At 38.7% G+C, this 144,179-nt stretch overlaps 3 protein-coding genes, 1 long non-coding RNA gene and 2 other non-coding genes across 12 annotated transcripts; 5 read left to right on the forward strand and 1 right to left on the reverse strand.

Annotated features, from left to right (window-relative positions):
- Nucleotides 1-1,120: 1,120 nt before the first annotated feature.
- Nucleotides 1,121-29,927, forward strand: EPGN (epithelial mitogen). 6 transcript variants are annotated; one of them, XM_036336334.1, is made up of 5 exons: nucleotides 1,121-1,225; nucleotides 1,738-1,827; nucleotides 4,737-4,851; nucleotides 21,839-21,976; nucleotides 29,176-29,927. In XM_036336334.1, exons 1-4 carry the CDS (start codon nucleotides 1,183-1,185, stop codon nucleotides 21,966-21,968), a joined length of 378 nt encoding a protein of 125 aa, XP_036192227.1. In that variant the 5' UTR covers nucleotides 1,121-1,182; the 3' UTR covers nucleotides 21,969-21,976; nucleotides 29,176-29,927. The 6 variants fall into 6 exon arrangements, with proteins under 6 accessions (XP_036192227.1, XP_036192210.1, XP_036192245.1 ...); XM_036336317.1 differs by lacking the exons at nucleotides 21,839-21,976; nucleotides 29,176-29,927 and adding exons at nucleotides 5,526-5,678; nucleotides 7,091-9,426; XM_036336352.1 differs by lacking the exons at nucleotides 21,839-21,976; nucleotides 29,176-29,927 and adding exons at nucleotides 5,526-5,552; nucleotides 7,091-9,426.
- On the reverse strand, nucleotides 24,482-48,081 carry LOC118669866. Its single transcript, XR_004972162.1, has 3 exons — nucleotides 47,689-48,081; nucleotides 35,674-35,778; nucleotides 24,482-24,678 (listed from the first exon to the last, which is right to left on the reverse strand). It is a non-coding gene; the product is annotated as an uncharacterized LOC118669866 (long non-coding RNA).
- EREG (epiregulin) lies at nucleotides 46,768-64,133 on the forward strand. The gene is made up of 5 exons (XM_036336303.1): nucleotides 46,768-47,166; nucleotides 58,418-58,504; nucleotides 60,324-60,447; nucleotides 61,081-61,230; nucleotides 63,180-64,133. The coding sequence occupies exons 1-5, from the start codon at nucleotides 47,112-47,114 to the stop codon at nucleotides 63,259-63,261; spliced, it is 498 nt and encodes a 165-aa protein (XP_036192196.1). The 5' UTR covers nucleotides 46,768-47,111; the 3' UTR covers nucleotides 63,262-64,133.
- Nucleotides 50,635-50,798, forward strand: LOC118662261. Its single transcript, XR_004969656.1, has one exon. It is a non-coding gene; the product is annotated as a U1 spliceosomal RNA (small nuclear RNA).
- Nucleotides 64,134-75,894: 11,761 nt separating the features above from the next.
- On the forward strand, nucleotides 75,895-76,020 carry LOC118661850. Its single transcript, XR_004969498.1, has one exon. It is a non-coding gene; the product is annotated as a small nucleolar RNA SNORA28 (small nucleolar RNA).
- Nucleotides 76,021-114,338: 38,318 nt separating this feature from the next.
- On the forward strand, nucleotides 114,339-125,432 carry AREG (amphiregulin). 2 transcript variants are annotated; one of them, XM_036336391.1, is made up of 6 exons: nucleotides 114,339-114,608; nucleotides 115,659-115,889; nucleotides 118,504-118,702; nucleotides 119,621-119,776; nucleotides 121,201-121,312; nucleotides 124,921-125,432. In XM_036336391.1, the coding sequence occupies exons 1-5, from the start codon at nucleotides 114,548-114,550 to the stop codon at nucleotides 121,292-121,294; spliced, it is 741 nt and encodes a 246-aa protein (XP_036192284.1). In that variant the 5' UTR covers nucleotides 114,339-114,547; the 3' UTR covers nucleotides 121,295-121,312; nucleotides 124,921-125,432. The 2 variants fall into 2 exon arrangements, with proteins under 2 accessions (XP_036192284.1, XP_036192277.1); XM_036336384.1 differs by lacking the exon at nucleotides 124,921-125,432 and adding an exon at nucleotides 123,890-124,136.
- The last annotated feature ends 18,747 nt before the right edge of the window (nucleotides 125,433-144,179 follow it).

Below are 144,179 nucleotides of genomic sequence, written 5' to 3' on the forward strand. Positions count from 1 at the left end.
TTAAAGCCAATTCATGTTTGAATAGTAATAGGGATCCTTTTTGGTAAATTGAATGTGCTGGGTGGACATGATGCAAATGATAACCTATCTTGACTTAAACAGCTTTTTAAGGTATAGAAAATATGAGCAACTGAAATTCCAGAGAGAAAGTCACGGCAACTCTGCAGAACATATTTATAAATTGTTCACAACAGTTGGGGCAAGTAAAAGCTTATGAGAAACTCCTTATAGTCACAATATGTACTAACATTAATTGCATGTTTTGGCCTTTTAAACGGCACTTTAATAATCATAACTAGATTAACAGTGAGAAAATTTTGAATGTTGTGTTAAGTTTTAAAATTTCTATTCATTAAATGTACCAACCTAAATATTTTAATTTTATCTCAATGGAAATTTTATTATATTATTATTGTTGTTGTGATTATTATTATTGTGTTTTCCTGGTCCTCTCTAGTCTACTCATTGGGGCACAAATTTAAGCAATGTAGTTCCCATAACTTAGTAGCCCATTTTATTTATTCAGAAAAATATTAAATGGCAGAATAGCATAATGATAAATGTTATACAATTAAAAATAATTATTTGTGCAGAACTTGTAATAGTAAAACTAGATAGCAAAAACTAAAATGGAATATGAAACCTCTGTTATTACACAAATGAAATTGTTCTCCCATGCCACTAAATGACAAAATATCTTGATTTGCAATGAAACCCAGTTTGTACTCAAAGGCAGTGCAACTGGCAGGAATATTTCTTTTATTAACAGGTTATGCTGTTCCTTGGTTTGCAAATATCAAAACTCCCTTTATTGGAATCTGATAGAGGTTGCTAGGAGCATTGGAGCAGGTACAAGTCTCTTTACACCAATGGGGCCTTTCCTGATGTCAGATTCTTTTTTTATTGTTTTAAGCACTTTTACTTTCCCGATTATGCCCACAGGTAACAGGAAATAGGGATTTCAAAGGAAAACTTGATCATGTTGGGAGATAACACAGGTATCCTCACCCAGTGTGTGAGCGCCTTGAGGCTCTAAGTCGCTGCCAGAAGTACATATTTTTTTGATTGGTAACTGCCAGATGACGCTTCATCAAATATAAATGCAAGAAAGACTCCGAGAGCTCCATAAGAGCCTTCCAGCATCAGGAGGAGAGGAGCAGATACTGTCAACAAGGACAGGCGATGGCTTTCAGTGTTTCAGTGTCAGTCTACCTCTTACTCAATGGTAGGTGATTTCTTCTTCTTTTGTTAACTTGATGTCAGTGTAAAATGTGAAAAGGATTTGTTTTCTCTGAATTAGGGAGAAGTTGGCTTTTCGGAGTTGTTTTTCATGACAAAGATTACAGCAAGGAATCTGAATTAATTTAGTTTCTTATGTAATGTATGTTCCTCTCCTAATACATATTTGAAACCTTTAAATATTTGCTTTGTAAAACTGAAAAGAGGTTAATACATTTTAACTATTATATGACAGCATCCTTGTGATTAAATCAGTATATAAATGTATTCACTTTCTCTTAAATATTAATGTGTCCCTATTTTCTATAATTATAATATAGTCAGTAGATGGGATATGGATGAGAAACTGTCAGGAAGTTGCCCTACTTAGGTGATGGATCTCAAATGTAAATGGATTCAAAATAAAACATAAAGGAAATAAATAGAATAACTTTCAATCTGTTGCTTATACATAGAAGGGGCTCACCTGCTAAAGATACCTTTCCCCCCTTCATACAGCAATGGGAGCATTAAGTGAAGAGGTGGCCTTGAACTTGACACTCGCAATCACAACCCAACCAAGTAATTGGACAGTTAACAAAACGAAAGGTATTTTCTTTGCATTTTTGTATTTCAAAGGACTTCCTCATTTTTGAGAGAATTTGGATTGTGATAAGAGCAACTTTGGAAAATGTTTAATATATATTTTATGATTAGATAATCAACTCTTAGCATGATGATGTTAAATGGAAGTGACAGGTAAATGTGTCTGAAAAGAATTAGCTTTCCAAAAGGAGGAAGTGAGGAAATTAAAGAAATGTCTCCAGTTACTTTTCCTGAATGTTAATTTAAACATGCCACATTTTCTGCTTGATTCATGCTTGGTTCCCTGTAACTCACACGTGTCCAGGGGCAATTTGTCACCATTTGGCATTATATTTTGTTCTGTGACTATGAGCTTTGCAGCCAAAGAAATTATGGCTACAAAATGAAATCTTAATTCATGTCCCCTATCTTTAGAAATACTTTTTCCTGTTTCTTTTGAGGGGCTTTTGTTGTTGTTTTCACATAGGCTATATTTTCTAACTCCTCTACCCACTTTTTTTTTTCTTTCCTATCTTATTATTATTATTATTATTATTATTATTATTATTATTATTTGAATAGCTTCCCACTGCTGTTGAGCATCAGCATATTTTCAAACCTGTTTGAACTCTTAGAGGTGAACTTGGAAAGCTTGTAACCTGCCAAGACCTGTGTACTGCATGGTTATGATTGTCACACAGATCACATACTGCCCCCTGATGTGGGGATCAGTGATGTGACACAGGACAGAGGAAATGCCATATCATGCTCTCAGAGCCAGGCAAATAAAAAAGATTAAGGCAAATATTTTGTTTCTGAATATGAGGTAGTAATAATTAAGAATTCATTTCACCAATAATTTTAAATTTAAAAATGTATTTAAAATATTTTTGCCGATTTGAGTTTTAAAAAATTTATCTTTATTGTTGAAAGCATTACAGATGTTCCCCCCCACCCACCCATTAACTCTCTCCACCCTGCTCCCACACATTTGAACTTGTAAATATCTATTAATCTGCAAACCAAAATAAGTGTAGGGCTTAGAATGACTTTTATATCTCCCTGTCTTCTGAGCTTTTGAACAGAAAGGGAAGGAAATATCTTTAGTAGAAAATAATACTGCAGAAAAGTAAAATATGGCTTCTCTCTATGACTGAGTTCATAACATTATGCCCAGGCCACTATTTTCTTTCTTAATAGGGAACTGCAAGTAAAATTCTCCAAGTTACAGGTAATAACAATGGAAAATGAATATATCTCTATCATTTTCCCTTGCTTTCTTGATGGAGAACTTTAGTTTTTCCTTGCTTTTTACTTGACTTAAAAACCTGAATCCATATTTTTATAGGAAAGATGAATCTCTCTAGCATACCCTTTCTTTGGCAATGTCTTCTCTCAGGTCTCACATTTTCTAACAAATCTTGATTCAGGCCCTAGTCTTGAAGTAGGAAGAACCTAGCCCAGTTTATAATGCAAAATTCTCACTGCTTCAGAATTAATTAAAATGAGAAAATAGATCCATGACTCCACATGAATGTGAATCTTAAGATAATATTCTGTGTTCTCAACCAAAAAGAAGTTCTACAAGAAGGGATCTTGTTGGTATCTTAGTACTTAAAAATTTAGTATTTTCATTATCAAAAAAAGTCTGCCTTTTTAGATCTGAACAAATAAATAGGAGTGTCTTAATCTGCCTGGCAAGACAAATATTGTGTAACATAACAAAGGATGTGGAGATATTCATGACATATTTATTCATAACAACGACAAACTAAAATGCCACTAAATCTACTGGAGAAAAATTTAAGAATCAGCAATGAAAGTATAGCAAAAAGGACTGAGTTGTACAGTTTTACCACTGTGCTTCGCACTTCATAAACCCCAGGGATTACATAGGCGTATGTCCTGAGTACATCAGGAGTAAAGAGTAAGCGTCCTGAAGGAGATACATTTTGCCACATCACAGCTTCCGCCAGGGGGCTCCCATAAAGAAGCTTCCGGACACGTGGCCACAAAAGTTCTGTCAGGTGTGGTCACTTGCACAGTATGAGAGTTAGAAATCAAAACCCAGGTTTTTAAGTTCTAACTCCAAGCAAGGCTTTTCCCACTATTTTGTAGTGTCTCTTAAGTGAATAAAATTTCTAAATGATATTTCAAAGTATTGTCTTAGCTATGTTAAGCCCGGGCCGTAAGTTGTTTCTGGCTTCTAGTGTAGGTCATAACCATACCGCTTCTGAAATCAGTTAGGGAAAATATTCCCTTTTCAGTTAGCCACGCATGGCAGTCCACATACGAGGGAGTGCTCACCTCATGCTCCTCTGGGAAAAGAGAAATCAAGTTCATTATCTCACAGTTATAAGCCCAAATCTTTCTAAGCGCTGACTTCTTAGGTGTAAAGGAGAGAATGAGAAAGCTGTGTGAGACCTTTTATGCTTACTAGCATTCAGGCGCACATTTGGGAAGCCTTGCTCTGGAAAGCTGCTAAAACCAGATTTGATGCTGCCACCTTATGGCAAACTTGTATCTATCCTTATTCTGTGGCTTCTAAAGAATGAAATTTACCTCCATCCTCTAATTAATGAATGATATATCTAGGTCAGTGGTCGGCAAACTGCGGCTCGCGAGCCACATGCGGCTCTTTGGCCCCTTGAGTGTGGCCACGAAGTTTCAATTGCACTGTACTTGCGTGCCCGCACATGGTATTTTGTGGAAGAGCCACACTCAAGGGGCCGCAGTTTGCCGACCACTGACTCTAGCTGATATTAACCTAAGTTTTGTGACTATAACCTGCCAAGGGAACCGATCAATAGTTCAGTGGACAGAGCACCCAAAGAATATTAAAATTAAAGGTCTCTTTAACACGTTATAAAACGACTATAAAAATATGACCTACTTCATCTGTTAATATTGTTTCTCCTTTTTCCTTTCCGAAGGCACAGAAGGACCCATAGCCTTGAAGTTCTCACACCCTTGCCTGGAACACCACGATAGTTACTGCATCAATGGTGTTTGTGCCTTCCATCGTGAGTTGAAGAAAGCCATCTGCAGGTAATTTGCAAAGAACTGCCCAAGTCCTGGACACAGGAGGAGGAGAATTTATGAGTCTGGTGCTTCACACAGTACATTTCCCACACCTCTACCTTATGGGGCTAAAAGAGTACATGATCTGATCGTGACTCACCAATCCTCTTTGTAGTTGGATATCTAAGGAGTCTGTTTCTAAGCTACCTAATCCTCATTACTCAAAAATATGGTTCCCAGATTAGCAGCATCTGTGAACCTGGGAGCTTGTTAGGAATGCAGAAGCTTATGCTCCACCTCAAAGCTATTGAATCCATATCAGCATTTTAGCATCATGCAAATGTGATTAGGATGAAATGAATTAGGGTATGGTAAAAACACTTGGAGAGTAGAGAGTTCTAGAGCAACTAGAATACTATTTTGATAATCATTGATTTGCTCAGCATCTTCCTATATAAGAGAAAATAATTTTCTAGATCAAGGCATAAAGCACACGTACTATCTTCACTTCGTCAATGAGAAAAGGTACATTGATATGCGGTCTTAATGAAATGATTATTGTAAAATACATAGCTTCTTCAGTACTTGTAACAGGTTGGCTTTCATTTGGTATTTGCATCTTCATTCTTTGAAACTGGCCTTTTCTTTGTATTTCTGTCATTGTGAATCTTAAAATTATTCATTCTTTTCTTTTTGTAAAGGTGTTTTACTGGTTATACTGGAGAAAGGTGTGAGCATTTGACCTTAACTTCATATGCTGTAAATTCTTATGAAAAATACATTGCAATTTGGATTGGCGCCGGAGTATTATTAAGTGGTTTTCTTGCTATTTTTTACTGCTACATAAGAACGAGGTATGGAAAAAAAAACACAAAATATGAAGTCAGTGGGTACTCGTTCATTTGAACAATAGTTATTGAGCCCCTACAATGTACTAGGAATTGGCATGTGTAATTTTTTTAGTGAAAATATGGCTGCAAATCTGACAAGTTCCTACATATTTGTTTTGATACCTTTCCTCATAAACCCAGATTAGCAGTAAAAATTTACCTGCAATTGCAATAGTATAGCTCCAATTTACAACTTCCCTCCATCCTTGCTTCTGTCTGCCTACATCAAAGTTACAAATGAAGAGGCCAGCAAGCCCCACAAGGGTAGTGAAAAGTGTGTCTTATTCAAAATTATATATTCAGTGCCAAATACGGTGCCTGGCACACAATAGACACTCTGTATATATTTGTTGAATGAAGAAATCAAGAAATGAATATTAAATGAATAAAAAGTGTGGCAAACATGGGCCATTTACTTCCAAACAATCAATTGAAGGTATATTCAGAAGATATTATCTACTGCTAGAAGCTTAAGAAGATAAGCTGGATCCACTAAGTATAAGTTACTTGTGTATTAATTCTTATTTCTAGTGTATCCACACTGGTAATTTTTTCCCTTAAATTCATGTAGCTAGGGAAACTCAAGAAATAATGTGAGCTAAATTAAAGAAAAAAGTATAAAAACATTTCCCTGGCATACTCTATTAACTTAGTTTTCATTTTAGAAATGATCAAGACTGACTATCAAAATAAGAAAAATTTTGGTTGCTTAATAATTGCATCTTAGAGAAAATAAAATGTTATATCAATTGTAGAACAATTCATATAAAATATGTTATATCAACTGATTTATTATGCCAATTGCCTAAGGAACCAAAAAGAGGGGGAAAAAAGAAAGTAGACCTTTTAATGTTAATAATACCACTGTCTGAGGTCAGGTTTCCTAGAAGCAGAACACAAAATGGGGATTCCTGTGCAAGTGATTGGTCAAGGGATGCCCTAAGGTAGTTACCTATAAGGCAGTAAGGAAAGCTAGAGCAGAGGAAGAAGGTAAGCAAAGATGTGGTATTAGCTAAAGTCGAGTCCCAGCCTGACTCCACAGGATGATCTCAAATGTGAAACGCACTATAGACCTATCCCAAGAAGGTGAGGAATCTTGGTTTTAGTACTCTGTGTCATCAGCCTGGGTAGTGGGCACAGACCAGGAGTCTCCCAGGAATTCAGGCAAAGTTCCCTGTGGGCCCAGGGGATCCTCTGGAGAAGGATACTGTTCTGGGTCTGTTAACACCCATAGCTGCCAGGGATGGATCTACCAATGTGTAAAAGGGATCTGGGTGGGGCACCAGCAACAAGGCTACTCCAGAACATTTATATAATCTGCAATAAGGTATACTAACAGCATTCACATTCTTATGGAAATCAATACTCTGTTTTAGGTGTCTAAAACTGAAATCACCTTATAAGGTCTGTTCCAGAGGAAGACCACTGTGAGGCCTGTGTAAGAAATTTTCATGAGGCATTTGTAAAGATCAGGGGACCCCACATTGCCATCTTCAAATGAAACAACTAAACTTCCCAAGCTGACTAGACTTGAACGTGATGGAAGTTGGGATCATGATGAAATGAGAGAATACATTTCAACAGAAATCACTAGACTTTGTCATTGTTAGGATACCAAGAGAGCCAATGGAGCAAGCTTACAGTGACAGAAGTCAAGTTCCTAGTACTACTCTGAGTCTGTTGCTGTTGCTGTGTGGTTATTGTTCTTACTGCAGAGAGTCTGAGTGCCATGCATCTGACCGTGTCAGATGTGAGTTTTCATGAGAAGGATTATCAACCTTGCAACAAGTCAAAGCAATACCAAGCTTGGGATCTTCATGTACTAGCTACCAGTATTTTGGATCACTGTTCAATGGACCTAATCCCAAACATGCTGCTTTCATAAGGTCTAAAAGAATGTGATGTCAACTATTAGGATAAGGTCAGTGCTGTGGCACCTTCAGTGATCCAAACAAGTGCCTGGAGTCTAAGCCAGAGACAAGAAAATGGAAGGTCCAAGGCAAAATACATTATACCCAGCTTGTGAGAACATTGTGGAGCTGTTATCTGTGAAATATGGAATAAGCTAAAGAGTTTCTGATGACTGGAAACTACTGGATATCAAGCCCTTAGTTGACAAAACATCTCTTTTTCTGCATGGATTATAACATGTTGTGTTGGACTCACTGGTATCCTACTGCATATGTTTAGCACTTCCTCGCATTGTTAGTGGAATTACCTGGTGACTATTCATTTGGACTGAAATTCTAGAATTCTACTAATACATGAAATTCTACAACTGATCCTGAAAGAAAAACTAAAGAGTTGGACACAGGAATTTTTTCATCAACCAAAAGCATATGGGAAATTTATTAACCACTTCTGAGTACTTGATAGCAGATTTGCACATAGAGTGAGAAAATGCAATAGTTATTCTAGAAATAGCTATTTGGGAATTAGGGTCCTTCCTCTTTAGTCATATTTTTTTTCATGTAATTAGATAGAATAATCTTGGGCAGGACCACTGATATTGTTGGGCTTTAATTTCATTTTCTACAGAGCCCTTCTAGCTCTAAAATTTGACCAGGGGAGAAGAAAGCAATTTTTCCACAACTGAAAAATTGGGATATTCTCAACCATACCTCAAATCCAAAACACACCACTGTCTATCATCTTAGGTGTATATTTTATTGTTTGTTTTGTAAAATAATAATTTTGTTTAAAATTTTGTTTTTAAGTGAAGCAAAACATATAATTTAAAAACAATGTCTATAACTTTTCTTTTAAATTCAACCTATAACTCTTGACTTTTTTCCATTGTAATTTTAATAAGCAAAAACATTTTGATCATGAAATGGGCTAAAAGAGGATCAATCATGAATATTCTTACCATGATTGCCTAGTAACAAGCCTTTCTCTTATATTGTTATGACTTTTCATTCACTATAAAAACTTTACATTCTGCTTTCCTTTGAGTAGAAGGTATTTCATTTGCTTTGTTTTGCCTTCCTAAGGAATTTAAGGCAGGTCAATAGCATGTCAGCACTTTCTGATTGTCCTCACAAAGTATGTAGAGGTTACATCATACCAAGGAGTGGGGAGGTGAAGGTTCCTCCCAGTGACTCCAGGGACCACACCTAGAAAGCTGTGCTCTCCCTGAGCATTTCAAAGACGTGTTAAAAAGCTGGGGAGAGTCCAGGAAGAAACAATAAAGCTTAATTAAGGACTGCCTCCTGATGAAAGGGGAATTAATGCTGGAGTCTGGAGAGGTTATAACCTAAAAAGTTAAACATATTTGCTGTCTATAAATATTTCTAAATTATAAACACAATATAATTGAAATTAAACAACATCAGACAAAAATTAAAATGTCCAGATTGCCAAACTGAAAAGTACACCAAAACGAAAAAGCAATAGAGATTCCAATTTTTTCACCTGCGGAACAGTATGCATTAACAGTATAAAATCCACCTGGTGAGACTATAGAAAGTTAGAGTGTGACTCGTAAGAAGACACCTGTTTATGTTCTGTCCTACACATGATCTTGTGACCCCATAACCCCAAGAGTTAAATTTGCAGGAAGGAACCTCCGGCATTCCTATGGAGCTAGAGCTGCCAATATTTATGTATGGAATTAGGACTTAAATAAAAAAAGTGAAGAAATACAAGATGTTCTGCAAATATTTCACTTTTTATTTTTTCTCATGTGCAATAAAGCCCTGAAAGAAGTCTACCAGTGAGTCCCTTGCATCCAAACTACATTTCCTCTATTCATCTATGGATCATTAGGTGGGTGGCTCCTTTAGGAAAGAAATGGAATACGTTCTGGCATTTTTTTTTACTAAATTAAACTTGCCAAGGGGTTCATCAATGTCTTTCATTCCCATTTTGTCTTCTTCCTGGGTCTACCCTTCAATTCTTTGAGAATACATGCTGGCACTTCAATATTCATGAGTTAGCATTTTGAAGCATGATGGTGTTATCGGTAGAAGTGGAGTTCTTGGTGTGCCAAGAGGAAAATAAGTTCCTACGGCCCCCACAAGAGGATGGGGTTTCATGGAAAGCTTTATTGATGATGTAAAATTAAGGGGGTCTCCTCCAAGTTTTCATCTCTGTCTCTCTCACCCTGGAGAAGTACAATCATGTTTTCAGGAGGGCCAGAATTAAGGCCACTGTCCAGAATTTCTGTTCCACCTTAAAGTCCAGTCGAGTCCAGCATCTGTTTAGTTTAGCTTGTGTTCTCAGCTACAATCCACCAAGTGGTCCCATGGCCATGGGCCATGTGGCGGCTTAAGGCCACATGGCTATGGAGAGAGAACAGGCGAGCTCATGGGCGAGTGCGGGTCATGGAGCTAGAGAGCAAGTGAGAACAAGCACTAGCAAGGGCACAGAGAGAAAAAGCTTCTTTGGGGACTTTAAGCAGGAGCTTAGATTTCATGGGCTTCTGATGGGGTTCACCCTCTAATCAACCTATTGTTCCCCAGGCCAGACTGACAGACAAGCACCTTCCCTGCATCACCCCAATTTCACTGCACATGTGCCCATCTTTCCCTTTGTTAGACCCCTTCCCCTAGTGATCTGCAGGAAATGGACCAGGGGTTCCCTGGGGAGTGTGAAGCTGTAGTTTCCTGGTGAAGTTGCCCAAATGACCTTGCTTATAATGTCTGGCCTCCCCTTTGCTCTCTTCCTATCTATACATATAAAAAGGCAGCTACCTTAACGGCCATAACGACCTAACAACCCGTTGCTATGAAGCCCACTGTGGCCAGCAAACTGGCCTGATCAGGGGGTGGGGCGGGCTGCCAACCTCACAGTCCCTCCCCCCTGCCAGCCTGACCCTGATCGGACTCTCCCACCCTGATCAAGAGCCAAATGCCCCTTCCCTCCCCCACTCAGCCTCTCCCCTGATCAGCCCAACCCACCAAGTTTAGGCCTGCAGCTCCTCCCCCTGGACATCCCCGCCCCTGAGTGCCACCCCACCTCAATAGGGGGTGGGGCTGCCCGGGGCCAACCTCCTGCAGCCCCTCCCCCAGCTGGCCCCAACCCGATCAGGGGTGGGGCTGGCGGCCAACCACCCATGGCCCCTCCCCAGGCTGCTGGCCCCTGATTGGCACCCCCCACCCATCCCATTCAGGGGCAGAGCTGGCCAACCCACCGCCTACAGCCCCTCCCCATGGCCAGCCTTGCCCCCAATCGGCCCCCCAACCCCAATCAGGGCAGGGCCTGTGGGCCAATCACCTGTGGGACCCAATCAGGGCAGAGCCTGCAGGCCAATATCCTGCAATCTCCTCCTCCCAACAGGCCCAGCCCCGATCTGTCCCAGTTGGGGCCAGGGCCAGCCGGACCGCACCTGCCCATGAATTTGCACAATGGGCCTCTAGTTACTAATATTAACTAGCTAATTACAATGATAACAATGGGAGTGGGAGCAAACACTATAATTTCACTCAGACTTGAGCCAGAAATTTATAAAAAGGAAATTATAGTTGCTTATTATTGTGTCTTCTTTCCCCAAATTAGTTTTTTTTAAATAATTACGTTTTTCTAACGTTTGAAGTAAATAAAATTATAACATAGTTTATCTTTTAGTGTTTCCCAAAACAATGCAAATCTAATCCTTTCGTTTTGAAATGTCCTTTTTGGAAGATTTTTATTCGCTGTATGTAATTGGAAAAAAAAAAAAGTCTTAAGAAAATCACAAGGCAAACACCAGCAATTTAAGCTTTTGGTGTTGAACATAAAAACAATTCCTCTCTGCAGGAGATCATGAGTAAGTTATCTAACTTTTGTGAATTATAAAAATGTAACACACTCTCTGTGGTATAATGTAAATATTGATGTCCTGCAGCTCACACTCATGGGGAGGGTTCCCAGAATCTCTCTATTGCAAAATACCACTCTTTGCGGCTTACATCATGGCTGCATGACATCAGGACACTAGCATCTGCCAAGATGAACTGGAAGTGTTGAAATTCAATGTGTCAGAGTCTGGCACTGCTAATCTGGGTGAGTCCACATTTCTGTCCCAACCTTTGGCACAGCCCTATTCAGTAGCACATGCAGAAGCATATTTTCCAAATTCAGCTCTAAATGTCTGTTAATTATTCAACCAATGAATGTACAGCTCAGAGAAAATTGCTTAAGAATTCAAAGACTAGACCCCTTAAGAATATCCACCTGAATAAATGCATTCCATCATTATGTTTCACTCCTCTGCCCAAAATCAACATGATGGATGTTTCAGATTGTGGGCAACACCCACAGCTTCCAAAGAGCCATCTCGTAAAGATTAGCAATGTTATTATACAGTAACAAGGAGGACTGAATCGCTTAGTCAGGGCTTATCTACACACTTTATGTCCTTTCTTTGTAGTTTTTATGTCTCAGATATTATTGGAGCAAAATCATTTACATTGAAATTAGGCGAAGATCACAGTCAAGCAAGTGTCCAACTCGCCATGCTTCTGAACTTTAAGAGGATGTTAATCAGGCCGCCCAACTTTCTGGAAAGAATGGTATCTCTCGATCTTTAAAGCCTCACAAAAATATTGACTTAATATAAAGTCCCTTCACAGATCAAGATGAAGCAATTGTGTGATAGAGCTACCCTTTATGAGCACTCACAATGTTTGAAAAGCATTATTAGCATGATTTTAATGAATCCCACACCCGTGTATATTTGAGATGTAGAAAGGACCTGAACCATGTAGATCTGATGCCAAAGTCTCTCATCTAAACTCTATCCAATGACACTTTGCAATATTCTATGGAAAATATCAGTATTGGGAGTTAATTGCTTAATAAGCTTAGAAATATACCCAAGTGATTTATTTGGGTATATGTTTTATAGAAAAAAAAAAAACAGAGTTTTTTTCTATAAAACATATAAAATAATAACTTTTGTCATGGATCAGCCACAAAAACTCCCTGCTGTCAGCTGCAGATTATGAAGCTATGCATACCATCCTTAGGGTGCGGCCAGAATAGGCCTGGAGTGCCTGCTGACAGTTGACTGTACAGGCTGGGGAGAGACTGTAGACTGTAAAGTAATCCTGACTTAGCCTCCGCACTCAGGGTACAATAAGGTCACTTGGGAATACTTGATCCCAGCCTGAGAACAAGGGTTCTCTGGCACTGATGCTATCGGAACCGGGACATACCTGGCTCAGTTGATGGGGTGAGGAGTGAGTGGTTTTCACATCTACAGTAAAATCTTATCAACTGCCTTTTCACTATGGCACCCTCAATCTTACCCCTAGCTTCACAAGCACCTGAAAGCAAAACAGTCACCTTCAATCTTACCCCTAGTCCCACAGACACCGTAAAGAAAAACAGCCATGGCTGGTGGGCCAGCTTGGGGCAAAACCTGTAAGCAACATTAAAAAAACTGCGCGGTGGGTGGGCACCTTGATGACCTGTGGTCTCATTCAGCTGTGGGATCATTTAACTTGGCTGGGACCCTTTGGACATGATATTCCTGTCTGGTAAGTGGAGAAGTTGGACTCTAAAGATGAGCTCCACATTCCCTTCCTGGTTGGAAGCTGTGTGTTCAAAATGTGCAGGTCAGAAGGCAGAATCAGCCCAAAGACATGTTTATTTTGGTGCCCACAGTGTTGTTGCTTTTTGTTTGTTTGTTTTAATCAAGACCACCTCTAGAAATCAAGGTGTTTATCTATGAAATCTAGGTTCTCCACCTTCTTTTGAAAGCTAGAAGTATAGAGCACTTGCCCTATATTCTTACGCAGTTTTGGCTCAAAGGCGTGTGCCCGGGACACTCACCTATTTCTGTCACCATGCTAACTGGTCAGGCTTCCTAGGGGCCTTTAAGTCTGCAACCTCGGTTCTTTGACTGGATTTTACTATGAAGATCCTGCCCCATCTAAATTGCGAGTCTAGTCATCACGATGCCTGCAGAGGGCCTCGTTGGACTACAAACTGCCCAGGAATGTGCTCTTTAGGAGAACCCACATTCACCTGGAGGCTGGCAGGGCAGCCTGGAGAAATCAGACACCGCCCTGCCCACGCCCTCAGTCACTCCTGCTACAATCTCTGACAGATTTGTTTGCTCAGTGTTCACCCCTACTCATATTACCGCCTTCCCCAAAGCTGGTGCTAGCTTCCCATTGTATGCCATGTTTAGGGCAGGCTCCTCTCCAGCTGGCTGGCTCTCCCCCAGAAGGCTCATGGGTCTACCCTCCCAGGGCTCCCTATGCAGAACCCACAATTTCTATCTGTGTTGGGGTCTCTGCTATTTCCTCCATATATATTACCCTCAGCTCTGTGGGCCAAGATCCTACACATTATTTTTTTTCTAATGCTGCCTTTTCCTTGAAGAATCATGTTATTTACAAATGTCATCTTTCTCTCCTTTGAACTCCCTAGACATCCCTTTTTAAAAAAACAAGCAAACAAAACTCCATGGTGCTTACATTGTTTTGTATTATAATGATTTATGTTCTTGGCTAAGTTCCAGTGGTAATAATATTAATAATGGACTTCATTTATTAGGTTTATACTATAGACTAGGCACAGCGCTAAGTAATTTCTATACAGCATCTCTTTCAATCAGAGACAGCCACGAGAAAGTTATATTAGGGGCTGTGATGAATAGTGGTTAAGGAGACAGTTCTTTGGAATTTAACAGACTGAGGCTTGAACCCCACCTCTGTCCATACTGGTCTGCTATCTTGATCAAGTTTCTAAGCCTGAAAGTTGTCACTTATAGAAAGGGAATAATATTTATCTCCTCTAGTGTTTTGAGGGTAATAGTAAGTGATCAATGAATACTCTCCTATATAATAAAACCCTAATATGCAAGTCGACTGAACGGAGGAACAACCAGAGCAACTACCGGTCACTATGACGCACACTGACCACCAGGGGGCAGATGCTCAATGCAGAATCTGCCCCCTGGTGGTCAGTGAGCACCCACAGGGGGAGCGCCGCTCAGCCAGAAGATAGGTTCATGGCTGGTGAGTGCAGCAGGGGTGGCGGGAACCTCTCCTGCCTCCCCTGCAGGCGGGCAGTGAGGAGAGAGGGGTCGGGCCTAAGCTGGCAGGCAGACATCCCCCAAGGTTGTCCTGGACTGTGAGAGGGTGCAGGCCGGCAGAGGGAAACACCCCACCCCAAGCATGAATTTCATGCACTGGGCCTCTAGTTTTATTATAATGGCCTTCCATTTTACAGATTAGGAAACTAAATTTATAAAGTGTCAGTCACCTGTTCAATTATAAGCAGCTGGTAAGTGGTGGGACCTAGATTTGACCCTGAGAATGCCCAGTTCCAAGGCAGGCTTTACTCAGCACAGCTCTTTGACTATGGCTGTTACTTGGCCAATGTTGTTTGAAGCAAGATCTGCAATCTCTGAGAGCTGGGTGTTTGAATCCCAGTTGTTTCTTAGTTCTGTGATAGAGAATAAATTATTTAACTCCTCTAAATCAGTGCCCTCTGTTATACAATGGAGATAATAATTACACTTAACCCGTAGGGCAATTTTAGGATTAAGCTAAATTAGATAGCTAATGTATGTAAAATATCTAGTACTCATTCAATAAATAGTAATTATAACTAATAAATATTTAAAAGTGTGTTGAAGCTCTTATTGGCACTAAATGCAGTCAGTTGTATCATAACATGACATATGTGTTCCTAAAAATCACCACTTTGCAAAACCAAGCAATAAAAACCACAGGGCTTATAATAAGGAAAGCTAGGGTTAAGGCGTATAATCCTCAAAAATTTTGTCAAGGACACATTAAAAGAATTTTAAGTAGCACAGGCTTATATATTTAAAATGGTTCATAAATAAGTAATATGTATTTATAAGTCGACATGGCACTTTATCTTGAAAAACACCTGAAATTTGCTTATGAAAGTTGGTGTCCAAGGGTTGTAGCTTGTATGTTATTGTCAAGTGGTGAAAGGTTATAGAAATTGTATAGAAAGTTAAATCAGCAAATGTGAGTGTAGCTCATAGCACAAATGTGAGCCAAGGTATCTGGTATATGTTTGAGATTTGTGCTGATGTGTGAGTTTGGTACAGTTTATGCTGCTCAGTTCAACAGCATTATGCATTCATCTAGCCCAGTGGTCAGCAAACCGCGGCTCGCGAGCCACATGCAGCTCTTTGGGCCCTTGAGTGTGGCTCTTCCACAAAGTACCATGTGCGGGCACGCACGTACAGTGCGATTGAAACTTCGTGGCCCATGCGCAGAAGTCGGTTTTCAGCCTGGGCGAGTCTATTTTGAAGAAGTGGCGTTAGAAGAAGTGGGGGTACATTTGCTGAGGTCGACCCCTCAGATTGAGGACGTTTTTAGCAAAGGCCAGCTTAGGAGTACCCTAATTAAGTTAATAACAATGTACCTACCTATATAGTTTAAGTTTAAAATGTGAGCCACACTCACAAGAAATTTCAATCGTTGTACTATTGATATTTGGCTCTGTTGACGAATGAGTTTGCTGAACACTGACCTAGCCGATCTATCAGATGAAATCATGCATAAGCAAACACAAAATGCTCAAGTTGTTCCTTTATGTTGGGATAAATTCATGTTTTCAAAACAAGCCTTAAGTCAGAACTGACTGTACCTTGAAATTATCACAACCTTTGTCTCTCAACCTAGACCTCAAGTATACTTATTAAGCACTTGAAATATTCTGATTATATTAGGCACTCAAGACCTTGGAGACCAGGATTATGATGACTCACTTCTCCACCTAAACTTTAACAGTGTATCAAGAACTTAACTCCGAAGCCCCATGTTACTGTGGATTCCTATTCTCTGAGACAAACTTATCATAGTGTGTTTGTTCTTTTCCATTGTCAAGCTACAAAAGTTAGAAAACTTCATGACTATATTTTTCTAAGTCCTAAATTGGTATCACTCTATGAAGAATCCAAATTCTTCCTCCTTTCATCTTGACTTATTCCCTTCCTCTTTTTTTATTCTCTGAGTAAAATATTACTTTTATTCAAAATTGTTTAAATGATACAGAAGTTAAAAAATTGTCTCCCTCAATAGTCTAATATTAGGCAATAAATCATGTCAAATGGCAGACCTTCCAGAAGCAAGAACTTACTTAAGCATTTAAAAACATGTAGTAGAGGGAAGTCTGTAAGAAAGAAGAGAGCAAAGTTGGTATCTCTTAGGGTCTCCTGCTTGAGCCTAACAAACATTCCTGTCTGGGTCCAGTCTCATCTAGGTAGGCTGGGAAAACAGGTGTGTTTGCAAACTGGTGCTTTGGTTCAGTCCATTAATGTGAAAGACTAGAAAGCCTCTTATGAGTCACTACACCTTCTGATATTTCTCAAACCTGATCCAAATTGGATTATCCCCCAATGGTTTATGGTTGCATAGTTAGGAATATATGTATGGAATGTAGTAAAGTGTAGTAAAAATTCATTTATTTCTTTGCCTTTTCAGCATCTAATCCCCTTCTAAAAACAGCACCCAGTTTTGCTCTGAAGTACCATTTTCTGTCACCTTTATTGCACCTGATGTAGGTGTGATTCTCTCAGGTCTAATCCCAGGGTCAATCAGAACTTTCTATCATACCCAGTTCTAGGATTGCCTGAGAGGCAGGCATGCGACTTAATCCAGATCAATGAAAATTAGTCCTGGGATTTTTATTGGAATTTTTTGGGGGAAATGTTGTTTATTTCAGATTGTATTGCTAAGGTAATGAGATGAAATCTTAGATTTTTTAAAAGGCCATTAGAGGAAATCAAAGTTTTTCTACCCTGAAACTGCCCTTTTTGGATATTGATTTTAGGCTGTTTATTAAGAAACTAGAGGCCTGGTGCACAAAATTCATGCACTTGGGGAGGTCCCTTAACCCAGCTGTGCCCTCTCACAGCCTGGCAGCCCTCAGGGGATGTCCAACTGATGGCTTAGGCCCACTCCCACCACCACTGCTGCACTCGCCAGCAGTGAGTCCGGCTTCTGGTTGAGTGGTGCTACCCCTGTGGGAGCGCAGTAACCATCAGGGGTCAGCTTCTGCTTTGAGCGTCTGCTCCCTGGTGGTCAGTGCATGTCATAGCGACCAGTCATTCCACTGTTTGGTCAATTTGCATATTAGCCTTTTATTATATAGGACAAGACTCAGAGAGAAGCTTTGAAACCTCCCCTCCCCCCCTCCTGCTCAAGAAATTCAGACAGGAAACCCTGCCTTAAGAAAGAGATCTTAGAATGTTCATCTTAGCTGATTTGATTTAAGTATGGTCAATAAAAGGGCAGCGAGCAGGTGCATATTAGCTAGACACTCCCTGTACTCCATTGTTTCTGAGTTGTCTAGCACAAATTTTCCTGACATATATGGTCTGCTCTTCCTCAACTACCTGCAAGTTGCCAGTTCTCGCTTCTGAGATCTAATAGCCCATTCCCCTCCTTTCTCTGTGTCCAAAACGTCATGAATACCCAATGTTCCTTGCTGTCTTCAGAATTTTTATGCTTATGTGAACACAATGCAATGATATCACAAGAATTCCACCCTATTAGCAACCCAGGAAGATGAGATGAGGATATCGCCTTCTGTTAACATTTTGTGTTTTATGTTGTTTTAATCAGGTCCTTGATTTCTTAAGAAAATAATTGTTTCAATCCCAAGAGCTAAAGTTTTACTGGCCTATATTTTTGTTTGATACTGTGGGTAAACTTTTCATAATGATATATGATCTTTTTGGTCAAATATGTTTGACAATCTTCCCAGAGTTTAAAAAAAAAAAAAAAAAAAAAGGCCTTTTCTTAACCTGGAAATGGCTTTGGGTTATACCAATGGGTCCCTGGAATACCGCAAAGATTTGCTTTTTCTCTCCTCATAGAAGATACATTTTATTCTAATTAGACCTGTGTGATATGCTAAAATTGCATGGGAAGCTTTGACAAAAAAAGAAATAATAATTATGTTGTATTAGTATACATATATTATTACTAAAGTAAATTTTCTAGAGATTATATCAAATCTCCAGAGTCTAAAAGTTCAGATATAATATTTGCAATTGTAATAATGTTACCATGGTTAGCTAGTTATTGAAAGGAAGAAAGCCAGGGAAGTAAAAAATTGTTAAGCAAGGTCAGCTGGGGACACTGAGCAGGTTTGCTCCAAAAGGAAGTTCCAAGGGAATTAATACCCTTCTTTGCCCCCCTCCAGAACCCGATTGTGTTTGGGGGGTAGAGCAAGGGGAGATAAGGAAATGCGCAAAAAAGTCAAAATGGCAAGTCAACGGATGCAGGGGAAGGTATTTAACTATGGAGGACTGTCAGTTTAACCTGGGAAGAAGATCTTTGGTTAGGGGCTGGACTCCAATGCAAGCCCACAAAATCTTGGGAAGCTAATTGGTTATTTTGAAAAAGCTCTTGGTCATAATCCCAGAAGAAAAATAATTCTCTCTCTCTCTCTCTCTCTTTCTCTCTCTCTCCCTCTCTCTCTCTTTCTTCCCCTCTCTCTCTGTCTTTCTCTCTCTCCCCCAGTCTCCCACCTGTGACCCACACTCTTCGCATTCACTCATGTTATTTCCCACCTGAGAGCAGGAGACTATGTGGGTCTAGTGGCAACTTGGGACCTGCAGCAGACTGCATGGGCTCCAAAGGGCTACGAAACAGAAACTCTGCACTGGCATTTGCCTTGTTGCAGACAAGGTTGTACTTTTTCCATGGCAGGACAGACAAAGATGAGACCTTGGGAAGCCAGGGGGAAAACTTTTTTGATATTATATCAAAAATAAACCGTGTGTGGGTCCTTGGAATTCTTTCCTCACAATCCCATGGAAGAGCCTAATTTCCGTCACCAACATTCTAATTGTTCTGTTCAAATGTTATCTATCTATCTATCTATCATCTATCTATCTATCTATCATCTATCTATCTATCTATCTAATAGCCTAAGTGACCGTTTTGATGGAATGACCGGAACAACTGGACGACCAGTCACTATGACATGCACTGACCACCAGGGGGCAGATGCTTAACACAGGAGCTTCCCCCTGGTGGTCAGTGCACTCCCACAGTGGGAGCATCGCTTAGCCAGAAGCTGGACTCATGGCTGGTGAGTGCAGTGGCGAGAGAGCAGTGAGAATGCCTGAGCACCAAGCCAGGTGGCGCCCAGCCTGGCTCGGGCTCCTCCCCGGCCACCTGCCACTCCACTCACTGCTGCATTCCTCAGGGATGTCTGACTGCCAGTTTGGGCCTGATCACTGCAGGGGTCGCTGGCCTGAGGGGATCGGACTTAAACTGGCAGTTGGACATCCCCCAAGGAGTCCCGGATTGTGAGAGGGTGCAGGCCAGGCTGAGAACCTGCCCGCCCCCGCCCCGACCACCTGTGCACAAATCCACGAACAGGGCCTCTAGTATGTTACAGAAAGAAAAAAGGCAAAGTTCCTTGTCAGTTGCATTATAATCAAATCTATAACCATGTCATTTTAAGTTTTATCATTTGTAGTCATTAAGTTTGATGCTTTTGCAAATATTTTTCATTTTGAGAAAGATACAGGTAAAGAACTCTGGTTTATTTTAAAGTACAGCTTACTGAGAATACATCTTCAGATCACACCTTAAAACCAGATGAAGATTTATAGAACTCAAAGAAATAACTGGATTCATGGACATGCTGGCAAATGATCAAGATAAACAATTAATTATATTACGTAAACTGAATGAACTGAGGATAATTATGAGTTTTATAACATTTTGCTTAAAATATTGCTAACTTTTTAAATCTTTTTTCCTTTTTTAATACATTTTATTGATTTTTTTTTACAGAGAGGAAGGGAAAGAGATAGAGAGTTAGAAACATCGATGAGAGAGAAACATCGATCAGCTGCCTCCTGCACACCTTCCACTGGGATGTGCCCTTGACCGGAATTGAACCTGGGACCCTTCAGTCCAAAGGCCAACACTCTATCCACTGAGCCAAATCGGTTAGGGCTAAATCTTTTTGTTTTCCATGTATAAGGAAACTTGGTTTTATTAGAACAATTTGGTAAATAATACATTTGTAAGCTGTATTGAAGCATTTTTCTTTCTACCTCATCCCTCCAGAATTTGGAACTCTTAATGAGTGAGGATTATTATTTTTCTGGCAATATGATTATCTAATTAAATTCAATAAGAATCTGTTCTCTTTATGACAGAAAACAATTGGAAACTGATATTATTATCAAGGCTTTGACCTAAGAGCTTTAAGGAATTAAGATTGACTTTGGAAGCCAATAAAATTTTCTTGAAAAACAGCCTGGTACCTTACTTATATGGTTCACAGCAGGCTTTCCAGCTAAGAAACAAACACTGCTTTCTTGGGAGAAGGCAAAAAAACAAACAAAAACACCTCAAAACAATTTGTGGGATCTCAAGAACCCGAGGAGCTCACCCAAATCTATTGGTGTTGCCGGCAGATGCTGACAACGAGGTGGCCTGGCTTCTGAGCCTTGAGCAGTTAACTAAAGTTCAATCTGGAATTCCTTAAGAAATTCCAGCAAAGCAGATTTTAAAAGAGCCTACATTATCAATTGCTATTCTTATTGTATTTATACAAATAATCAGACCAAATTTATTAAAACTTGACCTATGCAGTAAATAAGATGGTCTTAATTTGGCTATTTTTGAGAAAAATAAGGGTCAAATGAGAAAAGTTGCTTTTTAATAGAAACAATAATATATGATGTGGGTATTAGAATCTAGCTAAGTTAATTGTCTTTAAAGTTCTTTTTCATCTATAACCTGGACTAAATCATGTTTTTTCCCCTTACTTTTCTTAAATATTTGTCTACAACTCTCCAAACTGTTTTATTTTTCTCCCACCCATTGACCTGGAATTACTGAGAACTAGGACTTCTTTTTTTCCTGAGACTTGCAATTGCAAACTGCAGCTAGACAACATAGCATAAACGTTAGAGAAATCGTTACAACAGCTCATGCTTAACTGATCCAGTCACTGATGCTGGATAAGCCACAGAGAGTTACCTGAGCACCTGATATCATCAGAGACATTCAACTGCAGGTCAGGAGAATCTATCAGATTGTCTGCCTTCATTCCAAAAGAAGCTTTAAGTCTTACATCTAGAAATCTTCCGGATGGACAGCCTTACAGACTCAGAAACTGGTTTATAACTTGCTGTGATCATTAACCTTTGTTTTATTTTGTTTTCATAGATACACCTCTTATGAAATATCAGATTGCTTGCTTATACGATGTAGGCCTCATGATGGGAGCCCATCTGTATCACTGCCTCCTGAAATGAGACTCACCTACTTAACTGAACTAATTTATCCTCAGGACTAAATGATTGGGTCAGTGAAATACGGAGCAAGCTGCCAACTTCGCTTCTGGAATGTGAAACTTATTTAAGGGAATGTGTACCATTATTTCTGAGTTGCCTAGTGCCGGGGTCCAACCCCAGCAGGTCCAGGGGTTCCCAAAGGCGTAGACGGAGTCGGCGAAGAAGGAAGGACACGGAGACAGTGTTCAGTTGATCAGCAGCCTAGCCAGGATCTCCAGCCAGGATCTGTGTCCATGTTCTCTTGCTAGGTTCTCCAGGTTCTCCAGCCAGGTTCAGTCACCAGGTTCTAGTCAGGTTCTCTTGCCAATTTCTGTAGTCAGGTTCAGTCCAGGATCTTTTGCCATGTTCTGTCTCTAGGTTCTTCTCTAGGTTCTGTGTCTAGGTTCTGTGCCTCCTGGTTCTGTCTTCTAAGTTCTGTCTTCTAAGTTCTGTGTTGTTACATCTGTATTTATACCAGTTGATTCCAATCCTATCAATCTCTATTCCAAAGGTTAGGGTGTTTCTTATCTCCATTCCAGGGAGTAAAGATTATGTAGCTTAAGCATGATTGTTCATTGTTTAAGTGATTAATTACCCGCCTGGCACTTAGTTAAGAGGTTTTATTCCCTCCCTAACTTCAGGGGAAAATCCCTACCTGGGGAAACAACCTTTCTCAGAGACCTTGGTTAAAACGCATAGTGCCAAGAAGGTGAGCAAACATATTAAGAACAGTATGCCATATATGCCAGGTCCCTTGAAACAGCAAGCATGGACCGGCTCCCGGCAGCCTAGCAAGAATGTTCCTGCCACTTATGTTCTACTCTTCCTCAACTCCCTTCTGAAATCTAAAACCCTATCTAGCACACTCCTTTTCTTTTTTTCCTAAATGTCTTATATACCCAAAGTTGCCTCATTGTCTTTGGAATTTTCATGCTTTTGTGAATTCCCCTTGAGCAGGAATTAAAACTCAGATTTTCTCCTGTTAATCTGTCTCTATTAATTTAATGAATAGCCCAGACAGAAGAACTTAGAAGATGGGAGGAAAAGTATTAATATTTTTTTAGCCCCACACTAAAAGGCACCTGCCTGAAGCACTCTGATTTACCAGACTTAATATAAATTAGGCTAAGGTGAGCATTCTAAGATCTCCTTCCTGTAACAGGTTTCTCTGACTGAATCTCTTTTGCAGGTGATAGGGAGGGTCAAAGGTTCTTTCAGAGTTTTGTTTCTTAATGAAGAACTTAAAATCAACATCCCAATCAAGGCAGCTTCAGGATGACAAAACTTTGGTTCTCTTCAAGACACAACTTATTCTTTTTCAAATGAAAGCTCTGAGACTAAAATACAATGAGTGACGGAATGCTATGCCTTTTTTTAAACTTGAGAGGATTTGATTTGGATGTTGACACTGCAGTTAGTAACCCTCATGGCTATGCTGGAAATCACGCTTTCTAAATGCATCCATCCAAACGCCCTGCACAGATAGATTTTTCTAAAAAATTAGTTTTTAGCCTCATAAATTAGTGGCAGTTTTAAACTTTTGATTACATAAACCCCTGGCTCTCATAAACCAGTTTCATTATTTGTCAGATTTGTTCTCTAGCAAATGTTTTTCTCATTAAATGTACAGAGTTCCACTGTTGTGAAAAAGTTCCAGATAATACAAATGGACTAAAAATTCTGCTTTTTATTTTTTAATGTTTTAAAATAAATCTTTATTGTTGAAAGTATTACATATGTTCCCCTTGTCCCCATTGCCCCCCAACATAGTTCTTGATATACTTAAGACAATATATTTAAGTCATATGCTTATAGAAAAAATATTTGTGTTGAGAAAAATTCAAAACAAGCTGAAATCATGTTGAAAAAGAGTGATTGTCCGTTAGGCCTCCTGCTTTGAACTTGAAAATGAAGTGGTTGAGAACAGGCCTTGGACCACAAATAGTGAACAGTAGTGGCCAGCAGCAGCAGCAAATCTATAAATTCTAACAGGTACTTAGATGCTTAATTAAAGATCAGTTTTATTGCTGAAAAGCTGCACATGATACCAAATATTGTTGTTTCTTTGGTGAGAAAACCCCAAGATAAGAAATTCTTAAAATGTTCATTTTGATAATTTAAAATTCATTATACACATTTGAAAAAAAATTATCAGTCTCTTTTGCAACTTCAAAAAGAGAAGTATTAACTAGGTAAAATGGAGAACCCAATCAGAGGGTCAAATTAAAATCCTTCAAAGTCAATATCAGAATCATTTTGGGCAGTAAATTGGAGACAACTGGAGAAATCTATATGCAACTCCTTATTATAGGTGAAGTCAAGCTGAAGGTGTTTTTATACAACAACTCAAATAGTAATATTAAACAAATGACAAAGATTGAGCTCATTTCAACATTATTTAACCTTAAAAATGGATGGAAACAGAGAATTTACTTGCATTTTATGTTATTAAATTTACAGATGATGTTAGTGATGACATAAATTTGTGAATTGATTTATGGTATAACAACCAAAGACTTTTTAAAGAGTCTTTTTTTGGGGGGAGGGGGGAGGGTAACCTTAGTATTGCTTGGATAAAAAGGTGCAATGTTTACCACGAATAAAGCTTATTACACAAAACGTCTGACGAAAGAGCCCACTACAAAGCCACGAGGACTGTAGTTGGCCTCTCCTTAGGTCAAAGAGTTTGCTTCATAATTTTCTCAGTGTGTCTGATGGGTTGCTATTGTTAACCTAAAAATAAAATAAAAAGCCAAAATGAGAGACAACTTGCATTTCTTTAAGATACAAAATAATAGCTATTTTGGAAGCACTGATTCAGATAGAAAACTAAATAATGTTCATATAAGGATATAAAGGTAAGGGGGTATTTATGAGAAATAATACAAGGGAATAATTACATAAATAAAGAAAATTTCTATGGGTATTAATAACTTAAAGAAGCAATTTCTATAGGTTTAGATAAGCTAAAATGACCATGCTAATCTTATGGAATGCCTATAATTTTCAGTCTTGTAGTCATAATGTCTGCTTTTCTGTTACCTTTGCAAACAGTTGTTTGGAACACAGTGCAGCTTTAGGCCCAGTCCAGAGGTTATTTTTCCTAGTTTTAACGTCCCAAAGTTTGAGGAGTAAGATGTGCAAGGTTGTTTCTCTAGGATGGCAGCTCACACTCCATTTTGAAGTGGCTCATTTATATTACTTTTTACAGTATAAATGTTAATATTTATTAAAACAAAACAAAATAAAAATTATCATAGTTTGAATTTTTGTTTTACTTAAATGTCTAATCAAATGAGAATAAATTAAGAAGCAATAAAATAAAAACACTTTAAAAACTTGTTCTATCTGTAGGCTGGTATAGAGGAACATAGGTGCGTAAACATTTTCAAACCTAAAATTGAATGATTGTTTTCTATATGAATATAATGATTGGAAAGTAATAATTTCACAACAATAATAAAAAACTAAAAAGTAAAACTTATTTAAATTAAAAAGTTGTCTTATTTAATAAGTAATATTTTTAGTCTCTTATTTAATAGGTAATATATTTTAGACTCAGTTCTATTTTGAAGAAACTTTAAAACTTTGAATGTAAATGTTTTTATGAATAATACATTTGATTGTGTGTAGTTTCAGCTATTAATTTTGTGGGTTATTTCTACCATTTTCTAGTAATCAGATTACTTGAATTAAAAATTCTAGTAATTTGGCCTGGCCAGTGTAACTTAGTGGTTAAGCATCGATACATGAACCAAGAGTTCACTAGTTCAATTCCTTCTAGGTTGGGGCACATAATTGTATTATTTTATGCTTACATTTTAACCTGGAAAATTATGTAAGTGTCAGAAATTGCTACTGGATGACTAAACTCAGGAGAAAGAAGTGGATATAACCAAAAGGAGAATGATCCCAGAATCATAGCGCAGAAGTTGAAGCTATAAAGTAAAGAAAGGAATAGGGTAGTTGGAAACTGTAACAGAAATACGTGTTAAGTCCTAGATGTCAAGATTTCATGAGCAGATGTTTAGAGCCCTGAGCGAGGAAAGCTCTGCTCTACTTATGAACAGAGATGGAAAATCTCCACCAGGCACCCAAGATCATGGTGCAGATACACTTGAATTTACAAGGTGATTACATCCAGATAAACCCATTGTTACATTTAAAATACAATAAATTGAAAAAAATACAATAAATTGAAAATGCATTTAATACAGCTGACCTTCTGAGTACCATAGCTTAGCTTTGTCTACCTTAAAAGTGCTCAGAACACTTACATGAGCTTGTAGTGGGGTAAAATCACCTAAAAATGACTACACTGTGGGGCATCACTGTTTACCCTCGTGACTGTATGACTGACTCGAACCTGTAGTTCACTGTGACTGCCCAGAATCACAAGGCTGTAATGCTGCATACTGCTAGCCTAGGAAAACATCAAAATTCAAAGTAGTTTCTACTGAATGAATTGCTTTTATACCATAATAAAGTAAAAAAATTTAAAGTCAAATCATCAATTGGGGAGCATCTGTAGATAGAAAAATAACTACCTTGGGCAGGCAGTGAAGAGAAACAGAATCAACTTCAAGAAATCAGAGATTAAAGATACACTGAGTCAGGATACAGGGACCAGAAATCACATCACTCACACGAAATGAGAAACCTAAGCTGAGAAATGGAGTGTAAGACAAGAGAGAATAATTCAGAACCCATGGCTCTTGTTGCACCTGAACAGGGTTAATCATAGAGCCTGATAGAGAGGTCTCCATCGCCAATGGTATGTGATGGCTTTTCATAGAACATATTTCTCTGGAACTAACATGAGTTTCAGAAGGAAAGAATAGGTTTAGAGGAAATATAAAAGAAATAATGACTAAGGACTTTCAAGAATTAAAGTAGGACAAGAATCTTCAAACTGGAGGTGTGTGCTTAGTCTTGAGACATGTGAGTTAAAAACAAGTCTACACCTAAACAAATCACAATGACACTGCAGAACATGAAGGGTTAAAAACTCTAAAAAGTGCTGGACCCAGAAAGGATGCCTTCTGTTGGGTGGTGTCTCAGGGAGGAGCTCAGTCTCTCTCCTTGAGCCTCCAGTCCACTCTGGGCCTCCATCCCTCTGCTGGATCCCAGGTTTTCCACTTCACACTCGGGCTAGACAAAATCCCAGGAAAGTCAGTCCCAGCAGCAACCTTCCTTCTTTCACTTGCTCTAAACTTGCAGTTCAGAGCACTTTCCTGAAGACTGCGAGGGCTGGGAGGAAGAAGGTTCTAAATGTTGCCCCAGGTCAATTTTAACCTCTACTACTCAATATTTATTTCTTTTTATCAACATATATCTCAGATTTCCTTCTTTATCATTGGTACTTGCATGGCATTTTTCCTCCTGGCATCTTTTCTCATTTCCTTGAAGTATATTCATTGGCAGTCCCTTCACCGTTGGTTTAGAGATAATAAACTCTTAATCTTTTACAGAAATGGAAAATTGTAAGTCCTACATTCTTTGATTTGAACTTTGCTAGAAAATACAGTCATAGATTGTAAGCTTTAATTGGATTTGATAAGAAATCTTAAAAAGAATGAGAACACAATTACCAGCAGTCCTTGGAAAGGTAGAGAGGCGGTTTAAAATAGCCTAGGAGTGCGTCCAGCATGTGGATCTGTTTTTCCCTTGGGGTCCTTTGTCAATTCCAGAGGAAAAGTGGAAAGGCTGAGCAGATTTCTTCATGGCTGCAAGGTGTTTTGTGGACATAGATTTAAGTTCAAGTACTACTATGATGGTGTGGGAAACATCATCCCCCTTGCTCTGAGTTGGAACTTAAAAGTCTGCACCTTAAGAGTAAGGGATAGGTCAGAAATAGATCCTTATAAGGACTGCAGTCCTTGAAATTAGGTTAATGAGATCCTAAAATTCCAAAACTGCTTCTCAGGCACCGGAGAGAGGCAAATGTGAATTAAAAGGAAATTAAATTATCCTAAGCCCCAAATTAATTTGAAAATCATTTTCAAATGTTTTGTAAATAAATTTCAAAACAACTCTGCAAATACATAATTAGCACACAATTAAAAATAAAGAGACACACAAGAAAACAAGACTGTACAAATAAAAATTTGCAAAAACTACAGGTAATACAAATAGAGCCAGCCAGGCTCCAGATGTTGGAGCTCTCAGACACAGACTTTACAATAACTTACTATTCCAAGGAGATGAACTACAATTGAAAATGATGGCAGAGAACAACAAAGAAAGAGAAAGGAATATATATGTACATTTTGAAATGGCTTACACATACGTGAACCAGAATTATTTATTGTACATGTATACACACAAAGTTTACGGTAGTGGGTTGCTTCGAAGGAGGAGGAAATGATGGGAATGAGGAGGGGATAGGATGGAACAAGGCATATTGGGAGGTGAGCACACTCAATTATTAGTATTTCCATCCAAGATTAGGGTATATCTTCCAATTGGTTCAAGTCTTTTATCTCTCATAATAGCATTCTAATATTTTGTCCATGGAGATCTTGCTCATTTCTTGTTAAATTTATTTATAGGTATTTACAATCATTCTTGTGTTACTGTAAGTTGGATCTTTTGCCATTTTGTATTCTAACTGGCTGTTGATTCTATACAGCAAGGCCATCAACTTTTTGTATATAAATTTTATTTTTAGCCATCTTCCTAAAATTTATCTTTAATTGTAATAGTTATGTAATTCTCTTGTTTTAAAGATATGAAATCATTTCTTTTGTAATAATACTTCACCTCCTGCAGTTCAAATATTTTTGCCTTTTATTTCTTTCATCTAATGCTGACAATTATACGAGCTAGTAATAATTTGATTCATTATCAACTTTAGTGTAAATACATCTAGTGTTTTCCATCAACATGACTCTTGAGTTGATCTATGTATAATAAAAAAAATTTTATTTCTATTTTAGTTAAAATGTTTTTAAAATCAGGATGGATATTGAATGTTATCAAAATAATTTTTAATATCTAGATATCATGATTTTGTCTTTTATTTATTAATTTGTTGAATCAAATTAATAATTTTCTCATGGTAAATCCTCTTTGCACTGTTAGTATGAATCACATCTGCTTTTGTTATATTGTTTTCTTAATGTGCTGCTGTATTTTATTTACTGGGTTTTTCCCCAAAAAATTATTGTATCAAAATTCATATATAAAATTGGTCTAAAGTTTTATCTATGCTCTCTTTGTTGGATTTAGTGTCAACATCATGCAGATTTAATCCTGTAACATGATGCGGAAAAGCCTGCATTCTAAAGCCAAATGGCCTGGTTCAAACCATAGTTCTGCTACTTGCAACTAACGACCTTCAGCAAATTATTTAACCTTTCCATGAATTGGTTTTTTTGGATGTGAAATGAATGTGAGGCATCTTCTACTTCTGGTTCTTTTTTTCTTTCAAGATGTAGCTCTTCACGTCCTAAATGAAAGGCTGTGGATGTGGTAACAAGTACACTTTTTTTTTGGTAGGATCTAAATTCTAATTTTTGCCCCTGTATTTGTCCTAGTACCAATTAAAATAAGTGTATGTGTGTGTGTGTGTGTTGGGGGGGGAGGGGGCGGTCAGTGGTTGGGTGTTCCCCACAACAAGTAATTCTCAGGATACTAGTTGGTATCTATAATTCAACTCATCTCTGACACTATCTACCCAGAGATAGCATCAGATTTCACAGCTTAAAGGTTCAGTCTTACAAGACTGTCCCCCAACTCAAACAACCCTCAGATGCCAGTAGCCAGTTGTAAACCCAGGTTGTTATCTGTGCTTCTACCCAACTGACTACAAATCAGAGATTCCAAGGTCCCCTCCTCGGATTTGATTAATTTCCTAGAAGTCAGAACTCAGAGAAACATTTTACTTACTAGATCACTGGCTTATTATTAAAGGCTATCCTATCTAATAAAAGAGAAACATGGTAATTAGCCATACGTCCGCTACCCTTCCCATTGACTAATCAGGGTGATATGCAAATTAACTGCCAGCCAAGATGAGGCTGGCAGCCAGGCAGCTTGAAGCTAACATGAGGCTTGCTTGCTTCAGTGATGGAGGGAACCAACGTTCGCCGCCTGCCTTGCTGGCCTCTGAGCTTGCAGTTTGAAACATTGTTACAAATATAGAAGCTAAACAAAACCCCAGAAACCTGCTTTCAGCCAGCCGGGATCTCAGAGCTGGAGTTGATACAGTGTTTTGATTATAGAACCCAAACAAACCAGATACCTGCTTTCAGCAGCAGAGGCCTCAGAGCTGGAGCCAGAGCTAAAGCTGGCCCAGAATTAAAAAAAAAGACAAAAAGGAGCGTTTGGGAGCTTCAGTCACCCGCCAGCCTGAAAACAGCCCTCAGCCCCTCACCCAGACTAGCAAGGCACCCAAGTGGGGACCCCCACCCTGATCCAGGACACCCTTCAGGGCAAACCAGCCAGCCCCCACCTGTGCACCAGGCCTCTATCCTATATAGTAAAAGGGTAATATGCCTCCCAGCACCAGGATCAGCAGAGCCGAGAGGCCTCCCGGCACAAAGATCAGCATGACAGGGGGCAGTGACCAAACCCCCTGATCGCCCTGTGGCTCTGTGTGTGACAGGGTGCAGTGCCCCAACCCCCTGATCAGCCCTGCTCTGTGGGGGATAGAGGGCAGCGCCCCAACTTCCTGATCAGCCCTGCTCTGTGTGTGCCAGGGGGTGGTGCCCCAACTCCCCTATCGGCCCTACTCTGTGAGTGACAGGGGGGAGTTCCTCAACCCCCTGATGGGCCCTGCTCTGTGCGTGACAGGGGGCAGCGTCCCAACCCCCTGATTGGCCCTGCTCTGTGCATGACAGGGTACGGAGCCCCAACCCCCCTGATGGGCCCTGCTCTGTGCATGACAGGGGGCAGAGCCCCAACCCCCTGATTGGCCCTGCTCTGTGCGTGACAGGGGGTGGCGCCGCAACCTCCCCATCGACCCTGCCTTGAGTGTGACAGGGGGCGGTGCCCCAACCCCCCAATCGGCCCTATCCTGAGCGTGACTGAGGGTGGCATCGCAACCTCCCGATCTGCCCTGCTCTGTGGATGACAGGGGGGGCGCCCCAACTCCCCAATCAGCCCTGCTTTGAGCCCGACCAGGGGCTGCACCTAGGGATTGGGCCTGCCCTCCGCCACCCAGGAGCAGGCCTAAGCCAACAGGTCATTATCTCCTGAGGGGTCCCAGATTGCGAGAGGTCACAGGCGGGGCTGAGGGACCCCCCCTCCCCTCCTGAGTGCACAAATTTTTGTGCACCGGGCCTCTAGTCCTATATAATAAATGGCTAATATGCAAATTGACTGAACAGCTGAATGACTGGTTGCTATGATGTGCACTGACCACCAGGGGGCAGACGCTCAATGCAGGACCTGCCCCCTGGTGGTCAGTACGCTCCTATAGGGGGAGCGCCACTCAGCCAGAAGCTGGGCTCATGGCTGGCAAGTCCAGCAGCAGTGGTAGAAGCCTCTCCCGCCTCTGTGGCAGTGCTAAGGATGTCTGACTGACAGCTTAGGCCAACTCCGTGCGGACAGCTGTTAGTCAGACATCCCCCAAGGGCTCCCTGACTATGAGAGGGTGCAGGCCAGGATGAAGGATAACGCCCGCCCGAGTGCACAAATTTTGTGCACTGGGCCTCTAGTATATAGTGTATATACCCTAGGAACAGCTAGATAGAAGGAAGATCTGAATGACAATATATATATTTATAAGTCACAGTATCTCAGTCCCCATTGGAAGTCTGTCAGTAGTTCTGCTAAGCTTCTCATTCCTCATCTACTACTTTCTCCACTGGGAATTCCCCAGAGGAAAAAAGCAGCCATAGCTGGGCTCACACTCTCCCTGCCAGATGAAGATACTTGATTGCTAACTGCTTTGTTAGCTGTCTGATGCCTAGAATTAATGATTTCTTTTGTTTTATTTTGCTCCAGTTTTTCTAAGTTTTCTCAGTAGAAAAGTTAATCCCAAATACCAGTCTCCTTGCTTTTTGTAATTAATGTAATATTTAAACAAAGATTTTCTACTATGGTAGTTATTTTAATTTTGTTTATTTCTATTATTTTACTTGCTTTTTCTAAATTCTGTCCTCAGTGTTTCCTCTGTGTTTTAAGCAATGTTTGTTGTCTTTTTTTGCTATTTAAAAGGTGTTCATTTATATAAAATTTTACTTTTCTTCTATATTTTTTTGAACTTTTGTGTGCCTCTGGGCATTCTGTTGCCTCATCACAGAGCCCTGAGATCTCCTAGGTTATCTAAGAGAACTTTGGTTTTTATTCTAAGCAGTGCAAGTTTGTGTCAAGTGTTGTCATGGTTTTTATCTGCTCAGTCAAAATGTAGTAGGTACTTAGATAGGACAGGTGCAGAGGGTCATCAGGGCGGAGATCCTCAGGTGCCTAGCAATGGGCAAACTGTAAGTCCCTGTATGATCCCTCCCTTAAGCATTAACCCCTAGATGATGACCTCTAGGCTTCTTCTTTGTGTTAGCTCCAGGCCACGGCCAGCTGAACCACAAGGGGCACATCTGGAAAGCTGATGAATGTTCCATTGGGATTCATCCCAAAGGTCCCCACATAAAAGTCTTTAACCTTTGGATCTCTCTCTATGGAGCCTTTTCCCACCCCCTCCCCCAGGCAGGTTTTCCTTGCCTCTCTTTCTCCTAAGCTCCAAAAGCCCTTCCTTGGCCTTGGTAACTTGTTTCCTGAGTCCATTTCTTCCAGGCTCACTTCTTCTACCTCTGTGACTTTCTAGATAAACTTTCTCTTATAGTTTGAGTCTTTGCTCTGAATTCTTTGTTAGTCTGAACTCAGCATGGAGGTTGCTGAACCAAGGTCTGGCCTAATCTGCCATTTTTTTCTTTTGTCCTTCTTTCCAGTCATAACTTTTAAGTTTGTTTTCATTAACAATGTACTCAATTATACAGTAAAAGAAATATGTATAATGTAAATATGACTTTCATGGCATTGTATTTAATATTCAGTAAAGGGAGCAAAAAAGCTTGGTGGTCAAAGACAAGTCTCTGATTCTTTACTACTAGGTTCAAATCCTGGGTCCTTGTGCTTTAGGTTTTGTTGTTGTTGTTGTTTTTCCTTTCTTGTCTATAAAATAATAATATGTAAAAATAATAATAGTCACACCTTTGTCCCAAGAGTTTGTAAGAATAAAATATGTATTAGTTTGCTAGAGCTGACATTACAAAATACAACAGATTGGATAGTTTAAGCAACAAATTTATTTTCTCATAGTTCTAGAATCTGGAGTGTCGAAGATCAGGGTGTTAGAAAATGGTTTCTTCTGGGGCCTTTATCTGGGCTTACCTTCCTGCCATTTATTTACATGTTCTTGGCTTATATACACGCATTTATCTGACATCTCCATGTTTCCAAATTTCCTCTTCTTATAAAGACTCCAGTTAGATTAAATTATGAACCAACCTAATGGTCTATTTTAACTTAATCACATGTTTAAAGATGCTGTCTCTTAATTCAGTCACATTCTGAGGTACTAAGGGTTAGGACTTCAACATAGGAATTTTGGAGGGACAAAATTAAGCCCATAAAGGAAATCATTATCTATCCTGTTTTAAATGATATTGTTTTTATCTTGATAGTGCAAAATTATTCTCACTCAAACTAGTCAAATTGACACAATTTGTTTAACCAGGTAAACAGATGGTAAAAAGTGGTTTAAAAGGTGAAAAAAATAGTAGTTCTGTAAATATAAATAATTGTTTGGAAAATTTGTTATTTCTAATACCAACAATAAAGTCACGTTGTCTGTGACTAATATTTAAATGAATAAATAATGTTAGGAGTATTTGCAGCAAATATTAATTGAGCTGCAGTTTTACAGATAACTACAGAATTATAGATTACTAAATCTTTCAGGTTGCCTACAATGTTATTATTGTTTATGGTGATTATCATAACTTTAAATCTATCAAATGTGTGCTTTCAAGAGCCCTCTACTCTAAGTTGTATTTATTTGTATTTAATAACGTAGCTTCCTTGTGTTGACTTTAAATGGTTGTTGTGTTGAATGAGATATTAATTGATGTTATTTATATAAGCTTTTAGTAGTTGGCACATTGTAAATGTATCATAATTTTTAGCTTTTTTAAAAAAATTAGGGTATGGGACAAGCATTGTCCTGGTCCTTATAGTGCTTATTACAAAAATAAATAATGAATATGTAATTATAAGAACTGTCAGGTGCTGAGGACAAATTTTGAGGCACACTCTCAAGAGAAAAGATTTGTCTTGCAAGCAAGTCTAACAGTATTGGTAATTTAAATTGATACATAAATAAAATTACAAATTACTCTAAGTTACAACCTTTAGGAATAATGATAAACAGTCAAGCTTAAAATATTAGACACTTGAATATCATGGGTTTATTGTGTTGCACTTGCCTTTCATCTGATCTTCGTTATTTTAAAAACAATAAAAACCTTGTATGGTTTATAGTTTCTAAGTTTCTAAATTTCATTTGGCTAAAGTTTACTGAACTCTTGCGATGAACCAGACATAATTCTAAATACTCCCTGCTTATCTAACCACAACATTCTTAAGAGATAGCAATACTTTTATTTTCATTTTATAAGTGGGGGGAAAACAGAGCACAGAAACATAAATAACTTGCCCAAAGTCACACAGTCAGTAGATGGGATAGTCAGAACTTGAAACCAGGCAATCTGGCTCCATACTTTTAACCCTGCACCTTCTTCAGCGCGTTCACACATCATCCTATTCAATGCCCAACCCATCCATTCGCCTAACGAACATTAATAAAGCACAGATTATGTTCCAGGTATTGAGCCAGGTGGTGGATGATAAGAAAAAAGTGCGAGACATGGGACTTGGTTCACCATCCAGATAAGGAGAGAAACTTAGAAAGTGTTGCTTGGCCTTTCCAGTGTGGCCTGGGGAAATGCGATCCTCCCCATGTCCTTCCCTGAGCTACAAAAGAGGAGGGTCTTTGGGAAATTCTATACACCAGAGTTCTCCAGATTGTTCAGTAGGATCCCAGGTGCAGCAAACCTTCCTGGCTGAGGATCTGTACTTCACTTGAAAAATACCTTGATTGTTTTATTTTTCTCAGGCTTAAAACCGAGAAGAAAATCCCCCCCCCCCCCCCGCCTCAAAAGCAGTGTATTAGAAATATGAAAAGGGGGAAGCGGGGGAGGAAAAGTTCCCCTTCCCCACACCCTCCAAGCCCAGACCTAAATGTTTTCTCACCAAAGCCCGAGTTACTATCAAGTGAAGTCTCTGCATCTGTATGAATCTAATTTAAGGTCCAGCCTAAACCGAGGCGATGTGACTTTCTTGCAGGAGACATCCTCAAACCGGGGCTCTGGGACCGTTTTAAACCCAGAGGCTTATTCTAAGGTACCCGAGGCTGTGTAGTCAAAAGTGTAAGTTAAACTGGGGTCAAGTGAAGCTAAGACACAAGGGCGGGGGCAGAGTGCTGGGCCTGACGGGTGAGATGGGCCCCCAAATGGAAGGAGTAATCACGAAGAGAATGATTGGCCGTAAGAGGACTGAGGAGAGGAGAGCAGGAGGAATGAGGCTCAGGGCCAGGCACGGCCAGTGAGGGAACCTGTGCTTGGGCAGCAGTGAGGAGCGTAATTGCAGGGACCATGCGGAAACAGAATGGTCTTTGGGAAGCAAAGGGAACATCAGGAAAGACTAGGGATTTGAATGGAAACAAACCTAATTTCAAATTCCAGTTCCATCACGGCTTGAACTTGGATGTGTTATTTAACACTCAGGTCCTCATCAGTGAATAGGCGATGTTCACATCGACTCAGTGGATTGCTGTGAGGATTAAAAGAAGGAAGACATGTAATGCACTTAGCCTAATGTTTCACACATCGTCAATATTCAATAAATACAAGTTGTCTTGTTCTTCTGCTTTTTAATCATCTTCCCCTCACCCACCTACATCCCAATCTTGATTCTTTTTTATTCTTATTTTTTTTTTGTATTTTTATTTCTTTTTAGAGAGAGATAGAGGAAGGGAGAGAGAAATAATCATTGATCGGCTGCATGCCCCGTACTGGGGATCAAGGTCTGACCCAGAATCAAACCATGACCTCCTGATTCTTGGATTGATGCTCAATGGCTGAGCCACATCCGCCCAGTCCAATCTTGATTCTTCTTTATAAATTGGCTTTACTGTTCCTTTCCCAAACAGATGTGATTTTAGGAAATCCTAACAACAATTTAAAATTCTTTCTAATTAGCTTAAAGCTGTGAATTATCACCTTTGTGCTTAAAATATTACATATTTCTCTGGGGAAAATGTGTTGCCATCCCTGACAAACAGATAAAGACTAAAAAATATTTGAATTCTCCCTGTCACTGAAATAAAATGTTTATCTGAAAGATCATAAAGAGTAAAGCAATAAATAAATGATTTAAAGAATAAATATAGAGCCACTTATCAGAAACAAAAACAGTGACCACTCAAAATTAAGCATAGAATTTTAAGCGAAGGGTTAAATTCCATGCAAATTATATAAAAAATTAACACAATTTTATAATATAAACTTGAAAATGCTAATGCCAGATTTAAAGGATGTAAGGAAAACTGCATTAGAAGAAAATCCTAAGAACCTAGATAAACACTTTAGAGTTATTTTGCAACTTTGTTCTTGGAGTATTGCTTGAAATAAACAGCACCTCATATAAGAAATATTTCATTTTAGTGATTTTAGAAGTAGTGATTTTGTCATAAGATTTGTCCTATAAGATAAGGAAATTATAATGTACAGAGGTAACTGCCAAACTTTTAAACCAATAATAGGTTTCTTTAAATGAAATTTTATATGGGAGACTTGTATACATACAACACAAAATAGCAAAAGTGGGAGTGAGAACCTAGAATCCACCTGCTCCAGGAACACATATTGTCTCTCCCCTCTAACCTTACAGACACTCTGGGTCCCCCACGCCTCAGAGCTCCTCAGGTTACTACTGCTCTGAAGCATCATTGATCTATTTGTTTGTTGTTGTTGTTGTAGTTGTTTTCTAAATTGCATGTTGTATCTGTGGTGGTTAAAAAATATAACAATGCTTTTTTCTCCTACCTTCTAAGTTCTTCTAGGCTGGACTAATAATCAAATTAACAAAGATAGATTAACAGGAGAAAAATCAAAATTTTAATAAATGCACATTCACATAAGCATGAAAATTCCAAAGACAATGAAGCAACATTACGTATATAAGACATTTTTAGACAAAGGAGAAGGTTGACAGAAATGAGAGATTAGATTTCAGAAGTGAGAATGAGAGATTTACAAGAAGTTGAGGAGGAGAGGAATATACAGGAAAATCCTTGCCAGACACCGTGAGACACAGTGGGTATCTAGCTAACAGGCACCTTCCTGAAGCGCTCTTGTCTTTCACACTTAATTCAAGCTAGGCCAAGGTGAACATCCTAAGATTCTTTTCCTGAATCTCTTGGGCAGTAAAATGGGGAAGGGTCGCCCAGTCCTCATGGCTCAGTGGTTGAACATCGACCTGTGCACCAGAAGGTCATGGTTTGATTCCCAGTCCGGGCACATGCCTGCAGGGTCATGGGCTTGATTCCCAGTGTGAAGCATGTAGGAGGCAGCCCATCAGTGATTCTCTCTCATCATTCATATTTCTATCTCTTTCTCTCTGAAATCAATAAAATATACTTTAAAAAAACAACAGGGGGGAGGGTCAAAGCTTCCTTCTTAATCTTTGTTTATTAATAAAGAGCTTAAAAATCAATATTCCAAAAGACAACTTCACGGTGGCAAATCTTTGGTTTCCTTCATAATTAATTAGTGTGTCATTCAGTAAATTTTAATCAATCTCAGTTATTATTTTATCTTGCATATGAAATAAAGTACATCACAGTGCATTTCAATAAGATAAAGTATTGCTTTTGAAATATTTATCAGGTATATATGAGTATATATGCCTGGGTACACTGTGTCATTATGTAAAGTGATTTTAAGCTCTAGTCAAGAAAACTCTGAATGCTCCCCCACCCCACGCCCCACCTCTCCACACACTACTTCATGAGAAAACCTCATGAAAATAACACTAACACTTTGGTAAAATAATTTGAAATTATAAACTTCCAACTCTATTAAAATGGAGTTCTACTCAGAATAAAATGAAGAACTTCAAAGAAAGAATTTTTTGCTAGCAATGAAGAAAGTAGCTGGATCTTTTTAAATTTTTATTTTAGAATTTATTAGTTATGAATTCCATGTTATTTTTTTCCTATCAAAAATGTTTTAGTTTTAAGCTTAAGATTGTTGAATAATGTGTGCTGCCTTATACTATCTATCATAGTCACTAAGTCTTTCATAAATCAGGGATGCATATATAAAAGTATTACAAATGCCTCAAATGTACAAAGGGGTAATAGTAATGACTAGATTGAATCATTACATTGGATGATGTTGTTTCTCTTAATGCATTATAGATATGTTTATCTTTTAAGTCTGAGTATCATGCTTGTGTTAATTTTCATATTAATGATCATCCAAATGTGATCAGCTCTTTTTCATGTGGTGCATAAGGGTCTTCTGTTGGTTGAGCTCCTAATCACTAGGTTCCCAATAGAATAAGTCCCTTGGCCTTAAGCTGCACAGTGTTTTCTCAGAATGATTCATCTCATCTCTGACCAGGTCTCAGGATGATTCAAGATATTATGGATTCTTCAACAAACAGCATATGATAAAGATTGCTTAAAGAATTTCTTCTGCGCAACAGGCGTTTAGTTGTCCACACCAAGCCCATCTCATGACATAGTGACTTTTAAGTGGTACTGATCAACGCAGAGTATTGTTAAGTAGCCTGCTTAATGGGCAAGACTTCTTTACCACTGGCTCTGAATTTGGTCTGTAGGTGTCTCACAAAACCGGTCCAGGAGCTAGTTGAACTAATATGCATATCATTAATGTAATAGGAATTACAGTTGCAATAATTATTAACATTTTAATGTCTGATCACTACCATATATGGGACAACTGAGTCCCAATGCAATTTCCTTCTCTTCCTATAATTTATAATATGAATTTACCTTTTGTAATCCACAAATTCATTCAACAACAATATATTTAGTGCCTACTATATGTAAGACACTACACTAGAAACACCATGGCATCAAAACACAAGGAAGACATCACTTTGGCTTCAAGAATATTGGAATATGGTATTGAGATGACAACTTTTAAACTAGCAATAACAATAGTCAATTCCTATTGTATAACTTATGTGCCAGGCAAGTTTCTAAAATTTTTAACTTCATGTTTTAGAACATTGCTTGGCACATAAGTCACTCAATAAGCATAGTTGTTGATCCTTCCTCCTAGAGCTTATCTTTCAGTGAGAAAAGCAAAGAAGCAAATGTATGAACAACTGATAAGTTTCATGATAGAGAAAGTTCAGGATTTATGCACTCAGCAGAGTGCCTAAAGGGGTCTAGGAAAATCAGGAAAAACTATCAGAGGAAGGAATATTAAAATTGAGACTCACTTGAGTGTTAGCCAGAACAAGAAATAAGCAAAAATATATAAATAGTGTCTGATGTGTATATATCACAGCCCCCCACCACTCCATACACATATGCAAATAGTGAAATAGGGACAGCTGGGAAAGGAATAAAAGGAAAGACTAATGCATTTAAATAAGGAGAGATGATAAGGGTAGAATCTTAGTATCTCAGAAAATCACTTTGTCCCCAACTCCTCTACTATAATGGATAAGGATACCTTCTTAGAGCTACGTACGTAGTATTGAAGAAAATTATTTTTTGAATATTTCCCTCCAAATTAAATAATAAGAAAATAAGACATGCATGTTATAGTAAAGCCCACCACAAGCAGCTTCTCTATCTGGTTCATTTGAATATAGTACGGGTTAAACAAAGGCCTACATGGAAGAATGACTCATCTCTATTACGTGAGTTTTACACTTAGTCTTGACAATTTATGAGAGGCCTGTGCTATAAACATCCCCTTGCTGAGGACCACAGCTGACTCATCTTCTTTTATCATAATATTTGGTATTAGAAGAAATACAGACTATTCATGTCTGTAATTTGACTTCCATCTTTTCCATTCTACTGAACTTTCTCCTGGAAGGTTACCAGTGACGTCACTATTGGCAAATCTCTGCCATCATTCCTCTTGTCTTGACCTCATTGCTCCATCTGCTCTTGGTGACGGGGCCTCCTCTTTGGAACGCCCACCTCCTTTGACTTTGGAAATCCAGCACTGTCATCATTGCCCTTTTATGTTTTTTTAACTCTCTTACGTATATCCTGGCACTAAATAAATATCTGATATTCATTTATGTTAACACATATCTTATAGTTCTGTCCCATTATTTTGTTAAACATTAATTTGTGTTCCATAAAAATACTAAGATGAATGAAAGACAGGAGCACTTATAATTGCTGAGTTTTACAGATGAGCTGATTAAAATTCAAGTAAGGTCATAAGGTCAAAAGAGTCAACAACTGATGGGAGCCAGGATTTCAACCTGTAGCTCCTGACTACTATTTTAATACCAGTTTTTGTCAATTGATTGCTTTATTTTCTGATTTTTAGGACATTTAATACCTATAATTTTTTTTTCATCAAAAAGAGTGAAACTTTCCTTATAAATGTGGTTTGGGTCATACAACAATGCAGTTTTCTTTATGTGTAACAGGATCTACTGGTAGATTTCCTAGTTGCTAAAGCCCCACTTCTTTTTACTTTTGGTAGAGTTCATGATTCATAACTTGTGAGCAAAGGAAAGAAAATTTTAACAGGCCTAAGCAAAGATCTTTGGGGTGATGGCGGTAAGATTCTAGAACAGTGGAGAAGCCTGGATGTAGAATAAACTATCTTTTCATATCCCGAGGACATTATCTGTGCTGTAACTCTAGCATATTTTAGTCAATACCTTTGTATCCTTGTCTAAAATTGTTCAGTCTTACAAGACACAGGATCAAGAGACAGTAAAGCTGTGGTTCCATATTAGTGCCACATTTCAGATGCCATAGAGAGAATTTGCATTAAAGATTGTGTAGTTTAAACTTGCACTTTAAGGATGAGAAGAGTCTGGCCCAGAGCAGTTAAATGACCTCTATAAGATCACACAATTACGGTCAGGACCAGACCTTGGATCTAAAATGTGTGGTTTAGTGTTTTCTCCCTCTTTCCATGTTTAATTAAAACATCAAGCTGCCTGTTTGTAAAAATACATTCATTTGAGGCCCTTCCCAAACCAAGTGAATCAGAATCTCTGGGAAGGTAAGGACCAGTTTCCCCGCTGAGCTGACCAAGTGATTTTAAAGAGCAGCCATAAACGAGAACCAGTGTCTAGCCAGCCAAATAACAAAATGTTAACAATATACACGAATAATTCCTTATAGAGTAAGATGCATTGCAAGATAGAGCATTATCTTCTTTATGTGTAATTTTATTGAGGGATATTTTCCAAGTCCATTATTACTAGTAATATCCAATATAATAAAAATAAAGACTTTAGTAGCTTTTTGTTTTGTAGCCTTCACTAGCAAGTTTTTACTTGTCTGTTAGTGCTAGTGCTAAACAGAGGAAAAAAATCAATCATAAAATAGTCCTAGAATTTGGGGGGCATCCCACTCTGTCTTGTAGGTATTTTTACCCCCAGTGTCTACATAAATTAGACTACACCAGGTAATGTTTATTACCATTTAGATTTAGAAAGTAATTCACAGGTACCTTTGAGGAGATTAAAAGATATGAAAGTTTCAAGCTTAACCATTTATCACATATGTTTTGCCTTTTTATACACCAAAAAAGAACATGAATATTAAATACTTGTAAAATTGCATAAATCCATATGTAATCATGCCATAATCACGCAAATGATTTAGCAATAAAATGCAAAGTTCCCCAAAGGCTGATTGGTGGTTGAATGAGACATAAAATGACTGTTGAATGCCTAAGCATAAAATTATTGTTGAATCAATAACTTTAAGGAGGTTAACATTTTAACTGTAAAGTGTTATGTAAGGAGTAGCAGCCTGGATGGAGGTAATGTGCAATTACATGCAACTAGGCGTCAGTTAAACATGAAATAGTACTGCTTTAAATAGGGATGTTAATCTGCCTGCATTCCTAATTCATCATCACTACGTGTGAAATGAATGGTCTGTGGTTATACATAAGTGACCCAGGAGGCGCTTCTGGGGCACAACTCAGGGCAAATACAAGAGGCAGCAGCTTCAGAATGGCTCAGGTTCCTAGGAGTTTCAAATAGTATCTGCTCTTTTTACATTCCGTGGTTACTGAATGATTTTTCAGAGGATTCTGTTGATGAAATCCACAAAAAGCATGTTTGATATGACATTTTTAGAATAAAATGCTTTTCATAAACACAAGGAACAATAAAAAAGATAGACAACTGCTCTGATAGTGGGAGGTGGAAGACAGGCACACACAGTTTTCTCCTTCATAGGAAAATAACAACATAGACTGCTCTTCTCAAGGAAAGAGTGTAAAACTATCTGCAAAGGGATGTGAATGCTTTTAGCCAATAATCTGAAACTAGGGAACCAGAACTGTGGATTTTAATGAGACTGTATGAGAGCGCCACACATATAACAAACTTTCACTAAAGTGCACTGCATATTATAAGTAAAAACAATAATACAGTGCAGTGGTGAAGAGTGTAGTGCTGGCTGGAATTAGGATGCCTGGTTTGAATTCTGTCTTTGTAAAATGGAAATAAAATGGTACCTACCCCAAAGAATTGTTTTGAGGAACAAGTGAGCAAACATTTAAAACTGCCAGGTGAATTTAAAATATTAGATATTAATATTAGTTGCTATCATTATTGTTATTAAGCACATCTCATTCAGATTTAAGAATAAATATTAAGTGCTTTCATGTTCCTTACCACCTACAGTTCTGAATCTAAAAGAAACCACAAACAGCAGATATTGTTTTTTAATGAGTCCCCTCATCCAACCACTTAATCACTCAGCAGTCAAAGAGGATGTGAATTTTCAAATGTGTTGTCGTTTTTAATTTAAGAAAAACCCTCAAATTATGAAGTCAATCAATGACAAAATATAATTTACTATTTAGTAGACTTAAAAGCATTATCCATTTTTATTTTCTTCTACATCTTTGATTATATGCTAAAAGAAAAAGAAGATAATTTTACCTTTTGAATTCTTGAACCAATTCTCAATTAAGAATGGATTACTCCAGAAAGACTCTTTTTAAAAAGTCTATGATAGAGGTTATTTAAATAAAAGAGAGTACCATAAATTCAATATATGTTCCTCCTTCTCTCTATTTTGTTTCTTACTGGATTAAAAGTTCCTTGGCTTCAGGGATGTACCTGTCTTATCTGTATCCATATAACAATGTCATTACAAAGACATTCAATAAATATTTGATGAGCATATAAACTAAAAGAGAGATTTGTGTAAATAGCATTGTAGTCTGTTGATTTTGGTCAAAGAGAAAAGCAAAACAGTTATTATTTTATAAAGGTTATGGGTAAATATGGAGCCCAGAATTTTTCTTGGAAATGTGTGCTTTTTTTTTTTTGTATTTCATAAGACTTTATTTAATTTAAACATATATTTTAAAAATTATCATGAAAGACATAAATTCTTCATTCAAGGTGTATTTGTTCAAAAGGCCCCATGTAGTTAACATCTAACTAAAGTTAGAATAAAATCATTTTCCCCCAAAAGTTGGCATCTAATAGAACAGAATTATGTTTAAATTCTTATATATTGAATATTAAACATAACACTCTCATCTTGGACACTTTCCTTATTTTTCAATGCCTTCACTGGCAAAAAGGGATCCAATATCATTCCAACTAAGGATCAACTAAATGAAAGACTTTAAACATTTGTGGTATAAAAAAGCTGATTCACCAGGTGTGCTCTGTTGTCAATTTTAGAAGCAGTGATTTCAAAATAAGCAAGTGTCAGTTGCAGTCCCAAAGAGCCCCAACTTGGGGCTGGGTATGGGGGGTAATGGAAGAAGAATTGTGAGGTTTTCTAAGTTCTTGTCTGAGGCTGGATGGTGGCTCTTTAGGGATGGCCCAGCGATTGATCTGGCTGCGGTCTGTAGGGCTGTACCAGTTTAGGGCCTGAAAGTGGATGCTGGCAGTCCAGGATTCCCTCACTTCTCCTAAGAGGACCCACTTTAATGTAAAAAGATTATTTTTGCAGCATTTATCTGTCTGGTAGTGGTTACATGTTTGTTATGTATCAATTACAAACATAGGCCACGATCCACCTTGAGTTTAGTATCAATTTAAAATGAATACATTTTAATAATCATAAGAGACTCAATGAATTTTAAAGAATAGCATTATATATATTTACTAACCTTTTAAAAGAAACCCCAATACCTCTCAGACGTGGAATTGCTCATCTAGCTAATGTGTTTAACTCACTTCCTAGTAGGAAAATTCCATATGACTTGATTATTTTCTTCCCAAGTTGTTCTATCTTCAAAAATGTTTGTGCCTTTAAGAGGAATTATAATTGTAATTCATACTATGGGTATATATTTAAATGAGCGATTAATGAAAATAGTCTTCAATTATTAAAAAAAAAAAAGTTGCGGAGGCAGTGGCCAATCTTCCCCGATGCGTCATGGTGGAGTCATTCTCAAAAACTAATGGCTACAAAATTGAGTAAACATAGAACCAATAAAGAAAAGATTTCTTCACACCATATGAAGAGTACCTTGCTGTGGAAACTTTTGGGAGAAGCACAGCATTTTTTTTTTTCACAGTGATAATATCTCATGCTTGCAAACATCAGCCACAAAGTAAAAAATTCCTCCCCACATATCAATACCATAGAGCTGACTGTTGCGGAATGACCCCATTCGCCTCAGTGCGTTCCACCCCATCCTTCTTTTGAGCACGAAGCACAAGACCGTATTTGGTGAAACAAGCCATTAATTAGGACTAATACATTCTTCTTGTCACTCCTTGCAAGTAACTCCCCATCATCGTGCAGAATAAGGAAACACTCCCAGTTGACACCTCATTCTTTCAAATTCTGCCTTAATTTTTCAAACGCTTGAGCTATTTATTTTCCAAATCTACTTTGTAAAACAAAAGCTATTACATAGCCAGCAGTCCCTTTTCCTAATTCTAATTTACCAAATTGTGATCTCTAACAATGCTCAGTAAAACTTCAACCTAGTCCCAGGATCATATTTCTTGGTTTCATTTTTTCTTTACAAAAGAGCAGTTAAGTGATAAGTCACTTTCTGCTTGATTTCTTGGAAGACTCAGAAGCTAGATTTTGGAGCCCATAATTCTACCCCTCTCCCACTATGCATTGATTCATGACTATTGACCACCCACCAAGTACCACCATCCTACCAAGTGCTAGCATCAATGTTTACATATAATAATATGTATTTTTAATGAGTGATAACCTTGTGGTAGGCATTGTGGTAAGTACCTTCATTATCTTGATTTTTTTACTATTATCCCTATTTTACATATGAGAAAACTGAAAGAGATTAAATTACTTGTCCAAGGGTTCAAAAGCAGACTTACTAAATCCATGATCTTAAGCATAGATGGAAGGATTTAGTAAGCATTTGTTTCCAACATGAAAGTTCTGGACATTAAAGGGCACCATTCGGGGTGAGGAAGAAAAAAGGTGGGGGAAAAAGAGGATAATAAGAAAACAATAAAAGGTCAGAAGGTAGGAGTTATTAACATTCATCAGATGTCATTTTCTATTCAAATATGTTTTCAGTAACATTGAAATGACTCACTGTTCTTAGGCCTTACGGGGAATAAAATAAAAAAGTAAAATCAGTTACGTATTCATACAAATTTGAATATATGACTTACAACCAATAACATTTAAATAATACCAAGTAGTTTCATCAGGTGTGAAGTACCAAATCTATAATTCTATGAGTCTAGGTGGAAGATAAAAAATAATGGCTGTAAGAAGTCAGAATGAAAAGAGATATCTGGAAGGTCAAGAAATCCAGGCCTTTGAGAAGAACTGAGGAAATAAGTAGGACTTGAGTAGCTCCACTAAGACTCAGCCATTCCCCCAAACTGTGAATCCATCAGCACAGACAAGAAAGTGGGAATAAGCAAGGGTGTAGTGAGTTTTCCAGCCAGGCTGGGGTGAGACGATTTGGTGAACTAGTGGAGCTGAGATTGAAAAGACTGGGTTCAGGTTTGTGGCAGGTCTTGTCCAAAAGGCAATGAGCAGGCACTGAATAATTTTGTGCAGGGAAGTGATAGGATTAAGACAAAATTTGGGGAAGTTCAATCATAAGCAGCAGTCTGATGGATAGCAAATAGGACGGAATGAAATATATAATTTAGGATTTTCTTCATACTCGCTACATTGAAGCCTTAAATGCATGTAGTACCATGGAACAGAGGCACCGAGAAGGAAGATGTGGACATGAAAGGCACCCCTGAGGAGTCACACGTGTACACACACACACACACACACGTACAAACACACGTGTACACACACACACACACACACACACACACACACACACACACACAGTTTTGGCAGAAACCAGACATCGTTTCCACTATTGGGAACACCAGCGCTGGTTTGGGGTCAAGTTATGCCTGTCACCCAGAGCAACTAAAGCCACCCACTATTCAGGCAAATGACCCCACAAAGCAAACCAATCCATCTGGCCCATGCTCCCCACCTCCACCCTGAGGAGTCAGAGGGGAAGATGGAAAAGTTTGGGGAGTAGTCTCGGGCTCACCCGAAGGGCATTTTTTCATTCCTCAGCCACTGTCAGGTGTTGAGAGAGGGAGGAGGACATCCGGACTGCGCTCGAGCCACCCCTCCCCTGCGGCCCATTATGAAACTCCGGACACTTTGCACCTCACCCCGCTAGGAAGTCCTCCAGCCCCAGGCTCCTCCCGAGGTTCTTATAAAGGTCGCCTTGTGGGGCCAGTGAGCTCAATTGCTGGACAGACCAGTGTCAGGGGAACGTGGCAGACGGGCGGCCCTCCGGTCTCTCCACCGCGCTCCAGCCGCAGCCAGGCCACCCCGCGCTCCCAGCCGGCCGGTGAGCTCCCTCCCCGCGCGGCCCGCCGCCCAGCAGAGCCCGAGCGCCGCGTGCCCCCCGGACAGGATGGAGCCGCGCCTCGCCCCCCGCGCCCGCGCCCGCGCGCTGCTGCTCTGCCTGGGTAAGCCCCCGCCCGCCGCCAGGACACCCGTGCGGCCGCGTTGCGCTCGTCCCTTGACAATCGGGGACTTTCCACCGGCTACCGTGCACCCTTGGAAAGGATGTCTCTTGCATGCCAGTCCGTCTCTCCCTCCAGCCCGGGAGGAGGGGAATCGGCATAAAAAAACGCTTTTCTTTGATAAATTAACTATTGGTATATGTGTCATGCATGGATTTATACAGCTCCGTATTAGGCAGAATAAAAAGTCGGAAAGTTTTGGGTTGTTTTGCTTTTAAATTTGCTGTTCTGGAGACCCAGAGACCTGGATGCGCTCTGGCACTTCAGGCCGAGTTCTTTCTCGTAGGGGCCGGGGTGGGGAGGGGGCGGGGGGAGACGAGCCCGGGGCGCGGGAGACCCTTTGGAAAGTAGTGCTTTCTTGCCGTTTGCCCTCCGTTCTCTAAGTCAAGCCTGGTTGAGCTCCCGGGGGCCGGGTGGCAGGTTTGCTGGAGCCCCAGACCCCCGGGATGAAACCGCTGTTCTTACCTGGAGCGGAGGGACGCGCCCAGGTCCTGGAGCTCCTCGCCGCCAATCGACCTCTCACCTGCCCTTTCGGGTTTGTCCCTGAGCCCTGGTGGCGGAAGGCTGGGCAGCGCTTTTCACTGGCGGGCATGGCACCCCACAGCCTGTAATCGCTGAGTGTACTTTGATGCCTATCATCATCTTATTTGAAATGAGTTAATGTTAGTCGACGGGGAGGGGGGGGGCGCGGGAGGAATCTATCGTAAGCTTCCTAGATTGAATATATATATATTTTCTCTCCATTCCTTAAAGTTGAAGAGGAATTTGGAGTTGCATATGATTTAAATAAGGAAATAAAACTTGCCAGTCTCACATTCTTTCTGGACGCGCAATGAGGCGAATTCCCCTACCTACCTACCTACCTACCTGTGCAGGATGTGACAGTTAAATTGTTATTTCGACACGCCTTATCTCAGGGGTTGAGACCTAATGAAATGCATGCTACGCATAGTGGAACTTGTCCAAGTTCAGGAATGTAAGTGGAAACTGGATGTCTGGTTTCTACCAGAACTGTGCTAAGGACTTGGTAGAAGATTCTCTAGTAAATAATGTGGCTTTGCTGTCTTTGTTTTTAAATCTCTGTGAAAATAATAAAATTTAAAGGTGACAGTCTTCCTAGAGTTAGAGCTTAACCTAGAGGTCACAATGGCTTAGCGCTTTCCCCCCTCACCTGTAAGGCTGCATGCGAACAATGCCAAGTGTCTGTTCGGGACAGTCATTAAATATTCTAATTTGAGACAGCAAGAACCTATGAATAACCTGGTTACTACCCACCTATGTTGTGTGTGTTTTTGTTGTCATGAAAGTGCTTAACTCCTTTATTGCGTTACTTAATTATAGTTCACTTATTTCATCAGCTGCCAAGCCCATTTCCAAATGAGCTAGGTCAGTTTCTGTTTTCCCAGTGTGTTCAGATATTTCTCTGCCACTAGGCAAGTTCCTGTTTGAAGTTCTATATCATTTCTCCACACTCTATGCAGGTATGCAAGTCCAATAGTTTTATTCTAAAGCACCTGGGGGGAAAAGGTAAGGTCATCTGTTAATTCTGAAATTGCCCCCTCCCCAACAAAATATAATCTAGAAAAACTTTTCCCAAATGACTTTTCTCATTTATTTTAGATTTCAGCAAACTGTTTATTATTTCCATTTTGTGGAATTCATATGTCTCTTTGATACTTAGGGGCTCTTGATCTAAAATAAAGCATTTTCATTGATACCCAAATGGACTTTTGAGCATATTCCTGAATGACATCTCCAAGACAATTTCTGCGTACCTCATTGCACAATGACAGAGAATTGAGCAGAATAAACATTTATTTTCTTGAAAATATGGGAAGCGTGGATCTCAATGAGACATTGGCTCTCCTCAGATCTTTTCTGTTGACCTGAGAGTTCGTGAGCTGCCTGAATGTTAGCACACCTGAGATGACACCTCTAGGCAGAAAACATGACGACAGGCCTCTCCTGTCTGGGTTTTGACCCAGGTACCCAGCTGCCTTCCACATCACCTGGCCATATGAACAACTTGGGTAATTGGGGTGTGTGGTTCCACATTGGGGGCCAAATCTAGGAGTTTGGAAGGGAACTAACAGTTACCAAATGCCTACTGTGAGCCAATCATGTTGTGTGGTAGGTGCTTTACACACATCATCTCACTTCTTAAAGTAACTGCATGAGGTTGGTATGAATAGCCCAGTTGGACAAATGAATAAACTAAGGCTCAGGAAAGAAACTAGAGTAAATGGCAAGAATAAATGTCTTCTGTCCATTTTTGCCCAAGAATCTCCCATTTCCTGGTTAATAGTCACACAAAAGATACAAATGTCATGTAAGAAATCCTCTTCAAAGAGACTATAAATTAAGGTGTGGTTTCCTCGTCTGTAAGACTTCACCCTGAATATAGACTTATGCAAAGTGTCTAACTAATAAGGTTGTAATTTCTGCTGGGAACATTTCTTAGGAAGGAAGACAATGGCGAGACACCCCAAAGCTGTGATATCCTTGGGGAGGAGCACCCTGACAGCCATCCTCTTGGTATAGCAATTCTGGAAGCTTTAACAAGTGAAGTAATATGGCAGACTCAGTGTCCTCTGGCAATGTGTTATGAAAGACTGGGCGTCTACTTACAGGACAAAGAAAAATTCTGTGACATTCTAGGTTAAAGTAATGACTTTATTAACTAGGATACTATCTATAATACACAAGATGACTTGATAATTGTCCAGAAAAAATGTTAACCCTTAACTTTTTTAGGACAAAAATCCCGAATTTTAAATTTGAGGCATGAAAGTGAGTTAAATGCAAATCCTTTTGCAAACCCTCCAGATCAGGGAAAAAGTCTCACTCTCATATATAAAAATATACACATTTATATATGTCAAATTTGATAGTTTTGAATCAAGAGACATAGATAGTACATAGAATCTAGGGTTCACACCCCAGTTTTTTTTAATTTGATACTTCCAGAAAGATTTATTCCATTGTGAACTTCAATTTTCTCATCTGTAAGATGGAGATCATAATAACTATGTTATCAGGTTATTGTATATGGAATTAACAAATTGAATATTAGAAAATAATAAAAAATACTTTGAAAATTAGAGCTATTTTCATCATCATCATCAAGTGCTTTCTTATAAAACACCTCATTTAAACTTTATAACTCCCTTTTAACTAGGAAAGGTATTATTATTCACATTTTTTAAACAAGAAAACAAATTTAAAAAGAAGTGTTATCCCTCGCATAAGGCTTCATTTTGTAATGTGCGGACCCTCTGCTGGGGACGACCCTAACTCACTCTTCACTTTTGGTGAAAGTTCTACTCATTCTTTAAGTCTGGAGAAAAGTGTCAAGCTTTCTCTGATAACCCCCTCTACCTTTCTTCTCCCACCACCCAAAAATAAGTGTGTAGATTTACCCAACAGGGAAGAAACCATGGTCACAAAGATGGTTTTCTCAGGACCAGGGGTATCTATTACGCTCCAGATGTGCTGACCCCTGAGACTTCCCCAACTGTGGGAAACTCGATTGCACAATTTGTGGAAGTGGGGGACTGTGTTCACATTCTCCCCTGGCATAAACAAATAATATAAGATAAAGTAAAAATACATAAATAAATGTGCAGCCTGTCCCCCAGTCCCCTTATACCTCTCCCATTCCTGTGGTCCTGCCCCTTTCAAGTAATACTGTGCTTCTAGCCCTGTTCCTCCTTACTGGTGCTGCACTCATCTGTTTTCACTCACACTGTGATACACTAATATTAAACACTCAGTAAATGTTAGTTGGATGCATGATTAGCTTGATACTTTTAGAATTCTCACCACTATGTTTTGACTCAACCAGCTGTTCTTCGGAAATGTACTTGAGAAGCTAAATATTCTGAGACTAAGCAGTAGTTCTTTAAAATTCAATTTTGTTGTTTATGATAAAACCTAATAATTGTTCTTCCCACGTTTCCCCATTCATGTCTGTATTCAGTGATGATATGCCTAAAATAATTTAAGCATATTTTAAATTACACACACTGTGTGTGTGTGTGTGTGTGTGAGAGAGAGAGAGAGAGAGAGAGAGAGAAATTGAGCAGTGATATGACTAAATGATGAATAGTCAGTAAAAGAAAGAAAAGTATTGTTTTAGTAATGAAAGGGACCTTAGAGTAATTTAATCTAAATTCCATCCCCCTCTCTAACCTACTCCATTCCTAGGTCTCTATTTTCAGAGAAAAGGAATCTCAGCTGCAGGGAAATAAAATTAGTTTCTGAGCTACAACTAGACTCCATCCCTCATGTCTCTAATGCAGAGTTTGGGGGCCTTGGCCGTATTCACATTATGGACTGGATAATCCTTTTATGGGAGTTTTCCTATGAATTGCAGGGTGTTCAGCAGCAATCCCTGGCTTCTACCCACTAGATGTCAGTAGCACCACCCCCACCCCAGTTGTGACACCCAAAAATGCCACCAGGCATTACCAAAATTACTCTGGATTGAGAATCACTAGCCTGATGGGTTTTCTGCTGGCACTCATAATTCAAAGTTTGAATAATCAATGCTTGAGTTACCAAGACAAATAAAATTAATATTAATGGTAAGCCAGATGCAAACATAAAACCAAGTCTAGTGTTGAAAAAGTCAACTGAGCAATTTTTATTGCTGATTTTAGCACCATCTGTCCTGAATAATGATGAATCCCTATTTATGATGGTGTCACTCATACTTCATATATAATTGCTTTGCTGACTACCCCATGCCTCCTTTTATAATTCTACGTATTGGTTCATACAACACTGAACTTCCTTTTTTCGTGAATTTCCTTGGCAATTTCTAATCACTCTTGATTACCTATTTCCTGAAGTTCTATCATACTCCATTTCATACTAGTTCCCTTGAGACATCTGAATGGCTCCTATGCCTTTAAAGGTCATATTCCCTTATATGAATTTCAAATAGACTCCATCAACTCAATTCTTACTCTTTTATTTAAGATTTGTATTCCTAAGGGCCTAATAAGTGTAAATAGGTGACATATGAACTACATACTCAAATTCCTTCATTCATTATGTTCTCCGTTCACGTCTGCCATTTCCAAGTGCCTCCGCAAATCTGCTGGCCTGCCTGTTTCCTACTCTTTTAATGGCACCACCCTCCTTGGTATTATCTAGCCAGGAACTTGACATCATGTATGAATTCTCTCCTGTCCTCTTCATCCCCAGGTGTCTAGCCCATTAACTCTATTTAGGACAGGAGTTATATCTTTTCCACCAATTTTCCTTTCAGCATCTTGTTCAATATCTCACAGACAGAAAACCTTCAATAGATATGTATTGAACAAATATAATTTGAGACATGTAGTTACTAAAAATAAATATAGGCAAAGCTAGTCTCCTTTTTTATTTATTGGGTGTAACTAAGTTCTTCCCATCCTAGCATTATACTACGGTTGCATTTGTGCTTCTTACTGAAGCTGAAGTCTCCAATTTAACAAAAACATATTTTCACAAAGTACAACTCTTTCGCAGCTTTAAATGTGCTAGGTGCAGTATGCAGTCTTGCTGAATGAAAAGCAATTAGCTTTGAGATTTTAATGTTACCTTTGTGTACTTATTTTTTCCTCTTTTTTTTTTTGATGCTCGCTGATTAAAACTCAGTTCTTTTGCAAATTCATTTTTGGCATTAGGTCTTTAGAAAGAATGCATGTGATAATAATCATTGTTTCTAAAGATGCCATTACATATTCAAAGCTTCAGGCCACATACAATATGACCACAATGAAAAGAAGGCAAATGACAAAACACTCATAATCTAAACTGTGGCCCCTTTAGGAGATGTTTCTTTTGAAACAATAATGTAATAGTAATTTATATTTCTGAATTGGCTCTATAGGGATAGGTGTGAGAAACAAGATGAAAGGGAGTCAAGGTAAAAAAAAAGTTATATAAAGATCTTCCAAATGACATTATCTTGGAAGAAAAAAATTTACAATAAAACATTTGAAATAATATTCTAGAAATATATCTGGCTTTTGGGGTATGCATGCCCCACATTTGGAGGTCTTAAGTCACAAAATTCCAAACACTGAGATTAATAGCATTGTACCCTTTATACAAGAGGTGATATGCATCCACCTGCATTCTGAGAAGATTTCTATCATGAATAAGATATATCTTAAAATCTACTTTAGGGTGAAATAAACTAATCCCTTATATTTTGACACACTGATTCTTGATTTGAATGGCTTTAAGCGTAGTATTGTATGACCAATTATGAGCACTTTGAAGTATGATTTAGAAATTACTACCAAAATTGAAGGGTATAATGCCTCTGAATTGAAAAAAAAAAAAAAAGATGGCCTATGAAGTCTTTCCTTTTCCCTTGACAAATAGGATCCTATGGCTATCTATTAATGTCAAAGTTAAAAGAAATACTTATTTGAAACCATTATCATATCCACCTCTGGTTTCATTCTGCTTGGTCTCAAATAGTTTTAATTGGTTTTTACATTTAGTTTTTAATGAAGTTTAGTTGAAAAGTTAACATTGAAAACCTGTAAGAAGAGAGTGGTTGCTTGAAACAAAGACAAAATTATTTATAAGTATATGAAAAGTAGGATGTTACTGGAAAGTATTGACAGTAGTGTTTTACATTATGTCACGTAATAAAGATTTTCCAGTTATTTTAACCAAGGTGCAGCAAGACCTCATCTAATAGTGGAATGTAATTTAAAACAAAAGCATGTGGAAATGGTGAAGGTATATTCACTCTTTCAAAGTGTTCAAGACATAAGGTGCCTACTGTGCTACACACATATGCTAAAGTTATAGACCACCGTGGAAGAAGTGGAAATCTAGCAGTCCATGAGTAGATTGACATGTGACCAAAGCAAAAATGTGAATAAAACAGGTTTTACTACCTGTTTGGGCTGGGCAAATACTACAATTTATTATAAGCTTGGTGTTCTGTTCTAAACATAAAAGGTAAAATTAAGGAGAAAAAAAATTGCATTCCTTTCATTCTGTAACCCATTTCATTTTATTTTGGGTCATTTTTATGTGCTTGATTTTTTTTCAAAGGGAGAAAAAAGGGAAGCCAATTTATTTCCGGAACTGCAATTGATTTTGCTGACTTGACTTGGTAGGCTAGTCACCAAGTCCCTGCCTTCTTCTAGATGAGCCCCTCAGTGCGGGCAAAAAATGCAAGGTCAAAAGAAACCAGATGTAATTAGACACGTTTGACATTTGGCATTCCTCCTGCTATTGGGCAAGCACTTCTTAATGCTCCAGGGCCCACAACATTTAGTGCTACCCCCATTCAGGTAATGGCACTCAACCTCTCCCACGCGTGCGGTCCCCAATATTGTGTAAGGGTGTAGGCCCAGGCCCTGACTCACAGGGTAGAGGTGGTTTGTATCCTGTGAGTCACCAACACCACTTCCTGCTGGCGCACTTGAGATTTCACTGAGACACAGTCTTTGAAAGGTGAAGGTAGAGAGATGAATAGGTGAGCTTCAGGATCCTAAAACCTATTTGGAAGTTTGACAGAAAAAATGGCCTCTAAAGGGATTATGATTTTTATAGCAGTAATGAAACAGACATTTCACCTGCTAATTTTGAGTTCACAAATCATTTACCCCTTTTCACCTTGTGCAGAATTCCTTGTGTTTTAGTTACCAATGTGAACTTGCCACTAGACCTGTTTTTCTGACACATGGACACTATCCAAAATCTTTAGTATCATAGTGAATTATTTTCTTAGCAGGGCCCCTGGTCAAGGATCCAAACCCAAGTCGTTGTATCTTAGAGAGATCATTATGTTCAAACTAGAGGCCCGGTGCATGAAAATTTATGCACTGGCAGGGGTAATCCCTCAGCCTGGCCTGCCCCCTCTCACAGTCTGGGAACCCTCAGGAGATGTCCTACTGATAGCTTAGGCCCGCTCCCCAGTCTGGCCTCCCTCTGCAGGAGGTGACCAGCTGATCAGGGGAAGGTACCACCCCCATCACCCAACTGCTGCTGCCACCCCTGTGGCTGCCGGCCCTCAGCCCTCACTTCTTAGTGCTGGCCCCACCCCCCGCCCACCTGCGGGAGGGAGGTGATCTGGGGCCAGGCCAGCTGAGGGAGGGGCTGTAAGAGGTTGAGGCACAGCAGGTCGCACCCCATCCAGCCTCTGCGGCTGCCTCTGCAGAAGGGGCAGCACTGGGACCGGGACCGCACAGCCCCCTTTCCTGCTGCCTCTGCCGAAGGGGCCTGCTGCGCTGAATCAGCCTGTGCCGCCACCTCTCCTGTGCCGCTGGCCCTCAGCCCTCGCAGCCGCTTCAGCTTTGTCCAAAAGGACATCCAGAAGAATGTCAGGAAGACGTCTGGTCTATCTGGTCTAATGAGCATATTACCCTTTTATTAGTATAGATAACACTAAAGTTATGATGCTAAAGTCATGAAAAACTGCCAGATTAAAGAAATATATGGATATGACGTTAGCATCTATTCCTTTCCTGTATGACTTTAAAATAATGAGTAGTGATTCTTAAGGGTACAGGATAGTAGATATCAGAATCTTTCATGGTGGAGTTTTTCAGGTGTTTTTTTTTTATCACCTCCACTTACTCCTTTACCCCAGTTTGCAAGGGTCTGGGGCAGAGGTGAGGTCGAGGGAAGCTTCAGAACCACTGTTTTAAAGCAATAGAGCTGTGCAGATGGACACATGATTGAGAGTTAGTTTTGCTATCTTACTGGTTACATACATTTGCGATGGAACTGGAGTCTACACACTTGCTTTTGAGAGTAGCCTTTAAAATTATTTACAATTTCTTCTGTAAAACACCCGGATGTTGGATTAACGTCGTGAGTCTCACAGAAACCATCCTGAGTGATGGACTATGTCCAAGGGAGTGTCACAGGTTAGGAGAGCCCAGTTTTTGTGGAGGCACGCCCTGCACTGAACATTCTTTAGTTCACAAAGACAAACATTTCACCTGTGGCCTGACCAAGTGGAACAAAGTGTCCAACAGTGGGAAAATTAACAACTGCTAAAATCCTTAAAAAAAAAAGGCCGAGAAGCAACACCCCCAAACCATTAGCTGGATTCTAACATCGTCACAGGTTGCAGCTGGAAGCAATCCTGAACAGGAGAGGTTAGTTTCTGATTCCTGCAAAGGATAAAAAAATGAGCTTCAATGAGCCTGGTTGGCCCTTTCCTGGTGGGAGAATTAGTAACATTACCTCCCAAGCACTCTTCAGTTGGAGAAATATGGAAGAATAGGAGGGTCAAGGATGTAAAAATACTTATTTAGAACTTCAGTTTGAGTTGAGCAGACTGTATACGTTAAAGGGTTTAGTTCTTCAGTCGTTAAAGTACATGGCAAAATTATATTGAGATGTAGAACAAAATGGACTTGGATGAGATTCTAGCTCATTCCCCATGAAAAGCTAGGTGGACAAAGTAATCTTTTTTCATCTCTGTTCAACTGGCAATAAAATCCAAACTTTAGCCCTTTCTGTTTTTCTCATTTAAGAAAGATGGTTTCCTCCTTCCCCCTTATCATAGTAATTGAAGCAGCATTTACATTGTAGAAATAAAGAAGGGGGGTAGCTCTAATATTAAAAAAGTATTTTCAAATCATTGAAAGATTATGAGGCTTGATGTCAAAAGGTACATTTCTGATTCTTATCTTCTATGGTCACTGGATAATTGGTCTTGGACAAGACATTTAATTTAACTGCACTAAGGTTGTTTGGGGCTAATAACTACTTCACAGAATTGTTAGAAGTGTCAATTGTGAAACATTAAATTACAAACTATGATGCTGATACAGAAAATATGCAATTTGCTTAACAGATACATGCCTCCTTGGAGAAAAAGAAAATAATCTTGGTACAGACCAGTAGAGGGCACTGCCTGTATATACTGCTAACATTAGAGACTAGATGTTGACTTTGAAGGAACATCTCTGGTGATCTCTGCTATGTTAGGCATTATTTCAGAAAAATACCGTTTTATTTAATTCTTCCAAAAAACTCTAAGGGAGGGAAATACATTGCTCAAGTTTTCTCCCAGGATTGCCTTTTGTTGCCTCCCTTTGGGATTAAATAATCTGCTTCAATTACATTTACACTTGTTTGTTCCATGTGATGTCTATTATACGCTAACATTGTTGTCTGTTTCCAAATTCTGCAAGTGCCCCGTTCACAACAATACTATGTACTCTTAGGAAAGTTGCTTAAACTCTTTATGTTTTAGTTTTCTCATAGTAGCAACAATAGTATCTTCCTCTAAGAGTCCATAAGGAGATTAAATGAGATAATAAAGACAAGGAGGATAGAATCATGCCTGCATGTAGTATGTGTTCAAGAAATGTTAACTGCTGCCAATGTTACCACTAACACCACCATTTATATTTATATAATAATTACTCATAGGAATGGAAAGAGTGGTTGTAGTATAAATACCTGACTATTAAACAGATGAGACTAAACTCTCTTTAGTAAATACCTATGCAATTAAAAACATTCATATTATGCTTTCTACTCAATGAAGAAACTGCCTGAGTCACTCTGGTGCCTGTTTTCCAATATTTGCCTTTTTACTGGAGATACAGGATGAAACGCTATGTTCAAATGCTTCCTGGGCTGACAGAAACTGTGTTCCTATGGCTCTGTGTATGTGTGTGCATTCCGAGTTAGATAAGATATACCCTGACTCTGCCTAGCTTACATTTTACAATGCAAGAGTAATTTAGAATTTAGGCACTTAAGTCAACAAGGAATATATCTTAGGTAGAGAGTTCTGCATAGTTGTTATCATAAGTAGAACCTAATTCTTATTTGAATCATTCTTTTGTGATAGGTTCTATCTTAGAGCATTGCTTCAAGCATAACATGGAATAAAACATTAGAAATCTTACAATTTTTGAATTTCTAAGCTTCTTAGGATATCAAACTTCAAAATCAGGTCTTGAAAAAGGTTCCTATGAAGGATTTGAAGCAGGTTAAATCTGTAACTAACTATGAATACAATGCCAAAGCTTTTACCCTTGGACCTAAGACCTGGGGGTTCATTTTCAATTATATGCCTGTTTCCAGGAATGATTTTCTTTTATGGTTTCAATGGATCAAATTCTAAATGCTGTATTATTGTGGAAATCTGACCAACCTTTTTTCCTTGAAGCATTAATTACATATTTGATTTTTCCCCCATAAACAGGTTTTTATCTTCTACATCTAGTTCTTGGAACCACTGTGATTCCTTTGTGTATCCCGGGAGAATCTGAAGACAACTGCACAGCTTTAGGTAAGCCCAACTTTATCAACAGCACTTCAGAGGATTACATATTGTTAACAGAAATGCAAACTCAAAGACTATAAATACATATGAAAGTCGGGGGGAAAGGAAGGAAAATAGCTATTGTGTTAACAAACAAATTTTTTAACTCCCTTATGAACTAGCAACCTGGAAAACATACAAAGAAATAATTGAAGGAAGAGGGACTGTGTTTCTAGTTAAATGGAAAAATTTGATCTTGAAGAGATAAGGAACAAGAAAATCAGATTCCCTAGAACAGCGGTTCTCAACCTGTGGGTCGTGACCCCTTTGGGGGTCGAACGACCCTTTCACAGGGGTTGCCTAAGACTATCGGAAAACACATATATAATTACATATTGTTTTTGTGATTAATCACTATGCTTTAATTATGTTCAATTTGTAACAATGAAAATACATCCTGCATATCAGATATTTACATTACAATTCATTAGAGTAGCAAAATTACAGTTATGAAGTAGCAACGAAAATATTTTATGGTCACTACAACATGAGGAACTGTATTAAAGGGCCGTGGCATTAGGAAGGTTGAGAACCACTGCCCTAGAGCCATTCCCCAGAGCTTTGCTGAGAAACCATTGTTACAGGCTGGATTCCAGGCAAAACTGTCTTCACAGTTAAGACAGAAAACAACCCACGTGTGGCTCAAGCTGAAACTTTGTACACAGTAGATCATCAATGTATTTTCATTTTATTTTTGTAAGAGGAACAAGTGATGTTCTGTCTTTGTAGTCACAGCACTCATTCGGAAACATTCATGGATTACTTACTATGTGACAAACATAGTGTTTAGGCCTAGGGATGCAAAGATAAGTGGATGTACAGTCTCTCTCAAGGACCCTAGAGGACTCTGATGGGGGTTCAAGAGAGACTTGCTTTATATTTAGTCAAAATGTTGAGTCATTGAGTCAAGGGTTATCCTGAGCTATTGAGCCCAGCGTTATCTGAGGAACCAAGATATTTTCCAAAAATTCACCTTTTCTCTTGTCCTTCATCACGGTGCTCTCTGAAGGTCTGGTCTGCCTTCTTCTCCCTTTTTTGATTATTTGAACTAGAGTATTGCAATCAAGATGCTATTTTTAAAAAAAAATTATGTCATGAGCATTCTTCACATTTTAACACCTAAAATATTCTAAAGTGAATTGTACATGTAAACTGCAACACTGTCTCTAACAAAGCTCCTATTTCCATTGCTATAACTTGCTTCAGTAACTCGGGGTTTATCCAGTTCATGCTCAGGACTCATTGTTAGAGATGTTGGGAGGCTTTGGTTGATTTCTTTGATGGTAACCTCAACAATTCCGGAATGCACACCAGAGCAAGCCTTACTAGCTTACAAGCCATTATAGAATTAAATTATTTAAAATGAATTAATGTATTCAGTTTAAAATTGCTTTCGGAATAATGAATTTCAGAATTATTTTGAGATTTGAAAAAAATGGACTAATTTTGGTTAAGTGAATAATTGTGGAGGGTAATAATGTGTGTGTGTGCGTGTGCATGTGTGTGTCCCTCAACTTACCTTTTCTACCTTTACATGTTGTCATTTGAGAATTAAATCCCCAGGTTTGTCTGGTTTAGTCTGTTGGCCACTTTCTTTTGGACTCAGGTGTTGTCTCTTGATAAGGGAGTATGATAATAGAGTGACTCCGTGTTCCTGAAAATTCGTCTCTACTGCTTGGTACCTGACCTGCTTCGTCACAGCAGATCAGTGGTTACTATTATGAAAGGATGATTCATGCTTCCAAGAAGGCAACAGAATATATTCAACTCTCCATTTTCTTCACAGTTAAGACAGCAAACAATCCACGTGTGGCTCAAGTGTCAATAATACAGTGTAGCTCTGACATGAATGGCTACTGTTTGCATGGACAGTGCATCTTCCTGGTGGACATGAGTGAAAAATACTGCAGGTAATATCCCCAAACAAGCAAACAAACAAACAACATTTTTTTAACCTAGATTTCTCTATTTTTATTTATTTATTGAAGTTACTCTATATTTCCATGGGGAGCAGTTTATATGTACTACGAGCATACAGTTTATATGTCCAATTAAACACTTTATTAAGTAAGTTTTTTTAAAATAAAATTAGGGGGCAAATAGTAGTAGTTATCAAATTGTACAGATACTTCAGGGGTACAGACTGGGGAGGGCTTCAGATGCCTCCCTCTCACATGTGCCACAATAGCAGCTCAACTTCTAATCTTGCCCCTTGACGTATATTCATCAACCACTGTTTTAGGAATTGATTCCACTGATATAGACAAAAAGCACTTCAAACCTGAAAAACTTACAAAACCCTATTCCAGATGGACAGTCACCTGGCCTCTGAACTGGGCTGTCATTGTCATACCACAATTTAGCTTGAGCGCAATATGGGGCTCTTTGTATCTAGCGGCCTGATTCTAGGTCAGGCTTTGAATTCATCTTTTGCCAAACCTTGTTGATTTCTTGCATCACAGCATGAGATTAGTTCTTACAAAACTAAGCCGCAGCCACGATTTGAGAACATTCATTGATCTTTCTCTTGCATTTCCCTTTAGGTGTGATGTGGGCTATGCTGGTGTCCGATGTGAGCACTTCTTTCTAACGGTCCAACAGCCCTTGAGCAAAGAATATGTAGCTCTGACTGTGATTCTCATTCTCTTCGTTCTTCTCTTCGTCGCTGGCTCCATGTACTACTTCTGGAGATGGTAAGACAGCGCTTTTACACCGTCTTTAGCAGTCACTTTTAGACAATACAGATTTTTAAACTGGGTAAAAACATGGACAAAGTATTCTTTAGAGGGAAAAGATAGACTCTGCACTGATTTTATTTAGGGAGAAGTTGTAGTAGCAGAACATCTCAATTTGATTCTATGATGATCTCTATTACTTATTACCTATGTGACCTTATGCATAGGGAGGGTGAAACCTGGGAGTATCAGTTCCTTATAAAATACAGAGAGAATTCCTTATCCTACATTAATTACAGAACTCAGTATTGAATATGATAATAAATATGAAAGTAAGCCATAAGCCATGATGCCAGTGTTATACTTAGGCACTTGTATTTAATTTATTGGGTCAAGTTTTGTATTTCATAAAATACAGCATCGTAAATTAATAACCCCAGAAACTTAGGGTCTTAAAATTTAAGGCAGACTAATAGAAATGAGTTTCCAGGCAATTATAAAAGCTTACTTTTAAAAAGTGGTTCAGGTCAGTTCGCAGAACAGTCCCACCCACCCTCATGTACAATGCCATGCTGCTAGGACCAGGGTATGGGAACAGTGTGAATTAGATCCTAACAGATGCTATTAAAATGTCTCCATGAAATTCTTCTTATTTTGGAACTGTTACAAATCTCTCCATGTACATTTGAATAATTTTTTATGGAAGTAGTGAACTTCTACTGTTGATGGTCTAAAGTGTGCTACTTTTATAAGATTAAATTTGTTTTGCCCATGTTTGATTTTAAGTATTCACCAAATAATAATGACTTTCTAATTACTTATGACCACAGAACTAGATATGATTAAATCTGCAATACACCTAGCAGGTCTTCGACTACAGTTCTTTCCTTGGTAAAGATGGGAAAATGAAATCTAGAGTGGCCACCTGACATGCCCCAGCTCATATAGTTGACAAGTGGCAGGACTGAGTCTAAACAAAGGCTTTTTAATGTATTCTTCCACTAAGCATAGGCTATATGCTTAATTCCAAAATGGGTAGAAAATAAACTCAAAATATTTGGAAGATAGCTTGAATGAAAGATGATTCTAAATTGTGATAGCCCTAGCTGGTTTGGCCCGCAGACTAAAGGGTCCCGGATTCAATTCTGGTCAAGGGTACTGCCTGGGTTGCGGGCTTGATCCCCAGTAAGGGGCGTTCAGTAGGCAGCTGATCAATGATTCTCTCATCATTGATGTTTCTATCTCTCTCTCCCTCTCCCTTCCTCCCTGAAATCAATAAAAGTATATTTTTTAAAAACCCACAAAATAAATGGTGATAGATTTATGACACCTAGCTAGGAGATCTTGGCCAGGTTATGTGACCTATTTATATTTCACTTTCTTATCTGTAAAATAAAGATGGCAATGTAAATGTGAGAATAAAATAAATAATGAATGTATAGCACTTAGAACATGTCAGTAACCTAGTTAGTGCCTGATAAATCCTAGTTATTTTAATTTTTATTGGTGATAGCATTATATCATTGTGATGGGTAGAATGTAATAATATAGTGTGATATTCAAAATACTAGTTTTTAAGTAGGTACGTAGAGATGAAGGAAACAAAGATGAGAGAGAGAGAGAGAGAGGAAAAAAAAACAAAAACAAATGAGGCTTAAATGTGGTCACATGCTCTTGAAATTTTACAATTTTCAAGATAATGTTAACCATGTTTCACCATTTCCTTCCCCCAATTTTTAAGTACCCCCCCCAAAAAAAAAAATTGTTTGGCCACAGAAAGCTGTTTCTTCTTCTCCTTTTTTATTTTATTTTTTTCTTGTCCAACCTAAACCTATTCACCTTTGTCATTCTGGAAACACCATGCAGATGCACATTTTGAGTCCATATACGTGTTCCTTTTGTTAACATACTTTGTTCTCATTACTGTTAATTGCAGTGCTAACAGTTTCATTTCTGAATATTTCCAGGTACAGAAATCGAGAAAGTAAAAAGTCAAGGAAGGAGTATGAAAGGGTGACCTCAGGAAACCTGGCGTTGCCACAAGTCTGAGTGGCACCACCAAGCTCAAGGGCCGGGATGCACAGCAAGCCTGTTGATGTTAATATTCCTATTTTATTAATAATATTTATGTTGGGTCATGTGTTAAGTCAACAATGGTATATTTTTAATATATTTGGAAACTTTTTTACTTGTTTATTTTTGACAAACTATTTGTAAATGTACACAAACTAATATAGAAAGAAAATTGATATTTTTTTTCTTGAGCTAAGTGCTTTATTGAAAGCTTCAAACTTATTTGTCTGCTACAAATAAGTTGCTCGGGAAGTATCAGCAAAGGACAGATTGCTGTAAGCCTAAATATATGGTCAAATCAGTTTAATAAGTATATTTTTCCACTCCTCAAAGCAATGATGATTGGTTTGTTTATACCGTACTTTGATGTATAACTTGACTCCACTGTGTCATATACTGAAACAATGATATAATGGGAACTGGGGAGAAGCAAATACAGATCGTGTGCTAAACACTACACATTTGAAACAAACTAAACTGGGAGAGCTCTGCTCCCTCCAGGCCCATCCTCAGCTATAACTCTGTTTACCTGCTTGGAGGGGAAGTGGACAATTCCTTATTCCAACCCACAGCTCTTATGGATGCTAGTCACCCGTCTAACAGATTTTCCTTAAGGAAAATGAACCAATTTATACCATCTTTTATGCAAATAGTAGATATTTTTATAGCTTCACAAAGTTCCTTTTTTTTGTACAGCATTTATGTGAGGCAACTCTTGCTTCTGAGACAATTTTTTTTTTTTTTTAAATCCACACTTAGAGCTTCTTTTTAAGAGTATTTATTTTTTTGCCCTAGCCGGTTTGGCTCAGTGGATAGAGCGTCAGCCTGCGGACTGAAGGGTCCCAGGTTTGATTCCAGTAAAGGGCACATGCTCGGGTTGCAGGCTTGATCCCCAGTGGGGGGCATGCAGGAGGCAACCAATCAATGATTCTCTCTCATCATTGATGTTTCTATCTCTCTCTCCCTCTTCCTTCCTCTCTGAAATCAATAAAATATATTTTTTTAAAAAAGTATTTATTTTTGTAAGGATTTTGTTGAATTCTAAGGTTAACTCATAGTCCAAAATTTGATGGACTAATCATTATTTTAAAGTACAAGACAATAGTTATATATATTGTCTAAAGAAATAGTTGTTTTCTACCGAATAAATTTTTAACTTAAGAAATAAAGTAAGTAGCTTCTTGTAGAATTTGAAATTATATATTTAAAATTATATCTTGATACAGAACATGGGGAAAACAAGAAAATATAAGCCATAATGTATTTTTCCAAATGAACACATTTGAAAGTTTTTACAATTTAGACTTAACCATTCATTCCTTCTGATGAAGGCTGGGATGAAACCAGGGCCTTATTTTCTGTCTTTTGTTTATTTGGGGGAAGAGACTATGGTTTCTCCTGTGCTCAGAGCCTATGGTCTCAGTGAGTTAGTAAGGATGCTTGGGGCAACTGCATAAGGAGTCACGGCTGTTACCACCTGGGGGTCGCAGGGAGACTATCTTGCTGAATGTAGACCTTTAGTTTCTCAGCATCACACACTTGATCAGAGAGGGTCTATTCTTTTCCACTTGTTGTCCTGACATGTGCTAGGGCAACAAAGATAAAATAAGTGATGGCTAACCTCTGAGGTGCCAGGTGCCAGGATTGCTTCCACATGTACCCCTGCATTATATAGCCTGGTGCATTCACATGATGCTTATCCAAAGTCCTGAACCTGGTTCTTTACTATTTGGAGAACAAATTATTTGTGTATGTGTGCATATTCACAAATAAACACACATGTACATGTGAGCTCAGTTAATCAAATTATAATCACTTGTTACTTTATCAAAAATATATAAAACTTAAACACAAGATAAAGAGAAGTAAAATAAAATTCAGTGAGCTCAAAAAGGATATTTCTGTTTGCCATCTAATATAGCTGAAGTCAAATGTTTAAGAACACATTTTAAATCCTATACATACTTATTGACACCTGTAAACAAAGTCTGCCTATTTTAAGTGATCTGCATTGCTTCAGAGTATTTATTGACTAACCAAGAAATCAGCTTCAATTCATTAATTTTACTGACAAGGAGTCATATTGGTTTATCTGAAGCATCTCAACTCATATTGCATCACTAATTGTAAGTAGTTAGGTGTGTTTTTACTCTTCATTTAAGGATGTTTATAAAACTAGCCACTGTAAAAGTTAAGTCTTTATTTAGAAATGCATGTTAAATAATAAAAGGTAGGGCCCAGATTGCTTTTTGTGGATGAAAAGTAAGTAAAAAATAATTGCCTTAATGAGAATAATGCTAGGCAAAAATAAAAGTAAAATTATTACTATCAGCTCATGTTTCCTATAAGCAATGGAAATATTTTGGCTCACATTTAGTCTGTCTTCCTTATTTTACAGATTTCTCATTATATTTCTAGAAGGGGCTATTTATAGCCAAGATATTGAGAACAAATGTAAATCTAATGTATATATGATAATTCATGTCTTCCTACCAAGATCACACAATAATGTAACTCACTTAACATACTCTATAACCAAGAACATAAGTACTATGATTAGTACTAAAGGTTTTACCTCAAAATTGAGATATATGTGTATATATATATGTATATATATATTGAACATTTATAGTATAGTAGATCACTACCATTCTAGACGTTTTTTATTTTGCTCTCATCTTTCTTCCAATGTCAAAGCAATGGGAGAAATGGTGCACTAGCATGACTAGTCTAACTCAGATTTTTATTTTTGTGTCTGGGAAAAAGCTAAAATCAATTTCTGTCAGATAATATATTTTCATGCAACAAATCCATAATACTAGTTTCTAATTTCTATTGATTTCAATAATGCAGTTTGTAAAAGCTAATGTCTGATCCACTTTGTCATTTTTGCTGCAATATCCATTCTATAGACTTGGAAAAAATGCATTTATTTTGTTTCCTAATATTTTCAGTTTTTTTCTACTCTTACTTATATGGGAGAAAAGGGAGTAACAGCTTATATAAACAGTGTTCTGGAGTACTTTGTAATATTTTAATTTGAGAAAAATTTTTACCTAAAACATAGCTGTTATTCAAATTGGTATGATGTCAAAAGTATATTTCTCTGCTTTTTTTGTACTCTGTAATTGCACTTTTTAAAGTTGAAGAGCCATTTTGGTATACAGTTTATATTAAAGATGCTATGGAACATAAAGTTGTATTGCCTGCGAATTAAAGTAACTTATTTGATAATGAATTTTATCAGAGTACTGAATTGTATCAATTTGTTTGTGTTCAGTATCAGCTTTGATAATTGTGTACCTTAAGATATTGAAGGAGAATATAGATACTTTACAAGATATTGTTAATGTTTATTTATTTTTGTTGAGAAATGAAAAAAAATTGAAAAATAAAGCCATACATAAAAGCTTTATCAATATAGTCTCTTTCTTTTTCCTCATAATGTATGCTAGGACTTAAGAGCAGTGACAGGACTACAATGTGGTTAGATATAAAGACATATGGTCTTAGTTTGGGAAAGCATTATATAACTTTATCATATTTTATTGCCCACCATAGTAAAAAATTTCTTTGAAATATAAAGTCACACTATTTATAAAATTCTAGGTGTTAGTATTTTAAAAGAGTATTTAGAATATTAAAGAAGAGTATTTCAAACAAAATAGATACCCTAATTTAATAAAAAATAACTGATATTATTTTGAAGAACATTTTTTTTTACATTCGATATTATTTTGTATTACTTTCAGGTGTACAGCATAGTGGTTAATCATATTCTTTACAAAGTATTCCCCTGGTATTTCCAGTACCCACCTGGCCCCATACATCGTTATCACAATATTATTGACTATATTTTCCTATGCTGTACTTTACATCCCCATGACTATTCTGGGACTACCAACTTGTCCTTTTAGATCCCTTCACGTTTTGCACCCATCTCCTAAACCCCCTTCCCCTCTAGAAACCATCAGTCTGTTTGTATCTTTGAGTCTGTTTAGTTTGTTCATTTATCTTGTTTTTTAGAATAAACATATAAGTGAAACCATATAGTGTTTGTCTTTCTCTGACTGACTTGTTTCACTTAGAGCAGTGGTTCTCAACTAGGCCCAGAAATCAGGATTTTAAAAAGATTCCCAGGTGATTCTAATGTGCAGCCAAGGTTGAGAACCACTGACTTAGAGCAAAGTAGTGGCAATATGCTGAATTCTAACATAAATAACTTCATTGAACAGCTTATTTTAAAAGAGAATTTTTGTGCTCACAGAACATTTATTTTAAGTAAAGACTTATTTTTCCCTTTATTTTTTTTTTAAATTATTATTATTATTTTTTAATATATTTTATTGAGTTTTCACAGAGAGGAAAGGAGAGAGACAGAGAGTTAGAAACATCGATGAGAGAGAAACATCGACCAGCTGCCTCCTGCACACTCCCCACTGGGGATGTGCCCGCAACCAAGGTACATGCCCTTGACCGGAATCGAACCTGGGACCTTTCAGTCCGCAGGCCGGCGCTCTATCCACTGAGCCAAACCGGTTTCGGCTATTTTTCCCTTTAAAAAATATGTGTATGTGAATAACTATGTATAGTGTCAGATGGGTACCAGACTTATTGGGGTGCTCATTTTGTAAGTTATATGAATGTCTAATCACCATGTTGTACACTAGAAACTAGCATAATATTGTATGTCAACTGTAATTGAAAAAAATTTTAAATAAAGTGAAAAAAAAATGAAAAGAATAAATACTTTACTAAGGAGTAACTTTTGAAAGAATACATCAGCCAGAACATGTATCATGATGCCCTCAGCTTCTACCAACTAAGAGGCTTGGCTTCCCCAGGCCTTTCAAGCAGGAAAAGCTAGTCCCTCTGAACTCCCTCGCAGTAATGGATTTCTTCGTTCATGCTTCAGCAACCTGTAGAGTGCTGTACCAGTTATTAGCTCCCTGGACCATGTCACAGTCTGAAGATAGGGCAGGGAGGCATAGCTATGACCATTTTACAGGGAGGTAAAATCATTTTTCCAGGATCACAGTGATAGTAAAAGGTGAAGATGGTATGAGAACAAGGTCTTCCGATCCCCGATTCCACTGCCATCCTGGCCCTGTAAGAAGCAGCATAACAATCACGTGGAGATAATCTGAAATTTAGTTTAGAGTTTCCTTTGGAGAACCAGAAATTTGTGTAAAATAAAATTCTTGGGTTCTCATAGAACCATTAGATTGACTCTGTTCACAGTCTGAGAGGCCAGAGAGTAAGAAAAAGAACTCTTTTGGAACACTTTCCTCTTGGCTTCCAGGATACGACATTCACCTGGTTTTCCACCTGCTTCTCAGTCTCGTGCTAGACATTTCTTCTTTTTTTTTTTTAATATATTTTATTGATTTTTTACAGAGAGGAAGGGAGAGAGATAGAGAGAGTTAGAAACATCGATGAGAAAGAAACATCGATCAGCCGCCTCCTGCACATCTCCTACTGGGGATGTGCCCGCAACCCAGGTACATGCCCTTGACCGGAATCGAACCTGGGACCTTCCAGTCCGCAGGCTCTATCCACTGAGCCAAACCGGTTTCGGCTAGACATTTCTTAATACCTCCCATCCCCTACCTCTGATTATAAATGTTGGAGTGCCTCCACTTCATGATCTTGAAACTTTTTTCTCTATATAGCCACTTCCTACTTTATTTCATACAGTCCTATGCTTTTAGTTGCCATGTATATACTGGTACTCCCAGCCTAGAAATTTCTCCTGATTACCAGACTTCATTATCCAACTACCTATCTAACATCACTTGGATACCCACTAGACATTCAAAGGTAACATGTTCAATCACTCATATCACCCTGAAAAGTTGTTCCTTCTACAATGTTCCCATCTCAATTAAATTCAACCTCATCCTTCTAATAACTCAGGCCAAAAACCTGATACAGTGGGGCCTTGACTTACGAGTTTAATTCGTTCCGTGACGGAGCTCATTACTCAAATTACTCGTATGTCAAATCAATTTTCACCATTACAATGACACGTGATGCTGGGCTGATGTTGTGGCATTCACTGTGACGTTTGCTGCGCCAACTAGCGGTGGGGTATCTGAAGCTGGCTCGTAACCCGAATTTTAGCTCGTAACTCAAAGCAAAAAATCGGCCGAGAGACGGCTCGTATCTCGAAAAATTCGTTAGTCGGGACACTTGTAAGTCAAGGCCCCACTGTATCATCCTCTGGGAGGAGCTGAGGGACTCACTTTCAAGTGATTTGAGGAAGGATTACCCTAAACTTTTTACAACAATGGCAGAATTGGTCATTTTGAAGAGATTATGCAGAAGAAAGAAAATTCCAGGGAACCAGAGTTAGATATAACATCAAAATTTTCAAAAGGAAGATATTACAGGCACTGAATTTGACCTTGATCAATTTTCAAACATATTTTATCCCAAATGGATACAAAACATTATAAAACATAAGTGATGCTCATTAGGTTTCAAGATGGATTCATTAAGAAGGAGACATAAAGCATGGGTATCTAGTAAATATCCTGTTGGTTGCCAGCTAATGGTAGCCACCCCTCATGTAAAACCAAACACAGGCACTCCGTTCAGTTTATTTAAATATCTGAGAGATATTTGAGAAAAGCCTTCCAAAAATTTCATATAAGCGCAGCCTAGGTTCATTAATGAAGGCATTTGGAATGAATCCATTGCGATAGGATGATAGACGACTTTAGATAAGCGTTTTTATTATACTCATTGGGGAAATAGGAAACATACGTAAAAAGCACTGTCAGAGGGATGGTGACTTTTCCACTCAATCTCTCAAGAGAGAGCAATGATCTCCATTATTCTGCGGATGGCAGAATTGATACCAAGGAAATATATGTCAGATTCCTGGCCTCAATTTGATATAAAGAGCAATTCACATTCTTCAAAAAGATAATAAAAATCAATACTTTATTAATTAGTCAACCATTAATTATTGGAAAGCATTTTTGTATCTAGTAATATATAAGGGGTTGTGGAATATTTAAAGAAAGGATAAAATATATTGCCATTTTCAAGAAAATTAGAAGAGAACTTTGCAATTATGGAGACATTTAAAGAACAATTCAAGGCTTTAGTAGTTACGGTTCTTTGATTTTTATAGAACATAAAATAATTCTAGCTTAAGAAGAAATTTTTAGGAAGGATATGGGAGGTTAGATAGAATTAAAGTGAAAGCCAAAGAACCAAGGAAGTCCTGATGACTTAGTTAGCTATGTTCTGTGTTTAAAAGGTGAAGTTTTAAAAATCATAGCATTATTTTTTCTTGGGTGCCTGTGGTCTGAAACAGCATCTGATTGCCTCGCTGGGATCATGGATTCGCCTCTTGGTCAGGAAGGCAGTGCATTTTGCTTGAGAAGCCACTAAATTTGTATCTAATGGGAGAAAAATTTCCCCTAAAGAAAAACCAGAGCGTCACTACCAGAGGAAGAATAAATGAATTCTGAACAGATAAACAGAAGTCCCTCATATATATTAAATACTATCGTATCAAACAATTTAGAGGAAGATTTCCTTAATAGGGAAACTTTTATTGGGGAGATAGAACTTTAACTGGACCTTGGAAAATTGATAGGATTTTGATATGCAAAGGAAAGTCTGTCAGACAGGGAAGGATAATCAGCAAAAACACCAGAAAAATCATAGTATGTTTAAGGTATGCCAGGGAGACCATCTTGACAGTAGTATAGGATCTCTATTTGGAAATAGTTAAGTATTTAGTTTGAAGGATATTCAAAGCCATACTGAGAAGATAAACATCATATTAATGGAAAATGGATATCATTTAAAGTTCTTGATCAGAAGAGCGACAGCATAAGTTGGTGTGGTCAACAGAATAATGCCTCCTCACCCCCGCCTTCCTCCAAGATGCCCATGTCCTATTCAGTGACTGCGTCATCTTACATGGTAGAAGGGACACGGCAGATGTGATTAAGGTTACATATCTTGAAGTCAGGAGGTCCTTATAACAACACTATGAAGTATATAACTATTTTTATGAGACTAATTTCTCAGATGAGGAAACAGGTACACAGTAACTTGCACAGGATTGCATGGGTAGTGATAAAAATAAGATAGTAACACATACATGCTTTAGCTTCAGGGCTGCTTCATCTGGGGTGGTCAGGGAGGCATGTCTGTGGAGGAAACATATGAACAGGGACATATAGCGGTAAAGTGAAAGCCATACAAACACGTGGAGTCAAAAATATTTTTTATCTGGAACAGCAAGTACAAAAATGCTAAAGTTTAAGGGGTAGTAGGGTCAGTGTGGCTGGAGCATGCTCAATGGTCAGTGGCAAGGGAAGACAGAGAGATACACAAGGGTAGGCAATTTAGGGAGCATAGACTTTGGTAGTGTTTCTTTTATTAAAAAATGCAATAAGCTATTAGATGATTGGGGATAGGATGTTGGTATAATTTGTATTTTGAAAAGGCCAGTTTATTTGCTCTGTGGAAAGTAGACTAAAGAGGGGCAAGACAAACCTGGAAGAAAAGGTAGAAGGTTATTTTAATCACCTGCTTAATAATATGGCTAGGAATAAAGATATATTAGTACAGGTGATGAGAAGTGGTTGAACTTGGGCTATATTTAGAATACACTTCATACCACTAGGATTTACTGATGGTTATAACCAAGAAAACAACTAAAGTAACCCAATGGCATGAAAACCAGGAGAAAAAAATAAAACAAAATTTATAGTAGTAAACACTGTCAAGTACAAAAGAAATGTAGAAAAAACTGAGGTAGGGAAAAAATGCCACTGGTTTTGACTTCTGAATGTCATGATGGTTGAAAAAGTGTTTTAGTGGATGATGGGTTAGATTACACTAGATTAAAGGAGTTGGTGGTGACTGCTGTTGGAAAATACTTATCCTGAATCTTGGCTGTGAAGGAGAATAGAAATGAATAGCTCTCAACTGTTCAATAATTACAGAGTTGTTCTCTTTGGACTTTTCTGTGTTTGTTAAAATCCATAGTAAAAGAAAGTTGACATCAGAGAGGAGAGTATGGTTATTTGTTAAAATAGAAGTTGGGAATAACCAATGGATTTCAGTTCTTCAAGTTGTCTCTGGCATTCATACCACTGATAACTGAGAGTTGGCTCTCACCCCAAGTTTCAGGAAAGCGACCAATCAATGCATGTGAGTCATGTGCTTACATAAGATGAAGTCAAGATTACAGGAGGAGGATATTGCTGTGGGAATATAAATAAGCCCCTTATCACTGGGTAGGGCCTCTTTATAAAACATGGGTTGGGCTGTGGAACAGAGAGTTGAACTGAAGAACATGCTCAGGAGCTATCTTGAGAATTTGTTCCCCCTCCGATGCACACGACGGCTCCCGATCTGTTGCTAGTGACATGTGATTCAGAAATCCTGAGTAGGAAGCTTCCGTTAATGGGCATAAATCACAGTTGGCTTCTCAGAGGTAACAATTCGCTTCCCGTGTTATACATCCTGGGAAACCTAATGAGGGCTTGGAGCCAAAATAAACTGCCTCATTATAACAGTGTTTCTGCCTCATTATAACAGTGCTTCAGTCTCCAATAGTCCATAGCCTCCTTGTACTATTCGGTAGGTTGGAACCCAACCTCTAGTGGTTTATATGCTTAATATATATTTGTCTTCTGACCATTTGTCATTCTGTGGTACTTAATAGAAGAGCTCAATATTTATTACTAATATGATAATATAAGTAACTAGAGGCCCGAGGCATAAAAATTTGTGCACTCGGGGGGGAGGAGGGGTCCCTCAGCCCGGCCTGTGACCTCTCGCAGTCTGGGACCCCTTGGGAGATAATGCCCTGCTGGCTTAGGCCTGCTCCCGGGTGGCAGAGGGGAGGCCCAATCCCTAGGTGCAGCTCCTGGTTGGACTCAGAGCAGGGCCGATTGGGGAGTTGGGGCGCTGTCCCCTGTCATGCACAGAGCAGGGCGGATTGGGAGGTTGTGATGCCACCCTCAATCATGCTCAGGGTAGGACCGATTGGGGGGTTGGGACACCACCCTGTCACACTCAAGGCAGGGTCGATGGGGAGGTTGTGGCGCCACCCCCTGTCACGCACAGAGCAGGGCCCATCAGGGGGGTTGGGGCTCCTTACCCTGTCACGCACAGAATAGTGCTGATAGGGATTTGGGGCACCTCCCCCTGTCACCCACAGAGCAGGGCCGATCAGGGGGTTGGGGTGCTGCCACTCTCACACTCAGGGCAGAGCCGAAGGGGAGCTTATGGCTCTACCCCATCACACACAGAGCAGGGCATTTTTGGGGTGGGGGAGTTGGGGCGCCGCACCCTGTCACACACAGAGCAGAGCTGATCAGGAAGTTGGGGCGCCTTCCCCTGTCAGGAACAGAGCAGGGTGGATAGGGAGGTTGTGGCCCCGCCCCCTGTCACACACAGAGCTGCAGGGCGATCAGGGGGTTTGGGTGCTGCCCCCTGTCATGCTGATCCCGATGCCGATGCCGGGAGGCCTCTCAGCTCCACTGATCCCCGTGCTGGGAGGCATATTACCCTTTTACTATATAGGATAGAGGCCTGGTGCATGGGTGGGGCTGGCTGGTTTGCCCTGAAGGGTGTCCTGGATCAGGGTGGGGGTCCCCACTGGGGTGCCTGGCCAGCCTGGGTGAGGGGCTGAGGGCTGAAGCTCCTAACCACTCCTTTTTTTCTTTTTTCTTTTTTATTCTGGGCCAGCTTTAGCTCTGAGGCTCCAGCTCTGAGGCCTCCGCTGCTAAAATCAGGTATCTGGTTTGTTTCAGTTCTATAATCGAAACAATGTATAACTCCAGCTCTGAGATCTGGGCTCACTGAAAGCAGGTTTCTGGGGTTTTGTTTAGCTTCTATATTTGTTACAATGTTTCTTAAACTGCAGGCTCAGAGGCCAGCAAGGCAGGCAGGGAACGTTGGAGTCCTCCGTCACTGAAGCAAGCAAGCCTCATGTTAGTTTCAAGCTGCCTGGCTGCTGGCCGCCATCTTGGCTGGCAGTTAATTTGCATATTGCCCTGATTAGCCAATGGGAAGGGTAGTGGTCGTAGGCCAATTACCATGTTTCTCTTTTATTAGATAGGATAATTCCCCATTGAGACCAATCTAGATTGTAAAAATACCCAAACCAAGACTACCATAGACATAGTATTTGCCTTGTTAGCGTGCACACACACACACACACACACACACACACACACACACACAAGTACACATTACTTTTATAGCAATACACAGATAAAACTACAATCAATTACATTTAGAGTTGAATGACAAAGAAAATATCTTTTTTTAAAAACACAGAAATCATTTCTAAATCCAGGCCCATATGATCTGAAATTTAGGTCCTTAAAAACACGTAAGAAACTAAACTAACCTTGGAAATCCAATCACGAGAGAAATCATTGAATTTCTTTATAAGTCCAGGACATTACATTGAGAAAATGTAAATTTATCAAATGATAAAAAAGTGTGCCTTTTTCATAGATTATAATATATCATATTGCGTTTTCTTATCAGAATGCACAGCATTTGGGTTCAGCCTTGATATTTTCATCAGGAAACAAACCCAACAGGCTATGCCCCTTTATAACAGCCACACATTGGTCTATAGCAATAGTAAAAGGATTTCTTGGTAATGGTTTGCAAACTGACCCTGGTATACAAAGGGCAAGTAGAGACCTAAGAAAGATGCAGACCACTCCAGATTATAGGTGATAATTTCAATAAGCAAGGGACTTCCATAGAAGGCTCCTCTTGGGCAGCCACAAGATGAGTTCTCTGTGCCACCCACCAGAATCATAAAAGCTTGTATAGCTTATATAGAGGTGCACTGTCCGTATGGTCTCAGCAACACCTTACTTACTCAAAGCTACATCCTTGAAAATGGCTCTTACCATGGGAACGGAGGGCAGAACTACATTTCAAGAACAGAGAGGAAGGATGTGAGGCTAGACTTGTCATTGGTAAGGAAATAATAGCTGCGCATCTTAGCCAGGGGAGAAGGGCATTGGGTATTTTTGTGATTGCATCACATCCCGTCTCTGTGTTGACACATGATTGGAAAGTGGTTTATTTTTGTCATGATTCAAGGCCCTCTCTGACTCTTCTTGATACTCTGTGGCTATAGTTTATTCTATTTAGTCCTAGCTATGAGTTTCCAGATGCCAGGGCTTTCTTATATTATTTTATTTTATTCTTACTTTAAAAAAATATATATAACTTTATTGATTTTAGAGAGGAAGGGAGGGGAAGGGAGAGATAGAAACATCAATGATGAGAGAGAATCATTGATTGGCTGCCTCCTGAATGCTCCCCTTTTGGGATTAGAGCTCACAACCTGGGTATGTGCCCTTGACCGGAATCGAATCCGGGACCTTTCAGTCCACAGGCCGACACTCTATCCACTGAGCCAATTGGCTAGAGCTTATTCTTACTTTTTTTTGAAACTAAGTTATTCTTACATTTAACAAGTATGTATGAGTTTACAGATGCTTCTGGCACTGTGTGAAGTGCAAAGTATGGATTAGAAAAGAAGACATGCAGGTGAAGCTCAGGTAACAGTAGTGATTACGAGTATGGCTTTGTTGCAAGTAACACTCTGTGGCAGATGGTCAAAACTGTCTGACAGAATTTGAGCTTGCGAGAGCAACAAAGTCTAATCTATTCCAGTGCTCTCTCCTCTATGAGACAAGCCTTTATATAAACTTAGACAGTATTAAAAAAAAAAAGAATATGGGTTTGAAGTCAAAGACCCAGGTTTAAATCCTGGCTTATTCCTTGCTGTCTCCTTGGGTAAGTTATTCAATATCACTAACTCTCAGTTATCACATCTGTAAATAGGAATAATAGCTCCCTCAGAAAGTTGTTACTGACAGTAAATGTGTTAGTTATTCCCTTAGATGAAAGAAGACAGATATTAAGTATGAAATAATGAAGCTCCTAAGTGTTACAGAAGAGGAACCAGAGTGTGCTATGGCGGTACGTTCCAGACCTACACAAATCCGAGGGAATCAGGAGAGTGTTCCACAGCAGCAAATGTTTAAACTGAGCCCTGAGCACATTTGAGCTAAGTGGAAGGAGTGAGAATAATGGTTTCCTGTCAGGGTAGAAGAAGAATTTGGGCAAAGACTGAGAATGAAGTGAACCTGTCACATACGAAGCCTGGGGGAATGCCTGTGTGTCAGAGTCCAGACTGCAAGGAGGTGAGTGGGGGGAGATCAGACTAGTGAGGTGGGCAGATTAGGTAGCGCCTGTGGTCCTATTAAAGATTTTGGTCTGTCCTAAGAGCAACAACACACCGCCACCAATAGTGTCCTTCCTCCCCAACACCTTTTACAGGAACCACTACTCAACAGCTACAATAAGGAACTTGAATTTTTATCTATTTATTCCCATCTCTGGCTCCAGATAGGTTCTCAATGAGGGGGTTTGAGTTACCAGCTCAGACAACTAGCATGGCCTTAATTTGTGCCCCCAAAAGTGTATTTAAAATGAAGAGGAAAGAAAGAAGGATATCAATGGGCAAGGTAGCTTTTCAAAGATTCAGATAGTAGAATACATGACACTTTCTTCTTAAAATCCCTTAATCCAAATATAATTGACCGAACATTTTAGGTTTGTATTTGAGAGTCCAGTGTTTCACAGATTTTCTTTTTCCCTATGCCTGTAATTTTTTCCCCAATGCCTGCAATTCACTTAGCTGCCAACTAGCTTAAGTGGTATGGGATCAACTGAATATAAATGAATAGTCTAAAATATGGATGTAGACCTTTTCAAATTACATATTTACATCTATAAAAATGAACATGATAAAATATTTTAAAACAAATAGTTATTTCTAATAATTTTTGTTTTCTACTCTTAAAATTAGTATAATTATCTACCATGACTTCTATCTAGGATTGTGGTACAAATTACATGGAGTAACATATCCAATGGATATTCAGTACATGCATGTTACCTTCTCTTCTACCAAAAGAAGGGCTATTCTGAGGAGAAGCCAAGGTTAGCCAGAAGGAGTAGACCCTTTACTGAAGTTGGTATTTGAGCCTAGGATCAGTTAGACAATCTGCTGGAAAATTGAACAGAAGCACATGAATGCTGTCTTAGATTCCATTTCTCATCAAAATTGCTCTCCTCAAAGAAGAGTTTTGCAGTTATGAATCCATAACTTGCCAGACTTTGTTCAGGTGAAGCTGAACAAAAAGCAAACAAAAAAAAACTTCTAACAAAATAAACTGCCCTAGGCTACCATTCATGTGATTCATTTGAATGGAAATTTGAAGTTTTATGAAGGCATAAGGAAAAGTTTATATTAAGTGATCTAAGTAAAATGAATTAAATGTCAAGAGATGAGTCAATTCTTTTCTCCTAAAACACCAGAATTCCTGCTGACTTTACTTAGAATCATTAGTCTTCCTGTAACTATTTCACCTTTTCCTTCACCTTGCCCTCACTTCTTTCTTGTACATTTAAATCACACAGACTCTCTCAAGACTGTAAAACCAGCATGCTGTTATTTAAATTTTGAAATTAAAGTTGTATTTTTGCCTTTGATTGAAGGTATATGACTTTACCAGTAAACTTTCAATTTGTAATCCTTTCTTTTTATAAATAGTTGATACAATGCGTCAGAAGGATCCATTTATGTCAATAGTTCTGAGTAACTGATCATCCAAGAAGTTTCCAAACTTTATCATGGATTACACAACAGAAGTATTTATAAACAAATCACAGTTGAAATAACACAATGTTTTGTTTTATCCATGTACGATGTGCAGGGGATAAATAAGGTTCCTTCCCAGATGGTGGCTCCTATGGGTGGTGACATCTGTGTTGAAATGATCACACAGGCTTGCACGCTATTCATGCCCAGGCTTTTTCCATCAAAGAGAAATGACTAAGAGTGACCATACCAGCTCATGGGGCCAAGAATTTCAGGACAGTCTATGCCTGCCCAGGCCCAACCAGTCATAGGTTTAGGGATAGAAACCCTTTGTGATTTTTATCATAATCACTTAAAACTGGGAAAAATTAGTAGAATAGTCTCTTAAACTTGCTATTACTTATTACAGATGATAAGTAACAATAGACAATGACAAAAATATATTTTCCCCACAATTAGATATAATTTTTGTTATTCCCTAACTCTGTTCATATCAACCCTGATTACATATTACTATTAAATTTAAAAGATCAAACAAACATATCTATGCCTAGGTCCTATTCCAGACAGATTAATCAGCATCCCTTGCGGTGACACTTGGTTTTTACTGGTAGTAGCTCCTCATGATTCTTATGAGCAGACAGGATTTGGAACAATGGTCTTAACCAATGAGATCCCTTGGAGAGCTTTTTCAAGGGGAGATGTGTGGGTCCACACCCTGAGATTCAGACTTGATTGGTCTGGGTGTGGCCTGAACATTGGGAGTTTTGAGAACTCTGAAGGTGATTCTAATGTGCAGCCAGGCCAAGATGATGATCTTATAAATTGTCTGCATCTTTGGTTTAAACATCTGTAGAAATCTAGGAAGAGGAAGTCTCTTAAAGCAGTGACTCCAACATTGGCCTCTTCAGAGAAAATAGCCATTTAGAACTATAATAATCCTTCACATTTATTTAGCATGCAGTACATTTCAGAGTGTTTTTCCAAGGCATTAAAGTTGGTATGGGGAAATGTCTTTAAAATAATTTTAAAAAATACAAAACCAATACCTCTCTAATATTGCCTATCATTTTCTTCTTTGTATTATCATCCTTAACTCCTCTAATAAACTAAAAATCCCTTAAGGTTAACTTCTGTATCTTATTTACCTTTGTATTCCACACAAGTATTTGACAAATGGTTTTACTTGGTAAGTGTTCAATAAATTTCTCTTCAATAAATGATTAGAGAATTCCATTTGCGTTGATTCATACTATCCAGAACTTCTGTGGCCACCTCTGTCTAGGCCTTTGAGATACAGTGAACCTTATACTTACAGCTCCTGTTGTCATGAAGCTTACATTCCAGGGAATTAATGAAATGCTAAGATTTAAACTTGGGGCTGCTGCATATGCCTTACATCATTACTGACATGCCACAGCGCAGCTGCAGACTGGCACAGTCCAACACTCAAGAGACATGTGCCTTTTCCTTTGCTAAATGGCAGTCAAGAATCAGCCCGTCACAATGTTGCAGTCCTACTATTTTAAATGAACAACTACCTCTTACTAGTAAGTGCTGTACTCTCAAAAGAAATGTTGCTTTATCAGAGGCAGCTGGAGACTATAGCATGATCTGAAGAAATCAGGCTCTCAGGCCTTTCTGATCAAAACTGCCCTTGGGAATCTGGATGACTTCACTGGGGAGTTTTACCAAAGAAAAACTAACACCAGTTCTCCCCAGACTATTCCAAAAAAAATCAAGAAGAAGGAACACTTCCAAGCCCTTTCTATGAAGCCAGCATTACCCTAATCCCAAAACCAGATAAAGACACCACAAAGAAAGAGAATTACAGGCCATTACACCTGATGAACATAGATGCAAAAACCCTCAACAAAATTTTAGCAAATCACATCCAGCAGTACATTAAAAAGATCATACACCATGACCAAGTGGGATTTATTCCAGGGATGCCAGGCTGGAACAATATCTGCAAATCAATAAACATGATACATCACATAAACAAATTAAAAGACAAAAACCACATGATCATATAAATTGATGCAGAAAAAGCATTTGACAAAATCTAACACTCTTTTTTGATAAAAACTCTCAGTAAAGTGGGAATAGAGGGATCATACCTCAACATAATAAAAGCCTTATATGACAAACCTACAGCTAACATCATACTCAGTGCACAAAAACTAAAACCATTTCCCCTAATAAGAGGAACAAGATAGGGATGCCCACTTTCACCACTCTTATTCAACATAGTACTGGAAGTGCTAGCCATAGCAATCAGACAAGAAGAAGAAATAAAAGGCATCCAAATTGGAAAAGAAATAAAACTGTCATTATTTGCAGATGACATGACATTGTAAATAGAAGACCCTAAAGACTCCATCAAAAAACTACTAGAGTTAATAAGTAAATTTGGCAATGTAGCAGGATACAAAATTAGCACCTAGAAATCTATGGCTTTTTTATATACACCAATAATAAACTCACAGAAAGAGAAATAAACAAATTTAAAAATCCCATTTCCCATTGCAACAAAAAAATTAAGATACCTAGGAATAAACTTAACTAAGGATGTAAAAGACATACATTTAGAAAACTATAGGATGTTGAAAAAAGAGATAGAGGAAGACATAAACAAATTGAAGAATATACCTGTCTTTATGGATTGGTAGAATCAACATCATTAAAATGTCCATACTACCCAAAGTGATCTATAGATTCAATGCAATCCCCATTAAAACCCCAATGGCATATTTCACAGACCTAGAACAAACTCTCCAAAAATTTATATGGAATGAAGAAAGACCCCAAATAGCCTCAGGAATCCTGAGAAAGAAGAACAGAGTTGGAGGGATCACAATACCAGATTTCAAGCTATATTACAAAACCCCTGTTCTCAAAACTGCCTGCTACTGGCACAAGAACAGACACATAGACCAATGGAATAGAACAGAGAACCCAGAAATCTACCCAATCCATTATGTTCAATTAATATTTGACAAAGGAGGCAAGAGCATACAATGGAGCCAAGACAGTCTCTTCAATAAATGGTGTTGGGAAAATTGGACAGATACATGCAAAAAAATGAAAGTAGACTACCAACTTACATCATACACAAAAATAAACCCAAAATGGATAAAGGACTTAAATGTAATATGGGAAACCATAAAAACCTTAGAAGAATACATAGGTAGCAAAATCTTTACTGATACATCTCTTAGGACAATGGAAACTGAAGAGGAAAAAAATCAAATGGGACTACATAAAAATAAAAACCTTCTGCACAGCAAAAGAAACCAACAAAACAATAAGAACTCCCACTGCATGGGAGAACATATTTGCCAATGTTACATCTGATAAGGATTTAATCACCAAAATTCACAGGGAACTCATACAACTTAACAAAAGGAAGATGAACAATCCAATCAAAAAAAAAATGGGCAAAGGACCTAAATAGATACTTTTTGAAAATGGGCATACAGAAGGCCAAGAGGCATATGAATAAATGCTCAAAGTCACTAATGATCAGAGAGATCCAAATCAAAACAACGAGGTACCATCACACACTTGTCACAATGGCTAACATCAACAAACGACAAGTGCTGGTGAGAATTTGGAGAAAAAAGGACCCTTCTGTACTGCTAGTAGGAATGCAGACTGGTGCAGCCACTGTGGAAAACAGTATGAAGTTTCCTCAAAAAATTAAAAATGGAACTGCCTTTTTACCACTTCTAGGAATATGCCCCAAGAAAACAGAAACACCAATCAGAAAGGATATATGCACCCCTATGTTCATAGCAGCACAATTTATAATAGCTAAGATCTGGAAATAGCCTAAGTGCCCATCAGCAGATGAATGGATTAAAAAACTGTGGTACATCTACACAATGGAATACTATGCTGATCTCTTACCATTTGCAACAGCATGGATGGACCTGGAGAGCATTATGCTAAGCAAAATAAGCCAGTCAGAGAAAGATAAATATCACATGATCTCACTCATTTGTGGAATATAATGAACAAAAATAGATCCAGAGACAGAGAAGCATCGATCAGACCATCCAACCTATGAGGGAAGGCAGGGGAGGGGGTAAGAGATCAACCAAAGGACTTGTATGCATGCAGATAAGCATAGCCAATGGACACAGACACTGGGGGGGGGGGGGCAAGGGCATGTACTAAAGAGTAGGAGAAGCTGGGGAGAGGTCAATGGGGGAAAAAGGAGACTTATGTAATACTTTAAACAATAAAGAATTTAAATAAAAAAAAAAAAATCCTGCCCTTGGGAAGGAGGAAGGAAAAATGAAGAAAAATTATCATAAATGGCCCTACTTTACTCAGAGTAGCATTCTGGCTCACTGGCACACCAGCACCCAGACTGTGGGCTGGGTTGGGTTGCTCTTTGGCCAAAAATTTAACTGCTTCCAGCTATTAAAATTCTGCTGTGGATTTTAGAATCCAAGCTTATTGGATTTTGTGATCAAATGTCTTTTTAGGAATGCTGGCAAGCCTAATGGACAAATAGCAGTGATTCGGTTCAAAAATCTCTTTGTGCTTAACTGGGAGCAGGATAATATTCAATTCAGACAACTGATTAAAGAATTACCAGTATACTGAGACTTAAGGTGTGGAGGTGGGGGTGGGGAGAAGAGATATTTTGAATTTTAAGTATACATATGTGTGATGCACATGGATGAAAAAACAGTCTACTTTCAAGTTCAACTTTCAACTAAAATTATAATCACAATTACCATTATTATGTTAGAAAGCCCATTGAAAATTATTTACAAAAGAATAGCAAATCATCTGAAGGTTAGAATCTCAGTGTCTGATCTAAAATTAGTTTTCTGTATTAATATCCTCTATGTTTCTATGAATGGTAATCTCAGGTTTATCTTTTCAGGAACAGATGTCTCCCAACCCCTTATTAACCTTTTGAAATGAGATAATAAAAACTAAGTAGTAGGGAAGAAAAAAAAGCACACTTCATACCCAAACAGCTGACACATATTAGATGTCACTTTCCTTTTCTAAGGCAGAACAGGATGATGCTCCAGTAACTCCTTTTAAAGATTGGAAAATGAGATAATCATCTTGGCATGAAGGTTGTGTAGAGGACACTTTGGCTGCTACCAAGTAATTAAGCAAGATGAAATTATCAATTGATGTTTGACATAAAGGCAAGAAATATTTTATAGGAAGTACAACATTTCTATGTTGCAAATATTGGTATTTGAAGGAAGGAATATAGTTACATCAGTTTTCTATTATCCATCAGTTTATTAACCAAAGTTCTCTATTAATTGGGACTCCTTAAAATTTTCAATACATTGATAATTTTTATTCATTATTGTGCTAATAATAATGGGATATTGAAATATTATAAAGAATTATTTAAAGGCCATGAATATTTGTATACTCTACTACTTGAAAATAAATAATATTTATGTAAGTCATCTTTGGCATACCTTAATTAACTATGAAATTACTCTCTAGAAATGTAAGGTGCCAGACCTTTTATAAACAGCATCTATTTGAAGAATTCCTCATAAATTATATTAGGAGTAAAAGATTTGTCATTGATGTCAATTAGAAAATGAAAGTACATTAAAAATATTATTATTGTCATCAGTGTCATAATTCAAGTGACAATGAATTTTAACTCTTTGGTCTCACTTCTCCATCAGTTCTTAGATATTAGATGTTATCTCATTAAGGTTGGTTTGTCTTGACTTGTCTGTCACTTTTGTGATTTGGAGAACAATATTTTAGGTCCCCATTATTGAGTTCAAGCACAGATGTGCAATGATGAAAGTGATTTTAAACTGTAAAAGTTGTGAGATTCTCAATACCTAAAAAGACATTAAAATTGAATTTTTTAAAGCATAGTCCTTGGACCACTTGCATCAAGAAACCAACTAAAATGTTTGTTGCACATATGGATTCCTGGGGCTCACTCCTGATCTAATAAATCAAGATCTTTATACAGGAATGGCACTTTTAAGTAGCTCAGTTGATTCCTACTCATGCTGAAAACCGAAAATATCTGCCTAAAAATAATTTGTTTTCTTAACTTTTAAAATCCCAGTGTTATAAAACCTGGGCATCCTTAAAGATTTAGACTTTTGTTGAGCTCCATGTTCTGCCTAATGTAAGACTATCTCTAATGGAGCCAAATCAAGAGCATGTCCTATGAAGCCTCTAGAAAAGTTTCCCAGTGTTACAGGATGATCATGGTGGTGGTGGTGGTGGTGGTGGTGGTGGTGGTGGTGGTGGTGGTGGTGGTGGTGGAGATGGTGATAATGCTGAGGGTGGTGGTGATGGTAGTGATGGTGGTGATAAATATGACAATGGTAGTGTTAGTGGTGGCGATGATGCAATCATATTCATTATGTTTCTTTTTCTTTTAATTTTTTTGTCTTTTTATTTAATTTATTTGGGTGACATTGGTTAACAAAATTATATGGGTTTCAGCTGCACAATTCTACAACATATCATCTGTACACTGTATTGTACATTCACCATCCCAAGTCAAGTCTCCGAGTATCACTATTTGTCCTCCCTATACTTTCCTCCACCTCCCTTCACCCATCCTCCCACCTTAAGCACAGCACTCATCTCAGGGTCTTTGCATTTACCTATGTTTTTCATGCCTGAAATGATCTTTTTGGATTTTACATTACCTAGTCTTCATTTGTGCTCAAAAATCACCTTCTCTGAGAAATCTTTTCTGACCTCTCTAAAATTCTACCACCCTCCTTTACTCTCGATCCTCTCACTTGTATTTATTTTTCTTCATAGTGTTATTCTATTATAGATTATGTATTTATTTGTTTACTTGTTTAAGTTCTTCTTCCATTAGAATGAAATATTGATGGGAGCAATGTCTTCATGTGTTTTGTTCCCAGCTCTATTCCCAGGGCCTAAGATGGTAAGTGGCACATGAGAAACCTTAATAAATATTTGTTGGAAGTGGATGAGCCAACATAGACAGTTTTAGTTAATCCCTCAGCAAATACATGTTCTAAGCTAATCTAAAAGGGAACTGGAATGTGAACTTGTAAAACCCTAACTTGCCCCATGCTTCTCATTCTACAGTAAAGTTGCCTTACACAGAGAATGTGCGAAAGGTATATTCAGTTTCCAGTGTTTTAACATTTTCCCTTAATAAACTAGTCTCCTGCCTTCCACTATGGTCACATTCTAATTCATCCACCACACTGAAGCCAAGGCGATCAGACCACCTCTGCTTAAAACCCTTCAATGGCAGCCCATGTGCTCAGGGTAAAAGACCCCCAGGGTTTGCACCACTTCCCACCACTCTGCCAGATCAGCTCTTTCCATGGTGTGAACTCTGTCAGACTCAAACCTGCATCTTACTGGGACAGCTCCTATATCTTCTTGCCTTAGCAAGCTCCTCTCCATTCTTCACATCTCAAGTGAAATGTCACTTCTTCTCAGAAGCCTCTCCTGACCTTGCAATTTAAGTCCATTCTTCTTGATATACTAGTATATTCTGACAGCATACTATAATTTTCTTCCATATTTATCACAATTCATATAGTTTTTGATGGTATAATAATTACTTTAAAAATCTTATCTCCACTAAACTCCAAGTTGTACTTTACAACTTTTTTTGTGTACTTTTTGGATCCCTAGTAATTGTCATAATGTAATGTGGATTCTCAGTCAATATATGTTGAATGAATGAATGATTTGGCCAAAGCTAGCCACTAGTAAGAGTGGTGTTAAGATATAGCCATTTACACCAGTGCTTTTGAAGTCCCCGGAAAGCTTAAGATTTTTAAAATAGTTTTGTTTTAATTCTGTTGTCCTATTTTAATTGTTAATAGTAAATTTCATTCATTGTCTGATTATTTGACTTAATCATTAAAAACCTTTCAGAGATAACTCTTATCATTGATCCATAGGTGAGGCTTACTGCAAGTAATGAGTCCAGTCCTATGACGCCAAAGCCTATGCCTTAGCCTCTACACTGTACCACCTCAGCAATATCAGAGCCCCCCACAGGTCTCTTGGACATTTCTGAGGAGCTTTGGACAGGTCCATACTTGGACAGTGCCCTGAATTCACCTTCACCAGAACTTGGTTCTTTGTCTCTGTTCATTTGGGTAGTTAGAGAAGCTAATGGAAGTAAGCTAAAGCACCCCATTACACTAATAGATACGGCAATAAAATATTCAATTTAGTAATCCATGAATGGTCTTGTGATTTTAGGTTCTGGGTTTGGGGTCTTATAGGACAAATTAGTATCTTATCTTATCTTTTCAATACTATGAGTCAAAAACTTTTAATGAGTACAATGATAATTATCAATTAAATTTTGCTTAGTATGCAAGATTTGCATTTGGCAGCTACCTCATATGCTAAATGTGAAGCGTAAACACGCCTTGGCATGCACAAATGCATTTTCTCTCTCTGCCCTGTGATAAAGAAGGCTCCTGAGTTGAGAATGTCAGAACAGCTATGGAACTTGTAATACTGTTTGCTTTGAATCAAAGTTCATTTGATCACTTCTGGCATTCCGGATATTGGCCTGGGTCCTTCTAAATTGTCCTAGTTTATTCTAGAATAAACCTCAGTGGCATTTTCAAATCTTGATTAACAGGAAATCAATTGACTCTGCTGAAGTAAGTAAAAGGCAAAAATTCTTTTTATGTGAAAGTCCACTGAGCCTTTGAAGACATGCATGAAAGATATGTGAGTCACCGATCTGAGTGAGTTTCTTATGTATCACTATGATTTTACCTTTATTCACTCATATTTTTTAAATGAGATAATTGTGCTTATTTAAAAACCACAGTAGAATTTCTTTCTTTTTTTTTTTTTTTTTTATTGCTTAAAGTATTACAAAGGGTATTACATATGTGTCCATTTTATCCCCCCGCCCTAGACAGTCCCCTAGCCTCCCCTATCCCCCAATGTCTTATGTCCACTGGTTATGCTTCTATGCATGCATACAAGTCCTTTAGTTGATCTCTTACCCCCCTACCTCCTGCCCCGCAACCCTCCCCGGCCTTCCTGCTGCAGTTTGACAATCTGTTTGAGGCAGCTCTGCCTCTGTATCTATTATTGTTCAAAAGTTTATAATGGTCTCTATTATCCATGAATGAGTGAGATCATGTGGTATTTTTCCTTCATTGACTGGCTTATTTCACTTAGCATAATGCTCTCCAGTTCCATCCATGACGTTGCAAATGGTAAGAGTTCCTTCCTTTTTAGAGCAGCATAGTATTCCATCGTGTAGATGTACCACAGTTTTCTAATCCATTCATCTACTGATGGGCACTTAGGCTGTTTCCAGATCTTAGCTATGGTGAATTGTGCTGCTATGAACATAGGGGTGCATATATCCTTTCTGATTGGTGTTTCTGGTTTCTTGGGATATATTCCTAGAAGTGGGATCACAGGGTCAAATGGGAGTTCCATTTGTAGTTTTTTGAGGAAACTCCATACTGTCTTCCATAGTGGCTGCACCAGTCTGCATTCCCACCAGCAGTGCACAAGTGTTCCTTTTTCTCCACATCCTCTCCAGCACTTGTCGTTTGTTGATTTGTTGATGATAGCCAGTCTGACAGGTGTGAGATGGTACCTCATTGTTGAAAAACCACAGTAGAATTTCAATACTCTGTATACCTTTATATTTTAGATTAGACCCCAAATCTAATTATATTTGCTTAAATTAAGACAACATGCCAAGACAAGAAATCATAAACTTTCTAATAGAATTCATTATTTTATTATATGAGTTGTAAGAAATATAGGAGGTAGTATGTACAGATTTTAGAATAACTGGCAAAGTTTTCATCCATATTTAAAATAGGAATTGGCCCATTTGGTAGGCCATGAAAGTTGCTTAAAAGTGAAGAGTATGAGTAATCAGCTTCTCATTGATTGGCTGCCTCCTGCATACCCCTACTGAGGATCTAGCTATAATCTGGGCGGGAATCAAACCACGACCTCTTGGTTTATAGGTCGAAGCTCAACCACTGGCCATGCTGGCCAGCCAAGTAGTCAGCTTCTTATTTGCCCATGCTTAGTACATAACTGTAAACTGTTGCATTTTGACTTTAATGTGCAATTGGAAGCACCTGAGTATCGTGTTCAATAGTAGATTGTGGCTCAGCAGGTTTGTACCTGAGATTCAGTCTTTTTATCAACCACCAGCTGATTCTGATGGTTCCTGAATTGCTCTCTTCATGTCTGACGATAAGAGTTCAATAAAGGCACTATGCAAGGCACTCAGTATCCATGATGGAAAAAGCAGACACACAGCACCCATGCCAGGCTTCAGTAGAACCATCAGAATATCAGTCTTGCTCTTGCATCAGAGTCCTGTGGAGAAGACAATATTAAAAATATAAACATAAACTTAAATAAATCATTGCAAATCATGACATGTGTAATCACTTACTATACTGGGATATACAGAAGTGAGTTTCAGCAGACTCAAAGGCCTAAATGTTTATATGAAGAGAAGAAATGTGTTCTAGGCAGGAGGGAGGGACATTTTTGGCAGGGGTAAAAAAATAAGGTTGGAGTTGAGTGACTACCTAATTTATTAACAATATTTTTTAGAGTAACAGAGTGCATTCTTTATTACTTTAAGACAATTAGATACAGAGGAAGGTGACCACCCATACAGGCAGGCAGAGGCCAGATCATACAGGTGCTTTGGGCCGTAATGAAATTATTAAGTGTGTGTGTGTTTTTTTTCCTTCTTATGGGAAAAATTCCTAGTTACTAGAAGTAACATAATCTTATTTAATAGTTTAATAGATCACACTGGAAGCTGTAATGGTGAAATTGAAGGTATTTTATTTTATTTTATTTTCAAGCATACTTGGTTTACTTCAGAAGAAAGTGTCAAAAAGTTAGAACATTAATTTGAAAAGACTAAGGCCATTCTTTTATTTTGTTCATTTACTTGATTCATGTGGGTAGCAAATTTTCTTAATGCCATATGATATAGTGGGGATGACGGCAGTGGTTCCATTTGTTTAATTAAAGTGCATAGGTATTAAGTAAGAAATTCCTGTAAAAAAATTTAAGATCCTCAGAATATCAATATTACAAAAATTCAAATAATTTTTAATGCTAGGAATGTAAATATGATGAACAAGATCTGATAAAAGACTTGGTCAAATGTCAGGTCTATGTGCTAGAGGCCTGAGCTGCAGAAATACATAGATATTCACAGAAACAAGGGTCCTTCACCTATCCATTTCCACTGCGAAGTGAAAATACCTCACACAGATGCCATAAAGAGATCTCTGGGGTGCCTTAAACACCTAATTTTACCACAACTAAGTGCCACCAATTTTATTTGCATTGCTTCTCCTCAAGAATTGACTTCTCATTTCCTTCCCAACCTGTCTAAACAAAGGACTGAAATGTTGACAATTTACAATGCTCTTTCTTCTACTGTAGAGATTCTTCTACTTTCATCACCTCCCTAATTTTGGTGTGTCAGATTCTCCCCCAGAGCCAAGCCGGTTTGTGGAAGTGATTTGGTTGCTTGGGGTACACAGTCACTCTTTGAAAATACTAAGGACTTATCATCATATTCCCCAAGAACCTGGTGTGTGTGCATGGGTGTAGGTGCGAGGGCGCTCCAAGGCCCCACTGCTTCCTTTCTTCCTTCTTTCCAATCCCTCACTACACACCCTCTGATGCCTGTTGACTCATTCATTCTCCATGACCCAACATCTCCTCTGGAACTGGGCCATGTTCTCCCGCCTTCCCATTTCCTCTGCCTGGAGCTTTAACTCTAAGACAGAGAAATGCTTTCCTAAAGAGATGAGTGATATCATATCCTTTTCAAACTGTTTATCTTATCCAAAGCCATCATACACCCAGCAAGTTTAATTCCTTTTGTACTAGAGATGTCCTTAACATTCCTGACTGAATCAAATGTATTTTAAATGCACTACAACATCTTTGCTACTGAAAATAGTTCTCTGAAGAATGCTTTAAAATAAAGAAAATTAAGTTAATATTTAAATCTACCCACCCATCATTTTCTTGTTCTATGAGATGATGTATCTTTTAAAAATAAGAAAACTATAACTTTTTATATTTACTGCAAAAAACACACAAAACAACCCACAGTAGAATACAACGAAAAAAAATCCATCCTTAACATAATCACCCAAGAATAAGCAAGGTCAAGTTTGGAGACCAACTAGATCACGTTTTCCAAAATGAGTTTCCATGTTCTCATACTGGATAGGCAGGGCTAGAGTGGGGGTGGGGATGAGGGAAAAATATTCATAGCCAATGACACCAAAGTATTTCTAAGTGGGTGGCAGAAGATATACATCATTTCCTTATCCATGCAGGATGTCACAGCTGCCTCTGTAGAGAGTAAGAAAGCAAGTGGAGAGAAGAAGAAAGCAAGTGGGGGTAAAAGCAGAGAAGGGTATGTGGACAAAACTCTTTTATCTCTGCATTCCTCTGGACACTTCCTTGAATGGTAGAAAAGGTCAAAGAATAAAATTTAATAGAACTCACTACATTAAGTGATTCAACAAGTTTCTTATGGGGACACACAAGCCTGGTTCTTCTGTGGACAAAAAGTGATCATAGATTATTGACTTAGATACTGGAAAATTTTAGTTCATTCTATTAATTTGGGAACAGTGGCTGGAAATGTTTGTAACTACCTTCTCACAGATCATAAAATTCCATATGATTACTAGTCCCACCACATGCTTGTCCTTAGGTCTCCTAAAGAAGTATATTATCCCTGAAAACAATTTCAGCCTCAGGATTTTATGCTTTTTATTCCCTCCACCTAAATCTATACATGGTCCAAGGTCAAATGCATAGTGGAAGAGAACTCCCCTGACCTTTTCAACATGCAGTAGCCACAATCACCCCAGCCCTCTCTTACTCATTTTATTTTCTTCACAGGCTTATCTACATTTGAAATTGTCTTTATCTATCTACTTATTTATTTAGTGTCCCAAATTATAATGAGAGCAGAGACCTCATATGTCTAGTTAACTGCTAATCTCCAATGTCTAGAAAAGCAATTGGTAAATGTTATTTTAAAATATATTTATTTATATTAATAGATTTTTATTAAAAGAATGAATGAATAAAACAAACAAGTGATGCAAATTATACTGATAAAATAATTTTATTGAAATCAATAAAGCAAGCTTATTTGTTGCAATGGGCTAGTTAATTGAAAGCTGAAGCAAATAAAAGTAAAACATTCTGAATATAATATGAGAATTGGTCCTTCTCTGAGCAAAAACTCAGAAGATGAATATAGGTCCTAGGGGTTCCCTTTATCTGCTTACTCATTTCTTTTTCCCAGATGCTCTTAATTTATGTGTGTGAAAACTTTGTACACTGTGCAGCACTTTATAAACAAAATATTTTAATTTGTATTACCAAGGGTCATCTTACATGCATCTACTTCCTTGTTGAAGATGAGGAAAACAACCTGTGTTATGTGGGGGAGAACGAAGACATAAACAGTGTGAAGTTGCAGCACAGGGAAGGGAGCCAACCTTTACTGGGAGCCTAGAAAATACTCCTTAGTCCCCATTTATCAGATGAGGAAACTGAGACTGAAAGAGCTTTTAACAGCCTGTTCAAGATCATATAACTTATAAGTAAAACTAGTTCTGCTTCCAAAGTTGATGCTTTCTGCTGTACCATGGTGCTCCAGAAGGCCAAGGACATGTGAAGAAGAAAGCCAACTCTATTTCCACTGTCTCCATTCCTCCCTCCCCATGACACATGGTATTTAAACATGACAGCTTGTGGCAATGGGTAGAATTCCTTGAAATATGGAGGAAAAACATAGATTATTCACTTCTGCCTCATGTACACATTTCTCTCCCTGAGATATCATTTCCATTGTGGCTTTGACTCAATTTACCATCTATGAAGAAGAAAAGGAAGGAAAGGGAGAAGGGGGAAAGGGAGGAAGAAAGGGATGGAGGGAAAAAGGACAGCAGGAAGATAAATATATTAAGGCTCTGGGCAGCAGGATTCTGCCTGTCATTTTTTAAAAATTTTTGGCTTGTTTTCTATAGACATTTATATTTCCTATTGCAGAAAATGAGACTAAACAGAGAGCCACCTTGCCTGCATTTATGCCAAAATATCTGGCTCAGCATCAGTATAGACTGTGTTTTTCTCTTTCCACAGGTATCACTCTCCTCTCACTCAATTTCTGGCCTCCAGTTTGCTTTTTATGGTCTCTGCTAAATGACCTTTAACAGAGAGATTATTATTATTATTTTTTTGAAATACTCATATCTTAAAGTAAGGTTGGGGAGAAGTTGGTGTATAGGAGGTGGAGAGGGGGAGTTAGGAGGAGAATAGGTGCTGAAACTTAGCTTTTCATGAAAAACTTTGGGAAGGAGTATATAGTAACCTCACTCTTCCCAATTCAATGGACTTGCTGGGTCATAAGTTAGATGTAAGTTTAGCCTTATTAAAGCCTGCAAAAAATTCTCCAAAGTAGTTGCACCATTTTACATTCACACCAGCAATGAAGGTGAGACTAGCTGTTCTGCATCATCACCAACATTTTGTGTTATCAGTCTTCTCAATTTTAACCATTCTCGTGGTTGTGAAACAGTATCTCATTGTGGTTTTAATTTTTATTTCCTTGATGACTAATGATAGTGAGTAACTTTTCATTCATGTATTGCCCACTCATATAATCTTTGGTACAATGTCTTTTCATGTCTTTGCCCATTGTTTTACAGGATGGTTCATTTTAGTGTTGTCAGTTTGATTGATTTTTTTGTATAATCTAGATGGAAACTCTTTGTCAGATATATGTGCTATAAATATTTTTTTTTCTAGTCTGTGGTTTGTCTATTCACTTTCTTAATGATGACTTTGAGACTCAGAAATTTTGAAAAAATGCAAAAGATAATTTTTTCTTTTATAGTTTAGTGTTTTTCTATCCTGTCCAGAAAATCTTTGTCCATGCCAAGGTCATAAGATTTTTCACACTTTTATTTTTAGTCTAATAGAACTTTCTTTGATGATGATACTTCTTGCCATGGCCACACTATTCAGTACAGTAACCTGGAGGCATACCCAGCTATGAAGCACTTTAAATGTGCCTAGTATGACTGAGAAACTGATTTTTAAATTGTATTTAGTTTAAGTAGACACATGTGGTTAGTGACTACTATATGTGACAGAATAATTTAAGAAGTTTTCAAGTTCTGGGATTTAGATTTAGGATGGATCTAGAATTAATCTTCATAACTGGAGTGAGAAGGTAACATTGTGCCGGGGTCCAACCCCAGCGGGTCCAGGGGTCCCCAAAGGTGTGGATGGAGTCAGCGAAGAAGAGATGACAGGGAGACAGCGTTCAGTTGATCAGCAGGCTAGCCAGGATCTCCAGCCAAGTTCTGGTCTGGATCTCCAGAGAGGTTCTGCTTAGGATCTCCTGCCAGGGTCTGTGTCCATGTTCTCTTGCTAGGTTCTCCAGGTTCTCCAGCCAGGGTCTGTAGCCATGTTCCCTCGCTAGGTTCTCCAGCCAGGTTCAGTCACCAGGTTCTAGTCAGGTTCTCTTGCCAATTTCTGTAGTCAGGTTCAGTCCAGGATCTTTTGCCATGTTCTCTCCAGCGAAGTTCTTCTGTCTGTAGGTTCTGTGTTCTAAGCTCTGTATTCTAAGTTCTGTGTTCTAAGTTCTGTGTTCTAAGTTCTGTGTCTTGCTGTCTTATTACATCTGTATTTATACCAGTTGATTCAATCCTATCAATCTCTATTACAAAAGTTAGGGCGTTTCTTATCTCCATTCCAGAGAGTAAAGATTATGTAGTTTAAGCATGATTGTTCGTAGTTAAAGTGATTAATTACCCGCCTGGCACTTAGTTGAGGGGTTTTATTCCCTCCCTAACTTCAGGGGAAAATCCCTACTTGGGGAAACAACTTTCTCAGAGAGGAGACCTTGGTTAAAACACATAGTGCCAAGAAGGTGAGCAAACATATTAAGAACAGTATGCCATATATGCCAGGTCCTTTGAAAATTGAAAATAGCAAGGATGGGCCGGCTCCCGGCAACATTGTTCATTTATTTCCATATGGATATCCAGTTGTGGCAGCAAGATTTGTTAAAAAGACCTTCCCTCCCCACCCTCCCTTAAATTGATTTGGCATCTTGGTAGAAAAATCAACTGAATGTATAAGTGTGGATTAAAAAAGATTTTTAATGAACTATATAAATATTAAATAATTATTCATTGAGCACTTTCATGTGCTAGGCAATGTTCTAGACCCTGGGTAAGTAAAGGGTCTTCCACTGAAGATTCATTCAAGATACTATTGACCCTGGTCTCATTAACATCTCAGTGCAATTTGGAACACATGGCAGTCACTAGGGATTGCAAGATGCGGGGTGGGGGGGGAAATACAGGGTGCTTTGGAGATATGTAGGAAGGGCATGCACTCTGGTTTAGGGGGCAAATGTCATAGAAGGTTTCCTTAGAGGATTTAGTTTCTAACTGAAGGCTGAATAAATAGTGGTCAATGAGTGAGAAAATATGTGTCAGGGAAAGAGAGAGAGGTAGTGAGAGAGAGAAAGAGAGAGATGAAGAAAAAAAGTAGTCTTTGTGTGCTTCAATTAGCCAAAAACAGTGCTTTACGTGGGTTATTTTAGTTAACCTTCACAGTTGTCTATTGAGACACAGTAACCCTACCATTTTGTAGATTAGCAAATTGAAGCAATCAAAGATTAAGTAACTTTACAAGTCTTATCCTATCTAATAAAGAGAATATACTAATTGACCCTCACACCATCACAAAGATGGAAGCACCCACAGTCAATAACGAGGGAATATGTTAATTGACTGTCCTGCCCTCAAAGATGGTGGCAACCATAGCCACAAGATGTCCGGCAGGGAAGGGCAGTTGCAGATGACCAGGCCAGCAGGGGAGGACAGTTGGGGGCAATCAGGCTGGCAGGGGAGCAGTTAGGTGTCGATTGGGCTGGCAGGAGTGTGGTTAGGGGATGATCAGGCTGGCAGGCAGAAGCGGTTAGGGCAGCCGTGGGCAAACTACGGCCCGCAGGCCAGATCCAGCCAGTTTGAAATGAATAAAACTAAAAAAAAAAAAAAAGGCCGTACCCTTTTATGTAATGATGTTTACTTTGAATTTATATTAGTTCACACAAACACTTCATCCATGCTTTTGTTCCGGCCCTCCGGTCCAGTTTAAGAACCCATTGTGGCCCTCGAGTCAAAAAGTTTGCCCACCCCTGGGTTAGAGCCAATCAGGCAGGCAGGCAGGCGAGTGGTTGGGAGCCAGCAATCCTGGATTGTGAGAGGGATGTCTGACTGCGGGTTTAGACATCCCCAGGGGGGTCCCAGATTGGAGAAGGTGCAGGCTGGGCTGAGGAACACCCCACCCAGTGCACGAATTTTGTGCCCTGGGCCTCTAGTATGTAATAAGTAGAAATATCAAGATTTCAAAAAAGTCTCCAAAAGCCAAACTTTCATCCACTACTTAATATGCTCATATTTTTTGATATTTATTTTATTATTCTGTATTTTTTAATTTTAATTGTTTTACTAGTAATAGTCAGCTTGTCATGAATTAGGTCTCCAAAATGTATCCATCTTATAACTAAAAGTTTAAATGCTTTGACCAACATCCCATTGCCTCCACCCTCCCAACTCCTAGCAATTACCATTTTAATCCCTATTTCTGAGTTCAGCATTTTTTGATTCCACACATATGTGAGATCATATAGTACTCATCTTTCTCTGTCTGACATATTTTATTTAGTACAAGAGGCCCAGTGCATAACATTCTTGCACTGGGTGTGGGGGGGGGAGGGTCCCTCAGCCCGGCCTACACCCTTTGGCATACTGGGAGTCCTCGAGGGATGTCCGACTAATGGCTCAGGCCTGCTCCCCTAAGCTGCAGTCTGACATGCTTAGCACTGCCACGGAGGCAGGAGAGGCTCCCGCCACTGCTGCTGCACTCCCCATGTGGGAGCGCACTGACCACCAGGGGGCAGCTCCTGCATTGAGCATCTGCCCCTGGTGGTCAGTGCACATCATAGCAACCAGTCGTTCCGCCGTTTGGTCAATTTGTATATTATGCTTTTATTATATAGGATAATGTCCTGAAGGTCCATCCATCCATGTTGTTATGTTGTTTCAAATGGTAGGATTTCCATTTTCATGTATGACTAATATTGCAATATATATCCTATATAATAAAACCCTAATATGTAAATTGACTGAGTGGTGGAATGACCAGTCACTATGACATACACTGACTGCCAGGGTTCAGAAGCTCACTGCAGGAGCTGCCCCCTGGTAGTGAGTGTGCTCAGCCAGAAGCCAGGCTCACAGCTCGTGAGCACAGTGGCAGTGGCCAGAGCCTCTCCTGCCTCTACTGCAGGCAGGTGGTAAGGAGCGAGGGGCCCTGGACTATGAGAGCCCTGGACTGTGAGAAGGATGTCTGACTGCCAGCTTAGGCCCAATCCCTGGGGTGGACATACCCCCTGAGGGCTCCTGAACTGAGAGAGGGTGCAGGCCAGGCTGAGAGACACCCCCCCAGTACACCCCCCAGTACATGAATCTTGTGCACCAGGAGATATATATATATATATATATATATATATATATATATATATATATATATATATATATATATATATATATATATATATATAATTTTCTTTATCCATTTATTTATCAACTAGAGGCCCAGTGCACAATTCATGCATGGGTGGGGGGGCCCCTCAGCCTGGCCAGCATCCTCTTGCAATCTGGGACCCCTGTGGGGATCGGGCCTAAACCGGCAGTTGGACATGCCCTGAAGAATGTAGCAGTGCGCCAAGTGGCAGATGACCAGGGAGAAGCTTGAGGCAGGGCTGGTTGCCGCACCACTCACACTCATCCTGGCCCACTGTGCCTGCTGCTGCTGCCTGGTAGTGTGCTGCAGAGTTGGGAGAGGCTCCTGCCACAGCTGCGCTCACCAGCCATGAGCCCAGCTCTGGCTGAGTGGCGCTCCCCTGTAGAGCACACTTACCACCAGGGGGAAGCTCCTGTGTTGAGCGTTTGGCCCCTGGTGGTCAGTGTGTGTCATAGCAACTGGTCATCCAGTCCATTCCAGTCGTTTAGGCTTTTATATATATAGACTAGAGGCCTGGTGCATGAAATTTGTGCACCAGGCGAGTGTCCTTCAGCCAGCCTGCACCCTCTCCAATCTGGGACCCCTCGGGGGATGTCCAACTGCCAGTTTAGGCCCGATCCCACAGGGATTGCTCCTAAACTGGCAGTTGAACATTCCTCTCACAATCTGGGACTGCTGGCTCCCAACCACTCACCTGCCTACCTGCCTGATTGCCCCTAACCACTCTCCTGCCAGCCCGAATGACACCTAACTGCTCCACTGCTGGTCTGATTGCCCCTAACTGCCCTCCCCAGCTAGACTGAGCCCACAAGTGCCCTCCCTTGCCAGCCATCTTGTGGCTGTGGGCACCGCCATCTTTGAGGGTGGGGCAGTCAATTAGCATATTCCCTCATTGGCTGTGGGCACCACCATCTTTGAGGGTGGGGCAGTCAATTAGTATATTCCCTCCTTATTGGCTGTGGGCACCACCATTTTTGCAATAGCATGAAGGTCAATTAGCATATTCCCTCTTTATTAGATAGGATAGGCCCTTAGGTAGTTTCCATTTCTTGGCTATCGTGACTAATGAGGCAGTGACCATGGGGGTGCAGAAATCTCTGAGAAAGTGATTTCATGTCCTTTGGATACACATTTAGAAAATTTGCTGGATGCTATGATAGTTCTATTTTCAATTTTTTGAGGAAACTTTACACTTTAACACTGTGATAAATGTCTGATTTTAAAAGGTCTAATGCTCAGGACAAGGCCATATTCCAGTCCACAGTAAGAAATGAAACCAGTTCAGAGTACATGAGTCCCTAAGTTATCAAGAGCTGATGGTAATAAACTAAGAATAGTATGTAACTCACTTCCAAGTCGTCGGTGTCAGCTCTATAGTGCTGACAACAGGGAAAGTAAACAGTCAACAAAATGGTTATGACTCAGACAGTACACAGTATGTTTATAGAAAGTCATCTGCCTCTTTTTTGCATCCCACATAGTTCCTCTTGAAGTCTATTAAAACTTTTGGATGGAAATGAATTAGAACCAAACCATAAGTGGGAAAGACAGTGGTTTAAATAATAATCATTTGGGGAAAAATCATTACATCTGATTAGGAATCAACCTCAAATGATTTCCTAACATCATGCATGTGAAAGTCAATTATACCGAACTTAGAGAATGGATAATACCCAAGTGTTTTTTCTTTTTTAACACTTCATTTGTAAAATGACATGTACATTATAAATATACTTTAGTTTGTACAGAACATTTAATAATAAAAGTGGAAAATGCATCATATTTCTCACTTAAAGCTATATCAAAAATTTTTAATTCTGCCCTTCATTTATGGTCAGAATTATTAAGCTTTTTAATTTATTCAACTAAAATTTCACTTAAAAGTATTTACAGCTAAAAAAAAAATCAAATTTACTTATACTTGAAAGCTTTAATAGTGCATGGACATGGAATGGTGATCTTCTGTTTAATTTTAAAATACCATCCACAATTCATTACCATATTCCTTGAGAGAAAACCCCTAAAAGCTTATAACTGATAAAGGTGTGATAACATGTGTTATACTGGTGATATGTAACTTCTCAGCAGCAACCCTGGGCAGTGAAAGGCAATGAGGCAGTGACTATAATGTTCTGAGCAGAATAATTTGAAAGTAGAATGTGATATACAGCCAACTGTCAACCTAATGTAGGAGAAAATACATTTCAAGATGTATAAGAACTTAACACTCACATACCCTATGTCAAAAAATTTATCTGAGGAGAAGTTCCAGGAGGAAAAAATAAACCTAAATGGAAGAACACGACAGGGATTGACATGTAGTTCAAGAAAGAGTAGCAGATCATATGACCCACAAGAAGAGGAGAAAACAAAATAGAAAGACACCTTGAGATAGACTGATAGACAAGATTCTATTTTGAGCAGCAGAATTTAAATGACATCTTTCTTCACAGATGCAATGTATTGCTTGTTTCTATAATGTTGCAAATGCTGTTTATTGATATTCAATTTAAAAATAATCTATATAAAAAAGCAAAAGGACACTAATTATCTCTATATATAAAAGCCCAGCTACTATTACTGTGAAACGACCGGAACAACCAGAGCTACTGGTCGCTATGATGCTCACTGACCACCAGGGGGCAGATGATTAAGGCAGGAACTGTTCCCTGGTGGTCAGTGCGCTCCTACAGTGGGAGCGCTGCTCAGCCAGAAGCTGGGCTCACGGCTGGCGAGTGAAGTGGCGGTGGCAGGAGCCTCTCCCGCCTCCGCGGCAGTGCTAAGGAGCAGGGAGCCAAGTGGTAAGGAGTGAGCAGGGGGGTGCTAAGGAGCAAGTAAGCGGGTGGTTAGAAGTGAGCAGGAGGACGGTTAGGAGCAAGGGGTCCTGGATTGTGAGAGGGCACAGGCCGGGCTGAGGGAACCTCCCCCCCCACCTGTGCACAAATTTTGTGCATCGGGCCTCTAGTAGTAATAGAATAGGATGTTGGAGTAACAAAATAGGGCAAAATTAATGTAATAAAGTAACCTAAAGAGATTAGAAAGTGACAAAGTAAAAAGTGAAAAAAAGTAGCATAAACATTTCTATTTTTTATTTAGAGAAAGTAAAAATGTTCTATGTAAACTCAATAAATCCAAAACAGTGTTTAAAGTATGTTGTTTAAAGTCTTTTTGTAAAGGCAACTGAATGAAGAAAAAATACAACTATGCTGTAACTTACAAAAAAATGGGAACCAAATGGAATTGGGAACAGTGTTAGGTATTATAGTTCTTTTTCTTCATTAGAGGAACTTAATAATGTCTAAAACTGAAGTCAAGAATAGAGCTACCACTGTATTATGTAAAGTTGTAATAACTACCAGAAGAACCCAAAACAAATGGATACCAGTGACTACATCTGAGTAATGGCACTGAGGGAAGTAGTGGTGGAGACAGAGGCTTTTCTGAATTATTTCATGCACACTTTTACTCTTGATATGATTTAATCATGTCCAAAAATTATTTTGGAAATTTAACAATGAAATGAATAAAACTTGTTTTAAATTCTGTGACCTAGCCATTTATTTTTATTCATTGACATTCCAAAAGTAATTTAAGAAGGCTCACGAGATTTTTATATTTATTAAAAGTTTTTTTGTCTCATAAAGAAGACATTTGATTTTTTTTTTCTCCAAGGTATGTTTTGGACATCTTAAGCATATAAGAAGTTGAAGGGAAATGTCCTTAAAACAAATACATGGTTGCTATAAGGCAACATGTTAATGATTTAGATGTTAGAGAAACACATCCTCATTCTCCTATTCTTCCACTGTGCTTAAAATGCAGATCCACATTAATTGACACACACCTAAGCTTTCATATGTAGGATGTGTCTATATTCTCTATAATTCTACACTATTCCCAATATTATTCTATACTGAAATTTGCTTCTATGTTGAAACCCTTAAAAATGTTATCTTCAGCTTGTACTGTGAAAGTTATCCTTTGATTCTACAAAATTTTAAAGAATAATATTAGAGGCTTTCAACTGCAGGCTCCAAGTCCCTAAACTATGTGTCATTTGCAAATAGTACTCATATTGAGAACTCTTGAATGCATGAAGCATGCTACATGTGCTAAGGTCTCCAGAATGATTCATGTTTAACAGACCTGCCACAGCAAAAGTTCTTGGTAGGTAATAGTCTTTCTCAAAACATGAGGAAACAAAGCAAGCTGATGTCATAGAGGATGAAGTCTAGAGGAGCCCCACTCACTGCCTGGGCTTTGGTTTCCTGTCTATGTGGCTTATGACAAAAAGGTCAAAGAAGAAGAGTACTTGTTGTTACAAGGATGAGACACCACATATGTCTCAAGAGTTAGATCTGTTTTACCGTAACTTTGTAAGGCTGCTGACAGTGGCCCAGTTAACTGGTAGACAGAGCTGTATCAGCAGATGGTCCCCAGCTCCTGGTTAAATATAGGCCTTTACAAATATGGTTTCCTTTGCCTGAAACACTAGTGTTTTCATCCTCACCCCCACTCTCACAATAAACGTGCATACACTGTCACCTACTCTCCATCTAATAGTCCAACTCATCTTTCTCAGATGTCATTTCTCCCCAGAAGCCTTGCTGAACTCCTAAGTCCAGGCTTCATTCCCACACTATGTAGATCTCAGGATAATACGTTATTTATGTAGTATCAAGCCACTTAATACAATGCATTATAATTTCATCTGTAGCTAATTGTGCACTATAAACACTGTAAAAGAACTGTGTTGTTCAATTTTGTGTCCCTAGGGATTATCACAATGCCTGGGATATAATAGGTAATATATAATAATGCATACTAATATGTAATAGGTAATGGGTCTTGAATGAATGAATAAATGAATGAACGAATGACTTGCAGGTTCAGAACACTGCCATGGCCATTCTGGAAGGATAAAGCTGACTTTTAGGAGTGGTCTAAACAAAGTTGCACTGAGTGAAGGTGGAAATCCAGATGTCAAGTTAATAATTTATAGTGAGAATATGACTAGTTACAGGAATCCCTCTAGCCTGCACTGACATTGCACAACTAGAGAGAAAGACAAATTCTAATCAGAAAGTTGCAGTGGCATGAGACTGAGTGAAATGGATATATCTACATTTTTTTCAATAATGACTTGTCAGCTACCAAAATAAAAAAGATGGACTATGTAGGCCAGATAATACCCTTCTTGGAAATGTGTTTGGATGGACAGAATGAGCTGTAGCCTTCTTAAATCTCCCTTATAATTAGTACATTTGTCCTTCAGTTTTATTAAAACAGTCAATGTCTAGTAAGCTTATGAATATTTTGGATCTTTAAGAGTTATTTCACATGTCTTCTCTGCCCTATCAGTTATAAAGTCATAGGTCAATTTATTACTAGAGTCTATTACACCAAACATGTCAAACTTGCAGCCCGTGGCCACTTGCAGCCCATAATGAATATATTTGTGGCCCAGCCAATATAATGGTGTGTAAGAAATATTTTAATACACATTTCATAACTTAATTTTTACAATATCCTGTTATACATAACTAGAGGCCCGATGCACGAAATTCATGCAAGAGTAGGCCTTCCTTCCCCTGACTGCCAGCACCAGCTTCCCTCTGGTACCTGGGACCTAGGCTTCCCTTGCAGCCCCAGTCATCTGGAAGGACGTCCAGTCTAATTAGCATATTACGCTTTTATTATTATAGATTATTAACAAACTACAACATTTTCTAATGACTGATTACTATAATCATGTTGCATTCATTTCCCTTATGTACCTTACGAGCAGGTGCACCATTTCTCTCCACTAATACTAGCAGCGAATATTTTAGCAGTTGATCGCCAGGTCATTAGTCTTGGACTGACTCGTTTGGTGTGTGCAACAGGAAATATTTCGCTTTCGGAAAACAAGAAAAATAGGTTTATTTGCGTTACGCGTATTAATTTGTGCAGCTATTCAGTGTCTGGTAAGTTAATGTTAAAAAAATTAAGTTTTATTAAAATGTTCTATTATTTTATGTTAATGATTACTCATTTATTTCAGCCCTTTGTATTCAGCATGTCTCTATTGAAATAAACCTACATTTCTATGAAAATTGAAGTTTTTGTTTTTTGTGGCCCACATAAACTTAAACCTTGTTTATTTGTCCCTTGTTAGCCTTTGAGTTTGACATGCTTGTTTTACACTATGGAGTTATTAGTATTTCAGTTTACCATGCAAGTTCCATTTAAAAGAAATTTTGAGCACCTACTATATATCTAGCACTATACTAGACATTATATGTAATAGAGACTAATGCCTGAACTTGGGATCATAGAAACCTAGATTTGGATCCCACTTCTATCAAATAAATGTGTGACCTCTAGCAAGTGAATTGCCTAATCTGTTACTTTGGGTTGGTAACAATTACTTTATACAGTTCTATAAAGATCAAGTGAGGTAATATCTATAAAGTATTTAGAACATAAACTCCTAATAAATGCTATCTAAATTATATGATAATTTTTACAGCTTGAAGATACTCTTTCCAATCAGAGGCTTTTCTTACTATAAAGGAAATGGAAACCCAAACTAGTAGTTTCAGAGTTAACAATAAATTATGAGTATTTTTTTTAAGTATAAAAGAACAGTTAATGGATTTTTCAGGACCTCTATATACAATGATAAATACTATTATTTACTAAGATCATCCAATGTATATAAAATTGAATTAAGGGTGATGAACAGATGAAGAGAATAAAATTCCTGCCCCTATTCTTACAAATTATCCATTTTGAATATAGTTAATTCTCATTCTCAGTAGCTTTTTAAATATCTCGCTGAACTTTGGAAATAATTTTAATCTAATCACCACACAATTTTCTTATTTAAAAAAATCATTTAAAAATAGTATAAGTTCATTCAAATGATATAAGGCTAGTTTATATATGTATATGTATGCAATATATGAATATCATATATATTAACATTAAATATGGAATATATATGTTCATTGTTCTTTAATATCTAAACACAAATAACTAAAATAATTTCTGTGAAATAAGCATAGTAACTGTATATTTTTGATAAACACTTGTTAATTTGTTCCATTCATTCAACCAACATTAAATGAGCCCCTACCCTGCACCAAGCATTGCTGTAGGTGAGAAAGAAAAGGCAGTCCCTGGCATCCAGGAGCTGGTCTAGTACTTTGGCCTTGATGTTCCCTGTTGAACATAATTTCCCAAAACATACACATTGAATAAGACCACTGCATGGCCATGATGGATTATGGCAAAAATCCATTTTATAACCATGTCTGAACACAGACAAAGCATGAGCATTGTCCAAGGTACAACAGTGACTAAATACCCTCCCATACCAACTATTATGGTGACTGCTAATTCTTTAACAATTATGGCTTTAGCCTCTCTCCTGTTTTAGAAGATTTATTAAGATTCTCATTGAATTCTGCCTGATTCCTGATAGCATCCAATCTAAAATGTTGTTCCTTCAACCCTCCCCTAAATCACCTAACACAAGCCCAAATCCCCTGTGTCCTCTCTAACACCACACTGAGACATTCATAGTTCCCTAGAGTGTGATTTCTCCCTCAGTGCAATGCCCCGACCCGCGGGGCATGCAACGTGGGTACCGTGACGATTCCTGTAAGGGAATGAGAGGAGAGGACACGCGGAGAAATGGAGGCAAGACAAAGTTCTGATCAAGCCTCAAATTTTATTTTTACAGCGGCAGAATATATACTGTTCCAGGGGCGGGGGCGGGTAGCGAAGCTTATGGTAATAGCCTATCAGCAAGTGGCAGCTGTGTGACGGTTATTCTTGTTATTCTTAATTGCTGGCCAAACCGCAGGACACACGTGGTTTCTAGTAAATGGGAACTAGAGACTTTTACTTCTAAGATGGAGTTGCTTATGCCATGGCTCCCAACAGTGCAATGTGTCAGCTGTGTTCCTGGTGGTTTTTGGCTGGAGGACATTGACATAGAAAGGAACAGTATAATGAATACAACCTAGTGTCTGATTACCAAATCATTCAGTACTGGGCTCAGGTAAATGATTTATATCAGAAAACCTAAAACAACACTGACTTAAACAAGATAGAAGTTTTTCTCTCACATGTGAAAGAAGTCTGAAGGTAAAGAGCCCAGGGCTGGTGTACAGAGATTCGGGCTCTTCTTGTCTTTCTCTTCCACCATTCTGGCACAGGGTTAGGCCCAGTGTGATTTCTACAGAAGCAGCCAAGGGTCCATATTTCAGGCACCTGGAAAGGAGTAAAGGGAGAAGCACTGTAACAGTGTGGTCCCCACCTTCATCTGCTCCCTTCAGAAAGACACCCAGGAAATTCTACACATCACATCTGTTTAAATTCACTGGACCTCACTGGCAAAGCTTAGACACATGGTCAGCAATATCTTTGAGGAACCCTGGGAATGCTATATTTTATTTGGGTATATTTCCAGTCTGAATAATATCAAGGTTCTGTTATTAAGGAAAGAGAAAGACTGGATGTTGAGTAGAATCTATGACAAATTATTGATATGGTAGTTAGTACTAAAAAAATAGCTTTCCCTTTTACTTTTTTGTCAGTTGGGTTAGTTTGTAGTGAAATGAAATTTCACAAGCAACGTATTTACGGCAAAAATGGCCTGATTCTATAGGAAATTTTGGTACAATGACATCACAAGATAAGAAAATATTACACAGCTAAGGTAAAGTGAGAAAAGGAAAAAAAAATTAATGGTTTAGATGTTTAAGAACAAGCAATGCTCTGGAAATGTCTTATCTCTTGAATCAGCAGTACAAGCTATTTGAAACAAGACCTAGATAACAGGTCTCATTCTGTGGTTTTCATCATTCTAAAAAGTTTTGAATTTTACAGGCTATGTGTCACAATAAACAGAGGTTCTCAAATTAGGAAATCAGTTAAAAGAATTTTACTCCTCCGTGGCCATAAATATTCATTAGAAAATTTTCCATTGGCATCCCTAGTACTCTCTTCATTGCTCTCAATATTAATAATAGAAATATCCTATATAATAAAAGCCTAATATACTAAGTGTCCGGTTGTCCAGTCAACCAATCAAAGCGTAATGTGCTAATGATATGCTAAGGCTGCTCAACCGCTCACTGTGATATGCACTAACCACCAGGGGACAGACACTATGACTGGTAGGTGAGCTTGCTGCTGGGGTCCTGCAGATGGGGACTGAACGAGACAGGCCAGACATGCCCTGGAGCCTTCCCACAGTTCCTCCCCAGCTGGCCAACCTCCTGTGTCTCTTCCCGGCCCCCCAATCTTGCACTGGTGGGGTCCCTTGGCCTGGCCTGCACCCTCTCACAACCCGGGACCCCTCAGGGGATGTTGGAGAGCTGGTTTCATCCCAATCCCGCAGGCCAGGCTGAGGAACCCCACTGGTACACAAATTTGTGCACAAGGCCTCTAGTTTTGAATAATTATGAAATCAAATATTGTTCCAAGTGTTGTATGCATTATCACACTTACACCTCACCAGGACCCTCTGACTTAGATACTGTTATTATCATCATCTTTTTTTTCTAAAGATGAGAAAACTAGAGCCACAAAACATTTAATAATTTACTCCGGTTGGTAAGGGGAAGAGCTGTATGAAAATCCAGTAGTTTCAATCTCAGATGCTACAGCCTTAATCACCTCACTCTATTCCTCACTACACCACATGGCAAAGGCGAGCACAGATATGAGGGAAATTGTACAAGAGTACAAAAGGTCTGGAAAAGCAGACAACTTAAGTCATCATTTTCTTTTAAAATTGACATCCTCATTGGCAAAACAGATGTACTTGATTATAAAAAGCATAAAAAAGAACCCTTGTGCACTGTTGGTGGGCTTTCAAATTGGTGCGGCCACTAAAGAAAACAGTATGGAGTTTCCTCCAAAAATTAAAAATAGAACTACCATATGCCATACGACCCACACATCTAGGTATATGAGAATCTAAAAACACTAATTTGAAAATATATACACCCCTATGTTCATTCCAATGTTATTTTCAATAACCACAATCTTGAAGCAAGATGAATTTGAAATTTAGGAAATAACATCATATCAACAGAAGATGTAGCACATATATACAATGGAATATTACTCATCCATAAAGAATGAAACCTTGTCATTAGCAACAACTAATGGATCTAGAAGGTTCTATGTTAAGTAAATAAGTCAGACAGAAAAAGATAAATATTGTATGATTTCATTTATATGTGGAATCTAAAAACCAAAACAAAAGGTAAAAACAAAACAGAAATATATTCATAGTCGTAGAGAATAAATTGATGGGGAATAAATGATGCCAGAGGGGAAGGGAGTAGAGTGAAAAGCAAAAAAAGGTAAAAGGAAATAAAAGATACAAATTTCCAGTTACAAATCAGTAAGTCATGAAGATGTAATGTATAGCTTAGGAAATTTTAGTCAATAACATCATAAATATCCTTGTGTAGTGTCAGAAGATTACTAGACTTCACGGTGACCACTTTGTTAGATATGTAAATGTTAACTATATTGCACACCTAAAACTATTAAATACTGTATATTAACTCTAGGTTAATGAAAATAAAAAAAATCAAGCATTAAAAAATGATGTCATCAGTTCGCTTGAGAAATCATCTTTTTTCCTAGATTGGATTTTTAATTAAAAGAAAAAAAAAATAGATGTAACACACGATCTTTGTACAGAGATCCTCAACCAAAGGTAAACATTATCAACATTTTTATATATGCTTTCAAAATGTTTCTGTGCTTGTAAATATGTATATGCATATTTATATATGTAAATAAATATTTGCAAATATATTATTAAAAGTTTCATACTATATGCAGTTTTTAAAAATGTTTATGTAATAGGTAACATATTTGTAGAATGTTAATAAATGCACATCTATATACTTTTTCTCCTTTTTATTGTTCTAATCTTAAAAATAATGGATTCTTTAAAAATGTAGACTTGTTCTTATACTATTTTTTCTTACTTCTTGTGTGTGTGTCTGTGGTATATCCCAACTATATGAGTAGAAAAAGAGATACACTTTCAGTTTTTCCCAGGAAAATCCTGTTGAAACTAGTCATTTTGTACATATTGAAATATAACTGTAAGGAAAATAAAAATAAAGCATATTTTATAAATTAGTATAGACATATATTCAATTCATTGACTTAGGCAGATTTAGAAACACAAAATTTAACACAAAATTTGTACAAGTTGTTATAGTCTTCTCTCTGGCAGTAAAAGAACTTGTAAAAATGCAAGCTGCTTGACTTTTCCAAAGGTGCAATTTTACTTTTTGGGGTTATCACTTTATAAGATATATAAATGTCTAATCCCTATGTTGCTCACCATATTGAAGTATGTCAACTATAATTGAAAAATAAATTTTAAAAATATTTTTCTTGAGAAGTGACCAAAATTAATGAGTTTTGAGATTCCAGTGGAAGAAAAATTATCTAAGAGTGAAATTAAATATTCTGCAAATGGCCAATTCACTTGGGAGCAAATAAATCCAAGATTAAGACAAATCTATGCATTTTAGGAAGAATGCTGAGAGACATACAATGTTTATAAAATTTATAACTATATTTTCAATTCTCTATGAGATCTACATGTGTCTATTTTTTTCCCATATTAACTAACAAATACTTTCTCTTATTCTGGCCATGAAATTTCAGCTCATACATTCAGGAAGGTTTGGGAAGTATGTGACATATAAAGACTAGTTTCTGAAAGGTTAAAGTGGATGGTGTGCATGGGTAGGCTAAATAGCCATCTCAAACAGTAGCTAAAGAAACATTGAATTTATTTAGCGACTAGAGGCCTGGTGCATGAAATTCATGCACTGGGGGGGGGGGGTCCCTCAGCCCAGCCTGCACCCTCTCCAATCTGGGACCCCTCTCACAATCCAGGACTGCTGGCATCCTATTGCTTGCCTGCCTGCCTGATTGCCCCTAACTGCATCCGCCTGCCAGCCTGATCACCCCTAACCACTTTCCTGCCAGCCTGATCGACGCCTAACTGCTCCCCTGCCGGCCTGATAGCCCCCAACTGCCCTCCCCTACTGGCCCAATCGCCCCCAACTGCCCTCCACTGCCAGCCCGATAGCCCCCAACTGCCCTCCCCTACAGGCCTGGTTGCCCCCAACTGCCCTCTCCTGCAAGCCCAGTCATCCCCAAGTGCCCTCTCCAGCAGGCCTGGTCGTCCCCTACTGCCCTCTCCTACAGGCCCGGTCATCCCCAACTGGCCTCCTCTGCTGGCCCAGTCACCCCCAACTGCCCTCCCCTGCAGGCCTGGTGGCCCTAACTGCCCTCCCCTGCTGGCCATCTTATGGCCATGTGGGGGTGGCCATCTTGTGTGTTGGAGTGATGGTCAATTTGCATAGCACCTCTTTATTAGATAGACTAGGGGAAGGGATACCCAAAGGGAAGGGCTGCAGAGCACCCAGCCAAGGGGACATTGGGTCAATGATGGCAGCACCCAGGAGCCGGAGTTTCATCCTTATATGCCATCATTGGTGGGAAACTTGTCATCAGTGGGTTTGGGGGCAGAACTGGTGGGTTTGGGATGGTGATGGAATGCAGGTGTGTGATCATTCAGGTACCTTCAGGACAGTTTCCATTCCTAATGTGGTCTGATTCCTGGTGTTCAGCAAGTGTTTCCTGACCTTTCAGTCTCCAGTGGCGGGAAGCTTACAAAATGGCGTTAAGGATTGCATTGCCCTACTGGCCTAACAGTTTCTTTCTGGTTTAACCTGTCTCTGCATATGACAGACTGTACAGGAGTGGTCTCTACAAAAAATTAGCAATTTCTTCACTAATGATATTTAAAACACTGTTACTGTCACTGAACTTGGAAATAAAAGCCTGTTGTGCTCATGGGGAAAAACAACAAAATCTATATATAATCCTAGCTTGGCTAAAAATGCATGAATGTTTAGACACTAAACTCATAACAGAACTCATATAATTCTTAGAGGAATGCATATGATATCCATTTTTAGGTAACAAGAGGTACTTAAAAATTCAGCAACTCAGCAAGTGGTCATCATACAATATTTGAATATGTGATAACTGGAGTGATAAAATGTAAAATAAAATGCAAAAACAATAAGGAAAGTAGAAATGCATTAAAGAAAGGTTAAATGCATATAAAAGGTTGCCTGGACATAATTTAAAAATCAAGGATATAATTATTTAATTACTACAAGTAGTAAAAACCTTTCATAGGATTCTACTTCAACCATCTAACTTCAGTATATAATTTTTCTGAAATATTAAAATGCCAAATCTTATCCTGAAATCCTAAATTTATAAAGAATTAATAGCATACTAAAATTTGACATGCTTCCTATTTTAGTGTCTGATGTTGCAGACATCCTGTTTCCTGGTCTCTCCTGCAGAATGCAGTTAGGGAGCTTCAATATTAATTCAGTATAGTTCTGATTCCATTTATGCAACAAATTGGTTCCTGAAGGACCTAGTAAAAAATGACTTTTCCCCCCAGACATCTTGTTAGTACACTAAAGTAGTTCCCTATTTAAAGAAATAGCATTTAAGTCCATTTGTAACATGAGTTTCTTAGAGGTAAAATAAGTGTGTGCAACACACTAACTCACATGCTTCCTGCTGAAATTCATTTTTCCATATTTCACATTTCCAACAAAACTTCCATCTATATGAATGTACAGTCCCACCAGTTTATAATATCTCTGAACATGCCTTGACTTTTTTCATCTTTGCATCTCCTACTGGAGAAAATTTTAATCAGAGGTACAATCAGAATTTTCTTGAAAGTTTAAAAAATATATATAGCTGGACCCCATACCAATCCTACTGAATCCAGTGAGAAGAATAGAGTGAACATTTTGAAAAGTTTCTCAGGTGATTCGATCAGTTTGCATTCCTTCAGTAAGCTAAAGAGAGCTCTTGTCTAGTCGTGCTAACAGAAGTATTTGAGAAACAATTAGTGAAAGGAATTCCATAATCTTCTAAATTCTTCCACATTGTTGAGGGCCAATTCAAGGCTTCTGTCTGTTTAGCATCCCTCATTCTTCTCTATCTCTACCTTCATTCCTGTCTATGTATATCTCTGCTCTTCCACACTGTCATTACTGTTCAGTAGGAAAATCCTCTGTTTTATCCTGCCATCTGTTTATCCTGGGAATTACTTAAGTGTACGAACAATCTTGTATTTATTTTTATTAACTTTCACCATCATCCCAAGTTCTCTATATCTCATATTTTATTTCTTTTTTAAATATATTTTTTATTTATTTCCGAGAGGAGGGAAGAGGAGAAGAGAGATAGAAACATCAATGATGAGAGAGAATCATTGATCTACTGCCTACTGCATAGCCCCTACTGGGGATGGAGTCTGCAACCCAGGCATGTGCCCTGGTAATCGAACCCGTACCCTTCAGTCCACAGGCCAATGCTCTATCCACTGAGCCAAACCAGCTAGGGCTCATATTTTATTTCTTTTCTAGCACTTCTTATTACTGAAAATTATTTTATGTGTTGTGCCTTGTTTATTATGTGTATCCCCTTAATAGAATTTAAGGTCCTTAAAAACAAGGACCTAATGTCTAGAAGAGTATCTAGTTCTCCAAATACACTTGATGAGTAAATGAACTACCCAGACGATTCATTTTTGTGTGTTTCCATCCTATCAAACCATCTACCACCTTCAGCCCCATCTGCTTAGTCGTTGGTCTGCAAAAGCCAATCATGTTAAGGCTATAAAGAGCAAATAATTTTATTTTACTAGTATGTCAAGGTACCCAACAATCAAGTTCATGTAAACCTCTTTATGAAGGAACTATAAATCATATATTCTTTAGCATGGATAAATTCTAAGGTGAAAAAGTCGAAAATTATAGACGTCTAAACAGAGCTAACGCATTTACTTATAATATAGGAAACATTACTTATACATTAGAAAATTTCTTAATTTTAGTTTGGGGGTTCATGCATGTACTCATAAAAAGGGTCATGATGTAATTAATACTCAGACACTAGCACTATTCATAAAAACTTATGATTAATTATATGAACAAACACATCATTATACTTTGGTTATGTAGCACACCTTTTGGCATAGTCAAAGTGAGTTTGTTTCCACTATATGTATAAAATATTATCAGGATCCAGACACTAGGCGCCAAAATGAGTGGCTGGGTAGGAGCATTTGCCTTTAGGACTGCCCTTTACCTCACCAGGATAAAGAAGAATTGCTTTGCTACTTAATTTATTGAAATTGTCCCTCTTTGTCTGAGCTTAATATGCAGAATGTAAAGAATCTCACACGTACATGGGGTTGGTTTCCTTCTCATGCATATATTCCAGAATGCCAAGAGTCATCAAGCAGTAAAGCCATTGTGATTCGATTATGATGCTCTAAGTTACCCTGTGATGCACATAAAGTGTTCAAAATGGTTAGTCTTAATGTGAAGTAGGTACAAAGTGCATGGCTTGAAAATACTGAAGGAGGTTATTTCACTTGCTCTGTGAGTAGCTCCATTTATAAGAGTTTCTTAATTCTTTAATGTGATTAATATCATGGTTAGTAATAATAGTTACCATTTCCTGAGTACTCACGAAATGCTAGGATCTATGCTACTTGTTTATGTATCTTATCTCATTTGATCTGCTTAGCAGCAGATAGATATTTTTATTCCTATTTTCAGATGAAGAATCTAAGTCTTTCAAATATTAAGTAACTTAGTATGTGGTAGAATTTCTATATGAAAATTCAATTGGATTGAATCTAAAGGTCATACTAAGCACTAGCCATTGTGGCCCTATGATGCTTTGTTATGTTCCACACAAATGTATATTATCAGCCTCTAAATTTCCAATTGTAATGTGAAGAGCCAACTTTCACTTCAAAGTAAAACATTTATGATGACATACATGTACAACTTGCTTTGACCTCCATAAGAAGAAAGCTCAAGAAAGGGGGAAGAACAGAATTAAAAAGAAATGGACGTCTAGCAGAGCAGAAAGGTGCAAAAGTGTTGGCTCATGGCCTGAAGTCTAACCCAAATCTCCACCATCTTTTGAAATTTGTGGGCAGGTTCTGAATCTCATCTGCCGAAAAGGATGACAGTGCAGGCCCCTGCTTTACCCTCGGATGGGTGGTGCCATCTTTCTAGTCTTATTTTCAATTCTCAGTCTCACCTTGTCACCAGGTAGTCCTTCCATTTAAATTTTCTGCTGGGAAAACTACTGAGCGTACTCTCCCTCTTTCTACAAAGCCTCCCCTTGATACGCATGGGCAAAACTGAACTGCATCCTTGTTTCCCATTGCACTCTGAATCCTTATCATCTGATATAACAGGATTATTCTTCTAGCTGGCCCACAGCACACTGAACTGGACAGCAGGGAGCTGGTCATCATTTAATCTTCCTCTGTACTGCCTTCCCCAACCCCACACCCCACCCTCCACGCCCCGCATAAAAAACAAGTGGACTTCACAAAATATGCTCTCAATAAATGTTGAATATGAGAGAAGGCATGAGTCATGACAATATTCTGCTAAATGTATTATTTAGCCTACTCAGTATGATATGCCATTAAAAAGTAGCATTTGAAAAGTTTCTCAGAATTAGGACGCATGCTCTGTGACCACATTGCTAGAAAGCCTGCTTTACTGGAAGGATGGGGAAGAGATATGCATCTTCAGGACATGGAAACACTTAGAACAGTGCTTTTTTCTCTCAAGTCAAGGAAAATCCAGTTCTGGGGTTGTTTCTACATCACGGTTAGTCAAATTAAGCAGCTCTGGGTATAGTCTTGGGCACCACCCTTCATCCATATGCCAATATGCTACCAGTAGAGATTATTCCTTTGTGCTAAGTGTTGTTCTCTCCAGAAACTCTCTTTTTAAAGATCAGTTTAGTCTACATTCCTTTATCAGAATAGAAAGATTTTAGAGTCAGCTGAATGTGAATTTAAATTTATCTGGCTTCTGCCATGGCCTGCTGTGTAAAGTCCTCCTGGCTTTGAAAAGCTGGCATTTGTCCTCCTTGTAAAACAGGGAGATAATACTTTACCCAGCAAGGTTGTTGAGACGGTTTAATATTTCAAGTGTATAGTTTGTCGGTAATAAACGGTTAATATCAATTTTGATGAGCGCCCTGGGCCACCTAAAGAAATGGGAAGGGAGGTGGTTGAAACTGTGGCCACTTCATAGTGGTGGGTGGGAAAGGGCCCTTGGTTGAGATATAAGGAGGTGCGCGCTCTCTGGTCATTTATTGAATTTCATTTATCCTTGTTAAAGACACTGGGCTATCATTAAGTCACTCGGTCTTTTACATCTTCTGTTCCAATGAATCCCTACCTGTTGTAATATTAAAACCAACCGAAGTATACATGGAGGTTTTTCAGAGCGTTTGAAAAATTGGGACTTTGTCCGATACTAGGTCACAGCCTCCACTCCCGCCCTCAAATCTGAATCTGACGTTCTTTCTGTTTGCGGCTAGGGGTTTCATTTCCATTTCCTCCCAGCGGCTTTCTATGCTCGAGGTAGGCGGGGTGCCTCCATCCGTGTGTGGTTTTGGGGTAGTAACCTCTTCTGGGGCGGCGGCCGCCTCCACCCACGGCGGTGGCCTTGACGTCATGTCACGGGCGATGCCGGAGTCCCGCCCGCCCTATAAAGCCCCAGGTGAGCGCCGCGCCTCCGGTAAATTCGCACACCTCGAGCCAGCACCCGAGTCGGATCCCGGAGAACCCGAGGCGAGCTCCCCGCGCAGCGTGCGGCGCCCCGAGCCCGGCCGGGCCGGCGAGCACAGCCGCTCACTCCCGGTTTCCCCCTGGTCTTCCACCACCTCCTCCTCCAGCCGCAGCTCCCGATCCGGTTGCCCCAGAGACCGCGACGCCGCCGCGCCGAGGGACCAATGAGAGCCCCGCTGCTGCCGCGGGGGCCCGTGGTGCTGTCGCTGCTGATCCTGGGCTCAGGTGAGGACATCCCGGCTCTGATCCGCCCAGCGCTGCTCCCACCGCCCGCAAAAGCGCTCGCCTCTGGAGTTTTGCGGCAACTCCTCTAAAAAAATGCGTTTTGGGCTCCCAACTCTCCCGCGGGAGGTACTCACAGTAGCTTTACTCCCCGGGGTTGCCCCCTGGGAGGAAGAGAAAAGCAAGCAGGTGTCCCCCGTCCCAGGCCAGGAAGCGGTGCGGGAGACCCCGTCCTGTACTCAGCCGGAGGAGACCTGAGAGATCCTGTGATCCGCAGCCTCCGCTTTAGATAGAGAAACCAGGCGAAGTCCAGAGAGGTGACGTGATCTCTGCAGATTTCAGAGTTCTAAGCCCTGGACCCAGGCGTCTCGTCTAAATTCTGTCTAGCGATTTGGTTTTCACTTTCTTAGAGGACCTCGTATCGTCCCAGGTTGAAGTTCAAAGCACCAGTGTTTTCTTGAAGTCTAAAGGCTAAAGTTGGGGTACCTTACCTAGTTCCCAGGTGTTTTTTTTTTTTTTCTCCTCAATCAAGAACAACAATAATAAAACTGACACGAAGAATCATTATTGACTACCTTTTATGTTACTTTTTGCATTTTATGTACATGGGCTTTTGAAAATGTGAGCACGTGTTAAGGAAATCTGATACTTGTATCTAGAACCTGTCTAGGGTTCTAGGTATCATGGGGCAGGTGGCATTCTAGCAACCAATGCATTTGGTATGTGAAGAGATGGGAATATTTAGACAATACCTGTTAAGTAATTATGTGTGTTAGATTAATTTGCCTACTTGGCAGTATTATTTTTTTGATGTGGAAATTAATGTAGACTCTCCGTGGAAAAGAAAACCTCGATGAAAGAAGCTCTGTAATTGGAACAGCTGAGTTTGCTTGTTGGCAAAACGTGGAGTTGCTTTCATGAGTGACGCAATCGCAATAGCACATATGCAATAACTGCTTTGATATCAGAAGATAAACATTTCTCCTGAACGCAGCTGACTGGCGAGGAAGGCACTCTGCTTTACCTTTTCTTCCCTTGTTCTTTCTCCCACAGCCCATTATGCTGCTGGATCGGCCGCCAATGACACCTACTCTGGAAAAGGGGAACCCTTTTCTGGGGACTACAGTGCTGATGAATTTGAAGTCACCTCAAGAAGTGAGGTTTCCCTCGTGAGTGAGGAGCCTTCTGATAGTGAACTGTCCTCGGGGAGCGACTATGACTATGCAGAAGAGTATGATATTGAGAGGCAAATATCTGGCTATATCATAGATGATTCAGTCAGAGGTGAGTAGAGGAAAAGGCGAAAATGTATTCTCTGCAGTGTGTGCTTGTATGAGCAAAGCGAATTCCAAAGAAAAGCCGCTCCCTGAATCTTCCAGTGGCTTTATGGTATGTGTGGTTGTTGTATAGCCTGCTAGGTAAGCCCACAAACTGAAGTGGAAAGAGCTATATGAGGGCACATCCTATATGTCAAGATCTCTAATGTTTTATGTCTATTAAGTCTAATCTTCACAACAACTCTATAGGAAATATCGTTTCACAGCTGTGATCATTGAAGCTTGAAAAGGTTCAGTGTTCTGCTCAAGGTTCCATTAGCCAGTAAGCAGATGAGCCAGAATGAGAACTCCAATCTGATTCCAGATACTACGCTCTTTCCCACTGTGCCTTACACACCCTATTCTGAGAGACAGACATAGACACCTGCTAGTTCTGTCTCCTCTGTATCTCAGCTTCTTTTCCCTCTCCCACCATCACTCTTCCCTAAAGAAGTACATTCTAGCACAAGGGAACAGAGGGAAAGGAGCAATTGGACTTCAGCCTTAAGCACTAGGTGTTGAACAGGTAATTATAATATGTAATTATAATAGCATCTTCTGGAAATATTAAGGAACAGATATGCATGGATTTTACATCACTAAAATCACAATTTAACTCCAAATCCCATTTGTCTGCTCAATAATAGTGAGCCATAGTTTTATTCGCTTTGTCTGTTGGCTTTAGAAAATAACATTTACTTAAAATGAGAGTATCTAAGTAGGAGGTAAAGATTGTTCATTACCCTCATATTACTTCAGAGTTCAGGGACAGACAAGGTCATCAGTAAATCAGATCTGAATATCCTAGTATCATCCACTGTGAAGGCAGGACATGAGGCCCCTTCTCTACTAACATTAGCTTCCTGGACTTCTCCCTCTCTGTCTGGATCCCAGAACTGGTGAGAGAGGACAGGTGACACCATAGGGACAGTGACCTGCTTAAGTGACAGGTGGGAAAAGCTTTAGTGAACACTCCACTTTATTCCCTTGCTTCGGAACTTGTACTTCGATGTATGGTGGGAAGAGGTCCATTTATAATTCTTACTTTTGGAGAAATTATATTAGACCATTAAGATTCTAGAAACTGTTCTCTTAAAGATGTTTCCAGTTGTTAACATTTCAAAAGGTCAAATTGTTAGTAGTGAAAATGGCTAGTGGTTAAAATTGCAGTACATTGTGTGATAAGAGTGAAAACGTTGGTTTAACTCCTTTGAAAGGCTATTAAATCCAAGGGGTTATTCAGAATACCAACTATTTGCCTCTGTCTAAACTTTGTAATATGTCTGGTAAAATGCAATAATAGCCATTTACAATGTACCTATAAGAGGACTTATTCTAACTTGTGGCACTTTTTTAATATCAGAGGAAAGTTTCAGTATAAAAATTGAATAGCTACCTATTAAACATAGCTCCCAATTTGACTATTCTTAATGTTGTTGTAATAATCTGCTGAAATATTTATAATATTTATTTGTTGTTTCTTTAATCACAAGGTTCTATCTTGATACCCTTCCCTATGTTTCTAATGTTTTCCATTTAGTGGATACTGTAGGACCATTATGACTAATGGGATTATGACATTGACATTATGATCATTGCCTCTTGTCATTGAGCTTTGCTCAATATTTGGTAGGATAAGTCTATTCAGGGATTAATACTACAAAAAGCACAGCTCTAACATGAAAACTCCTCCTTTCTATATTTAACATGTAGGGAAAGTATACCCTGCATAACTATGACAATGAAAAAAAACATTTCTGTGGATCTGGGAGTTAAGATGAGTCTCTGAAGCATCAAGAACAAATATATCTAGACTCTATTTTTTCAAATTGATTGACCACAGAAATGAACCCCCTGGAAGGTATCGATTAATTATAGTCCATTGTAAGCTGGGAGTTGGAGAAAACGGATGATCTCTAACGTATAAGCTTCAGGTTTTCCCACCCTCAGGCAATGCACACTAATTCCCAATTATGATAGTGAGCACTAGACCCATATGGATAAATAAAAGCCACAAATATGCCCATGTCCCACTTTATGACATTAAATGACATTGACCTTTTCCAAGAGAAAACATTATGGAGTGGGGAAATGACAGGCTGTAAAGTCCCAGCACTGCCATTTGCAAGCCGCCTGTCCCAGGGCCAGTTATTTATCTTCACTCAACTTCAGGGTTCACCTTTATATCATCTGGGTAGCAATACATTTCACTGTTATTTGAGTTTAATTCATTTAAATACCAAGAACTTGGTATTTACTAGAAATTTGAAAACTGTTTAAAATATTTTATGGGTTTTCTTGGACAGGGAACCCATATCATCAATAATGATAATAATGATACATATAAATTCAAAATATGTTTCTAAGTGAATAAATAACAAAGGGGTTCAGATTTATAAGTGCCACACGATACATGTATTCTCTTTGCCCTATTATTGTGTATGAATTGTGTTAAATAATGAGACAAATATGCTGTTTATTCCCATGAGCTCTCACTATTAGGATTTCTTTCTATCATGTCTCCAAAATGATATTCAAAATGAAGAGAGACTTGTCAATAAATCTTTTTTTTTTTTTTTTAGTTGAACAGGTAGTTAAACCCAAGGAAAACAAAACAGAAAGTGAAAATACTACAGACAAACCCAAAAGAAAGAAAAAAGGACCGAAAAATAGAAAAAATCGAAAAAACAAAAAGAAAAATCCATGTGATACAAAATTTCAAAATTTCTGCATTCATGGAGAATGCAACTATATAGAGAATCTGAAAACAGTATCATGCAAGTAAGTTTTCCTAAGTTATGTAGAATTCTGTATTTCTAACACCATGTCTGAAACTTCCAGCTGCAGAAAACCATTTTCATATTTCCAATGTATAAACCAAGAGTCTGCAAACCTTTTCTTAAAGAACCAGACAGTAAATATTTTAGACTTCCTGGGTCAAGATTATGTATGTACTTATACAACAAATTAAAAAGTAACTGGGAAGCCCTGAGAGGTGTGGCTCTGTTGGTTGGGCATCCCCCTGTGCACCGAAAGGTCGACAGATTCTGGGTCAGGGTACATGCCCTGGTTGCAGTCTAGATCCTTGGTAGGGGCATGCAGGAGGTGGCTAGTCAATGTTTCTCTTTCACATTGATGTTTCTCTCTCTCTTTCTCTTTCTCTCCCTCTCCATTCCTCACTCTAAAAATCAATTAAAGTGTAAAAAACATTTTTGGCTTATACACTTTAAAAACCCTGACAATGGCCAGATTTGACCCATGTGCTGTAGTTGGCTGATCCCTGGTACAAACCATTTTACAACGTAGGTTTTACAAAACCTCTTTGTAAAAAATGACCTAAAGATACTTTTCACATAATGTTCTTCTACCCTCCTTCCCCCCAAAAGCTGCTAGTACATGAAACGATAGTGAAATGTTTTAGCTGCATAACAAATCACTGAACTCATCGGCTGGTCATAAAAGGAGCACAAAGAAAGAAAAGGTGTGTCTTCCTAGAATAACACCCAAACTAATCTCAACTTGTTCTTTTACGAACAGAACTTTGGCTCGAATGCACTGTATGTCTTAGAATTTGAAATACAAATAAGGCGTGCTTTATTTTTTAAATATTAGAATTAAATGGCTATAACCTGGAAAGTAAGCCTAAAATATATAAAATGTTTTTAGAGATTATAATTTTGAAATGTGGGTTGTTTACAGATGTCATCAGGATTACTCTGGTGAACGGTGTGGGGAAAAGTCCATGAAGACTCACAGCATGGTTGATGGTGACTTATCAAAAATTACGTTAGCAGTCATAACTGCCTTTGTCTCAGCTGTGACCTTCGCTGTTGTTGCTGCTGTTATTATAATCCAGTAAGTATGGCATAACTTAAACATTTCTCATGAAATCATGCCAGGTTAATTTCAATATTTTTATTATAACATACTATCATATTTCAAATCAATTATTCTATTGGTGGCATGTGATCTTTGGTCATATCTTTATACTCCATTGACAAAGATCACAGTATGGTCCAAATTTATGTTACTTTGACCACCACAGAAACTTAATATGTAAAGGCCTTTTCCACAAAATCTAGACATTTTTTGAACTTGAAAATTGATGGTTTTGTTTCATGTTGTATTTCTACTCATGACTACTTTCAAGTTTCAGAGTGTTGGTATCTACTATGAGTATTTAAGCTTAAGCTAGCCTCCCGGAATCTAAGGCCTGGTTCAAAGTAGGTTGTCAGAGATACTGCTTTGATACTAAAAATCACAGAGAGCTTCAAAGCAGGAGCCCAGAAAAGACATGTCTGCTTTTATTAGAATGCAAAATTCCAAATTAGGAATTTTATAGCATGATCCTAATTTACTTAGAGCTTATGCCTATTTTGTTATGGTCAAATGCAATATGGGAACTCAATTATTAAAAACACACAGCATTTCCTCCATGTGGAGGTATGGTATGGCGTAGGAAGCAGGGACAATTCTATTACTTGTTTCGCTCCTGCAATATCCTCTCTGTGCTCACAGTAACAGATCACATACTTCACTTCATGACCAATGAATGCTAGAACTAGACTGTTCCGGCTTGTAGACACTGGTGGGTATGTCAAAATGGCATTGTCAAACAGAAGTCAGTGAATTAAGGAAGCTGGGGGAGGGTGTGAATGGCTCTATGATGACTCATGTGCTACTAGAGCTTGGGAAAAGCAATAGACTCATTATTCTAATTTTAGGTCTTGGTAAATTACTTTAACAACTAGATTGTGTACATGATCCACCACTCTTGCCATTCAGGAAACAAGGGGTTATCTCTGCCATTGTTTACTATTATTTTAAATGCGGATCAGATAATGATAAAATGGCACATAAAAAAGGAACACTGTTTTATGGTGCACATAAGGTTTGATCTGTGGTTTAAATTTGTTTTGCACACCCTAGAAATGATGTTGATCTGTTAGTACCTCAAGCTAGATATGCAGATGTGTTTAGGAAAGATACCCTCAGACAAACCATTATTATTTGACATAGGAGAGAAAGAAAAAAAAAGTTGCCAATTAAAGATGTTTTGAAGTAATTATTTAACCCTGTAATTATTCAAGTTGAAATATTTAATAATCCTATGGAAAACATGAAAAAAACTTTATCATGTTGGTTTGGTTTGGTGTAGGGTATAATGTATAATGGTCTATAAAGGATGCACAAAAAGGAATTCCCTGTACTCATGAAAACTCCAGTTAATATATGATAAATAAAACTTTGATGACAGTAGAATATTTTGTTCTCTAAAGGCTTCGAAAGCGATACTTCAGGGAATATGAAGGAGAAGCTGAAGAACAAAAGAAACTTCGACAAGAAAATGGAAATGCACACATCATAGCATAAATGAAGATGATATTACAGGTTTGTATTTTAAAAGATACCATTAGATCACATAATATAATTTTGAAAAAAATATAGCATCTCTTAAGAAAAATGAGGAAAGTAAGTGTTCTTAATTATGGATACACTGTGAACATTGGTTACATTTAAAGTGCTATTCTTTAAACATGAGGTGGAGTTCAATATTGAGAAAGGGCTCTGTCCTTAGTATTATAAGGGATATAAACATGAGGGAAACATAGATGCTCTTCTCAATAAACTTAATGTTTAGTAGACAGAAAATTGGGTAAGGAACCAGAATACTAGGTGAAGTAAAATGTGTGTCATGAGAAAGGAACCAATGTTGTTGCAAAGGACCATATTTCATCTTTTCTTATGGCTGAGTAGTATATATATATATATATATATATATATATATATATATATATATATGACCACATCTTCTTTGGATCCTGAGAATATCATAGTAAGCTAGCTAAGTAAGACAGAAAAAGCCAAGAACCATATGATTTCACTCATATGGGATATAAAACTGAAAGCAGTAAATGAACAAATGAGAAAAATAAAAACTTATGACGCACACAATGGTATGATGGTTTCCAGTGGGAAGGAAGGTGGAGGGGGAGTGAAAGGTAAAGGAGATCAATTATATGGTGACAGAAGCCTTGACTTTGGGTGGTGGGCACACTATGCAATATACAGATGATATATCATAGAAATGTACCCTTGAAACCTATATAATCTTCTTAACCAATGTCACTCCAATAAATTAATTTTTTAAAAAAAAGAAAGGAACCAATAGGATATGAGGAGTTTCCAATGAAGGGGTAGAAGGAATCCAGTAGGATGCATTTACAGAGCAGGAGAGAATGGATATATCGGGTGGCATTGGAGTAAGCCTTAAAGGACTGATGAGATTGGGACAAGCAATTATGAAAGAAGAGGAAGATTAATGCTGTAAGATGCACTAGGTTATTTGGAAACTTGTGACAAATAGCCTAGTTCAAATGCAAGTTGGGGGAGAGTAGGTTGAAATGATAGATTGGGCTCACGTGATGGAGAGCTAAAGTCGGAGTGCTTGCATTACAAATGTGAGGTGGAGACAGCAGGTTGAATATCCTTTTAAAGGAACAGAGTAGGAAGGGTGAAGGGGGTGCAGATTTGTGAGAGCTTGGTTAGAGTATATGTTGCAGTTTTTATTTTTAATTTTTTTGTAAAGAAGATGAGTTGAGCATGTTGGTAGGAAGAAGGTAAGAAAGTATGGAGAGGGATATTTGATAGATAAAGTGAACACTAATGAAGCAAACTTCTAGAGGAAGAGGGAGGCAAGGAGCTCAAGGACACACTTAAAATCAGTCAGAAGAAGAAACTCTGTTTCCTCAGACATTTAGGAAAGAGGCCCCATCCTTAAGTCATTGATATTTTCCCCTTTGATGAGTTTAAGAATGACTTGAGATGCTTATTAAATATGCATATTCTTAAGCCAAATTCCATATTGACTAAATCAGCATTTTCATTTTAAATTAACACTCTAGATCAGCCGTGGGCAAACTACGGCCCGCGTGCTGGATCCGGCCTGTTTGAAATGAATAAAACTAAAAAAAAAAAGACCGTACCCTTTTATGTAATGATGTTTACTTTGAATTTATATTAGTTCACACAAACACTTCATCCATGCTTTTGTTCCGGCCCTCCGGTCCAGTTTAAGAACCCATTATGGCCCTCGAGTCAAAAAGTTTGCCCACCCCTGCTCTAGATGCTTGCTTGGGAAAATACCCCATTTAACATTGGTATGTTGCAAGCTTATTACATAACTAACTCAGTAAACTCAGGAAATGGGTAATTATCCATGCCAATGCTATACTCAGGTCTTTATTGTATAAAAACGTATTAATGTAAGGGCTTAATGTGCTGATGTTAAGGCTACCAACATGAATGAGGGTGGATTTTTGTTTTTTTTAGTGCAACTGAGATTTCTTTTTTAATTTTTTATTATTTTTATTGAATTCATTAAGGGTGGCATTGGTTAATAAAAATATATAGGTTTCAGTTGTACAATTCTATATCGTCTGTATATTGTATTGTGTGTTTACCACCCCAAGTCATGTCTCCTTCCATCACTATTTATCCCCCCTTTATCCTCCTCTCCCTCCCAAGCAGGTCCCAGATGATTTTAGGTAAAGGAATATGCTGTGCTGGCACACAGTGGCTGCCTATTAACTGGTAGCTACTATTATTATGCTCTCGCTACTAATTATCTTAAATTAACTGTATAACATAAATACACTGAGCCACTTAACCTTTGTTTTTAACTATGTCCACTGCATAGATTTGGTTACTGTTGTTGCCTCTTATTAAGCAGAATTTGATGGGACAGGTTTAAGCATAAGCAGCCTTCTACCTAAGCAGGCAGGTAACCAAAGGAGGTGTGAAAGAGGGATTCAAATTAGTGTGATAGTCTGGCTCTGAAACGCTTGTGGCATTCTTCATAAGACATCCTAGAAATACAAGCTGACAGAAATTCTGATTCTTCGACATATTCTTAAAGCTGTGTTGGAACTGAGCCTCTTTCTAACACTTCATTTTATTTTTGAACAGGGATCGGAGTCACTGCCAAGTCACAACCAGGAGTGATGAGTTGGTTCCTCTTTTCAGTGGATCAGGAAACAGAACGTTCTTGTTCTAATGGTTTTAAACTTTCAATTGCCACTTTTTATGCAAGTCTTATATCTGTATATAAAGATGCATGGAGAGAAAAAGTATTTTTTCAGGTTGTAAATAATTTATTTAATATTTAATGGAAGTGTATTTATTTTACAGCTCAATAAACTTTTTTAATCAAACAGATGGAGAGTTTGAATGTTGAGAGTTAGTTCTGAGATTGTAAGACTGGAGTATTTCCTCATAACACTTAGGTGGTTGTTTTAAAAGGAGTTCCTTCCGTTTTCTTCTTCTTTTTTTTTTTTTTTTACTGGTTTATGTTCATCTTCAAAACGTATTCCTTTTCTTAGAAAGCATTCATCATGGGAAAATTATAAACTTATTTTCTCCCACTTAGTTCTCCCACAAATACTAATGTCTCAAACTGGCTTTCTTATTTCACGTAGAGTTTATTCCAAGTCCTGGTAATTATAAAAGCCTCTAAAATGAACATATGACACTGCATAGACACTGATAATATAAAAGAGAGAAAATCTACTCCTCATCATCATCATCACCATAAATAAGGGGACATGAATAGGACTGAATATCACAAATGTGGCATTTCAAGAGAACGAGAAAGTACTTAGATTTGAAACTCTTTCCCTAACATCATGGCATGGATGTATAAAGCATCTAAAACCCACACCTCCTTTTCCTCCTCTTGCTACATTTTCTTACATCTTTTAAAACAAATACATGTGTATTTGTGGTGGGTAGGCTTTCAAGAACATTAATGTTATGGAATGACTCACAGTCTGGTTCCTGGCTGCTCAACTAAGTTACCTGCACACAAAACAATCTTTAAAATATGTGGAGAGCATCTTGGGGAAATTAACCAATAATAAGCATAATCCCAGCAATCATCACACAGAATTTCATGAATGAAAGCTGCCTTGCACATCAGTACTTCTTCCATCTGTCTCTAGCATACAACGTATGAAATTCTTGCCCATTGATCATCTAACCGATTGCTACCCAGCCTCACCTGCACATTGTCACGTGAGTTTTAAATGACTACATGCCCAGGCTCCCCCTTCTGACCTTCGGATTTAAAGGAATGGGGTGTGGGATTTTGTTTTGTTTTTGCTTAATTCCTTTGCCTTTTTCACCAAACCCCTCCCCTCTGACAGCTGTCAGTCTGTTTTCTGTACCTTTAAGTCTGTTTCCACTTTATGTGTTTGTTTTGTTCATCAGATTTCTCATTTAAGTGAAATCAGTGTTATTTGTCTTTCCATGACTGGCTTATTTCACTTAGCATAATACTCTCCAGGTCCATCCATACTGTTGCAAAAAGTCAAATTTCCTTCTTCGTACAGGCCAAGTTGTATTCCACTGTGTAAATGTACCACAGCTTTTTTATCCACTTACCTACTGATGGGCACTTGGGCTGTTTCCAAATCTTGGGTATTATAAATAATGCTGCAATGAACATAGTGGTGCATATATTCTTTCGAATCAGTGTTTTGGTTTTCTTCGGTTATATTCCCAGAAGTGAAGTTGCTGGGTCATAAGGCAGTTCCATTTTTAATTTTTAAAGGAAACTCCATACTGTTTTCCACAGTGCTGCACCAATCTGCATTCCTACCAACAGTGCACAAGTGTTCCCTTTTCTCCAGCACTTGTTTGTTGATTTATTGATGATAGCCATTCTGACAAGTGTGAGGTGATATCTCATTGTGGTTTTAGCATCTTTTCATATATCTGTCCTCCATCTGTATGTTTTCTTCAGAGAAAAATCTATTCATTTTTAAACTGGATTATTTGGTTTTCCTTTGGTGTTGTATAAGTTCTTTATAAATTTTTGATATTAACCCCTAGATGTATGATGGGTGAATATGTTCTCCCATTCAGTGGGTTGTCTTTTCATTTTGTTGATGGTTATTTTGTTGTGCAACAACTTTTTAATTTGATGTAGTCCCATTTGTTTATCTTTCCTTGACTGAGGAGACATATCAGGAAAAAAATATTGCTACAAGAAATGTCTGAGATTTTACTACCAATGTTTTTTTTCTAGGATTTTTATGGTTTTGAGTCTTACATTTAAGTCTTTAATCCATTTTAAGTTTGTTATTGCATATGGTGTAAGAAGGTGGCCTAATTTTATATTTTTGCACATATCTATCCAATTTTCAACACCATTTATTGAATAAACTATCTTTACCCCATTGTATGTTCTTCCTATTTTGTTAAATATTGATTTACCATTGATCTGTATGTCTTTTTATGCCAATGCCAATAACATGCTGTTTTGATTACTATGGCCTTGGAGTATATAGTTTGATATCAGGTAGCGTGATTCCTCCAACTTTGTTCTTTTTCAAGATTGCTGTGGCTATGTGAGGTTTTTTGTGGTTCCATATGAATTTTTCAAGTATTTGTCCTAGTTCTGTGAAATACATCATTGTTATCTTGATAGGAATTGCATTGAATCTATAGATTGCTTGGGTAGTATGGACATTTTAATGATGTCCATTAACATGATATATGCTTCCTTTTATTTGTATCTTCTTCAATTTCTTCCTTCAGTATCTTATAATTTTCTAAGTACAGGTCTTTTACATCCTTGGTTAAATTTATTCCAAGGTATTTTTTTATGCAATTTTAAATGGGATTTTCTTAGTTTCCCTTTCTGATAGTGTATTTTTGCTGTATAAAAATGCAACCTATTTCTGGATATATATTTTGTATCCTGCTACATTACTGAATTTGTCAGTTCTAGTAGTTTTTTGGGAAATCCTTAGGGTTCTCTATATATAGCATTGTGTCATCTGCAAATAATGAGTTTTATTTCTTCCTTTCCAATTGGGTTGCCTTTTATTCCTTCTTATTGTCTGATTGCTATAGCTAGGACTTCCAGTACTATGTTTAATAAGAGTGGTGAAAGCGGACATCCTATCTTGACTATGAAATACAGACAACAGTATGGTAATTACCAGAGGGAAAGGGGGCTGGGTGGGGGGAGGTAGACAAGGGGAAAGAGGGGATAAATGGCAATGGAAGGAGACTTGACTTGACGTGGTGAACACACAATCCACATACAGATGATGTGTTATAGAATTGTACACCTAAAACCTATATAATTTTATTAATCAATATTATCCCAATAAATTAAACAAAAATAATAAATTTAAAAAATGAAAAGTGCCCTGACCGGTTTAGCTCAGTGGATAGAGCGTTGGCCTGCGACTGAAAGGTCCCAGGTTCGATTCCGGTCAAGGGCATGTACCTTGGTTGCAGACACATCCCCAGTAGGAGGTGTGCAGAAGGCGGCTGATCGATGTTTCTCTCTCATCGATGTTTCTAACTCTCTATCCCTCTCCCTTCCTCTCTGTAAAAAATCAATAAAATATATTTTTTAAAAAAATGAAAAGTCAAAAAAGATGCTGTGAAGTGGATCACAGATCATTTATAGATAAATCACCCAGGCAACTCAATGTTTTGGCCTGTTTAGTGTAAAATAGTTGACACCTGAAACCTGCATAATTTTGTTAACCAATGTTACCTGAATAAATTCAATAAAAACGAAGGGATAAAATCAATTTGCAAAATAATGAACAACAACAAAAAACCCCTACATAAAATACTTCTAGAAACAGAGAACAAATTAATGGTTGCCAGAGAGGATGGGTTTGGGGGGATGGGTGAAAAAGGTTGAAGGGAAACAGTCAATAATATTGCAATAGCTTTGAATGGTGACAGATGATTACTAGATTTAGTGTGGTGATCACATTGTGAGGTATATAAAAGTCAAATCACAAATGTTGTACACCTGAAACATCTAATAGTGTATGCAAACTATACTTTAATAAAAATTTAAGAAACAACAACATAGATTGGGGTGGGCCATTGCATCTGTATTTTTTAAAGATTCCTAGGTATTTCCTATTTAAGGCTTGTGCTGAGAACCTCTGATTCACCTCAGCCTAAATATCTACAGTATACATTTTCTTCAGCCTTACTCACTAGACATTTATTGTGGATGATTCAAGTATAGTGCTAGAACATGAAGCAAATCTCTGACTTTATATGTTTTCCTTCTAGTTGGTGTGAGAAAGTGCAGTAAATAACTGGATGAGGTGTTTACCAAGATCCTTGGGTGTTCAGGGAGCTCTCACCTCACTCAGCCTGATAAGTTAGGGAGGGCTTCCTACAGAGAAGCTGCCCCAACATTATCCTTGAAGAATGAGTAGGAGTGACAGATCATTATAGGTACAAACAAAATTGTGAAGTCATTAAACAGTACGACCTAAAAGTGAAAACACATAAAATAGTTTAGTGTTATTGAAACAGGAAGTGTGAAGTCAACAGGCTGCAACGGAAGCTGGAGTGGTAAGGGCAGGGTCACATAGGGACTTTGACTTACACTCTAGGCCATGAGGAGCCATTAAAGCCAGTTGATCAGTACTATAAACTTGATCAGATTTGCATTCCAAGTAGGTCACAGGCAACCATATGTAAAAAGGGACTTGAGCCAAAGCCAAAGGGTGGAAGATTGTCTTGGAAGCAGTTGAAATACGCCAAGCGAGAAATGAACACCTGAAGCTGGGAAGCAAAAGCAGGGAAAGAGAAACTCAACCTGTATTTGAATGCTTTTTCTGAAATAGTTAAAAGCACATACACAAAAAAAACTTATTTATTATAAAAGTAAGGCTGAGCATAATGAGGAAGGTGAGAGAAAAGGGGAAATCTAAGATGACCCTCAGGTTCCTGGCTTTCGGTGGCTAGGCAGATGGTGACATCATAATTTAAAGTAGGGAGTTTTTTGAACTAGCATAATGAATATTCTAAGTGGGAAGCATGGCTTTTTAGTTGTCCTTGATTGGCTCTTCTCTATTTTGCAAAGTCATCCTTACCAATCTGTAATGAACTTATGAGGCAATAAGTACCAACCAGCTCAGTCAATTAGTCCACTGAATCAACCCAGGCCCTTACCTCATATCTGAGATTGAGCAACTAAGAAGAAAAGTCCAGTTCTGAAAGTATGATAATGAGTTCTGCTTTGGATCTGTTGAGTTTGGGACATCAGGAGACACCTAGTAAGCATTTAGATACAGTCAGAAGTTCAGGAAGAGCAAGAATTATAGATTAAGAGTTGCCAAAATATATATGGTAATTGCAACCACAAAAGCAGCTTCAAGGTAACCTAAGGAGGCTATAATGAGTCTGAAGAAAATATGTTTATACTAGAGGCCCAGCGCATATTCGTGCACTGGGGGGGAGGGTCCCTCAGCCCGGCCTGCACCTTCTCGCAGACCTGGACTCCTTGGGGGATGTCCGCCTGTTGGCTTAGACCTGCTCCGGGCAGTCAGACATCCCCCCAGGGGTCCTTAGTGCTGCTGCAGAGGCAGGAGAGGCTCCCACCACCGCTGCTGCACTTGCCAGTCCTGAGCCCGGCTTCTGGCTGAGCGGCACTCCCCCTGTGGGGGCTCAATGACTACCAAGGTGAAGCTCCTGTGTTGAGCATCTTCCCCCTGGTGGTCATTGCACGTCATAGTGACCGGTCATTCCACCATTTGGTCAATTTGCATATTATGGTTTTATTATATAGGATTGACAAAATTTCCCAGTTGTTACCAAACACTTAGAGTAAGGACCCTATTTATAGCCACTGTGAAGGTTTTAGGCACTTATCTGTTATTCCATGTACTTTTCTATCCTTTAAAATAAAAGTTTAGCAAACTGTTACAGTGGAATAGAAGAAAAAACTACTACTTTCATAATAAAAATAATAGTTTTAAGTTTATTAAGTACTCAGATATTCCCACAGATTGTTCTTTTTAAAAATATTTTTAATTGATTTTTGAGAGAGAGAGGAAGGGGAAGGGACAGAGAGAGCTAGAAACATCAATGAGAGAGAAACATCATCAATAGGCTGCCTCCTGCATGCCCCCCACATGGGATTGACCCCACAACCTGGGCACATGCCCTGACCTGATTGGGAATTGAACCAGTGGCCTCTTGGTTCCTGGGTCGATGCTCAACCACTGAGTTACACCAGCTGGGCCCCCACAGACGGTTCTAAATGCTTTATACATAGTAACTCATCTAATCTCCATAACTTTTAGAAAGTAAGAACATTTTAGAGATAAATAAAGTAAGGCTCAAGGAGATTACGTAACTTATCCAGGGTCACACAGTTAGTAAATGACACTGAGGCTCTCTGCCTCAGAGCGGGGTTACTTAACCTCCTTTCTCTGCTAGTGCTCCTATTGTCAAGGTGCTTGCTTTGGGTAGGAATGCTATCTCCATTCCAGCTTAGCATGGTTTAAAACCTCTTAAAATAGCTGGTTTATTTCTACCAGACTCAGAGAAGATGACACTTTCTATCTATCTATGCTGCCTTTACAAAACTTCCCAATCTATACATTCTCACAGTACAGAATACACATCTTACAGTTAACCCACCCAAAGGGTAAGGAAGCTAGAAGAATTATCCATACATTTTCAAATAATTGGTTAAGAGCTGCTCTAGGGTGAAGGAGGTTAATTCCCTGAAACTTTTGGCCTGCTTCATGTGTAGGCAAAGTGAATTGCAGGGGTCAGAGAAAATCCCCCAGCATGAGATACAGGTGGGCTGTAGGTAGGGCCGATGTGCTTAGAAAGATGCAACCTGGGATATATAGATGGGGTGTGATGAGCATCTGCTAAAGTGACTGGTTTACTGCTGAATAATGTAACTCTTAATTCTAGGCTACTTTGTCATTCATTCAATAAATAATTACAAATAATTATTAAACTCAAACTATGTACCAGGTAAGCATGGGTTACTGAAAAGCAGCATCTCATAAGTCCTAAGGAGAAGTATCTGCAAAGTTAATAACAGAAGGGAAAGATTTAGACAGTGCCAAGATAGATAACTATCCTCTCAATAATTAATAATTCACTTTGTTTGGTACGTCTGACCTTTATGAGGTATGACTAAAGTAATGATGCTGATTTTCTTCTGTGTTTTAGGAATCAGCATAATTACTTAGAAATACCTCATGCAAATGTGTTACATTACTCTCTAGTTGCTCAAATTACAACATATACTATGTTCATTTAACTATTAATTAAATGCTAAATATTTATTGAGCATCCTACATAATAAAGATGTAATATGCAAATGGTCATTATGCTGTGAAGCATAATGATCAACTGTGTAACAACTGGATCACGGATCAGCAGGAGGGCGGGGCAGAGAGCTACAAGTGGGCAGCAGAGAGCTACAGGTGGGGGCAAGGCAGCAAGCTATTGGCAGGGGAGGGAGGGCAGGGGTCTACAGGAGGTGGGGCAGCGGGTAGAGAGCTACCAGAGGGCGGCAGCAAGCTACTAGCAAACTACTGGCGCACAGATTCGTGCACAGGGCCACTAGTCTATTATAAACACAGTGATGCCTTGGACAGTGCAATCCAACCTTCTTCCAGGACTCTAGGAAGACCAAGTGTGTCATCAACTGCTCTGGGAGTTGATGTATGTGAGTGCTGGTGTTAAGTGGTTGGCAGCTTGGGTCATAGGGTCATAATGCAATGCAATAAGAAAGTTTTTAGAACATAACTAACATAATACATAATTTTTGAGTTAAAAGTTATCTTCAGGAAAATTACAGTATACTTAGAACTGAATGAAATCTTTTTTATTGCTCACAATTTCTGAAGGTCAGCTAAAATAGTACTTAGCAGATGATTTGTAGATTTAAATATATTTTTCAGAAAAATAAGAAAAGCTTAACTCAAAATTTATAAAAAGATCAATATAATAAACCCAAAGAAGGGACTATTTAAAATAAAGGTGGAAATAAAGATAATTGAAAAACAAAGCCAAAAGGTTCTTTTTAAAAATATTAATAAGATAGGCCTCTGTTAAAATTATCAAAACAAAAAAGATACACAGATACACAAAATGAAAGGTAAAAAGAAAAAGGAGAAATAACTACAGGAACGATTTAAAAGTAAAAGAGAGTGAGTACTAAAACCCACAAAAATAAATTTTAATGGCTTAAAAGGATAAATTATATCTAATAAATGAAATATAGAGGTAGGATGCTCTAAGTTGCTTAATTCAATGATCCAATAATAAAATTAAAGATCTAAAACCTGCCTGGCCTGTGTTGCTCAGTGATTGAGCATTGACCTATGAACCAGGAGGTCACAGTTCGATTCCTTGTCAGGTCAGGGCACATGCCCCGGTTGCAGGCTCCATCCCCAGTAGGGGAAGGAAGGAAGGAAGTAGCTGATCAATGATTGTCTCTCATCACGATGTTTTCATCTCTCTCTCCCTCTCTCCTTCTCTCTTAAATCAATAAAATATATTTTTTAAAAGATCTAAAATCCTTCCCTTTTGCTGATGTTGCAAGGTGGTACTAAAATACAAAAACCCAGGTATAATGAATAAATTTCTATAAAAACACAAAAACTATACATTTTAAATGTCTAATGGGACAAATAGAAAACTTAAATAAACCAGTAAACAATAAAAAAATTGAAAGGGTGATCACAGTTCAGCACACACACCTCCAAAGAAACCCAGCTCATATGGCTTTATAGTTGTTAAGAATGTAAAGAAAGAGTAGACTGTGTGGTGTGGCTCAGTGGTTGAGCATCAGCCCATGAACCAAGAGGTCCCTGATTCAATTCCTGTTCTGGGCACATGCTCAGATTGCAGTCTAGATCCTCAGTAGGGGCCTGCAGGAGGCAGCCAATCAATGTCTCTTTCTCATAGACGTTTCTATCTCTCTTTCCCTCTCCTTTCCTCTCTCTAAAATCAATAAAAACATTTAGAAATAATGAAAAAATAATACCTTGCAATTGTTAAGTTAACTTAGAAAGGGGAAAAAAAAGACTACTAGTAAAATATGCCGAGTTTATTGTATGATACTAGTGCCGATGTGTACAAGGGCAATGTAAGAAAAAAAATAAATCACACCCTGGCCAGTTTGGTTCAGTGGATAGAGCATTGGCCTGCAGACTGAAGGGTCCCAAGTTTGAATCTAGTCAAGAGCACATGCCCAGGTTACAGGCTCAATTCCCAGTAGGAGGTGTGCAAGAGGCAGCCAATCAATGATTCTCTCTCATCATTGATGTTTCTATCTCTCTCTCCCTTTCCCTTCCTCTCTGAAATCAATCCAATCTAATAATAGACAAACATGGTAATTAACCATACCTCTGCTACTCTTCCCATTGGCTAATCAGGGTGATATGCAAATTAACTGCCAATCAAGATGGTGGCCGGCAGCCAGGCAGCTGAAGCGAACATGAGGCTTGGTTGCTCCAGTGATTGAGGAAGCCAAGGTTCCCCGCCTGCCGTGGCTGGGCTCTGAGCTGCACTCTAAGCAACAATGTTGCAATTATAGAAGCTAAACAAACCCCAGATACCTGCTTTCAGCTGGCTGCGGCCTCAGAGCTGGAGCCACAACAAAGTTTCAATTACAGAAGGTAAATAAAGCCCAGAATAAAAAAAAAAAAAGGAGAGACTGGGAGCTTCAGTTGCAGGCTTGGCCCACCTTAAAACAGCCCTCACCCCTCATCCAGACTGGCCAGGCACCCCAGTGGTGACCCCCACCCAGAAGGGGGTGCAGGCAGCTTGAAAACAGCCATCAGCCCCTCACCCAGGCTGGCCAGACACCCAAGCAGGACCCCCACCCTGATCCGGGACACCATTCAGGGCAAACCAGCCAGCCCCCACCTGTGCACCAGGCCTCTATCCTATATAGTAAAACTGACCCTAACAGCAGAAAGACTGGGAATGACTGGTCACTATAACACACACTGACCACCAGGGGGTAGACGCTCAATGCAGGAGCTGCCCTCTGGTGGTCAGTGAGCTCCCACATGGAGGAGCTCTGCTCAGCCACAAGTCAGGCTGATGGCTGCCAGCACAGCGGTAGTGGTGGGAGCCTCTCCTGCCTCCTCAGAAGCGCTAAGGATGTCCAACTGCAGCTTAGGTCTGCTCCCCGCTGGCAAGTGGACATCCCTTGATGGCTGCCAGGCTACCAGAGGGATGTCTGATTGCCAGCTTAGGCCCAATCCCCTGGGGAGCAGGATTCAGCCAGCAGATGGTCATCCCCCGATGGGTCCCAGACTGCAAGAGGGCACAGGCTGGGCTGAGGGATCCCCCACCCCGACCCCCAGTGCACAAATTTTTGTGCACCGGGCCTCTAGTAAAAATATAAAACAGAAAAAGAAAAGAAAAGTATCATGGGCACATTGCACTTTTGAGACTAGATGTGAAAAATTAACCATAAAAATAGTTTTTCCAGGAATTCAAGGATGGTTTACCATTAGAAACTATATCATCCTATATAATAAAGAGGTAATATGCAAATTGACCATTACACCCTTGAAATGATGGCCACCCCCATGTGGTCACAAGATGGTCACCACAAGATGGCCAGCAGGGGAGGGCAGTTGTAGGTGACCAGGCCTGCAGTGGAGGGCAGTTGAGGGTGACCAGGCCTGCAGGGGAGGGCAGTTGAGGGTGACCAGGCCTGCAGGGGAGGGCAGTTAGGGGTGACCAGGTCAGCACAGGAGGGCAGTTGGGGGTGACCAGGTCTGCAGGGGAGGGCAGTTGGGGGCAACCAGGCTGGCAGGGGAGGGCAGTTGGGGGCAATTGGGCCAGCAGGGGAGCAATTTGGCATCGATCAGGCTGGCAGGGGAGTGGTTAGAGGGTGATCAGGCTGGCAGGCAGAAGCAGTTAGGGGCAATCAGGCAGGCAGGCAGGCGAATGGTTAGGAGCCAGCAGTCCCGGATTGTGAGAGGGATGTCCAACAGTCGGACATCCCCCGAGGGGTCCCAGATTGGAGAGAGTGCAAGCTGGGCTGAAGGACACCCCCACCCTCTAGTGCACGAATTTCGTGCACCAGGCCTCTAGTTGTTAGCTAAAATAGAGTAAAAACAAATATAATTTTTTTCTCTTATACAAATAGAATAAGAAAGGATGTTCTTTAAAAAAGTATTTTCTTACAAAGCAAAGAAAGCAGTTAAGTGTGAAATCTATTTGTAGTTTAAAATTATTTTCAAACTGGGAATAAAACACATTTGGAGCTTCATAAAAGCTATATACTGGAACTTACAGTGGAATTTATACTTATCTAGAGATGCTTTCTCTTTGTGATTAGGAATGAGGCAAAATGCTTGTTAACACTTGTATTGTTGAACATAGCAATGTTGACTAAAGTTGGAAAAAAAACATGTAAAACAATTTGTTGAAAATAAATAAAACTGTTCTTGTTTGCAGATATGATAAGCTACCAGAATAGGAATTCTTAGAATTTATAAGATAATTTCATGGGATTTGCAGATGTAATATAAAATTCCAAAATTAATAGTATTTTTTTTTCACTGACAAATTAAATAAATATTAAAATAATATATAAAATAGCATTCACAATTACTAGAAAACTATAAGATATATGTGTTTTAACAATGAATATATGATTTAATTTAAAAAATTTAGATGCTTGTTAAGAGAAATAAATTTTTCATGGAGAAACATCCCCTTCTTTTAGACTTTAGGATATAAAGAGGTTAATTAATTCTCTTCTCAAATCCTCAGATTCAACAAAATGCTAATCAAAATTTCAAATGCATATTTTGAGAAACTTTATAAATCATATGCTAAAATTTACATAGGACAATAATAGTCCATGAAAATCTGCCATTTTGAACAACAAAAAAGCATAAAAAGGAGCCTTATATATGACATATACAAAGTAAAGTAGTAAAACAGTGTATTTCTAGCATAAGTATAGACAAATAGAGCAATGGAACAACACAGAGAGCCCAGAGAGAATTTATTATAGGATAAAGATAGCACTATCAATTAATAGGGGGAACTACTGACTGCTCAGCAAATATAAAGGGCATTAGAATGTGGAGAAAAATAAAATTAGATAACTACCTTACATCATAGTCAAATGTGGGTTCCATGAGGATTAAATATCAAAATGTGAAATATAAGACTACTATGTTAATCAAAGTGCCTGGGCCAGTGTAGCTCAGTGGTTAGAATGTTGGCTTGTGCACCAAAGGGTCACGGGTTGGATTTCAGTTACGGACATGTACCTGTGTTGCAGGTTCAGTCCCTGGCCCCTCTCTCTCTCTCCTTCCCTTTCACTCTCTCTAAAAATCAAAGGAAAAAATATCCTCAGGTGAGGGTAAAAAAAAAAACACCACCCATGAAGCAAACTACTGACTATTTTTTAATTATGTCAAAATTAGGAAGTTTTATTGAAAAAAGGTTATGGGTAAATTTGACAGACAGTTGATAGAATTAGAGAAAAATGTGCAATTTATCAAACCCCAACGGTGTTATGATATGCAAGGAATGACAAAATCAACAAGAAAAGACAGGACCTTCAACTTAAATGGAGGGAAAGGATATGAGCAAGGAATTCCCAGAATTTAAAGCTTAAGTGACTAATCAGCATGCCATCTAGACTAGTGCCTGCCCAGTGTGAATTAGCAAATTCAGCTCTTCCTCTAGATAGCTGTAGCCTCATGCCAGGACATGCAGAACAAGGGCTGGCTCTCTGCTCCCACTCACATTCTTGGCTTGGCATTCTTCTGTGAGTACCTAGCAGACATCTATACACCATGGCCCTGCATATAAAGAGATGCCCAAACTTATTAAAAATATGGAAATACAAATCAAAACAACAATAGGATATCTCTTTATGTCCATCAGATTTCCAAAAATAGAAAGGTGAATAATGCTAGCAGAAGTGTGTGGCCATAGGGACTCTTAAATATTACTGGTTGGAGGTTAGCCTAGAACTGTCATTATAGTATTTAATCAAATGACAAATAAACATGTCCTATTACCCAGAGTGAACATATCCTTGAGACATGTAGGCCCACAAAGGGACTCACATGATAAGATGTTCATTGCACTGTTGTTTACTATAGTGGCAACCTAGGTGTCTATTACTGGCTAATGTAGAAGTCAAATGTGGTGGGTCCCACTGGGACACTGTGCAGCCATTAGAAACAAAGACATTCTCATAGAAACATGGCTAGATTTTTTTAAATGTTAAAGCAAGGAAGAAATAAACCACAACAATTCATATTTTCTTATGTTGATTAAATACACATTTTACACAGGTCACAAATTATTTATATTAAGTAAAACTTAAGTTAATGAAATTTAAAAAGGTCGCATAGAACATTACCATCAGAATTGTTGCCTAGCCGTGAGGGAAGGGTGATAGGAGCAGGGAAGTGGCAGGGGAGGTATTGAGAAGGCAAAGAAGAGACCAGTGTGAGAGGAGAAGTGTGGGGGCACATGTTAAGACAACATATCAAGTTACTATGTAGAGAATGAACTAGAGAAGGACAGGGAGGAAGCAGAGATCAGTTGGCAAGGTGACTTAACCCTTTCAATGGATCAGATGAGAGAGATAGAGGTAGCTTGAACTGGCAGTGGTGTTGGCACTGGCAATGGAGAGAAATAAGAAACTTGAAAAGACATGAGAGGCATAACTTGGAGGATACAGAATTTGGGGAAAATAAAAACTCTAGACAAGTGTTTAAACTTTATCCATTAAAAAATAAAATTACTCTGTTACTCTAAAGTAAAGAACAAGTTTCTATTGTTCACATCTTTAAGAGCTGATTTTGTTTAATGCAAATAAGAAATACCTGAGAATTGTCTAACAAAAGATGTTACTGCCTCTGAATTTCTGGATTCTCAGTCAATGAAAACATTTAAGCCAAGAGTATGTCTGAATCTGTGGTGGGAAGGAATAGGTAGCAATAGTGAAAATTGCATAGTATGGAGAGGCTGAACTAAATTACTTTTGTAGTGTCATTCAATGTTAAGTACATTCATTTGATGAAAAGAGCAGACAGTTATGTAACTAAATGGAAGATATTCACTCACAGTGTTGTTAAGTCCTAGAATAATGAAAGCATTGCCACCATGGTAATGTGCTTACATTGGATTGAGTGGAATCAGGTCTCAAATACCTCCTTGAAGGAGCGGAGCTTGAATCATTTTCTTGATAACTTCAATTGTTTTTATAGAAGTTCATAATCATTGTTGAATTTTAAGAAGAAAAAAATAAAAACCACCCCAAATTTCAACAGAAAAACACTGTTAATATTCTGATATAAAATTCTTTCAGATACTTTACCAACAAATATATGTTACCTAAGAAAATTTTTATCACACTTTTAATACTTCTTTAAAAATTCTGATTCATTTGAAATATATAATAAATATCTCTCCAATATCATTAAATGTTATTGTATAATATAACTTTTAATGCTGTAGAGTATCCCATCATTTAGTCAATCCTTGAACATTTTGTGGATAATTTTGAAAGTGGGATGATGGAACACAGTGTGGATAATATCCTATCTAATAATAGACAAACAGGGTAATTGACCATACCTTCACTACATCTCCCATTGGCTAATCAGTGTGATATGCAAATTAACTGCCAACAAAGATGGTGGTTAATTTGCATACATAGGCTCCAAGTGGTGGAGCGAAGACTGAAGGCAAGCCAGAGCCGCGAAGACGGAGGACAGAAGGCGGCTCCAGCCAGGACCATGAAGACAGAGGACGGAAGGCGGCTCCAGCCTGAGCGAAGGCCTGGGTCCTGGGTGCTGGAGGAAAACCGATGCCGGCAGCCAAGAGAAGGGAAGGCCTATTGCACGAATCTCTTTGTGCAACAGGCCTCTAGTTTCTAAATAAAATGTATGGCTTAGTCTATAAAATTGTATGAACTGAAGAACAATGTTAGAAGGATTTTTCTCATGTGATAAACTCCAAAGCCTTAGCAAGTAGCAACTAATTTCTATTGAGTGCTTACCATGAGCAAATGAGATTTAAACACTTGTATAACTTCATTTATTTCTTATAACAGCCTTATCAGCTATTAACTGCCCATATCACAAATGAGGATACTAAGGCACAGAGTCTTAGCACCTTGCTCAAGGCCACACAAGTGATGAATCTAGGAATATCAGGCTCTAGTCCTGTGGAGCTGACTCCATGCCGTGCTACCTTAGGCATGGGATCAGAGGGAGTATAGGACACATATAGCAGCCTTCACCTCTGGTTAGTGCAAAGGTTACATTTATGAGCTTACTGGACTTACTTCACAGGGCTCAATGAAAAGTAGATTCTGAGCGACTTACATCAAGTGTCCTGTTAGCTAGGAACCCTTACTCCCATACTACATTTCCACAGAGGCAAAGTGACTTTCTCTCTTGAAATATTTACTCTTTCTTCTTTTTCCCTGTTCCTTGATTCTCCCTAAAAGAAGATGGAGGACTTACCTACTTGGTGAATTAGTAATAGGAAAAAATCCATTGGGCCATGGTTATCAGAAAGTGGTCACTGGCTTGCAAAGACAAGGCTCCTGAACCTGCTCTATGCTCTTCCTTCTTGGATCGCTGTGAGCAAGCAGTCTGAACTTCAGTGTCTCTGCCTGTAAGGAAGGGTAGGCAAGGGAGGTCCACATCTTCTGTCATTCTTTAATTCAGAAAGGAGGAAGTTAGCCTTCCTATTTGAGGCTCAGATCTCCCACCATTGTTCAGTCCAGGTGTACCAATCTTTACCATTAATTCTTTGGGTCAAATTTAGGTGCATTTTTCTATTTCCAGTTAGTTAGGCCTTAAAGAAGGGAGAAGAGAGTGATTAAAACTCCACACCACCAGCCATTCACATTTGCTAATTTTTTTTACTGTGGGGATAACTGTAGGACCCTTTGGATAACTAAATCCTTTGAAAACAAATGAAAGCTTTCCCCACCCTTTCATATTTTTTGTGTGGTTTCCAATGACAGTGGGCCACAGACTTCCTGATGTACATTCTTTAGCCACCCAAGAGTTCATGAGCCAGGATTAAAAAAACTCTGGAGTAAAAATGCCATTCAGGTTCTATAGGCCTTCTTTTTTTTTTAACTCTCTAATGTACTCACAAAGTTTTTGGTATTCTCAAAGACTCAACTCCAATTTTAATGGTCTGTTAGGTAATCCTAGTCCTTACCCTTCTGTTAAACATAGGAATGCTTGGAAGAACACACAAGAATCAGGTCTCTTCATTCATGGGAAGAAAGTTGAAGGAAATTGCTAAGACTAGGATTGGCAGTTGAAAAAATAAGTTTAACAGTTTAGAGTACCAAGAAAGGGACGCAGCAGAAGAAGATATAGTGCAGAAAGATTAGCAGGAGAAGAATGTCACTAAAGCTAAAGAAAGAAGCTTTTCCTTGTACTATTGAAAATGTGCAAAGTACTTTGTGAAAATAATAGGGATGAGCCCACAGTCCAAAGATCAGGAGGGCTGATGCGAACCCTTGCTCAAGCCTAAAACAAAGCCCTTTGATGTTCTGTGTACATCAGTGAGCTCAGGATGTGGATCCTTGCTTCTCCTTTCTAATTCATTTGGTGCATATTTTTTCCAGGTAAGGAGAATTCCTGAACTCTTGTTTTCTTGCAGGGTTTTCATTTTGCAGGCTAAAGATTTAATGGAAATCATGCTTCACTATTAAGAAATAAGTGGATATATACGTAGAATGAACTTAAGAATAACTATGTTGGCTTTGCAGGTATGGTATTTCTGGAAAAGCAATTTATATTACGAGTTTAGCATTCATATATGCACATGAATGTAATATGGACATTCATACATATCCCAGTTAGTGGGAATATATACTCACTTCATTTCAGAAACATTAACAGGTGCTGTAGACTAAGGCACTGTACACCTCTGTGACTCTTACCCATCATGAAGGAGAACACATTAGAAAGGGCCTTATTTTAAGACACTGGTTCCTATCATCCATGTAAACATATATCCCCATTTGCTTGGTTATTAAATGTTTAATTAATGAGTTAATTAAATATATTCTGGGATTCCAAGTCTGGCCTGAAATCAGTGACCCATTAATTTGCAGGTACTTTTCTTAGTCAAAGGTCACCTACAAGTGACTTGGCAGGCTGCCAGGGCTGCTGGGTTTCTCCCAAGGATCATTTCAAGCACATGACTGATTCTATAGAGGCCCTTTGACCCAATAACCTCAGTGCTAAGGACAAGGGCTAGAGATGTGCCTCACTGAGTAGCTTTCAATAAAAGGTGAGCAGGGAGAATCTTAATTGGTCAAAATTTGATTAAAGACAAATCATGGACAAGGAAAACAAAATACTGAATTAAATCCCAATCAGCTGACTCTGTCGCTCAAATCCAAGAGTCCTTCAGGGAGACCAAGTAGCTGACTGTGCTGGGCCACCACAGGCATAGTCCTAAGATGCTGGATCGGTGATCTGTTTATCCTGTCATTTGTGCTCACCGAAATGGCCATTGTGATGAGAAGGGATTTTATGCCCATTCCTGATCAGCCTGGACTTGCTGTGTAATTTTTTCATTTCTCCCTTCTGTGTGCCATTTTCCTTCATGTATAAAGGTTCAGGCCTCTCCCCTGAGAGAAGATAAGGCTATCTTTAAGATACTCTGAACATTACAGAAAGGAATGCTGGAAAGGACAGGAAACCCTGAGTCAGGAGACCTGAGCCTGGTAAACAGACTCTTTGGCCTCCTATGAGCTGTAAAGGGAATGAATGACTTTTTGACATGTAAAATGTGTTACAACAAAGTTTGTTGCACTTGGATTGACAGTGAAATGTAGTACTCAATTTGCCATCAGAAATCCCAGGTGTGAGGCCTAAATGGACCTTGACAAGACAGGTGGCTTTTCTAAGTCTCAGTGTTCTCATTTGCAATGAGAGCAATAATAATACCCATCTTATATACCACACAAGATTCTAATAAAAATCAAATAATATCTGAAATGCTTTGCAAACAATAGTATTATAAATAAATGAGATGTAACACTACCCTGATTATTACTGGTAATGCATTACTTCCCCTTATGTTTCTTTCAATATTATTGATTTAACTGGAGGCCTGGTGCATGAAAATTCATGCACTCGGGTTTCCCTCAGCCCGGCCTGTGCCCTCTCACAGTCCAGGAGCCCTCAGGGGATGTCCTACTGACAGCTTAGGCCCACTCGGCAATCGGCGGGCCAATCAGGGGACAGCGCCGAGCGGCAATCAGCTGGCCCCCTCCCAATCACCCCTCCGCCGCTGCTGGTTGTCACCACCACCCCGATCACTGTCCCCTCCCTCTGCCTGCTGGCACGCGCCTTGGATGGCCTGGCACCACCTGCTTGCTGGCCCCACCTGCCGCCAACCAGTTGTTCCACTGTTCAGTTGGTTTGCATATTATACTTTTATTATATAGGCTGTTTCATTAGTAAGCCACTTGACTCATAAATGAGGGGGGAAAAAGTGTTTTCTACAAAATTTTTTTCAAGGAAAATATATATTACTTTTCTAACATACATTTTAATCTAATGAATAATATATACGTGAGCATGTTATAATGACAATATCTGAACATATTTCATTTCCTAGAGGCTTCTTAGAAACCTTTAAAAATATCTTTAATCCTTTATCTGCAACTGCTAAATCTAAAAATCTCCAAAAAGCAACTTTTTTTTGTTTTTATTTATTTATTCAAGTTAGTGAGAATATTTACTCATTTCATTACAGAAATATGGTGAGTGATTTCTCATATTGCCCAATCTCAACTAGAGATATAACATATATGAAATATCTAAGATATTACCTTTTCAAAACCAGAAAAATTATATATTTCATAGTGAATTTGGTTTTAAAAGTTTCTGATGAGTGATTGTAGGCCTATCCTATATAAAAAAAAAGTGGTAATATGAAAATTGATTATCATGCCCTTGCACAAGATGGCCACCCCCATGTGGTCACAAGATAGCTGCGCCCATGTCATCACAAGATGGCTGGCAGGAGAGGACAGTTGTGGGCGATTAGGTCAGCAAAGGAGGGCAGTTGAGAGTGAACAGGCCAGCAGGGGAGGGATGTTGGGGGCAACCAGGCTAGCAGGGGAGCAGTTAGGCATCAATCAGGCTGGTAGGGGAGTGGTTAGGGGGTGATCAGGCTGGCAGGCAGAAGTGGTTAGGAGCCAGCAGTCCAGGATTGTGAGAGGGATGTCCGACTGCCCCTGAAGGGTCTCAGATTGGAGAGGGTGCAGGTTGGGCTGAGGGACACTCCACCCCCAGTGCACGAATTTTTTGCACTGGACCTCTAGCACTATCATAAGAAAAGGATGAAAGCGTAATAATAGCAGCTCAGGCATATTGCATACTAATTTTTTCCTTGGAAATATAACAGAACTTAATTAGTAAAGTCCGTGTTGGCTTGTTGGAAAGCTCTATTCTTAGTTTATTGGTACTCAAACTTTCCACTGAAATTTTCACTATAGACTACATTACAAGCCTTTAAAATCCTCAGTGATGGCAAATCTTTATGTTTTTGCATGGATTACATTCTTGGAATCAACCAAACCTTCAAAAAAAAATTATCCATTGTGGAGAGAACTTATTGAACACTTGAGGCATTCAATAGAGACTTTAGTAGAGTTATGTCTTATTACTAGACTAGAGGCTACTCTAAACCAAGCCAAATAAAGCTTAAGAATAAGTCACAAAAGCATCAAATTGATCTGAAGTAATATAGCTTCATATTAAAAAGAAAAACTCTTAACAGGAAGACAACAAAATCTAGACACTCACATAATATCAAAATGTCCAGCAACCAATCAAAACTTTCTGGACATCAAAACAACATTATTTTGCTCAAGTTTCATTGGAAAAATAGAACACCTGTCATGTTTTCTCAATTTCTGTTTATTATTTATACTAGGGGCCCGATTCACAAAAATTTGTGCACTCGGGGCATGGGGGGGGGGGAGTCCCCTCAGCCTGGCCTGTGCCCTCTTGCAGTCTGGGACCTCTCAGAGGATATCCACCTGCTGGCTTAGGCTCGCTCCTCTGGGGGATTGGGCCTAAGCTGGCAGTCAGACATCCCTCTGGCAGCCTGGCAGCCCTCGGGGGATGTCCACTTGCCAGCGGGGAGCAGGCCTAAGCTGCAGTCTGACATCCTTAGTGCTGCTGAGGAGGCAGGAGAGGCTCCTACCACCACCGCTGTGCTGGCAGCCGTCAGCCTGGCTTGTGGCTGAGCAGAGCTCCCCCTGTAGGAGTGCACTGATCACCAGGAGGCAACTCCTGCATTGAGCGTCTGTCCCCTGGTGGTCAGTGTGTGTCATAGTGACCAGTCATTCCCAGTGGTTCTGCTCTTAAAGTCAATTTGCATATTACTCTTTCAT

This window comes from Myotis myotis, unplaced genomic scaffold (genome assembly GCF_014108235.1).
Source record: "Myotis myotis isolate mMyoMyo1 unplaced genomic scaffold, mMyoMyo1.p scaffold_m19_p_1, whole genome shotgun sequence".
Taxonomy (NCBI): Eukaryota; Metazoa; Chordata; class Mammalia; order Chiroptera; family Vespertilionidae; genus Myotis; species Myotis myotis.

Coding starts and splice junctions, on each gene's coding strand:
- EPGN (XM_036336317.1), top strand. CDS start 1,183: ATGGCTTTCAGTGTTTCAGTGTCAGTCTACCTCTTACTCAATG. Junction 1,828..4,736: donor GACAGTTAACAAAACGAAAG/GTATTTTCTTTG, acceptor TCCTTTCCGAAG/GCACAGAAGGACCCATAGCC. Junction 4,852..5,525: donor TTGAAGAAAGCCATCTGCAG/GTAATTTGCAAA, acceptor CTTTTTGTAAAG/GTGTTTTACTGGTTATACTG.
- EREG (XM_036336303.1), top strand. CDS start 47,112: ATGGAGCCGCGCCTCGCCCCCCGCGCCCGCGCCCGCGCGCTGCTGCTC. Junction 47,167..58,417: donor CGCGCTGCTGCTCTGCCTGG/GTAAGCCCCCGC, acceptor CCCCATAAACAG/GTTTTTATCTTCTACATCTA. Junction 61,231..63,179: donor ATGTACTACTTCTGGAGATG/GTAAGACAGCGC, acceptor GAATATTTCCAG/GTACAGAAATCGAGAAAGTA.
- AREG (XM_036336391.1), top strand. CDS start 114,548: ATGAGAGCCCCGCTGCTGCCGCGGGGGCCCGTGGTGCTGTCGCTGCTG. Junction 115,890..118,503: donor CATAGATGATTCAGTCAGAG/GTGAGTAGAGGA, acceptor TTTTTTTTTTAG/TTGAACAGGTAGTTAAACCC. Junction 118,703..119,620: donor CTGAAAACAGTATCATGCAA/GTAAGTTTTCCT, acceptor GGTTGTTTACAG/ATGTCATCAGGATTACTCTG.